The sequence below is a fragment of the Larus michahellis genome, chromosome 9, assembly GCF_964199755.1.
Source record: "Larus michahellis chromosome 9, bLarMic1.1, whole genome shotgun sequence".
NCBI lineage: Eukaryota > Metazoa > Chordata > Aves > Charadriiformes > Laridae > Larus > Larus michahellis.
Window position 1 is genome coordinate 2715341 of NC_133904.1, and position 142512 is coordinate 2857852.

The 142512-nt window shown below is 39.6% G+C and overlaps 8 protein-coding genes, 1 long non-coding RNA gene and 6 other non-coding genes across 22 annotated transcripts in view; 12 read left to right on the forward strand and 3 right to left on the reverse strand.

Moving 5' to 3' along the window:
- The window catches only part of LCTL (lactase like), a 9570-nt gene extending 7962 nt beyond the window's left edge, over window positions 1-1608 (forward strand). The window contains exons 12-13 of the mRNA XM_074601295.1: window positions 107-170; window positions 1490-1608. Of these exons, the coding sequence (XP_074457396.1) occupies window positions 107-170; window positions 1490-1608 (183 nt within the window). The remainder of the gene's footprint in view (window positions 1-106; window positions 171-1489) is intronic.
- A 1266-nt stretch (window positions 1609-2874) lies between these two features.
- On the reverse strand, window positions 2875-14499 carry ZWILCH (zwilch kinetochore protein). Of its 4 annotated transcripts, XM_074599982.1 has the most exons (18): window positions 14033-14499; window positions 13835-13886; window positions 12291-12386; window positions 12062-12180; window positions 11185-11381; window positions 10617-10696; window positions 10150-10305; window positions 9835-9906; window positions 9406-9499; window positions 8811-8866; window positions 7405-7507; window positions 6819-6898; window positions 6443-6599; window positions 5433-5461; window positions 4905-5041; window positions 4517-4612; window positions 4309-4427; window positions 2875-3642 (listed from the first exon to the last, which is right to left on the reverse strand). In XM_074599982.1, exons 1-18 carry the CDS (start codon window positions 14086-14088, stop codon window positions 3551-3553), a joined length of 1791 nt encoding a protein of 596 aa, XP_074456083.1. In that variant the 5' UTR covers window positions 14089-14499; the 3' UTR covers window positions 2875-3550. The 4 variants fall into 4 exon arrangements, with proteins under 4 accessions (XP_074456083.1, XP_074456081.1, XP_074456084.1 ...); XM_074599980.1 differs by having other exon boundaries at window positions 13835-14103; XM_074599983.1 differs by lacking the exons at window positions 13835-13886; window positions 14033-14499 and adding an exon at window positions 13462-13588.
- On the forward strand, window positions 14455-20421 carry RPL4 (ribosomal protein L4). Its single transcript, XM_074599985.1, is given in 11 exon segments — window positions 14455-14535; window positions 14537-14590; window positions 16037-16208; window positions 17267-17373; window positions 17812-17950; window positions 18332-18456; window positions 18800-18929; window positions 19356-19512; window positions 19710-19793; window positions 20018-20138; window positions 20221-20421. Coding segments are annotated over 11 exon segments (1272 nt in total). The 5' UTR covers window positions 14455-14469; the 3' UTR covers window positions 20338-20421.
- LOC141749091 (small nucleolar RNA SNORD16) lies at window positions 15865-15965 on the forward strand. Its single transcript, XR_012589254.1, has one exon. It is a non-coding gene; the product is annotated as a small nucleolar RNA SNORD16 (small nucleolar RNA).
- LOC141749101 (small nucleolar RNA SNORD18) lies at window positions 17115-17186 on the forward strand. Its single transcript, XR_012589264.1, has one exon. It is a non-coding gene; the product is annotated as a small nucleolar RNA SNORD18 (small nucleolar RNA).
- On the forward strand, window positions 17648-17747 carry LOC141749090 (small nucleolar RNA SNORD16). The gene has a single exon (XR_012589253.1). It is a non-coding gene; the product is annotated as a small nucleolar RNA SNORD16 (small nucleolar RNA).
- Window positions 18662-18728, forward strand: LOC141749103 (small nucleolar RNA SNORD18). Its single transcript, XR_012589266.1, has one exon. It is a non-coding gene; the product is annotated as a small nucleolar RNA SNORD18 (small nucleolar RNA).
- Window positions 18975-19045, forward strand: LOC141749102 (small nucleolar RNA SNORD18). The gene has a single exon (XR_012589265.1). It is a non-coding gene; the product is annotated as a small nucleolar RNA SNORD18 (small nucleolar RNA).
- Window positions 20422-20662: 241 nt separating the features above from the next.
- On the forward strand, window positions 20663-24419 carry SNAPC5 (small nuclear RNA activating complex polypeptide 5). Its single transcript, XM_074600068.1, has 3 exons — window positions 20663-20803; window positions 21307-21390; window positions 22399-24419. Exons 1-3 carry the CDS (start codon window positions 20714-20716, stop codon window positions 22501-22503), a joined length of 279 nt encoding a protein of 92 aa, XP_074456169.1. The 5' UTR covers window positions 20663-20713; the 3' UTR covers window positions 22504-24419.
- Window positions 24420-25282: 863 nt separating this feature from the next.
- Window positions 25283-65014, reverse strand: MAP2K1 (mitogen-activated protein kinase kinase 1). Its single transcript, XM_074600067.1, has 11 exons — window positions 64640-65014; window positions 47506-47716; window positions 46338-46484; window positions 43073-43150; window positions 42499-42550; window positions 33590-33714; window positions 30482-30689; window positions 29918-29982; window positions 28155-28216; window positions 27145-27190; window positions 25283-26198 (listed from the first exon to the last, which is right to left on the reverse strand). The coding sequence occupies exons 1-11, from the start codon at window positions 64717-64719 to the stop codon at window positions 26085-26087; spliced, it is 1188 nt and encodes a 395-aa protein (XP_074456168.1). The 5' UTR covers window positions 64720-65014; the 3' UTR covers window positions 25283-26084.
- A 54-nt stretch (window positions 65015-65068) lies between these two features.
- LOC141748733 (uncharacterized) lies at window positions 65069-68409 on the forward strand. Its single transcript, XR_012589086.1, has 5 exons — window positions 65069-65418; window positions 65529-65752; window positions 66632-66721; window positions 67325-67536; window positions 67813-68409. It is a non-coding gene; the product is annotated as an uncharacterized LOC141748733 (long non-coding RNA).
- Window positions 68410-72279: 3870 nt separating this feature from the next.
- Window positions 72280-80615, forward strand: TIPIN (TIMELESS interacting protein). Of its 2 annotated transcripts, none has more exons than XM_074600329.1 (8): window positions 72280-72817; window positions 73220-73378; window positions 74635-74728; window positions 75626-75701; window positions 76809-76931; window positions 77486-77549; window positions 79387-79584; window positions 79963-80615. In XM_074600329.1, exons 2-8 carry the CDS (start codon window positions 73246-73248, stop codon window positions 80112-80114), a joined length of 840 nt encoding a protein of 279 aa, XP_074456430.1. In that variant the 5' UTR covers window positions 72280-72817; window positions 73220-73245; the 3' UTR covers window positions 80115-80615. The 2 variants fall into 2 exon arrangements, with proteins under 2 accessions (XP_074456430.1, XP_074456431.1); XM_074600330.1 differs by having other exon boundaries at window positions 72318-72813.
- LOC141749099 (small Cajal body-specific RNA 14) lies at window positions 78431-78567 on the forward strand. The gene has a single exon (XR_012589262.1).
- Window positions 80616-81203: 588 nt separating the features above from the next.
- On the reverse strand, window positions 81204-98502 carry DIS3L (DIS3 like exosome 3'-5' exoribonuclease). The gene is made up of 17 exons (XM_074600328.1): window positions 98312-98502; window positions 95581-95734; window positions 94676-94804; window positions 93892-94027; window positions 92713-92889; window positions 91742-91820; window positions 90604-90783; window positions 89459-89628; window positions 88512-88673; window positions 87572-87819; window positions 86577-86669; window positions 85329-85862; window positions 84319-84473; window positions 84027-84205; window positions 83533-83678; window positions 81799-81973; window positions 81204-81723 (listed from the first exon to the last, which is right to left on the reverse strand). Exons 1-17 carry the CDS (start codon window positions 98439-98441, stop codon window positions 81412-81414), a joined length of 3159 nt encoding a protein of 1052 aa, XP_074456429.1. The 5' UTR covers window positions 98442-98502; the 3' UTR covers window positions 81204-81411.
- Window positions 98503-108258: 9756 nt separating this feature from the next.
- The window catches only part of MEGF11 (multiple EGF like domains 11), a 292780-nt gene continuing 258526 nt past the window's right edge, over window positions 108259-142512 (forward strand). For 3 of the 4 annotated variants that reach the window (XM_074600944.1, XM_074600943.1, XM_074600941.1), the window contains exon 1: window positions 118471-118706. The gene's annotated coding sequence lies outside the window, so the exon portion shown is untranslated. Of the gene's footprint in view, window positions 108315-118470; window positions 118707-142512 lie in introns of those variants that run through there. The other variant, XM_074600942.1, reaches the window with a different exon arrangement.

Sequence of the window (142512 nt, forward strand, 5' to 3'; positions counted from 1 at the left end):
TTCAAGTCAATTGTAACAGACAGATGTTCAGGGACAGAGAAGAAGGTACTGTGAATGAGACAGAATATTACAGTCTAATAGAACTGCTGCATGTCAACCTTCGCAGGTGGAAAACTGGTATCAGAAGGCCATGGACGCTTGCTCTACCACACACCAACTCCTTGCTACAGGTATTATGTGTCTTCTGTTTTGTTTTATAAAAGCATATTATATATCTCTCAGATTTTAAAGTTCTCTGTGAATGCTACTATTAGCAGGTCCTAAAAGGAATTTTCTCCCTGAAAGTACAACTGCTTTCAAATGCAACAGCCTCTAAAGAAAAATGTCTTTATTTACTCTCTCCAACTAAAATCACTATAGCTAAACAGATCGACTTTGGATATTAACAGAATACACAAACTGAAAGAGTTACTATTTAAAATGAAGGCTAGGGATGACAGTATTCTCCTTAAAATAAAAAAAAAAAAAAGCGCTAAATGCTCTTTCAAAGATAAAACAAACCCAGACAAATCAAGACAACCATGCAGACAGAAAACATTTAAAATGTTTGACCTCTACATACAATAAAAACATTAAAAAAATGGGCTAAGTACTAGCCTAAGGTAGCGTTAAGTCACTTTCTGCTCTTTCTTGCTCCTGGTAACAAAGCTGACAACAGCTAAACTTACAGCAGCTGCTCAAGAACACATAATAGAGCAGACTTTGCCTGCAATTCCACAGTGCCAGGCTCCATAAACCACCTCACTGAAGACCTTCCCAATGTAATTCAGGACCTTTCATAATTCCTGAACTAGGAGAACAGCCTACCACAGTCGATTTCTGAAATTTTTAAGAAAGATGAAATAGGTATTAAAGTCTCATATGAAGGATGAGACAAATTCCACGTGGTAGAGAACATCAAAGCAGTCATCCTAAGTTTATCCTACTTTGCCTCAACTGCTGCCTTAGATGTTCTATGTGAATTAACTGTATTTACTGAACTCTTTGAAGCTTATCTGTGGAGCAAAATTCTACAAAATAAAACCCATTTAACTTTTCAAAGAGCTACAAAACAATCATAAAAAGGATTAAGTGCTTCCCAAGGATTTCTCTTCGACAATTTTGTTTTCTACCCTTCCCTTAGTGGTGGGGAGAGGAGAGGCGGGGAATAAAAAAAAATCAAAGGAACAGTAGGATAGTGCTAATGCACTGAAGTTAATTCATAGTAAGCACAATTTCTGCAGCCCTTTGAGAACTGACATATCTTCAAAAAATTACCTTAGAAAGAAAAAAAGGAGGGAAAACTGTCACGGATTTGCTCCAGCTTTTGCAGACATACAAAATTTTGTTTGGTTTGTTTGCTGTTTATGCCAATGTCAACCTTTAACAAAATAATTTTAGCCATAATATTCAAAAAATCCTTAATCTATGTTAACACTAAGTTAATAGTTAATTAGTATACTCCAGAAGATTTAAATTTCTTACATACTACTCATTTCTCAAATTTTAGATTCCCTGATTACTCACATGGAAATGGTGACAGAGATTGTTTTTCCTACGATTTTCACACTCTGCATACTCATCAGTATTGTCCTACTAATAGTCTACTTATTTCAAAATAATAGATAAAATTGCATGCTTATACATATCTTCATTTTACATAATAAATAAAACACAACTGTTTTATTACATTGGTTAAAGTTTACCACAGATGCCTCTTTTTATAACACTGTAAAGATAAAGAAATATTACTTTACCTATCCACCTAACATTTTATAGTCTTTTTTTCTACTCAATTCACAAAACGATTTGATTATTTTTTTATGAAAACCCCAAGTATATTCTTTTCCTGCGTTACTTTTACTAATTTTAGGTAGCAGATTTTATGTTTCTTATTATTTTGGAAAATACTATACATTTTGTTCACCAGAAAAAAAAACCAAAGCTTAGCTAAGATTAAGGTGATTCAAATCTTGCTAGTACAAATCTCAAGTGATTAAAAGCTATTTGCAAAGTCTGATTTCAGTCTGTTCATTAATACTTTCAATTAACATGTAACTGCTATTTGAAAAAGAGACAGACACGTATTTTTAAAAGAGAACAGGATTTAAATATTCCAAGAGCACTGCTCAAACATTAACTTATTATTTATGTCTAGAAGTCAGGATAATGTCTGCCTTATTATTTAGGTGTGGAGAATTATTTGAAGTGATTAATCAAAGATGACAACTACTGAGTCAGATTTAAACCAAAGACTCTTATCTTTCTAGTTTTGTTTACAGGGAACTAGATTTACCTCATACAACTTTATATTACACACAGAAATGTGTATTATAAGTAATCGAAGCACTTCCAGAATGTAATATTCCGCCTCAAATTCACTTCTACTGCAGGTAGGAGCAAGTTAAGTATATGATTATAAAAAAAATTGTTCCAGAATACGGCCATCTGGCTGTATTTGTCCTTCTGTTGTGCTTGAAATTATTCCTCTAAAGCAAAGCAACAACCAAGCTTCCTATTTATCTTGCACTGTATTTTCAAGACTGAATGTGCACATACTGCATGCAGAGTAGCAGTACATAAATCCAAGAAAGGACCTTGTTCTTAGCTTCTCTACAAAGGCTATTAAACTGACAGTTATTAATCTGTACTATTAGGAGAGGGGTAAGAAATAAGATTTACTGAGGAGAAACCAGAAGTGATAGAATTTTACGGTTTGTAAAAAGCATGAATATTGGGGTTTTCCTTATTCTTACTTATCAATAGTTAATAGTTTCTTTTATGCAAAACATTTGTGTCTCAAATTATTTAATCATCATATACTATGCTATGTAATTGTTTAAAATGACACTACCAAAATGTTACATACATATCTAATCAACATAAGAACATATGCAACTGTCATCCCAATATATTTAAATGATTATGCCCAGCCAATTATACTGAACATTGTTTTCAAAACATTATGCAAAAGTATACAAGACAACACCGTTAAAATAATTCACTTTGTATTGATGGAAAAAAATGAATCTGAAGAGGAAAAAGAAGTATATCCAAGAATACTCCAAAATATAAATACAGGGACAAAGAAAATTGAACTGTCAGAAGTTCACAATGCCCTGGATGAACAGCTTTCCAAATATATCTGGATGATGTGATGTCACCTGAGACCAGGAAAACATGACAATATTGCTTGTTTTGTTGGGTTAAGATAATTCATACTTTGAACTGTGTCTGATTGAATTCTTAATGAATAAAAATAAAATGGAAAATCCCAAAGTGCAGAACTTTATTGAATGTTTGTAAATATATGAACAAAAATATCTACTATATTTTCAAAATAATTACACTGTACATTCATAATTGCACAACATTTATAAAAAACTAGATGTGCACAGGTGAATCACGGCTGTGTATGTCAGACTTCAAGAATACTAAAGCAAATAACTCAGTAAGATGTACTGTTCTTCCAATGACAGAGTGTTTCTAAATATACTGTTGGGACACAGATAATACTGAACTTTCCCCTTCACTGTACCTGTCAAGTGCCTGCCTGTGGAGTAACACGCATTTATGTGAAATGCACCTGACTGCACTTAGCCATTGCAATGTAATACATTCTTTCTTCACTGCTTCCATTAACTGTGGAGTCGGAAAAGAGACCTGCATAGACAAAAGAAAAAGATGTGATTAGCCACTATTCTCAGAAATACATTGTTCGTGTAGCAGCTTCAAGAACCGGTTTCAAAGCTTCAGTTTTACCGAAAGAAGCACTTCATGACAAAAAATTGAGAATGACAGGGAAGCTTTACCAAAGCATTGCCCTGTATAACCTCACCCCAAACAGGCAAGCTACTTCTGTATCGGCCTACATGCTTAATTCTTCCCCCTCTCATGCTTTTTCACTTGTTCTGCATTTGATTGCAGCACGGCATGCCTTTTCTCCTTAGCACCTGCTTGCTTCTCTGACTAGAGGCCAGCATTCAATACCAGCTAAATTTCTCTTCAAACCCATTCTCAGATACATTGGCAAAAATTTTAGACATAAGTTACAAGATAATTGTATAAAATAAGTAACAATCATGTCATATTTGGAACTGTCATTTTAACTCTAAAAAACATAACTCGGCAAAGATGAGAAGATAGAGAGTCACTACTTTGTAAAAATCTTTTACATTCTATAAACAATACATCACCTTTTCATTAAAAGACAAAACATCATTTTGCTTTTGCTGAAGATGCGAGTAAGAAAAAGTTCAGAACCCAGTACAAAAACTGAATTGGAAATGCGTACTTTCATTATTTCATTTCACCACAAACTCTCCTCACCTGTATTGTTTGATGTCATATGTTCAACCGGAGGATTAGTACTAACTTGCCATGTTGTTCTAACCTCCTTCTGTCCGTGCCCACTACTTATGTCCACCTTCCATATTTCTGGGTCATCACTGATAGAATAATCGAGAAATGTCAAAATTCAGTCAGGTATTCAGTCACATCTGAATGTTAATGCTGCAAAGATTGAAGTTTCTCTTACTTTTGACAGAACTTCTTGACCACTGCTGGTCTGATCGGCAGTTGAAACACGTGCTTCTCATTTAGAGGGTTTTCCTTATAATACTTCATGCAAATTCTACGATAGAAATCAACTAGTTACTGACTTTCTTTGGAGAAATGCTTGCGCAACACTGCATAAACCTCGTGCAAAATTAACTATACTCTCAGATTTTACAACTTCCTTTTTTTAAAAATTTTAGTCACAAAGCAAAATTTAACAGGAAGATCCAACTGCTACTTCTGCAGCCTCAATCATCAACATTATGGAGGGCTGCTTTTCTTTTTTTGAAGAGTTTCTTTACAACTGTCAAAGAGAATCTATTTGTTATTGTCATTTAAAGAGCAAGAAGTAAAAATGAAGTACTTACTGTGTCAAAGGGAAGAGGTTCTCATGTTTAAACTGAAGTAAGACTGTACAGCTGACCATTATTTCCAGCATATGGTGAAGCTTTTGAACACGATGAACTTGTTCTTGTAGATCTACTGATGTGGAAATGAAGTAGTCCTGCAACAGCAAAGAGCTTCCACTCCTAACTGGACCCTCAACTTCTACAGACACACAACATACACTCAATATACTAAAACAATTTTCCTGCTTCTTTTGAGAAGCCAAAATTTTAAGAATGGCCCAGTAGACTCAGAACAAAGTTTCATGCTACCAAAGTTCACTGCTCTGCCTGACAACGATCTGGATCAGATACCTAGGAAATAATATATGAATAAGAAAAAAACATAATGACATTTCTGCAGTATATTGTTCCATCCTCATGATTTGTAATTCGGTTTCTCAGCCTATAGGAACGATATGACTTGCAGCCCGCCACCAGCTAAGTGTGCTCTACTTTATACCGCTTTCAGAGTAAAAAAAATAAATAAAAAAAATTAAAGCATCTCACCAAGTAGGTTAATGTTGCAAGTTCCTGGCCTGAAAAACAAACAGGGAAATAATTAAATTTACTACATAGTGCCGGATGAAATATAAGCAACATTCAGGTGTTCAAAACAGGGAATTCTACCAAAGAAAAGCGCAAAGTCACTAGGACTGCCCTGTTACTTATTGACATAATTACTCATTCAAAACAAGCAAAAAAAACTATTAAGCAGCATGGTAGAGGCATTATTTTATTTACCACCAAGGCTGCACAATGAAGAAACCTACCATATCTTTTGAGACAACCACCCTCCTTGGGACATATAGATTTACAAATAGTGAAAATAAAAAAGCAAATGAAACAAAGAATGAAAATAGGATGACAAAACAAAAAAAAGAAATGAAGAGATGAATGAAAAGGAGGTGGGTAACAACAAAGGTAAAACAGAAACCCCTCCCACAGATTCAGAAAAAAAATACATTTATAACACTGAAAACAAAGCCACAATGTTTTCAAGAAAACACATACTTTACAAAAATCTTTCCACCCTAGCTTCTGTTCCAAGTATAATATATATGTAAGAATAATAAAAAAATATCTTTCTAAATACTACAGACTGTACAAACACAGCTATTACATATCAATACCCTTGCCTGATTTCCTTTTAGCCCATGTAGGCAACAAAAGAGAAGACAGAAAGAGCATACGGGTCTTATTTTATCACCTACAGCAAACAGATAAGAAAACAGAACAGTCCACAGTTATGTAAATCTAGCATTTATTTTACTTTAAGGTCAACCTAAATGTTTTTTCAAATTGAAAAAGAAATACACAGTTATGCAAACTACACTTATTTTGAAACAAATGCATGCTTTACATTTTGAAACCATATACAAAGTACAGTTACTAAGGAGGCTGGATACAGGACAGATGAGAGCAGAAGTGAGACCAAGGTTACCAAAGACTTCTTTGTTTCCTGCATCGAATACCTTTTCTCTTGAATTTCTAATGATGTTAACAGTTATCAGGCTTACCTATGAAAAAACTGACATAATCCTTCTTCATCTTATCCAAACCAATCTCCAAGACCATTTGAATCGGAGTGATACCACTGAGGGAAACGACCTCTGTCTTTCCATGATAAGACTGTTGAATCAATTTACCTAACAAACTGCTACTCCCTTGATGAATCTAAAAATTAGAAAAGTTTTCGTGTGATGTAACTGTGTATAAAACATCATAAACATTGTTTAGAAGTACAACACCATGGAAACAGAGACGAACTGTGATATGTGAAAGTAATTTACAAAAAATACAACACAGAAATGAAGGGCAGTTAAGCACTAAGAACTATATTCTACTTTAAACAACTCAAACTTTTAACACTTACTGTGAAATACAAATACATACCCATGGCTGTATCTCACCATGTTCCAGGGATTTTATGACCAGTGTGAAACACTCTACCAACTCCTGATAGGAACTGACACCTAAAGAAAACAAGATGCGATATTTTATTTATCAGTCCAGGTTCTCTCTCCAGCTGTTAAGTCAACACATATTTGCAAGAACAAAACCCCTTCATTTAAAGAATGATAAATAAATAAAGTGTATTTTACTGAAGGACTGTGAGTGGCACTACAAGAATAATAAAGTTTGTGTGCAGATTTATCAACTTAAAAATTGTCCTTCAGATCTATAAAGACAAAAATTTTATAGGTAAGTAGTTTTCAGTTTTAGAGCAGATGAGTACTACCAATCGTTTAGTACCTTTACAACCAAATAAAATGATCTCCTGCTAGATGCTGGTCTACATACCTAAAGTTAGCTCTTTTAGAAAAAACCTGTTGATAACAATTTTCTGAAGAGCTGATCAGTCCCTAAAATTCGGAGAAATTTATATTCATTTCACTGAGAAAGCACTACAGTATAGTAGATACAGAGTACAGAAGAATTAAAGGAAAACAGATGGAGCAAAAAAACACAATACGCTTACTTCTCATTTTGCACCATAATTGTTCAGCAAAATCCAGGTCTCCTCGCTCACTGAAGACTGATTTTATTGAACTGTCCACTGCAGCAGTGTCACATTTGATTTTCTGAAAGAGTTCGTTTGTCTTAAGTAAAAAAGGATGCCTGAGATTCAAAGACCTTATGAATCCAAATTTTCTCCAGAGATCAAAATTGGATGCATCACTAATGTTTCCCCTTTTCCAGGGAAACTACTGCATAGAAGCTCCTAGTGCATAGTAGTTTTTATTTAAAAGTGAGACTAATTCTTTTCAGCATTATCACACTGGATAATTGCTATCTTTGGACCAGGAAGTGAAGCCTACTGTCAGAAAGGCTGTTGCTCATAGCCCAGTAAAGCTCAACCAGACTGTCTAGTAAAAACCAACTGCTTTGCTAAAGATGGTCCTTTTCACCTTACAATGGCACGATGCACAGAGCATTGGTAAATAGCAAAAACACAGACCAGCAAGTGCTAATTCAGAACATGACCTATGCTACACCGAACTCATAGATGATTAAATAACTGTATGTATACCTAGCAGTACCCTGGGAGACCAAAATTAATACATACATAGATTCTCAGAACAAAGACCTATTTTTCTTGTTATCCTGATCCCAAATATTTCTGGTTTAGCTGATACAAAAATCACTGTATTTTTAGCTTATCAACAAAATTCCCTCTCAATAGCAAAAAGACACAAATCTTTTCTTATAGACTGCAAGGGAAAAAAAAATAATCTTAATATAACTAGAGACATTTTTATAATTTGAATTGTCCATTGCTTTAGAATATCATAAACCTCTAGATAAAAAGGAGAGATATCGAATTGATAACATTAAATTGGACTGAAATCATTAAATTAGGCGAGAAAAGCAAATTAGTGATAGAATGCAATGGTGCAAAGTTCAGAGCTCCTGGAAGAAACCAGGACATCACGAGATTGGTAGATTTAGGAGATGACAGACGATGGTTAAAACAAGGGAGCACAATTGCAATTGATATAATACAGTTCAATTTGCAAGCTTTTTGTAGTGAAAAAGGAAGGGAAAGAAGCAAACCAAAATAGCTCCACATAACAAAATATGTATAATGGACACTGGTAGACCATAAGAAAAAAAAACAGGGAGTTTTTCTAAAAGTAAAAATTACAGTGGGCTGGCTTCAATATATTAGAGAATAGCTATAGAACTCCTAATTTTGCCAGTAAGGCCTTCTTCCATTATTTTTACACAGCAGAAACAGAAATCAAGAGATCTATCTTTCTTTACATCTTTTTGTCTGTGTATTTACATACATAAATGAATAATACACAAGACGTAGTCAAAATTTGAAATAACTACATTTATAAGGGAAAGAAGATAAGGCAATTAGTAGGAAACTGCTTATACCTCTGTTCCGTTCTCATTTTCAGATATACAAAATCTATCCAGCTTGTTCTTTAACTCTAGTAGAGGAGAAAAATAAATTTCACCACTATGGAAAAAAAAAAAAGTCATCAAAGCAATCATATAAATCCCTGGGCACATCATAATTAATTATCTCTTTAGATTTGTTTTCTAATGTCTTAAATTTCTGACAAGACACATATTTTTCACAACAGTTTTCAGAAGGAATCAGTAATTTCGGATGCTTCATTTTAAGATGTCACAAAAGTATTTTTTCCCCACCACCAAAGGGACACTTCGCACGTTAGAAGTTCACGTACGTGTCAGATAACTTGGCACATCCAGAATGCTCTCAATTACTTTTTAAACATAACAGTGTCATCTTATAAAGAAATAATTATTACTGTTATACAAGATATTAGGACACACAAAAATGACAGAGATGTAGTGACTAACCTATTTAACTGCTTTGTGCAGGTGTTTATAGTGTAGAAATTAACATCTCTAATTCTAATACTTTAAAAATTTTACGTGGAATTTCCTTTTATTTCTGTGAAATGTGACATCCCTCTCTCCCCATGTAACAAGCAGCAATTACCAGTCAGAAGTTCCTGGACCTGTTCAACAGCTGATTCAGACTCTAAGGGCTCAGGCCACGGGGTCACACCTGTCTTCAAACCTTCAGACAAAGCCTAGAGGCAGCGTGAAAATCAAAACAACACAAATCAGTTCTTGTTTGAGGTTCTTCATGTGTCATACTTCAAAATGTGACTAACTTCTCCCAGAATCACGTATCTCTCTCTGTACAGCTAACCATGACTTTAGAAACTTCTTGAATTTCCTGGCTTTGGTGTTCATGAGTTGTCCTCTTTATATTGAGGATTCCTAAAACTGAACTCAAAGTTTATGCTCAAATAAAAGCTTAAAGTTATCTTTGAAAACACCTGATTAAGTTTTAAATAAAGTGAGTTATTAACACATAAAATCACCATTTCATGTAAATCTGAAATTTCTCACTTATACTTACAAGGAGAAACTGCAGTTCTCTGTATAGCTGATATACAGGGCTTCCAGGGTCCCCAGCCTCCAGTGTAATATTCTGGAAGTTCCAGAAGTTTATGTCAGTTTTAAACTTTAGAGATCAATTGTCCTAAAATGTTCATTAGCAAAATGCATATTAGCATAATTTATGATTTAGATTATGAACACATTGTGTTGCTTATATAAAGAATAATAAACACAAATGGCAAGAATCAAACTCCTTTTCTATCCTTTGTACTATTCATGATGTAAGCCATGAAAAGAGTTTGGGTTTGTTTGCCTTTTTTTTTTCTTTACTTACCAGAGTGGCAGCTGAAGTTAGTGGGGGTGTCTCCAGAATCTTATTTACAGTATTCCATGTCATATCAACATATATGTTGCTTGTGGATTCTACAATTGTGTCCTCCAGTGCAGCAGCTCTAAGAAGTTCATACTGAGCAGATCCTTTTGTCATCACCTTGAATGAAAAGATTTTAAAATAAAAAAAAATAAAAAACACCACAACGCTGCTTTATACACACGCAAAATAATTGCAAAAGCATTTCAGACACACAAAAAAGGGCTAACATCAGACAAATGCATTACAACATAGGGAGCTCAAATGTAACTTCAAAAGACATTATTATACTCTTCAAAAGAGATATTACATAGAGAAACCAAGATGAGTTTCTAAATAGAATCTATAAAGCTTCCCAAAACTAGTATCATAAATCCAAAGACAGAGTTTTTAAACTTAGATTAGAGGCATGACAGACTATAAAAACCTACAATAGATGAATGATGCATCGTTTTATGTGCCGTTATGAGCTCTTCCAGGTTTGCAAAACAGCTTTTATCAGCTGTAGGGCCTAGGAAAGAAAAAAAAAGCAAGCATCAAAAAAAACATTTGGCAATCCAAATTTGGCACTTAAAGTTAATTCTCAAATTCTCCAAGTACAACTTGTGTTGTCCTTCAGAAAGCGGACATTCTTCTTGAATTTATCCTATTGCTAATAATAGATGGTGTTAACATATAAACGTTTAGTAAGAGTCAGTGCTTGTATAAGTTGAACAGGAGCAATTCCAATTTGCTAAGTTATTACACCTGAGTGAAGGCAGGCCTGCACTGACACTGTTGCATTAAGTATATTAAAGAGTTATTTCCCCCACAGGGCATGGATTAAAAACAGCTTTTCCTATCTCTCTTTTTTTTCCCCTTCTTGTTTTTTAAAACAAGGAATATAGAGCAGTACACCAAGCCAACATCACAAAAAGGACAAAGACAGCATCACTACATCAATAATCCCACATTTTTAAGCCTTCCTCATTAATTTTATGAGGAACCTTATAACCTTACCGTCACATGTAACCATATACAAATTGATCCCTGTGATTTTTTTTCCAGCTTTGAGAGGCTCAGCTCCAAGCCAATAAGTACGCTCAGGATCAGAACCATCACACCTTATCCCGAGGGGAGGAAGCACAACCAGTTCCCCTGTCTTCAAGTGGCTCATGTTTGGATTTTGTACCATTGCATATAAGGAAATCAACTGTCTAGAAATATGAACAGGAAAAAAAATAAGATGCCAGCAAGCATAGCTAAATCTACCTTACGTAAAACCTAACTCCTATCTACCATGCCTCATTAGCAGGCATCAAATCATTTTACAAAAAGAATGCAGTATTACAATCCCCTTTTTACGGGTAGAACAATGAAGTCACAGGGGAAGAAGTAAGATTTCATAACTGAGAATGTATTTCATATATTTTAATTTAGACTAAAGATTCTGAAATCATAATTGAATTTTACATTTTAAGCATGTTAAAAGGGCAAACTAGTCACCATGTTTCAGTGCCATGCCTTGGTATTTTAATAACAGCCAAAGACCCCAATCAGATATTTATTTATGTATTTTAACAGAAGCTTTACAAAAACAAGCACTGAAGTCTTAGTAGGCTTTCTTTCCTCTCCTGCACTCAGACAGTCCCATTAACTTAATGGGACAGGTCACAAGTGCTTTTCCAGTACCTTGACTTTAGCTACTTTGTTAGGAATACTTTTAGCCAGGCAAGACCATTTTGCAGGATGCAAAATGGTCACATCTCCTCACTAAATTAATGAGTAATTTAATTTTGGGGGATTGAAAATAACACAGGTTCTGAATATTAGGAAAAGAGACAAAAGTTCCAAAAGAAAATTACACCAAAAGGGGAGGCAGACCTTTGATACTTACTTTGCTGTTCTGACAGATAGAGCCACTGGTCCAGAATTCTCCTTTGGTGAAAGCTCCAAGGCATAACTAGTATCATCTGGTTTTGATTCTTCCACTGGGTCACTTTCTTCATTGTGTCTCTTTAAGAAAAATGCACAGGTAAGTCAAAAAAAGCAAGGTATGTGAAAACATTTGATGGGAATTCAAAAGTCCAGATTACATTTTAAAAGTTAACAACACACACACTTACTGCTTTCTGCAAAATATATATCATATCATTTCCATTCCAAAATCTTTCAATAGGACTTTTGCAACTACCACCAATCAAACAGATCTCTACATCGGTCTGAAAGAAAGAAAACAATTAAAACTTCTTAATATGCTATATACAAATGATGCATTTCAGCAATTTTTTTATACTAGAAATTGCAAAATCAACTAATTCCACAAATTGTTTTCCAACCCTATTGCAACCATTCACAAATCTGAGGCTTTCTTACTTCAGGAGAACACAGCTAGTGCATACCATAGGTGGAACTGAATCAACTATGAAAATGCAAAAACTTCCAACTAACCAACATAGAAAATTTAATCTCTAACAGGTTGATTCTACAAGAAACTGAAGTTTGATTCAATGAACAAAACTTCAGATAACCTGAAATATGAGCGATCATGACTGTCAAGTAGCAACTGCAATCACTAGATATCCTTGGGATGGAAAATACTCATTTGAAGTAACATTAGAAATCAACTGATCACTTCTCTGAATTTCTCATGAGAGCTCTAAACACTGTTTGGAAACATTAAATAACTCAAGCCTGTTCTTGAGAATGAAAGAATATCAATCATTACTTTTGCATACACACAGAGAAGTATTGCTTGATTCTTCACATCTAGTCTGCTTTTCACATTACTGTATGTTTAAATAATCACCTGATTTTATTTCTAAATTATTATCACCTCTCACTCCAAGGAAGGGAGTAGGAGAGATAAAGAGATTTATGAGTTTAGAAAGAACTAAACTACTTTAATGAAGTATTAATAACAAGATAAAAAGGAAATAATGAAATAGATATAAAACCATATCAAGCTCACAGCTTTTACACTGAGCATGGGGCAGATGGATGGAATACCCCGTTGGTCCCCTGCCTGGTCTGCTCCTCCCTGCAGGTGGGACCCCTCTATGTTTTTCCACTTCCAACCCTCCAACAGGGCAAATAGCACAGTTAGCTGACCTTAATTGTTACAGCAATGAGTATAAGTAAGAGTCTCTCTGCATATCATTCCTTAGCATAAACTATAAGCACTGGCCTTACCACTCTGAGAACGAACAGTTTTCTGCATGACACACAATTCCAGAGAGCTAGAAGAGGCTTAGCTAAGAAGTAAAATTACTGAACAGAAAGTTAATTCTGTTTTACCTCAAACCAGGACATCCCCCAGCAGCCTCACGCACCATCACCCACCTTCTGCACTTCGCACGACCTATAACACTCTCACGTGTATTCGATCTTTACAATTATTTTACACAAATCAACTGTCAACAGGTGCAAAAAATCAGGCGGGCGGCAGGAACGAGCAGAGAGGCGAGGGCTGGCGCTGCCCCCGGGAGAGCGGCCCTCAGGTACCGGGTCTGCCCCTCCGTCCTGAGGGAGGGGCAGCTCTGAAGGGGCGTTGCTGAGGTAAACTCCCCCTTTTACCTGATATCCCCGCGCACAGCTCAGCTGTTGATCAATAGCTGCCCGTTTTAAACATCCAGGCTCAGCTTACACGACTGTATTTTCACATATTTACCTCGCAGAGATACAGATGTTCAGAGATACCTTCCTTTCCTTCTTCATATATTCTGAAAGAAAAACAAAACGTTAAAGTACAGAAAGTTTTTCCCCTGCGTTCCTCACTAAACAGTAAGCTTAACTGCATAAACAAAACCAACGCGGGTCTAACAGAGGAGCCACAGCCGGCTCCCCCAGCGGCGGGGCCGGGACCCACCGGCGGAGGCAGCCGTACAGCCCGGCCGCCGCCCGCCGCCGCCGCTCCTCAGCCATCGCCGCCCGCCTCAACCGAACCGCGCGCCTCGCCCTGCCCCCGGCACTACATCCGGGGCGGGGTGCCCAGGAAAAGCAAAAATAATATTCTTCTTTTCCCCAAAAAGTGGGTTTTATTTATATTTATTCTCCCCGGGCGCCCTCACATAAAAAAAAAAAAAAAAAAGAAGAATCCCTAAAAAAATTTTATAATTTCTGCGAGTGAACAACTGGTCACGATGAATCCCTCCGCCAGAAAAAGAGTCCCCCGGTTTGGGAGGCGACCGAGAGGAATGGAGGCGCCGGGAGGGAGCGGGCTCGGCACCGCGGGTCGCGGCGTACGCGAAGGGGCTCGGGCTGAGGCCGGGGCCGGGAGTCGAGCGGGCGGCGCCGTAGAAGGCGATGGACAGGGTGCGGAAGGACATCGCTCATAACGAAGGGAGAGTGGCAAGTCCTTCCTTTTCCGGTGGGGGCTGCGGCGGAGACGGGCGGGAGCACGAGAGGCTCCGCCACCGCCACCATGGTGAGGCGCGGGGCCGCGGCGGGCCCGGAGGGATCGGGGCCGCGGCCGCCGGTGATCTGGGGCGGGTAGTGGGTCGAGGCCGGCGGGAGCCAGGCGAGGCGGGCAGAGCCGTACCGCGGGCAGTCCGAGGGCTGGTGGCGTGGGGCAGCCGGGCGGCCGCCATTTTGGAGCCGTCAGCGCTTGGTGCCGCGTGGAGCTGGTGTGGGGAGGCCGGGGCCGGCGGGAGGGCTAAAGGGGGGCCGGGGTGGGCCGCAGAGGGGGTCGCGGCTGAGAGCTTGGCCTGGTCCGCTGGAAGCCAACCTTTCCTCGGCAGTGTGGGAGATGGGGCCCGCAGCGCCTGCTGGCAGGGCGTTTTCATTTTTGTCACGTATTTCTCTAAAGCTAAACAGAGCCACACAGAAACTTTTGAGCTCAGATAGAGTTAAAAAAACGGTTTCTGTAATACTCATTTCAAATTTTTTTTTTAAACTTATTTTATTATTATTTTTGGTCTGCAACAGGCTTTTAAAGGCCTTGGTCTGGAGCCAGGTTGCAAATGACCAACTTCTCCTGCTAATATATTTCAGATTGTGTTCTGGTCCTTTCACCCTGGTAAACTTTGTTCTTGTTTGTGTTGGGGTCTCTGCACTAACTTCAGGGGTCAGTGCCTTGCTAGTGACAAGCGTTAGAAACACAGATAGTATTTTCATTGCTATTAGCTCGTTAATTTTGTAGTATTTTTAATCCTTCTGAAATGAATTGTGGATGGGAAAGGAAGATACTTTGCCTATATTATTGCCATGAGCTATTAATTTATCGACAAAGTGTAATGCTAAAAGATGTATTTTAAAGGGTGCCATTCAGACTGGCAAGCTATTTGACCTTTTTTTTCAGTTTTTTGAAAGGTGCTCTTGAATTTTTCACCTCACAATTCTGAGGCACCAGGGATTGTTCAGAGGGCCCAGACTTCCCAAAAAGTTCACTCTGATGCTTAGTTTGCTTGCTTGTAGTCATTGTGAGTCTCTATATTGTATTTCAGAAGGTGGTTACAGCACTTCAGCTGTTATACATAGTCTAAATAACAAAATAATAAACTGAATTGATACAGGTGGGTTTTATATAGGCTTTTTAATAGCAGGTGGGAAGTAGTTTAGAAGGTGTTACTAAAGAGCCCAGGGATTCAATTCTAGATTAATTTTATCCGAATAGGTTGGAAATCTATTGAATTTCAAACCTCAGGTATTGTGTTCTGAATGGGGGTTGTCCTGTGGAGCACTGTGTTAAGCAAAAATTATTGCTGTGATGATGTAATTTGCGTCTTATCCAGTGTTCAGCGACAGTTGCCTGCTGTCAGTGTGCTGGCGCTGTTGAACTGAAGACCCCTTCATTCTGAGCAATATTTGATGGATTTCAATGATAGCAATTTACTTTACTTGTGCTTAAGATTTTTCCCTCTTTCTTTTTCAGGCTTGTGCTCGACCATTAATATCTGTCTACTCTGAGAAGGGGGAAGCATCAGGCAAGAATGTCACCTTGCCTGCTGTGTTCAAGGCTCCCATTCGCCCTGATGTTGTGAACTTCGTTCACACCAATTTGCGCAAGAACAACAGGCAGCCCTACGCTGTCAGTGAACTTGCAGGTATGGCTAGACCACAAAACGGACAGAAATCTTTGCATTAGCCTTGGATTTTAATATCAGTGGGCTAAAATAGAAACAAGATTAGAACTAAGTGCACTGAACTGTGCTGTTCAGTGGGATTCTGTATAGAAAGTAGGGCAGCTGTTATGGTTATTAACAATCTGACTTGAAACTGTATGAAATAGAAGTTTTTATTGTTCTGGAGAACAGCGAGGTGTTGTAAAAGTCTTGGAGTACTCTGGTGTCCTACCTGAAATGGTGGTGCCTAGGTCCTCAAGTGGAATCTACATTCCACAAAATGTCTGAAAGTGTAGCAGACGGAAAACTCTGGTGAAAACCCGCACTTTATCATCCCTGCTCCATGTTGACCACCTGAGGTATTTGCCAAGAAGAAATCTGTGTAAATGCGAGCATTTGCACTAAACAAGAGGAGGAACTTCCTTTCCTTTGAGGGTGGCAGAGCCCTGGCACAGGCTGCCCAGAGAGGTGGGGGAGTCTCCGTCTCTGGAGACATCCCAACCCCGCCTGGACGCGTTCCTGTGCCACCTGCTGTGGGTGACCCTGCTCTGGCAGGGGGTGGGACTGGGTGATCTCCAGAGGGCCCTTCCCACCCTGCCATTCTGCGATTCTGTGATTTGTTAGAGTTGCTTCAGAAGCTTGTAGGTGCAAGCAGCTACTGCTTTCCAAGAAATTTAAGCCAGGAACATGCATTTTCGAGTTTATGTCCAACAGTGTTTCACATAAACATTTAAACACAGTAGGAACAGCAGTGCCAATTCAGACCTCCGAATTGAGGATCAGGCTTAGAAATCGGTATGTTAATGTACTTGATTCTGACCTAAGCAGATTTTTAATATGGTAAGAGTTAATTTATGGATTAACAAATCCCGATGGGGATCTGTTTTGCTGAAATGATGAGATTCCACTTCATTGGTCCGTGTTTCTGAAACACATGATAACAGTGGAAGTTCTGATTGGTGGTCTTGAATTCTGCATATCTGTGACTTTGAGAAAATTGCGGTGTTGTCACCATCTGAATTAAAATCATTCTGTTGCAGGTCATCAGACCAGTGCCGAATCTTGGGGTACTGGGAGAGCTGTTGCTCGTATTCCTCGAGTACGAGGTGGTGGAACTCACCGCTCTGGCCAGGGTGCCTTTGGAAACGTATCCTTTCATCACTGCTGCTTGCATTGGGTGTAAAGATGACCTCATCAAGCAGAAAAATGATTTTCAAGTATCTAAATGTGAAATGGAGTCTTCTGCTTGGGGTAGTGGCTACCTACAGTGCTCTGGACCACCAGGTTTGAGAAATCTGTAATGTGGTTGGAACTTCTGTATGCAAATTCAGACTTGCTTTAATGAACAGAAGCTTTCATTGATTCCCTCCCCCCCACTGCGAAAGTGGTGGATATCTTGAATCTCCCGATGTGTACTGTCTTGCCATGATGTCGTAATTTGCGTCTTACTCTGTGCTCAGTGACAGTTGCCTGCTGTCAGTGTACTGGTACAGATGGTTGACGAACAAGTAACACTGAGCAAGGATTAGAGTCTCGCACTAGAAAAGAAGCTTCAAAAAGGTTGTTCTTAACTGTCAATGTGTAGATGTGTCGCGGAGGCCGCATGTTTGCCCCAACCAAGACTTGGCGACGCTGGCACCGTAGAGTGAATACGACTCAAAAGCGTTACGCCATCTGTTCTGCTCTGGCAGCGTCTGCTCTTCCAGCACTGGTCATGTCTAAAGGTGGGAATTCTGCCTCTGGAAATGTTTGCCTGCAGCTTTGCGTTGCCTGAGCAGTATCAGTAGTTATGTGATTAGTCATCCACAAGGAACATTCAGAGTAAATTCTCTTTTAAAGAGTTGAAGTTTGGTTTGATTTCTGTTGGTGGAAGCCAAAGATTTGCTTAGTATTTGCTCGGGTACAGAAAGTACTGTCTGAGGCAGACCCACAGAACTCTGCTGAAACCTCACTGCTGTGGTTACTGTGCCTGCATACGAGATCATGAATTTAATTTCCGCTGTTTCTGATGTTGTATCATTTCTGAATACACAAGGCATTAACCTTGAGAAACGCGTACAGCCAAGATCAGTGGGTAACTTAGTGTCTTGTAAAATCCTCTCTAGGCCACCGCATTGAGGAGATTCCAGAACTTCCTCTGGTGGTTGAGGACAAAGTTGAGAGTTACAAGAAAACCAAGGAAGCTGTTCTCCTCCTTAAGAAGCTTAAAGCTTGGAATGACATCAAAAAGGTGAGTGGCTACAGGTACGTTCGTAGGAGCAAAACACAAATGATTTGACTCTGACATTGCTGCTAGAAATCCCTTGGTAATAAAACTACAAGAAACTGTAAAAAAGAGTTTAAGCAAAGTAAACTTCTTACTGTGCTGCTTTACTCCATTTAGCTGTCTTCATTTCGGTGTCGATTAATGTTAATAGCTTTTTTTCCTTGACTCTTAAGAATGATGAACTTCTCACGGTCCGTGTTGCAGATAAGCAGTGATGATTGTGAAGTTCTGACTAAAGCAGTTTTGTTGTGTCTTATTAGTGGGATTTGGACAATTTTGGATATTCACAAGTTGGATGTTCTTATAGGTTTATGCCTCCCAGCGTATGCGGGCCGGAAAGGGTAAAATGAGGAATCGCCGTCGCATCCAGCGCAGGGGACCCTGCATCATCTACAATGAGGACAATGGTATCATCAGAGCTTTCCGGAACATCCCAGGTAACTTGAACTTGAGGCACGCTTGCTCTTGTGCTGGGAGACGGCCTAGAATGATGAGATTCCACTTCATTGGTCCGTGTTTCTGAAACACATGATTTTGTGGAAGTTCTGACTTGCTGAAGTAGCTGACATGTTCTTTCTCAGAGTCTGTTTTGGTGATGTTGAGGATGTTTATGACAAATGTTATAGCTGTTGCCAACTCTAAACTGCATTTGGAGCAGTTAAAAACAAGTCTGTCAAGTTTGTTGCTGGAAAAAGACTATTATTTTTTAAAAATTAATAGATTTTTATATATAGGGGTATGTAAGCCTGTAATGTAAAAGCTGCTAAGCCTCTGTCTGTTCCTTTGTGCTTTCTCTGTTTATTTCTTAAGTCCTGCGTTCCTCGATTTGAATCACGAATGTGTGTTTGCCTGTTTTTCTACAGGAATTACTCTCCTTGATGTGAACAAGCTCAACCTGCTGAGACTTGCTCCCGGGGGCCACGTCGGGCGTTTCTGCATTTGGACAGAAAGCGCCTTCCGCAAGCTGGACGATTTGTACGGCACCTGGCGCAAAGCTGCCACCCTGAAGAGCGACTACAAGTAAGCGCAGCCCAGCTGGGTAAAACCCTGTCGTGTCGTGGGCTCTTCTGTCACGAGGTGGCAAATGAACGCTAGTGCTTTTTCCTAAAAGCCTCGTTTCATTCAATGGGCCGTGTGTCCTGGGTTGAGTGACGCTTTTCTCAAGCCATAACACCATGTTTTTTCACCCGACTCACACTCTGATCTTTGTTTCGCAGCCTGCCCATGCACAAGATGACCAACACGGACATTGGAAGAATCATGAGAAGCCAGGAAATCCAGAAGGCACTGCGTGCTCCCAAGTAATCACTTTCCCCTAACGAGCGCCAAGTGCAGTCTCTTGAGAAATTGCCAAGGGCAAGGCTTTGTGAGATCAGAAATCTCTGCGGTGGGATGTCAGATGGGGATGGGGTTTCTTTAGTTTCTGGGTACAAATACTAGGAATTGCAGTTCCCCAAATTTCAGCGGAAATCTAGCAGAACTCGTACTGTGAAATGAGAGGGCGATCCCTGTCTGTTCTTTGCAGGAAGAAGATTCACCGCAGAGTCCTGAAGAAGAATCCGCTGAAGAATCTGAGAATCATGATCAAGCTGAACCCCTACGCCAAGACGATGCGCCGCAACACCATTCTGCGCCACGCGCAAAACGTGAGTGAGCACAGAAGCCGGTAGGGGGTGAAATTGTCTTTAGTCCTTAGCTGAGGTGCTGATGCTTCTGTGTCTCTTCTAGCACAAGCTGAAGGAGGAGAGGAGGGCCAAGGCCAAGGCCAAGCTGGCGGCCAAGGCACCAGCCCAGACCAAGCCAGAACCCACCAAGGCGGCCACCGAGGCCAAGGCCGAAGCGTGAACCCCGTGCGCTGCCTCGTCCACTTCGGGTCAGGAAACGGCTGGGGCTTTGCAACCAATAAATTCTGTTGGAACCGAGAAATGACGTCGCACGTGTCTGTTGTGGTTTCTCGGCGGGTTGGGGAAGGGAAGCTGTTCGGGATGAGTGGAAGCGGGACGGGCGCTGCCGCCTCCCGACGCCGCTGGGCCGGGGTTTAGCCGTTCCCTACCTCGGGCGCTCCCGCGCGGGGCCGTGACGCAGAGCGGCCGCGCGGTGGCAGCGGCTGCCCGGAAAGCTGCAAATGGCGTCGGCGTGACGTCAGGCGGGGGCGGGGCCCGGCGGGTCCCCCCGCGCTGCAGGGGGCGCTGTGGCGGCGGCGTCGGGCGGGCGGCGGAGGATGCTGAGCCGCCTGCAGGAGCTGCGCAAGGAGGAGGAGACGCTGCTGCGGGTGAAGGCGGCGCTGCACGACCAGCTCACCCGCCTCAGGGTCAGCGGCGGCGGGGGGACGGCCCGGGGACCTCCGGGGGGCGGCTGGGGCCGGGCCGGGCCGGTACCCCCGCAGCGGGCGGGGGTTGGGGGTGTGCCGGACCCGCGGCGGGCGGGTGCGGGAGCGCGGGCAGCGGCAGGGCCGGGTCCGCCCGTCTCTCTTCCCTGTTATCTTTTGTGTTTTGAGGCTTGAAGCGCTCCGCGGTTGGGAGCGAGCGGCCCCCCGCCGCCTGGGCGCGGCCGTGGGGGGTGTGTGTGTGTGTGGAGGGGGGGCGGTGGTTGTTCCCGCGGCCTTTTTGTTCCTGCTCTGCGATAATTTCACCAAACACCCGCTGCGCTGAAGGCGGCCGCGGAAAACGCGGCCGGAGCGGGGTCGTCGCTGTCCTGCTGCGCCTTGAAGCCGAGGGTTTTAAACGCTTTGCTGTTGCTGTGGCTGATTGCTCAGAACGATTTAATGCCCGTGTGACAGCTGACTGGAGAGGCCGTTGTGTTGCTGGTTTGCAGGTGGAGGAGCTGGCGCTGCAGTCCATGATCCGCGCCGGAGAGGAGGCCGCGGCCGCCGCCGCCCCCGCGGAGGAGCCTCACGGCGTAAGGGGCGGCCGGGGCGGGGAGCGGGAGAGGAGCGGGGCGCTCCTTCGGGCGGGCGGAGGTCTTTCTGTGGGCGGTTTTTATAGAATCACAGAACGGCTCGGGTTGGAAGGGACCTTAAAGCCCCCCCAGTGGCACCCCCTGCCCTGGGCAGGGACACCTCCCACCAGCCCAGGTTGCTCCAAGCCCCGTCCAACCTGGCCTTGAACCCCTCCAGGGATGGGGCAGCCACAGCTCCTCTGGGCAACCTGGGCCAGGGGCTCACCGCCCTCACAGCCAAGAATTTCTTCCTAATATGCAATCTAAATCTCCCCTCCTTCAGTTTGAAACCATTAGTCCTATCATTACACTCCCTGATCAAGACTCCCTCCCTGTCCTTCCTGTAGCCCCCCTTTAGGGACTGGCAGGGGCTGGAAGGTCTCCCCGGAGCCTTCTCTTCTCCAGGCTGAACCCCCCCAGCTCTCTCAGCCTGTCCTCACAGCAGAGGGGCTCCAGCCCTTTGATCATCTTCGTGGCCCTTTTCATCCAGAGTTCTTGACGTTGATCTTTATGCTGTTCATTAGCAGAATGGCTCAGCTGTAAAATCTGTCCCCCCAGTTGCCGTTTTAGGTCTCAAGGTTTTTCACCTTTTCCCATCCCTGAAAGCAGCATGTTCTTTCCAGGGAGGCTGGGAAATACCGGCTTTATATTGGCGCAGCATCAGTTCACCAATTATTAAGCATTCTGTCTGATACTGTTAATGGGGACGTGCCGGTTTATCCAGCCGACGGAAGGGCATGGCGGTACGGTTATCCTCTCAACTTTTTGCTAAGCATATGGTCAGTCCAAACTAATTGAAACTCTTCTCTGGAGGACTAACTGGTGCTGGTCCCTCTGATGGGCTCGGTCTAGTACTGAGATTTCTAAAAGACACTGTGACTGCACAGTTTCAATAGTGGTTTGAGAAGCATTCTGTGTCGCTGCCTGGCTTGATAATTAGCAAGATGATAAACTTTTTTATTGCGACAGACTCTCGGGCAGATGGACAACGAGGCCGCTATCAATCAAACCGAATTACACCTGAGCCTTCAAGATCATGAAGAGGAGGAGGAAGAGGAGGAATCCGATTCTTGAGAGAAAAAAATCAGAGATGCTTTTTAATACAGACTCAGGAATTTCTTCATTCATATAAAATTCACCAATTTTCATTTTGTCCTGTATATGGATACGAACTTTATGATATGCAAGACCAAGTCTTGGAGTCTAAGGAAGTTACCCTTGAATACGTGAATGTCACAAGCTTGGCACATCTTGACTTAGATGTTTAGAGAATGAAAATTTGCTGCACAAATATGTAGCATAATCCATTCCACATTTAAAACTTAATCTAGCTTACTACATCTTCATAGGTGGATGAGAGAAGTCATTAATTAAGTCAGACTAATTTAACACATACAATAAAAGCAATAATTCATCTGTTGTTTCCTCGTGCTGAAAAATAAAACCAGGCCTTACAGGCTGGTTGTTAAACCAATGATTATATTACAACCTCATTTGCTTAAACCAGGAATTTTAAGATCCACCGTGAGAAAAGATGTGGCCAGGATTGTCTCCAGGCTTTCAGCTGCTACGGTCTCAGTTACACGGAAAACTGGACTTAACGCTCCCTGTAAATGTGACCAAGATGTTGTTGCACTGGGAGAAGCAGATACTGCTCCAGCAACCTACTTCTGAGCGCAGTAACGCGGTGGCCTCTCTTTGTCCCTACTGGTGCTCTTCTTAAGTAATGTCACTCTACTTAAGTACTGACTCCGAAGTATTTTCTACTTCTTGCTCTTTCAGAGTAGCAGCCAACTAGCCTTTTCTTTGTCCACAAATTGTATGGTAAGAATTGGTCCGTGTTACCTGTAATAAGGAACTAATATTTTAAAATTAGTGTTATTTTCTTTTTCCCCTCACAGTAACTTCATAAACCAATGCAAGTCCACCTTCTGCTTTTAAGTGATCTTCAAGGAGGAGTATGAGGAATTTAAGAACTTGTTATAAAATGAAAAGTGATGTGAATTCCCCTCCACAATGTCTTTAATGCTACGGTAACAGGCTAGTGCTGCTCTTACCGATAGACAGTATGTTCTTTCTCCTCGTGGAAGGCAGACGGTGGGTGGTGCAGCTGCTTATTTAACCAATTCTTGAAGACTTGTTTTAAAGCACGGAAACAAAATCTGTTAAGCTGATGACAAGCAATAGAAGTAATATTCTAACTCAGCCACTCTGTCAACCGTCCCACCAGGAAAATAGTCAGTTATATCCAGGGCTGTTCATCGCAGAACTAGTACCTAAAGGTGCTGTTGCTGTCTCTGGCATCACTCAGAGAAAATAGAATAAATCGTCTGCTGAAGTTTGCTTTTAAGAGCAGGAAAGGAACTTGGAAAAGTGTCCAGTGTCCCAGGGCTGGCCAGAACACACGATTAAACCTCCAGTGAGTTCCTGCCACTGCTTGAGGAGAGACTGTTGATCCGGCTCTTACTTGGTTTGTAGCAATAGAAACTGGATGTTGGAATGTAATTGTAGCTTCATCCTGCACTGAAGACTAATTGGTTTTTGAGAATCCTGGCTATCTTAATGAAGGAGCTTAGAATGTGTGTGCAGATTTAGCAAAGCTTTCCCAAGACTCGCAGGTAAATAAACCCAGAATGTCTGAGCTGAAAGTGTTAGAGTTTGGAGTCTAATTCTTTGAAAGTCTGAGTGTGAGGAGTTCAGTAGCCAGCCTCAGCCTCCCCTCGCCTCCCCTCCCATGTTACGGTGCTTGGCCTGTTCAGGGCACTTCACATCCTGGAGTAGTTGCTCTAAGGTTTCATCTCCAAAGGGTAACTCTGACTATGGAAAAAATGTAATTTGTTCCCAGCATGTTTCAGAGTAGTTTTTGTGGATATGAAGTATATCCTTTCTGCCTGCTACCTTTTGTAAATGACTCCCTTGCTTGCTTAAAATAGACCATTTCAATCGCGTGCTGCAATAAAGTACTTTACCTGGTGTCTGGCTACATATAACCCTGCTTGCGTTGTTCAAATTATTGCTATCTGTAGAGAAAACACGTAAAAGGGGATTTAAGATCTCTAAATCTCTGTTCACATACTGAATCTTTCTATTACAAAAAAGTACTGTTGTTTTTCTGTATGTTAGTGGATGTAATTCACAGATAAAGCTCAGGACAGATTTTAAATTAAACATTACACACAGCCTTGTCACTATCACCAGTCACAGTCAAGTGAGGACAAGCTGAAGGAAGCCTTGGACATGTCAATGAGTCATTTCCTACTGCTGATGGGTTGAGGACTATTCTATCTCTCCCTCTGATGATACTCGATACTGTTGACCAAGTGGAATGTCATATCTAGAATGATTTGGATTCCTTTTGGGAAGGAACTTCAGCCACTTCCATGTCTGAAACATCCTTCCAAGGAGCTGAACTTTTTATAGCACTGCTCAGCGCGGCTGTTAGAGAGCAAGACTTTGTGCTGAGGACTCTCCCTGTGCTGTTGTACAGCAACTAGCTTGCCAAGTAACTCCCAGAAGCTGAATGTCTGAAGAAAAATAAGCTGAAGAAATGGGTGTAGTACAATTGCTTTTGGTTAATGACAGGTTACAGCACTGCAGGGAGCATGGAGGACTGGACAGGTTGTGGGAGCACTACCCAGAGAGAGCCTCTGCAGCCAGACTGCCCTCAGACATTCCACAGAAACCTGGTAAACAGGATATTGACACACTGCAATGGCAGTTTTACACATGCAAACTTGTACCTCTCCGAACTGAGGATGGTGCATGCTTGTGGAAAAATACATAGAAAAAGGGTGTGTAATGCAACAACAACTTTTTGTTGTTGAGTTTGAGTTTTAAAAAGAGCTTCAAGAAGTTACTTGATAATATATTTATTAATTCATTGCTAAACATCTGAGAGAATAAAACAATAAAGGATCTTCGTACACTTTAGACACTAACACAGTTGTCATGAATTTTTAGGTTAAAAGAAAGCAAATTGCCTGGATCTTTGTCTTGATTCTGTAGGACACTTCCAAGAACTAACTTTTACAAATCAATTAGAAAGACATACACCACTAAATCCAAGTACGATGATACGTTTTAAAAATAAATATAGAAATATGAACAAGTCTACAATTAGAATATCGCCCTGTACATTCCAAGAAACGCAGAGCTCTTGCCTTCTTTACCTGGAAAGAGAAATCTCTAAAACAACAGCAAAATTGGAACCATTAGGCCTAACTTTCAGATACAGTTTGGCAGCAGCAAAAGCATGCTCAACAGATACAGTTTAGGAGCATCCCTAACCCTTTTTGCATGGGAGAGTAGGTAAGCATGATTGAAGTACCAACGATTTACAAAGAATCTTGATAAAGTTCAAACAAGCTGGGGGCAGACACCCCCAGTGATATTTTCATTAAGAAAGAATATCCATATTCACTTAAAGTCAGCAAGCACTGTAACTTAAACATCTGAACGTTTTGGTCAGTAAACAAATGTAATCCAATACAATACAAATTAGTTTATGACAAAATTTAAAACCATTTGGCACATGCTATAGAGACATTCTTCCTTAAGAGGTGAAATACATGTTTGAACAGGTACAAGCTGAGGAAATAGGACCAAAATAGCATTGTTGTTAACAGATGTACAGTACAGGATTTGCTCTTCCACATTCAGACTCCAGCAGCATGCGTGGGCGTACTCGGTTGGTTAAGGCCTATGGTTGAACAAAGCCACCCCGCAAAATCCACCTCCTCCGCTTCAGATCTCTTAATGAAAGCATGAATCTGAGCAGAGGAGAAGAATATTATTATTCAAGAACTCAATCCATTAAATAATAATTCTGAATAACACGAACTACAACAAATCCAGTTTACTTTCCGTATTCAAGCCAACTATAAAATCTGGCAAACCACACGAAGTGACCAGGAGAGCTTTTCTGCAGGATTACTGAAATAACCAGCACGTGAAATGCACACGTTGTGAAGTATTCCAGAGGAAAACTGCCTACACAGTGCCCATTGCAGAACACTTACACCACAATATGCAATAAGGGTGTGACTCAGCCACTTGAGATAATACTCTGGAAAATGCCTACCCGTGCACAGAAAGGCTTTTTGTAATAGAAAGAGTCCGATTGCGTTTTGCACCCTTATTGCGTAGAAGGATCAGGGCAGGGAAAACTGTTTTCTGCAGTAGTACTTCAGTCCTAGCATTGCACTTAAGCCCGTGAAAAGATTCACTGAAACTGAAAAGGTCATTTCATGTAGAAAACAAAAAAACACATGATGAAAAAAAGAGAGGGGCAAATTTTGAGTTTCACATAAGAGGATAAAAGTATATTAAACTAGTGCATAAGGTAAGTGGAATTTTGTTCTTTCATCCTCCTAAAAGTAATAATCTATATACTTCATTATTGACTACTAAACCCAAGAAAGAGAGAACTGTTTTGCTAATTAATTTAATCACATTAGGTCATATACTAATTGTAATTATCAAATGGCAGACTCCAAAACCCACCAGTTTTGGTCCCCTCATAGGAGCGTGCAAAAGCCTGCAGCCCCTTGAGCTCTGGATTAGAAGAGCAGCCCCCTCTCAGGCTGTTTGAGCTGTTTGTGTCAAGGGCCACAAGCTACACTTAGACCATACGCTCTGATCCCGATCTCGGGTCAGCTGAGGAGCCCAGCCTGCCTGGAAGGGTGCTCTTAGTTTAAGTTAAGAACTTTCACTTACCATCAGCTGCTTCAAATCAGCTCTCTCAGCAGGATTTTTAATTAAACTAGGAAACAAAAAGCATTACACAAGTTACACACTATTATCTTTTAAAATAAAGATCAAGTTATATCATGTAGGTATACTGCTTTGGTCTGAAGACAGCACTCTAGATAAAAGCATTCGGTAATGTACTGCCTCTCAAACATAGATCTGGGCCTGTAAGCAATTCCCTTCTGCAGGCTCCACAGGTACAGTTTTAGGTCCGAAATCCCGAGTATCACTGTTCAGTGGGGGCAGGAGTGAGGGTCTATAACAAAGCTGGAGAGATTAAATTCCCATTTAAATGAAAACTCAACACCTCAAGTTTCTTTTACCCAAGTCTGTTCAAGCTCAGCATCAAGTACAGCTATCACATTACTGTTCTTCCTTTTGGAAACAGTAAACATATACATGTAGCTTTTAATAAATAAACTAACTTTTCAAACTGCCTCCCTTAGCACTTAATATACCGGTTCAGTGCAGGTATTACTGAAGTGCTATTGGAAAAGTAAATAGATGGGAGAATGACTGCTGTGATTGATACTGGTTCAGCGAAGCACTGGGAAAGAAAAAAGCATCTGGAGCCTGCAAGACTGGTGTATCCTATGGAACAGGCACTGCAGAATGCTGTGGAGGTTACCCATAAAAGTAAGGATCTTCCTTTAGAAGCATGTTGTATGATCAGAATCCATAAGGACTATTGTGTCTTCAATGCTGAGGAAGTACTAATCCAAGCTGCACACAGAAGCAGAGACTGTATTTTACAGAGAGGAATCTCTCTCAGCTTTGGGGGTCTCTTTGGAGGCATATGCTGTCAAGCTGGTGCCTGTAAAGTGAGCTTTAAGCACATTAACAGTTGGGAGGAAGAGGATTACACTAATTGAAATTACTCCACATTTGCCAGGACCTATGAGTAAGGACTCTGACTGCCAAGTTTTGATACAGTGAGACAGCAGGGTTGATCCCAAGTGTGCCTCTTTGCAACTCACCATTTGTTAACAAAATCTTGAAATTCAGAACCAAAAACACCATTGGGCAGTTTTGGAGGTGGCTGGGAGGAGAAAAAAAGAAAAAAAAAAATCAGCAGTCATTCAGCATAACTAATACATGATGATGCACAACCTACTCAGGGAGCTACCAATTTTATGTCCTATATGTTGGTAAAGCTGTAAATGCCAAGCACTACCCAGGCCTTCCTTCAAAGCTGAACTCTGAAACAAATGTTGGGCAGACTTCAGCTTCCACGCGTATGAACTAAGGACATGCTGTCATATGATTGATAAAAGCAAAGATGCTGAGTTTATTACTGACTAATTTTGGTTATTACTCACAGCTGCCAGATTTTAGGTGTTTCAGTAATTAATCAGACCCAAGACAGTTTCTATGGTGTTTTTTTGTTGGGTGTGTTGGGTGTTTTTATTTCCTCTCTATACACAGACCTGAATGTGGTTAACACAGCCTTAAGCTGCCATTAAAGAAGGCTCAGAGCAGCTGGCAGTAATTAGCATTATGTTATTCTCCTTACTACTAATCTCCAGTTTGGGGAAGGGAAGATGCCCTGCACATCATTAGCTCTATAATCTTTTTGATCTAAATATTTTGTCCCAGGGAATGAGTTTGTTCAGGTTCTGAATTCAAAAAGAATTCTGATAAAGAAAGAAGGGGAGCTATGTAAACTTGCATAATATCGTCTTGTTTTCCATGACATTTGCTACGGGATCACAGTTAAGTTCTCATTCTTACACCATGGATCCTGCAAGCACTTACACTTGGGTTACTTGTATGTACAGAGCTGAGACATGGCATGCACCGAGTTACCCACGGGCGTACAGACTGCTGGATGTAGCAGCTCACGCTGAAGACTGCCTGTGCTACAGCAGAGGCGGCAGAAGATAATCTTGCCAAATTCTCAACTACTGCAGCTCTTGAGCTTAAACTGTTCTCCTCAGGGATGCTCTAAGAGCAGGACCACAGTATCTTAAGTAATCCAACGCTAACTCTATTCCAAGAGTTAGTGCTGTCATGTTGGAGTGTTATATAATAAGCCAAAATAGGTTTGTAATGCAAGAGGAGAATTGTGCGTGCAGAGGAGGAACAGAAGCAATTTATCAGTACGTGTACAGTAGCGTATGCAATGCTGGTCTTTGCAGGGACCCAGACACCAACTGTGCTTTTTAAGCGTCAGACACTTTTTCACAGTTCATTCACCTGGAACAATTACATTATCCAGCTGCTACAAATGACAACTAGCATCAGCATGCTTTTTGGTTTTGTTTTGGTTGGGTTTTTTTTTTGAAGGACACAAGCAGTGGACTCGTGAGTTTCAGCAGCACTTGTGAAAATACTGGAAACAGATTATCAATTGTAAAATACCAATCCCTATTAACCAGCCTTGTAGCTTAGCTATTTGAAAGATACAGTATTATAAATTAGGTTGTTTGTAAGACTAGAAGAAAAAGCCCAGTTTTGTATATGCTTGATTGTACTGTTTGCTATTAACCATCCTAACAGGTTGCACGATCCAGGCTGGAAAACCCATAAGCCTACTTAAAGAATGCAAAGAAATGAACTAAAATTCTCCCGGGAATAATTTAAAAATCAAGCCAACACACATAACAAGGATGTCTCTCATACTGCAGCAATAAAAGATGAAAGATATGACTTACCCTAACTGTAACCCCACACCCCCTCAAATTCTGGAATGCTTTAAAAGCTTACAATTGTATTAGTACAAGTGCAAATAACTGATTACCTCATTGACGATGTAATCGAGAAGTTCAAAGATTGCCATTGGGGGTCTGCTGTCCGGTCCATAGGCTAAGATGAAATTGTAGAAGTGGAAAAATACAGTGTTACTCTCCTCCCATGGTGGAGGTATTTTAAGAAGCTGACAGTCACGTACTCTGTTCTTACATGGTGGACTTGCTGGCACCCAGTAGACTTACAGGAAAAAAGTGGAACAGCAACAGGGTAATACTTTCATGCAAGAAGACATAGTTTTCAGGTCTGACCCAAACCATGAACTTCACTGGGAATCTTCCTACTGTACTTTGATCAGCATCACATCTTAGAGATATGAACCAATTCAACAGAATGGGATCTTAATGGTGCTCATGAACAGCTCAGTTACCAACAAAAGCATCTCTGGTCCTTGATTCTCAAACTCAGATACTTCCTCACAGCGAGACAGAGCCAGGTGCCCAATACAATCCTGATTTTTTTAAAGTTTAAAGCCACACTATGCAGATCAGTATCAGGTAAGGAAGACCTTTAAGCTGACAGAGAAGGGTACCAGAAAAAGATGATAGTAACTTACAGCTCACTGGTCGACCAGGTGTTCTTTGCCTGGGTGAGGTCTCGGTGACTGGAGAATCTCCCTCTACTGGGCAGCCAAACATTAATTCAAGCTCCTTAGAGTCAGGAGGAGGAATCGGGTATCTGCCAATAGCCATTTCTACCAGCGACAACCCCATACTCCATATATCCGATTGCACCGAATAATGAGTTCCCTGTAGTCTTTCCGGCTGCCAAAAAAAAATAAGTGGGGGGGGAAGACAGTATTGTAACAAGAAAGAAAAAAAATTGCATTCTGCAATAGCCTGGATAAAATGAAGAATGAAACCGCAACTTATTAGTATGACATCTTCCAGTGAGTGACTTATTGATCTTTTTCTTTAAATATCTCATCTGGAGTTCCAGAAGTTTCACAAACATTGCATACCACCACTGCAAATAAAACTTGGAGACTTCTAAAAAAATGATGCTATTATGTTGCTATTTTATTTCTTTAGCATAGTATCTAAATGTTGCAACTATTAATGATGATGGGATAATTAAAGAGCAAGAAAGCAAAACTAATATTGGCAACTGAAGATTCACCTGGTTTCCCTGAGAAGCTGCTCTTGCTTTTCTGCTTTGGGAAGGAGAGGGGAATTAACTTTATGGATTCTATATGGGTCCAAATGCAACCTGGTGCTCTAGCGATAGCCTTGTGGTTTGTGACACTTCTCAGCTGATCCCATTCTGATAGCTCCCTACAGCAGAAATGCATTTAGCAAGGACTTGTATATACATGCATACTGCAGCTCTAGATCCATATTCAAATAATTTCTACATAAACTGTTGAGCTGTATAATCCACTGAAATGATAATAAAACATAACACGCAAATCGAATGATAATGTATAATGCAGGCCACAGACCTTTCCTGGAGGTACAGTGATTGATAACTACCTACAAGATAGGAAGACAAACATGTGCTCTGCCAGCTTAACCACTCACACATTATGGCCTGACAAACAAAAATGCAATAGGCTTAAATTTTTCTCAGGAAAAAAAACAACAACAAACTGGAAAGGGACAAACACAAGTTCTGGACAGATTATATGCACATGCTAATATAAGTATTAAAAAAAATGTATGCAGGTAAGAGACTCAGCTAAAAATTCATTTTATATTGTCTTTAGGAGACTCAAACACCATTTAGGTATGGCATTTTTTTTGTCAGTTGAATCATGATTAAAGCCATATCTGGATATTCCAGTCACATTGCTCCAAAGATCCTCAGTTTTGAGCAGCGTACCCATCTTCTGTTTGTGCCTAAAGAACTAAAACATACGATTATTTCTTAATCAACTCCTTTTACTTAGTTTTTGCACTTGCTTTATCAGTACTATGTTGAGTGCTGAATATGGTTACTGCAATTTTTAATACACTGATGTACATCATCCTTGGATCCATTTTTACTACGACTTCTCCAAGAAAACGTTCACTTTACTTTTCTGTTCTCTTTTTAAAAATCAAGCTCTATTTTACCAAAACAGTGCAGATTCTTGCCTGACTATATGCATATTTTGGAAACAAATATGTATCATTTGAAACTTATTCTCACAGAACGTGAGAATGCAGTATTACCGTAAAGCGTATTCCCTCTCCCATAATGCGTGATAGTTTTCTTCAATTAGTTTTGTAACATTTACTGAGATTATATTTGTGCTTTCTCTGGTGTCCCACCTCAGCTAGTCCCAAAGCCATCTGGATAAACTACACAATTGCTGGACAATGGATAAAAATGTCCCAAAACAAAGATACACAAAAAAATTATCATAAAATATAAGTGTAAAGGAAGGAGTGAGTGGATGAGAAAAAGCAGGAAACACACTGTACTAGTTATACAAAAGTAACTAAAATCTAGAAAATATGTTCAAGTTAAGCATTGTTGACTATACACACCTTCATTTGGTAGAACAGACATTGTTTGGCATGTCACAATTCTATAGCTATTATTTGAAAAAGTATGCTACGGGAGATACTGCAAGAAAGGGTCCTTCAGACAGTATCAAAAAGAATAGATGAAATCACCATCATGGCTTGGTCTGTGACATGATGACAGAGAGCAAAGCCAAATCTCAGCCTGTATCAACAACAGACTGAAGAAAACTGAAGGCAGACAGCACTTTGGTCTCATTCCTTCTACTAGGAGAAAAAGGACAAGCCAGTAGTATGTCAAGGGCCCAGAAGAGATGGAGCTGACAATTTTTTTTTGCTAATTAGCAACAGCCCCTAAACGTATGTGGGAACATAAGTCACAGTTTTATTTCAAGTATGTTACCAATATTAAATGACAAAAAAAAGAGAATACTGCCTTTGATGTTGAAATGCAGGTCCCATGCTGAGCAGACGCAGCATTATTATGCTTTTTTCCTTTAAATTTAAGCCCACACAGTTTCAATCCTACAACAGAATCTCTGAGCGCTCCAATTGTATGAGTTAACTGGCTGTATGTTGAACAAGGCGAGCACATTAGAATAAGAGACCTGTTATTTCCATTAACTGTGCCTTTCACATAATGCAAAGAGTTTATCTGAAGGGCAAGTTTCAAGGTATTCCTCATACACAGGAATATGTAAACAGTCTCAGATTAGCTGTCATGGCCTTGTCCGCACCAACCACTCCCATGCTTTCTCCTGTTGCTGCAGCCGCGCTGGGTTGCGGGAGCAGTCACAGCAGGGTCACTAGCAAGGCAGCAGCTTGCCTAGAAGTGACCACAGCAAAATGCTGGCGTGGAAAGAGAACCACACTTAATAAGGAAGGCAAACTATAAATACTGGGCTTTTTTGGAGACATGCGTATACAAAACCCAAATGCATTAACCAGTTGGATTCTGCAACATAGATGCAATTGCATCTCTTCTGTAATCTTTTGCATCTCTTATAAAACATTCCAAGTTGGTTGGCTTTTCTTGCAACAGTTTTTTTCCCCCACCCCCAATCTCATACAATACTGGGATATTCCTGGAACGCAGGAAGCACTGAACTATGAACAGCAGTAGTAACGGCAATAGTTGGTTTCTTGTTGGATTACTGGACTTGTGATAACTCTACTATAACGTATAGTAAACTCAAAGCTATAAAATCTGTACTTACAGACATGTAGGAGCGTGTGCCAACAAACGAGTTTGCCATAGAGTCTATCAGTTGTCCACTGACACCAAAATCACAAAGCTTGATTTCACCTCTAGAGTTTACCAAAATGTTAGATGGTTTAACATCTGGAAAAAAATGAATGGATGATTTATAATAGATAAATGGGAAATTTGACAATGAAAGTAACATGAAAGGTGAGAGTTACCATGTGACTCCCTTTGTTTCCCTTCTAACTACGACACAATTCTATCCCTTCTCTGGGAATACTCATAGAAGAGATTCAGTTCCCTACTCAGTGCCATTTTACAGGCTTTTGATTTAAATACAGATAAACGAAGAGAAATTTTTTAAGTTACAACTAATACAAAAAGGCTGTTAGCTTTGTTACAATTTCACCCTGTTTCTTGTCTTTCAAATATTAAGTTTGGGCATCTCCACCCTCCTTGCAATGACTAATATTTGAGATAAATCTGAAAGTGTATGTCAGCATAACTCCTCTTTAATGATGCTCTTTTGCCTAGAAATAGTCCATAAAGAGGCCCCACATATTAATTTTAGAAAGGTCAATGAACTACAGCAGCCACACCGTCATCCCTAACTTGGCCTTTATATGTACATAAGCAAAAATCAAAAATCATCCTATAGCAAAACAGTTCTTGGAGTTTGTTCTTGCTGGTCTGGGTGGTCTTGTTTTTGTTTGTTGTTGTCTCCTTTTTTTTTTTAAAGCTCTGAAAAAATAATTATCCTATTACTGAAATGCTGCATTTAAAATACTTTGAGATTGTTTTCCTGTGATAGAACCACCTCATGATTTTGAATTCATCACTTTTTCTAAATGGAAACTTAATAAGGGTCACTGGTAGCTAAGCAACTAATAACAGCTATTTGTGAATGCAAAGGTACAGAGAACAATTGTTTAGTACTTCTTTTACAGCTGTAAGAAGTTTTTTTAATATACCTTGCTGCTTAGCTAGTCATTACTAATGCATTATCGAGATAAGTAATCAACAGCTCACATCTGCCGAGTAATGCGTACAGAAAAAAGGGTACTATAAATTTGTTTTGAAGAAAGAGACCAGCTCAGCCTATCAGAATTTCACTTTAGACTCTACTATTCAACAGCAAATCCAGAAGTCTATAGTCTGTAGCGTATTTTCATTTGCTTTTCACTTTTAAACACAAATATATTCCAGGTAGCTTTCATTTCAGTGACTGAGGAACTGACCTTTGTGATGTCAATGGGATGTCACTGGAAAGATGATACTAATGTGACTCCTCATCACTGGAAAAAAAGATCTCCATGCAGGTTATGCCTCACTGACCAAGATCCATGGAGATTGGAAATTAAGACAAAACTGTGATTTAGCTGTTTCTCCCTCCAGCCCCCTTTTAAAGAACATAACAAAGCTTGAATAAAGTTATCTACTTTTGGAAATTGTGGCTATGTTTTCTGGTTCCTGACGTCATCTTTCTAGGTAACTGAAACTGCCCAGGCACACTGGAAACTGTTTTGTGATGATTTGTATATACCCAAGTTCTAGGCTCAGCTACAGGACAGCGAGCCTACGGCTTGTCCACTTTACTTGGAGCAAGCATCAGCCTGTCAAAAATCCACAGAGTGATCTAACACAAAAGTACTCCCTAGTCTTAACACAGATGAAGCCATGCCCGCGTACAGCTTCTTCCTACTGCCAAGAAAATCCCAGCTGCTTTTGCCAGGTACAGTCTCCCTCCTTATGGAGGTGAAAGAATATGGACATGTATTTTGCGTGTACTACTTTTAATTCCCCATCCCTAGGAAAGTAACTGAGTTATAAACATTGCTCTCCTCAATAGGTTTTCCTCCTGTAAGAGGAGCAGAGGTACTGGGCAGTTTGTGGAGCTGTTTACCAGACAGGAAAAATATTACACACTGGTTAACTCGGGGCAGGGCTTCAGTAAAGAGATTTTAGAGGCCTTCTGAACCTTCTGCAATTTCTACCTCCTTTGTGCAAGTTTTGACCACTCACCGTAAGTACACTTTACAATGAAAAGGAAGAACCTAGTCCAGCTTGACCTACCAGTTTAGAATTCCATCGGAAAAAACAAATAAATAGCCAAACCAAGCAGATGTTGGTGCAGTGAAGCAGGCAGCAGAGATTAGAGAAGATTAGAGATTCCCAGCTGCACAGGAACCTTCACCTAAAGTTCTGTGTAAAAGCAAGGTGGAAAAACCAATGTTTGCAAAATACGCTGGAAGCACTGCAGAGCCTGAACAAGTTATAGATATGGCCTTTAGATTTGTACTGCTTATCTATGCCCATCTACTAGTTCAATTCAGAACAAAGACATAAATCCTTGCTTATCTCTAAAGCTCATTAATATTTCATGTTCATAATTAAATGGCAAAAAAACAACATTACCATTTCATTGTCAGTGAACCATGTGACATCCCCTTTATGAGCGTCTTACATGCTCTAGAATCCACCTGGTCTTTTGAAGACTTAACCTTTTGCCTTCAGTGTTTCTGTGGCTGATAGTACCACACTGTAACTGCCTTACAATAGCACAGCAAATCAGGACTCCTCACTGGAGTTTTATATGAACCTTGCCTTCCCCTTAGCATTTTCACTTTCCTTGCAAGGTGCCCAGTGTGATCACAGTGTGAGGTTTGGAATGCTGCTGTCTTTCCATCCCTCTGAATGTAGCGCGCTATGCTATTTTAACTCCAGCGTGTCTGAGCACTTAAGCAGTTTCTCTGGAAACCACAGATTTGTGTTGCCAAAGGGAACAGGAATGCCAAAGCATCCTTCAAAATACATGCAGTAACTTGCAAGAAGCTGATAAATCTAGAAAGGAAGTCCAAGTACGCTACGTAAGTAAAGTACTTAAGCTTTAAAGAAAATGAAAGGACATTTCATGTATCACCCCAGACAATCCAGAAACAGAGCTCTGCAATTCTAGAGAAGACAGTCCAGAGGGACGGATACATGACACTGAGGAGGGAGCTAGTTAATACAAAGAAAAGAAGTTTCCAAAATTTATAGGGCGTCTTGCAGTCTCTGTAAGAGATATGCCTCCTCTGCCCAAGCCCCGCTCTCCCCCACAGGCACAAACCTAGTTAATTCTGCAAGAAAGGTGGCCCCCGACATTATCCTAACTCCATCAGGCAAGAATTTCTTTTGTACAGAAGTTACCAAGTAGGCAGACACTGGAGAACATACTTGTCCTGCAGCACATTATTGGTATCTTCCAATCAATCTCAATTTCCCAAAGCAGGATCTCAGGAGAATAATTTCGAAGCTAACACACTAGAAGAGACCACTGAAATTGCGGTACCTCCTGCCCAGCTGGGCTGCAACTGGAGTTCAGAAATCTTACAAAGCACTTTCTATGCAAGAAGAGACTTTCCGGAGAGAATTACACTCCAGACTGTGCTCAAAAACAAGTAAAATTATGTTCTGATTAACTTATAGGATTTTTAGTCATCCAGAGACAAAACACAGCAAAAAAAAAAGTTTGTGTGTCTTCATAACCTGCAGCAATATACTTTCTAATTAGTTACAGGACATTTCTTTCCTTGTCATTTAGTGCCTCCTGGGATTAACCACAAAGGTAAACAGGACTGTAGAAGTAGCATTTTCTGTAACATTCCCTGTTACAGATATCTTTAACAGAATAGGAAATAATAATGAAAACATCTACCATAGCCACACTCCTTACCCCTTTCTTTTCTGTGCCTGCTTTGTATCCCACCAGTTTGACTTTCCAGTTTCTATCATGCCTTTTCAGAGAAGACCAAAACAAAGCATGGCAGTCCAGATGAGCTAACAGTCTATAAAAAGACTGTATTTTCCATTCCTTCCTTAATAAGCCCTAATGACTTTTTCCTTGAGCTGTCTGTAATGACAAGCGAATACTTTTCGCCAGAGCTCACAGTTAGTCCAGGAGAGATCTTGTGTGTGGAAGCAGTTTAAGCTGAACCTCATGTTGAGCAGCCACCATATTCCATTTGGGTTTTTGCAGTCCTACTTCATGACCAATCCAAGCAAGTGCATCACTGACAAGTTTTACTGACTATATTTTTGTCCTTTTCTTTCAGGTCAGCATTCAGAATGCTGCGCGCTGGCTTCTGCTGATCATTACGGAAAAATTAACATCTTTCATAATCTTTACCCTGCAAGACATCCTGTGATTTTTTCCCCTATGGTGATGCAAAGTCCTTGGTTTTACTGACCCACAACAATGCTGAAGTCCTAGCTGCACTGACCATCCTCAAATGCCATCAACTACACCAACATACAGACCTTCACCACTCTCTACTCAAAGGCAGTATTCAATCTCTTATCTCAAAAATAGTCTTTTGATGAGGTTGCATAGCCCAAGAAAAATAGGTCGTCCTAAACTGTTCTGTATGCACGTAAGTCTATTGAACAGTTCATTAGAACACTAAAAGCCAGACAAAGAATTACCTGAAGCTCCTGACAACTTGATTTAAACTGATTTTTCTTCCCCAGATTTATGCACGGTGCAACAAAAACACTGACATGAGCACTCAATTTATAAAGTCTACATTAATGGGTCAGACCCATCAAGAAGTTAAAACACAAGCTGGATGCCTGAAAGTTTTAAAGGGGGGATCCCATACACACATTCCTCTCCCCCCCTGCCCCAAGTCTTATTTTGTAGCCTTACATTGCATCAAAAAATCCAAACCACCAAACAAAAAATCCGCAACAAACAAAAATACTGAGAATGGTGTGTTTTTCTGCTGGGTAGGCAATACAGCTATTTTGACATGAAATAGCTCCTTTTCTAAATAAAACATATAAGCTCACATCTGACATCTTACTGTTAGAAGAGGGTTTATAGCATTGTACTTCTACTTTTCCTGGTAATCTCAATGGCCAGGTCAATATTACAAACTGTTGCTGATATTGCAGTGTCACACACAAGTAACAAAACGCAGTAATGGAATAAATTCCTCCCTGAAAATGAGTTATCACAAGCCTTGCTCTCTTTAAGAACAATTTTTTTTTGCCTGACATTGCTATGTACTCATGTTTAACGAGGACGTTTATTCATTTTTTTATTTATTTTTTTTAAGTCCCCCCACTCCCAACACAACACCAAAAAACCTCACCAAACCAAGCCCAGCAATTGCACACATTTTTCTCCAGGGACAGGATGAGTGAGAACAAGCAGTACATGTCAGATGTTGGTCACACTGCGTCAGTGCAGTGCTAGATAATCACTGAGGGCAAACTATAGGGGCTAGAGAAAGTAAACCACAAAAACCTCCAATTATTATAGCTGTGTCACCAAAGTAATGCTGATACAGTTATATCAGGAGAAACATGCTATTTATTTCAGCTGGGACTCAAGAAATGAGGAAAAAGCTTCACGTGCGGTAGAAGAGCTTTCCCAGTATAACATACTGACATTCTTATACTACAGACCTGGCTCCATTTTGGCTTCACTAGGTAGAACCCTTAACCCAGGGCCATATGATTGCAAGATTTCTTAATATGTAATACATTTTAAAAGCCTAAGACAGACAGTAAAATGATGCTGTAAGAAGCTTTTTTTGTTTTTAAATTACAAAAAGGCCAAGCACCCAATATTATCAAATAGCAGGGAAGTTAATACATTTACAAAGGTATTCTTGAATTTTGAAGCCTCATTTAACATTCAGACATGCATTATTGAAGCATGTTCTAACAACAATAAACCCTACTGAAACCATTTCATTCTACGTACTTTTCACGTATCACATTTTTTCCACTTGCCAGTCCCTCACTAATCTCAGAGTACCACACAACAGTACAGGCAGCATGCACCTGGGCACTGGTCAAGCTCCAGAAGAAAGCATCACACTGCAGAACAGCATCTTCCTCATAAATCTGACATGGAAACTGAACTAGGGCCCTCCTCAACTAAGATAAGGGACAAGGGACAACAGGCACAAACTGTAACACAGAAGTTCCACCTGAACACATGGAAAAATTTCTTTACTTTGAGGGTGCCAGAGCCCTGGAACAGGCTGCCCAGAGAGGTTGTGAAGTCTCCTTCTCTAAAGATATTCAAAACCCGCCTGGACGCGATCCTGTGCAACCTGCTCTGTGTGACCCTGCTTTGGCAGGAGGGGGTGTGGTGGTGGACTAGGTGATTTCCAAAGGTCCCTTCCAACCCCTACTATTCTGTGATAAGCTGTAACAGCTCAGGCTAGTGTACCAGCTTAGTGATAGGCTGAGGGGTAATGGTTTTAAACTGAAGGAGGGTAGATTAAATTGGATATCAGCAAGAAATTCTTGGCTGTGAGGGTGTTGAGCCCCTGGCCCAGGTTGCCCAGAGAAGCTGTGGCTGCCCCATCCCTGGAGGGGTTCAAGGCCAGGTTGGACGGGGCTTGGAGCAACCTGGGCTGGTGGGAGGTGTCCCTGCCCAGGGCAGGGGGGTTGGAACTAGATGATCTTTAAGGTCTCTTCCAACCCAAACCAGCCTATGATTCTATGAGGTCCAACTTAGATATGAGAGTCTACAGATAATGCACAAAGGGCAACCTGTAGGACAGACAGATTGGTGGAGAGGACCAAAGGCAGAAGTCAGCAAGTTTGGCTCCATACGTCAAGAGATGGAAACATTGTTCTGACTTTTAGCTGCTAGCACTAGTTATGCTCAACTTCCAAAATGTTATTTTAGCTCCCACTTTATCAGACATCACACATTTCAATGAATTTCTGCAAAAAGTGTACAAACTCATGTATTCCTAATGTTGTCAGAGCACACAGCATGAAAAGTGAGCTGAAAAAATAAAAATTACAATTTGTACATGGAATGTTATGCTGCTGGGCACATTCAATCCAGTAACATCGGAAGCAACATAGAAGAGGAACTTTTGTAGGCCTGTGCACTTAATGTGTAACCTCTGATGTAGCCACTGTGAGGTTAAGCTGCACTTAAACAAGATCAGAAGGGCTTTATTTTGGATTTATCAGATTTACAGATTGTAAAACTGTTAAAAAGGAATTTAAAAAGAACTGCTGTTTCAGCCAGCTGAGCAAGAACAACCTAAAAAAATCCCAATCAACCGACATGCTAACAAACCACTGCTGCACCTGAATTGAGAGCTACAAGATACGCCAGTCACTCTTCCAGTATGCCCTAAAGTAAGATGATCTTTTTCCCCAGCAGTCTTCCTTCTGCTCTCAAGGGAGACAAATGACTTTACAACTACCATCAGAAATCTTCACAGAGCCTACCTCCAGCCTCCTTTCTCCAGAAGAGAGCTATATTTGACTGTTTAAAAAAAGAAAATCCAGAAAACAGTAACGTGCAATACACACAGTCTTCTTCATGTGTAAGGTGATCCTACAACAGACTGTATAAACTAGGATTGCTAATTACTCTTTTTGGTCTGGCCAACAACTATAAACTCAGACACATATTAGTGTCTGATGAAGATATTTTCATAAACTGAAGATTGATCTCATATGGTACAAAACTCACCAAACAGCTGGTATGGTTTATACCTATTGCATGATCACTGTAACGAGTGGTGCCGTTCAAAAAAAACCAGGAAATGCTCCCTCTCTAGTCGTCAATTTACACTCACGTCAGGAATAGTGGAATTTATTGCTTTACCATACCAAGTGCCATCTTTGTTTAATGGAACATGCAACAGATTAGTGAAAGGGATGGATTTTGAAAAGGGCAACTGCAAGCTGAAAATGAAGCAGGGCATTTATTTTACATTAAAGTAACTAAAGATCCTGGGAGTGTAGAAGTGACACACATTTTACATAGCTGCACCGTGTTTTTAAAAACCCTGAAGTATAGAAGAGATGCAATTCTGTATGCTAGATGTCTATAAGTAGCATGTGAACATAAGACAGCTGATAGAAATAGTGACTTACTTTTAAAAGTTTTAATGGCAATAATGAACATTGAATTGTCAAATTAATTTTAGATCAGAGGTTTTGATCAAGAATCTCTCCAAAGATTTTGTTGTTGCACTTAATAGATGTTACTACTAAAAGACTAGCAGTTGCAATGAACAAAAAGATACAGTTGGACAATGCTTTTTCTAATACAGTTTCCTTCATTAACAGTTAATTATGCCATCGCAAAAACCCCGTTCATAGGTATCTTAACTCTTCTGCTTCTCTTTCTCTCTTAACCGAGTATAGGAATGGAAACTACATGAAGAGCTTACCTCCATACGTGTTGCCTCATTGCAAGTGCTGACATTTCTGAGAAACATACTGCCCACAACTACACTAGCAGGGTACATCTCCACTGCAGCTATGCCAGGCAATGCTTAACTCTGCCCAAGCGCCACTGCCACAGGCAGAAACGGGAAAGAGCATCTTCAATGCAGAGCACTGCCCAAGGCTGCAACCTTTGCTTCTGTACTTGTCTGTGTTTATCTAGAAGTTTATGACATATCTTGTGTTGAAAAAGTTCTCTTTTCTTCTGGAAAATGCAGGACAACTCATTTGGTATTTAAGGGAAACAAAGGTTGAATCACTTGTATCCTTCAGCATATTCCTATCTTCACTGCAAAGGGAGTACTTCTGCTCTCAAGTTAGATCCCCAGCTCTACAACACACTCGCAACCGGGCAAGTTACTCCAGCAGCAAGCAGTCTCAAACAGAGAGAAATTCTGTTTGCACATGTAACATGAGCATACCAGGTTTAAGTGTGGATTATAAACCCAGATAAACTGCAGCAAGATAGCAGAAGTCGAAGATAAATGACAACCACAGTAAGAGATTTGGATTAAAAGAAGTTTGCCTTACACTACCCAAAAAAGCCTCTCTGAACTAAAAGTCACATCGAACCATAAAAAAAACAATCATAGAAAATGTACGTATTTTAACTTGAATAAAAATTATATTCAAGGAAAGTTACAATGTAAGTTTTTCTCTCACCTCTGTGCATTATTTTATGCTTTTCTCTCAGATATGTGAGTCCTTTTATTACCTAAGGACAAATAAAAGAAAAATTTTCAATTTATGAAACAGAAAAGATAATTGTATACTTTGTGTGTACAAGAATTCCAACTGAATGGAACATAACAGAAATCCCGAAGTGTAATCGCTCCAAATCAGTATTTTGCATTAATTTCTGCCTCCAGCTCAGACTAGAATGAACCCTTACTGGAAGTTTTGCATAGTTTGTTGCACAGCAGATTTAAAAAACTTTGAAAGTTACCTTTTTAATGAAATGTTAATTCTGTTCTTAGCCAGAAGAATAAGCTGATAGAAAAGCAGGAAAATCAAAAGTAAACACAATAGAATGTGTTACTCATTCCAATACCCTGAGCTACCAAATGACACGCACAAAGACTGCTTTTTTAAAAGAAAGCAACACGCTTAAAAATCTGCTAATATTTCTTCTCCCCCACACCCTTCAATCCTGAAGCGGCCGTTTCCTGGATATGGCATTACCGCACCGAGACACAAACGTACCCACTTCCAGTCTTTGAGTGATGAACGCACTTACCGCAATGCTAACTTTGCCCAGTATCTGCTCTGGAATTCTTCCAGCCTTTTTCAGTACTTGATCCAAGGAGCCACCATCCTAATAATAAATGTTTGAGTAGTCAAGCTTTAATGAAATTACTCTACAACACTTTAAACAGGACTGTATTCTGAAGCCTAAATTTGGTGAGGAAAAAAAAAATGCTGCTTTTCATGTTTGATTTAATATTGTTATGGTACCTATCTGAAAAAAAATAAATTATTCCTCAGTAGGAATTAGTCAGTTTTATGTTTATTTTAAACAAACATTTGGCCAGTAACAACATCCACTCAAATAAACATTTCACACAATGATCTTCATGCTATTCTTCCCATGGTTTGGCTCATGTTAAGGAAGTACTGTCCACAAATAGCAGTTGACCAGGCATCAGGAATTTTACAGATTTCTGTACCTTTCAGACCAATGTAATAACACATATTACCTTTTTTCTTGTTACAGCCATCATACGACACTCTCTCCCTCCCTCTCCAAAGACAGAGTGAGGGGATTGAAGAAGCACAGAAGATTATATGACCATGATTACAAGGATGAAAATTCATCATACTGGCAAAGACCGAGTGCCCTTCCTGAATACAATGCATGCTAGTGCCACCCCATGATCATAATTAAAGGCAGATCCCTGTTCCCCTCACTCCCCAGATGAGATCCTACACAGATGAAGGTGGCCTCTCTCTGTTCCGCATAGCCAGGTGACACTGTCAGCTTCCAAGGATGGAGGGTTGATTTGGCACAGCTCTCAAAGAACCAAAATAGGAAGAAATTATTTTAAAGTTCCATAGTAAATAACAGTCTTGCTCATCATATTAGGTTAAATAAATTGAATGCAACCCCAAAGTGAAATATATTCCACTGTTGCTAAGAGCTTCTGAGAATAAAAACTGTAAAAAATGCTATTTATTTTTAGCAACTGATTCAACAATAGGCTGGTATGTAAGTTCTAGATTCTCTAGAACAGAGAATATACAGTCAAAAGAGAAAGGAGAAAGTTACTCCTCAAACTAAAAACCAATAGCCTGTTGTCCAGATCAGCGTTTGGTATCTCCCAGTACTCAAGACAAAAATCCAACTTGACAAAGCAATTGCCTTCTGCCTTAACCTATCCTTCGGAAGTTTTCATCACCATTTATACATGTAAACTGAAAAGCTAAAATGTAAAGTTCGAGGACTAAAACTCTAAAACTCTTATGAGAAGCAAAATATATAAATACTTACTTGATCATGTATTTTTATAAAAAAAAAAAACACCCACATACACCACACCTGATTAAAAATACACCAACAGAAAAAAAAGAGCTCTATATGAATCTCTTGTATAACCAGTCTGCATTTCTGGACAGCTGTCTCTACTGAGACACCAGTATATTAACAAAGATTTCATACAGAAAAAACACTCGTGTCCATCCCCCTCCCTCCCCCCCCACCTCCCTGGAGACTAGCTCCAATCCTGGAAGAGGCTGAATACAATTTAATTGCCTAGTGTTGGCTGCAACCTTCAGTGTCTTTCAGGAGCAAACGTCAATCCTCTTGCCTGTTAAATACCTGCTGCTAAGCAAAGTTATGCATTGATTTTGAATTTACGTACCTAAAAATATCAACACTCAAATCTTCAAGTTCCATCCCTTTTCCACCTCCAACTTTCTGTTCATATTCATACTTAGGTTTTGTAACTCATTGCTAAAAATAAGAATTTTGACTGGCAGCAACTGTACAAAAGAGACAATGGAGATTCTCATCTAATCGTTTACCCAAAAGGAGACCAAAAACTTCCAAGTAACGATCTGCATTAAGCCAACAGTTTGATGGCTTAACTAAGATTACAATTTAAATAATCCACTTTCTCTTTCTATTTCCTATCTTATTGATCAATTGTTCTATGTGTAAAATCTTGCACCCAGTCTGACTTCGATCAGATTCAGCACTGAAACACCCGATTTCATACTGCCTTCTCTTCAATTTAAGAGATGCCTGCTGTCAGATATCTCATTCTCTCCTTAGAAACTTGCAAGCCCCGATCACTCCTGTTAATTTTCTCATTGACAAATAAATTGAGTTTCTTTAGGCCTTTTATTTCTACAGGTAATTATACACCACCACCATCTCCCTTCTGGCATGCCTTAACACACACACACTCTTTTAGCAATTGCAGATGTGCACATTTGTGACATTTAATAATGTATTCTGAAACAATGCCCAGTCATTTTTAACATCTATTTCCTATTTTTCATTATTCTTTTCAATTTTGAGAAACTAACTTCTTTATAATTCCCAATAGTCATTTGTATTTTGGGGTATGCACACCTTCTATTCCGCTAGCACATGCTTAAAAACTGGATCATGATCACTGGTTCCTAGGCAACCATCGATTTCTTCTAAAAATTTCCGTAAGAGAAGACCAGAGAAGCATTAAAACAATCACATGTACTTTCCAGAAAAAAATAAGGTTTCTCTCCAAAGAAACATTTTTTCCAGAAAAAAAAAAAAAAAAAAACACAAAAAGGTCTTCAGATTTATCATATTTCGTATTGTTAAAAACATCCTCTACTAAGTGAGGCAAAAAATTTGACTGACCTTTAATTACAGAAAATTTACTTCTCGTGTTTGGCTCCATATGGTTAGAGAAAGGCAAACAGATGTCAAGAAGAATGTGTACTTTTCTATTAAAATGAAACAGAGTTAAAAATATTTTTGGCATTTAAAAAGTTGTGTAAGATCCTTCTGGGCTTGTTCACTTCCTGTGCGCTGTTTGTTTGCATTTTCTGTGAAATTTGAAAAAAGGAGTCAAAATATGGATTCCTCTAAATAAGAATAAACTAGATTCTCCTTATCATAGCTACTAAGGACTGCACAGCTGTAGTGTCAGAGTGATCTGGTCCATTCTGCATAAAAACAAAACTAAATCCAAATCAGAACAAGTGTCTAAGTAGCAGGATTGGGTAAATATTTTTAAATAAAGGAAAACAAAAAGGACCATGGATAAAGGAGAAGCAACTGGGGTGTTACATTTTTACAGCTTCCACTACAACAGAAGAGCAAATACTGGAGAAGGGGATAAAACAGATCATATCAACCCCAATCTCAGATTTGCAGAGTAAATCCAAAACACAGTATTTGGCTCCTTATTCATGCAGAAGGGTCTACTTTGTTAACTTAAGCCCTGTTGACACTCAGGTTTTGCATTAATGGTCTGTTAATAACTTCAAGCTAAGACAGATTTATATGTTCTTACCATATGTTCCATGCAAATGCTGATTTCTCCATCACTGTAAAAAGCGCCATAGAAGCCCACTATGTATGGAGAGTTGCACTCATGTAGAACTTGCAGCTCACGAATGATCTGGTTTCGAATAGCCGGCTTGATCTCTAGATGAATTAACTGGAAAATAACCCACACTTATTATCTTCTTAGTGGCAAAGTGCCATTCAGAAGGAGACGTTCTCGATACCTAGCTGGAGAAGGCCCTAAGCAACCTGCTCTGACCTTGTAGCTGACTCTGCTTTGAGCAGGGGTTGGACTACATGACTTCCTAAGGCCCCATCCAACCAGAATTATTTGATGACTCAACTATAAAATAATCCATTCTTATTTTTTGAGTGGGAAAGGGAAAAGAAAACACTACCAATACAGCATGAGAAAGTTGAAACATCAGCACCCACGAAAGGGCAGGATTTCCATCTCTTCTTTTCACAGAAGACTTCTCTATCAGAAACTTTTTGTTCCAGCACATTTTCTTCATTTATCTGGTTGGGGGTTTTTTTGGCCTTTTTTTTTTTTTTTAAAAAAATAGTTCAGAAGCTGAAGCTCTTTATGTTGAGGAAAAGCCATGAACAAATGTCTAAAGGAAATGCGTCAAAGACACTGACTCAGAAGCAGCTGCTGAAAAATACCTGCACGGGTGTTTGTAAAGCGCTGGTGGAAGGAATGAGCTGAACCTCAAATTAAAAACTCTCCAAACTGATTCTAAATCTAAAGGGAAGATTATAAGATTACATAAAATACTTTGTTCCACTAGACTGCTTATCTCATACAATACTACTCACTACTAAGTCTACCACATTTCTACCAAAAGATATGTATCTACCAAAAGATACATACTCATCTGAAGAGATCATATTTGTCAAAATGGGAAAGAAAAATATGAGAAAAAAAAAGGGAATGAATGTCTGTTCTATCATTACTAACACGTGGGACACTTTCTGAAAAACTAGGAAGCTTAGGATAAGCACGTGCAACCTTTCCTACTTTTTGAATGACACCAACTTCTCTGAAAGTTGGCATTAAAGTCTTTTTTTGTGTGTCAATACCACTTATTTATCTAAATAGAGTCACTGTATTTCATCAGAAACAACCTCCTTAATAAAAATCATCCCTAAGTTCCTATTTTTGAGGCACTCACCTTTCTTGCCATTATGAGACCAGAAGGCTTGTGAGATACTTTGAAGACCACACCGCCATTCCCTGCTCCCAGCTCACTGATCTTCTCAAAGTCATCATCCTTCAGCTCTCCAACTTTCTGTTTCTGGGTAAGGAAAGCTTCAAGGCGCTTTCGTTGCTGTTCATCCAACTCTAGTTCTTCCAGCTTCTTCTGAAGTGCTTCCAAGTTTGTCCTGTACAATAGAGAAAGAATAGATGATTATTAAGCTGTTTGAACTTACCCAGCAGTGTTGCAAGAGGAAGAGAATAGAGCATTGAGGTCAGAGATTAAATCCACTACACTTTTGCACCTGTATACATTAGCTAGAAGGACCTGACTTGTACAGTCATCCCCATGAGACACGCATTACTGAAACTCTGATTAAAGTAAACAGTATTTTATTCCAGATAAAACAATGACATGAACACAAGCAGACAATACCCAGTATCTCCATCTTTGAGGTTCTGTCCAAATTTGTGCACGTTAAGTTTCACTGCCTACAGGAGTGGCTTAACAACTGAGCGTTTATTATCAGAGATCTCATGAATCACAGTGCATCACTCCACACTATTTTTACTTTCCCATTGTCAAGGACTGCGTTGCAATTTTCTACGGAGTTTGTCTAAATGTTTTATGTACTGATTTTCACATAACTCTAACTAATAATCCATTCAGAAGCTTCTTATTTAAATATCATTAAAAAATTGTAAAGCACAGCCAAACAAACAGGCATTAAAAACCTGGCCACTGGAAACACAAAAGCATTTTTTAGTTTAACTGGGGAAAAGAACCAGCCCAAAGGTTTTAAGCTTACTTTTTCTTTTAAGAGCATATCTACAGAAACCTAGGTTTAACATCATTATGCAATACAAAATAGAAATACAAAACTTTAAGCGGTAGTTAAATTTGGGATTATAGACAGAAGTTCATTTTCCCAGGAAGATTCTTTTTAATAACTTAAAAGCTCATTTAAAATTTCCCACTTACAACTGCCACAATAAGTCGCTGCAAGAGTAAATATTTAAACAGCAAGTATCTTTTTTTATTTGGTTCAGCCAAATTTAACACAATGTTCCCAGGGAACGCAGTGTTGCTAGGATGAAAAACTTCATGAACAGAATCTACTTCTTCAGAGCCTAAACCACTTGCCATTAAAAAAAATACATTATATTTCACCAATAATCAAGAAAACTATTTCTATTCATCACTTCATAAAACGTCTACTTTCATAAAACATCCACTTTCAAAACATGCTGTACAAAAAAGGCATTCTCTGAATGCCCAGCAAGGTGCTGGTCAGCTGACAAGATACAAGGTTGATTCTCCAAGAAGCAATAACAAATAACCCCCAGAATCAATGGAAAGACAGAATTATGTATGATGAAACCCCCAGTTCATTCATTAGAGAGTCTGCACTTCCAGGCAGGATAACAATCTTGGTTTGACTGTATGTAAGGCTTAATCAAGGCTCTTCCTTACCACACAATCACTCCAAAAGTTTAAGCAACGATGCACTCCTTCATTTATGAGTTTAAATATGTTAGACAGGATGCAATTGCTAAGCTAACTTAGAAAGCGATAATGCTTAGAAGAGTTAAATAGAGGAAACAGAATAAGACCTTTGATGGAAATGCGAGTTCTCTCCAGTCCGTTGTTTTGACATTTTAACAGTCCAGACATAAGATCACTAGGCAACACTTGCGAGCAAGTTTCACAAAACACTCACCTAGGGCAAATGTAATTTGGCAACGCTGCACAAAACCAGAGCAGTCTTACATAGTAAATTTTAATGCCCTTATTCTACTGTAGTTATAATACCACGTCTCTAACTTAGTATAAAAGTAATTTAATTCTGGTGCAGATACTTCATTTTCAGGCTATCACAAAGGGGAATGTACTCTTATTTCTGTCCTCATACCATGCTTCATACCAGTATAATCATACAACAAATACCCTAGAGTATCTACAATGAGAAATTTCCCTATGTGGATGAGCACAGCTTATAGGAACATTCAAGTTAATCTGATTTATGGACTCTGTTTTAAAGATGAACCATTAAGAGAGACACATTTTTGAAGCCTCTTGTAGCAGGCTTGAACAGCAGCAAGCTTTCTACACACACTTGACAGATAATAAAAAAGCAATACTGATTTCATGCGAGCAATATGTTGAACATTGGTATTTTTAGGAAGTACAGATTATTTTTTATTCTATAAAACCCTACACAACTAGCAGAAACAGAGAACAGAGATCCCTGGTATACTTGGGGCCACTTACCAAAATAGTATCCTTCAAATATTTCTTTATATTAGAAGCAGAGCAACTTTATAGTTCACATTCAGTCATTAAAAATAAACTTTTTCATAGTGCATTTTACCTGCTTTTATCCTGTGCTTATATCAAAATCACTATACAAAACATCTTGAATTAATGAGGCAGTTTTATTCGATGTGACTTTTGCAGACAGATCTGTTGTTCTGTATCACTGCTTTAAAGAAGTCAGGACCTCATAAACGAGAGGTCAGCATCCACTACCTGGATCTCTCTTTCCAAAGAAGCCAAGACAATTTACAGCATATAACAGAATTTCAAGGAACATCCAAATAACTTAGCAGTAACGGTTTTGTTGAATTCACTTTAACATCTGAAATAAAAATATATCAAGCTCCTAGACACTGTATTTCATATATTATATATCAAAAGGGCATTTAACATATAAAGACCAGATTTTCAGATGAGCTCAGCAGCCAACACAGACTATAAAGCCTGCATATGGACTTAATACCAACACAGAACCAAGCTCTCCCCCAGAAAACACGACCTTAACAGTAAATTTCAGTTTCCTCTGAAAAATCTGATCCAGTATGCCACAGCAGCAAGTGATCCTTATCTTCATTTACAAGTTTTGAGGGAACTTGCTGTCATTTTAGAGACTATAGAAGAAGGTAGGGCTGCTCATTTTGAAAAAAAACGAAACGAGACACAGAAACAGGATGCAACACAGCTTTTCTTGCTGTTTTGAAGAAAACAACTATTGATTTTTTTTCTTTCTTCATTTGGAGACAACACAGAGATGCTTGAGCATGTGACCTGGTGCAGACAAAACGCTAGTGTGATGAAACAAAATACTCAGTCATGCTGATGCTTTAGTAACAAAAAATTTGCTACGATAGCATTTATCACATGTATGTTAGCTTAACGTATGCCTGTTTAAAGTGAGGGGGTTTGTTACATTGCTCCTTTCAATCTCAATAAACTTGGCATTCACTTAAAATACAGGCATTTCCTTGCTTGAAAGTATAAATGATTGTTCATGTCCTTGCTCAAACACTAGTCACAAGACTGCAAAGGCTCTCATAGATGGAAAAGTATTGGTCCCATGAATCTCAGCACATCAAGTTTCTCCATCTAGAATGTGGCCACCAGCAAAATCACCAGAATGTTCTAAACTCTAATGGTAAAATCTTCATTACTTGCAGTGACAAGCAAGACAATGACAGCAACAAAGTTCTTGGATCTCACTTGAATTTTTCAGGACCAATTCTCTAACTGTAAAGTAAATTAACTCTGAAGAATTTTTGTGAAAGATATTAACCCAACAAATGCATTACCAGAATTACTATACAGAATGTAACTATAAGTAACACCTCCAGTTGGCTTTATAATTTAATTCTTTTTTCCATTATGGCCATTTACTTGATGCACTAAATACCAATCAATTTCAAATGTAAATAGCTAAATCTTAAAAAAAAAAATAATATTTGTGTCATTAAAATTGCTGGTGGTAATCTACTCTTACTATTTTTAGGAGGTAGGACTTCGATAGTTTTAGTGCTGAACTTGAGCTTCTGTAAGAATATTATTCCTGACCAGTAACTCTGTTATTTGGACCCTCACCATATAAGAGGGCCACAGCCAAGTTGCAGTGCTAATCACATACAGAAGCAGGTGGATAAGTAAGTCATTCTACATGAAGTTTTACAAATGCAACTAAACCAAACCCATACAAAATACAGAAGAGAGAACACTTAAGTCAGTTCATCATTAAGACCCATGAAAACGTTAAGGATGCTTTGGAAGCTAAAAGTAGCAGCATGCTAACGTGCTGACGTCTGCCTCCAGAAGAAGCACTAGTAGTTACTTAATCTTATATAAAACTTTTATTCAGAGACAAAGATTCCTATTAAAATTCATCACCATTACCTGCTGCAGTCTTGGAGTTGTTTTTTCACTGTCAAAGCGCTACGCCTTTGCCAGAGTTCCATCAGAGCAGGCAATCATCAAACCACCTCAGTGCTTCACCGTTCCAAGCGCTACTCTAAAGCAACAGGTTATCATTTAATTTACTGCTATCAGTTTTAAAGCCAAGCACATACTAAACATACTGCACGAAGGGAAGAATCCAGCTTTCATAATGTGATCATCTGAATGAAGCCACAGGGAGGTCAGTGCTGTTTTCTCCATTTGTTAAAGACACAGTGTAATTTCACAGAACACTGTCAGCAAATCTATTCTTAATCAGCTAGCAGAAATGGATAAATATGCTGTATAGCTAGCAGACAATACCACTGTAAAAAAGCATAGTGTCCTAACTACTGAACTTCAAATAAAATTATCACAAGATCTCTTTTCCAGGCCAAATGGAAAGTTAAAATATGCATTCAGTGCAAGTTTTTTGGGGTGTTATTTGTTTGTTTTTCCCCATAAAGCACAGCACCAGGTACCAGGTGCTCTAGAGGTGGAATTATCTCTAGGAGGTAGAATCCTTCTTATCAAGGCAACACTACTTCCTTTTTGCGCTCCAAGAAGTATGCTGACAGCACAATGTCCTACTAGCCACACAGGACTTTTGTAACCTCAGAAGTTTAAAAAGAACACAGCACTGAACTTAATCAGAGTGCAGGCCCCTACCAAACACACACAGCCACCCCCCACCCCCCAAACATCAACAATCCTCTGACACACACAGAAAATTCACCTACTCTCCTGCCCGTTTCCACTTTGCAAAAATCCTCATTAAAAGGCCAGAAGACAACCGCCCTCTGACATCCTGGGGGAACCCACATCCACCCCTTCTGCAGCCAGTTCATGGAGGACCACAGAGGTGAGAAAGGTTTTCTGAGGAGAACCACTGCACAGGACGCTGGGAGCTTTTCAGCCTCAGTGAGATCTCACCTATATGGAAGCTCATCTAAGAGCTTCAGAATTGTCTCACCTCACCCAGTATCACACATTCCCAACAACAGCCAAAACCAGGTGCTTAGAAAAATCTAAGTTAGCGCACAGCAGCACCTCTAGTTACTGCTGGACTACATGTTCTATCCACTCCTTCATGGAGATGCACGTGGCCTCATCCACAAACTCCGGAATGGACAAGATGTGTTGAAAATACTGTCACTTCACCAGGTTACCAGGCCACTTTTTGAGCCTATCATACTGTGTTCCCTTAAGGTTTGGCTGTGGGGTTTTGTTCTGGCTTTTTAGCAAGTTGCTTTTTGTTTTGGGGTTGTTTCCCCCCCCCCCCCCCCAAACTAACTTTGTTTCTAAACATGAAACCATCTATGATCTATTATCACTGTAAATGTGTGCATATCACACACAGGTAGGCACTGTAGGTACACATTAATGTTACAGGATACTGAACAACCCTATATTTCCTTGCTCTGAGCTCCTACACACAGGGAGGAATAACATTCTGCAGAGTGCTCTTGCCCTATATAAAAAGATGGGCAGACAGCAAGAAGAGACTTCTCTGTTGATGCTTTTGGGGGGCAGCCACCCCAGCACTGAAGAAAGCACTCCTGGAACAGATGCATGAGGCATTTTAGAGTATACGTGCTCTCTTTGAACCAGCAACAAGAAGATAAATGCTGCCTTTAATCTGCTAGTACATAATGTCATACTAAAAAACAGAAGAGAAATCCTTACTCTTAATTCATACTAATAAAAGAAATTCTCAAGGATTTAGAGTATTAATTCAGGTTAGTGATAAGTTAACCACGTACTCAACCCTAAAGGCTACATTAAAGCTGTACTCAACACTGAAGTCTACTTTGGAGAGAAAAAAAACGTGGTAGAGGAAAGAAGTCTGACACAGTCTTTAACAGTAATTTGTCAAATAGTTGTTCAAAGTTATTACTATCAGTTTTGCAAGCCGAACAATTAGTATGAGTGAAAGCATAAAGAAGTACATTTACTTTCAGATCTACTGTCACATGAGGATACAGGCTCGGGGGTTGTTTTCCAGAACAGTGACAGTAATGCTTTCCCCAAGCCTACACAACTGTCAATTTAGAGAAAAAAAAAAAGTAGGCAGTTCACTACATCATTTCCATGAACAACCTCAATCAGGGAGCTGAAATAAAGTATTAGGAACATGAAGACATTCTGTAGTTTTGAAAAGACAGACTACTATTTTGCATGACTGTGCCAAACCCCAGGCAATACGACAAATTTTTATTTAACAAAGAACTGTTCACAGAATAATATGGAAGACAGAGTAACTACAAACCTCTTATAGTTTACAGAACAGGTGTCTGTGTCTGGGCTAACTCCAGTGCAGCCTCACAAAATTTACAGTTAAAACAACAACTCAAAGACATCCAAACCCGCTCTAAGTGCAAAGGAGTCTTGTTTTGGAAAAATACACTATTTTTCAATTCCTGCTTATTTTCAATTCTTGCAACCCGTTAGAGGTCCTTCATAAATTACCCTTACCTTTAGGTGGGATACATGATTGCCCAATACACCTGCTCGTTTCTAGAATGAATTTTAACATCTGAAAATTCCGCTCCACTTTCACAATGCAACAGACACAGCAGGGCATATTTTAAGGTTTAACACTGCCAGAAAAAAGTTACTCAGTAAGAATAAGAGGCAGACAATTTGATTAAAATCTATTTCTTAGTAAAAGGTACATAAAGCAAAACTATTAGAAAAGTATTGTCCTGTCCAAATAAGCATCCAGCTAGACTAACTCAATGTAAGACTTCTCATTTTTCTAAAGCTGAACGCTTTATTTAGAGAATAAAATATGCAATACGACTTCAAGTCTCCTGTTGAGTCTCCAACCAAATCATACAGCTTAACTTCAAAAACTCCTTGTAGTCTGAGCTGCTGGGTAGGAATCTTTGCTTTAAGCTTCCCCCCTCTTTTGCTTTAGCCTAACCACTATTTCAGACTATTTTTTTCTTAAATAAGCCAAAGCGTGCCAAGTAACATGTTTGAACTGAAGACAGAGCTCACCAAAGGGAATAAAGCCACAGATGCGAGCAGTGGCACAATGGACAGATATCAGATTCACACCCTAGGTGACATTTTCTACCAGATTTTTTCACAGCTGTTCCCAGCCACCACTTGGAGTCACAGCCCTTAAGGCTCAGGCAGCCCTTTCGCATATTTAGCTCTGTGGCTCAGCAATGCAACTGGTTTGGTGGTTGTTTTTTTTAGGGTTGTTCTACCCCCACCACTCCCCAGTTAAAAGGCTTCCTCAGGACTTATTGTAGCATTGAATTCTATGTTTGCCACAAACACACTTTGCCATCTCAAATTAAGAAATTCAAGAACCGAATCTCCAGAATCAGAAATCCAAGTTCTCAATCTCCCTTTCACAAATACCTGTGCACCTACCACTGATTTTTCCTTCTCAGCACTACACACAACCAGAATAAAAGAGCAACAGGGCAATTAACACTGCCTTAGGGACAGAAAAAGGATATTATTTTTCAGGTATTTAAAACACAACACAGAGGATAAATAGAAGTTATAAAATTCTGATCATCAGCTGACACATGTATTTGCACAAGTCCTGTTTTGTCACTGTTTTAGGTCTCTGAACTCTTGAGTTAAATTTCATGATAAAAACAAGGGATAAGTACATGCAACAGTATGGTAACAGTATCTTCACGACTCCCTTATGTGGTAGCTACACAGCCTTTGAGAGACACTGCAATAATAAAAGAGATGAAGTTACAGTATCAGTTTACAAGGCCCACGAAAAAGCCAGGATTACAATTGAGATGCCTTATGTGCAAGAACTGAGCAAGGAGCACAGAAGCTCAAACTTCATCAAAAGCTGCAGTTAACACATCAGGGACTGGGAAAGAAAATTGCCAGAATATGCAGATGAAAACATAAAAAAAATCTATAACTGGGATTCAGAGAAAGCCAAGGGTGGAAGGTTCACATTTTTGCCTATATGCAATCCATCCATTTCAAGTAACACAGAACATCTGCTAGTATAGCCATTTAGTGGAAGGAATTAGTAATTTTTTAACTTAACATATGTACAGACTGTACCAATACATATAGAAATAGTCACATATAAATACATACACCCTTATATCCAGACAGAATATTTCTCCCTCCAAAAAACGTATTCTGCAATTGTTATATTTGCTACACTAAATCTGACGACTCATCTTCCCAACACATTGAAAAAAGTTCTAGAAAAGAACAGAACAATGCTGAGTTGTAAAAAATGCTGAAAGAAAGACGAGTTGCCAGGAAGTTTCAACGGTTTGTTTTAAAAACCCGTAAGTAGGTTTTTAAGATACTTGTTCATCCAAAGAATCACACACTGATGGAATATCTCCGTCATGGTTCTCAACCTGTAAAGTAAAATAATCTGCTTCAATTCTTATTCTTTCGCATGTGTCACCCGGCCACAGACACCACTGTACTCTTGCTTCTGTTGGATGCCTGCGAAGCAGCTGCAGCCAGGTGAGAGACCACGTCCTCAGCTGTCAGCAGGTAGAAGTTCTGCTGGAATTCACTCTCCTCTTGTTCAGACAAGACTGGGGATGAATACGGCATCTCAACAGATGTTTGCAAAGATATACCAAGGAGTGAATTAGCCTTTCCCAGTTGTTCAACTCCTGTGGGCACCAACTGGCAGAATGCCTTGCACATTCATTCCAAAGTATAATCAAGTTTTTGTCCAAGTCACATTGAACATATATCAATCAGAAATCATCCAGTTGCTAATTTCTAGCAACACATTAATAAATCTTCAGGAAAAAAAAATTCATCACTTCCTTTAAAAAAAAAATTTAAAAATTTTTGGAAGAACGAACACGCTCCCCAAAAATTCAGCAAGCTAGAAACTGATGTTGCCAACTAACATTGCTTCCTCTAAGAGACATTTTTGTGTTTTGGCAGTGGAATCTGTACAGTTTATAAAGCCCAGTCAATCCCCAGGGCAATGATGGAAGAACAAATGCAGCTGCAAAAAGAGTAGCACAAGCAAGAAGCTGGGGGGGAGCTTTATTACTGGAAAATTTAGAACTTCAAGGGAATATCTAGATTTACCATAAATAATTTTTTTCCCCAATTACTTTCAGAATGTTTCTCCTGCATACATTGAAATAACTTAGTCAATATACACCCAAATAACCGGCTGATGTATTTCCTGTCTTATGTAAATTCCCCACAGTTTTCATGGTGGGTTTTTTTTTTTAAGCCAGTGCTAAAGACCCTTTGCCCACAACAGTAGCACTGTTTTTATGCCAAATAAATAATTCAACTACATATTTGGCGTACCTAGTCCGTTTCAATCTTTTTTTTTTAAACCTTCTTCAGCTACTGGATGACACTGGAAGGTCTCAGAGGTAATCTGATCCTCTAGAGACAGAGACCTGAGACTATTCAATTAAAAGATGTGCTACTCGGAAATTGTTGTAATTACCGAATTTCAACACATCTCAATAGTATCTCTCAGGCTCTGAGTATACCGTCACTTAATCCTGCAAAAGCCTGTGCTCTTGCCAAAGGAGGCAGCTCTGCCTCATTCTGCCCCTAGCCATTCATTCTTAAGCAACCCATTCAGATAAGAGATCCTTTTAAAAATTAACTAAAAATCCTACACATTTTCAGCCAGATTATTTCCCTTATTAAGTCCACCACATGGCTACATCAACTGCTGCAAGCTCAAGAGGACAGACCTCTGAAAACTAATTTGGGCTTCTTTGGTGGGTAAGTTCTCCATCAGACCAGCATGCACGTCTCGCTGTAAGAGTTGATACAAGAAAAGAAGCCTCATGAAGATACAGGCACAGCAAGGAGAGAAGACGACTTCTTCAGAAGGACATGCTTAATTGTGAAATCACACCTTTGTCACCATCTGCAGAATTGGTGCTGTTAAGGGACAGAAAAGGAAGAGTGGCTGGATCCATATTTACAGCCCACACTTCCCTTGCATTCCAATGGGATGAAAGGTAAAAACTGGGTGTAAAAATAAGATGTTGTTATTTAACTTTCCTAAACTGCTATATGCTTTTTGAACAAAGCCAACATCATAATAGCTAAAGGATGCCTCCATTACTGTCATTAAGCTTAAATATAAGTGTAAGTACGTAACAAGACTTGGTATTTACTGTTACCTCAGTATTAAGCATCTCAAAAGTCTTTCCCAAATCCATAATTGTAAACTAAAAGTTGCCTATCCAGTGAGAACAGCACCAGTGAATTTGCCACTTGTGTTAGTTTCTGTACTACTAGTGTACGCTTCCTCAGCTGTAAATTTTTTCAGCACATGCATCCAGAAATAATATAATAAGTTATTAAGGTGATGCAGGGTCTTACTTTCCGCTATTTTATTATAACATATTGTGTGTTCTATTAGTTTCTTAAGTATTATTAAAATGCTATTTCTAATTCAATGAAGGACCATGCACAGGCTTAAACACATTTAAAGAGAATGCTGTGAGCAAGTATGTTTTAATCTAAATTTGGAAGACTTGGTGAATAATAAAAGCCTCACTGTTTTTTTCTTGGATTTATCTAGCATTTATGATTGCCTACCTAAAATGCATTCTCTCATAGCACATGTATTTGTAAGCTTGGTTAATCATTAGCAGGAGATGAAAAAGAATAAAAAGTTTCTGATTTTTTTTTTTCTTAAAAACATTTACAAGTTTGCAGTCATTCCACATACACATTCAACACAACTGCAATCCAGCCAGATAGGTCATAAAATTCCAGGACCTAATCTTCCAGAACACTACACACACATGTGAAAAAGATCCTCTGAAGTCAAAGGAATTCCACAGAAGGGCTGCCCCTCCTCAGAGAATTTTTGGTTTAAAAAAAAAAAAACACCAAAAAAATCCCCCCAAAACAAAGGCAGAATAGACCCAGCAAGCATTAAAATTAACTCTGAAAATCTTCCTTCCATTTCTTCTAAACTCACATCCAAGAAAACCAACCAAAAAAAATTACTCCATAGAGAACAAATCCTCTTGGAACAAGATCTACTGGGAAACTCCTGGTTCTGCTGCTCCCCTCATGACACTCTGGTTTACATTGCTAACTTAAAGACCAAAAAAAAAAAACAAACTCAACACAAAACAAAGAAACACCCCACTACAGATGATGGGAGACAGTCTGCCTTTCTACTCCTACAAAGCCCAAAGTGAAGCTCCCTTGAGAAAGATACCGAAAAACATGAAAATTGCAAGATGCACAGCAAGTAAGCAACTATTTATTTTGCAAATTGTAATACAAATTGAAGTTCAAACCAGTTTTGCATAATTCCCAAGTTTTTCTTTGACTATCAAATACAGGCAGTTGTACTCAGAGGTCATGCCAGCTATTCAGGGTCTTCCTTAAATGCATGACCTTAAATGCAATTTAATCAGAATAAACAGCAAGAAGCAACAAGAAAGAGCTGACTAATTAATACTGCAGTTCTTAACCTATGACTGGATTTTGCCAGTCATCCATTTCTATGAAATTACTCTTTAGTTTGAACAGTTCTAAGGCACAGATGTACTACAGTTAAGACTTAAAAGAAAACCCAGACCTGCTCATCATGGGTGTAAGCACCACCAGTAACAGCAGCTCCATGCCTGATGGCCTGTTTTCACTCACAACTGTCCTTGGACATTCTTTCAGGCCATGTCCTTTAAAGAAATACAGTTACCAAGGTGGTAAAGACCCATAGACAATATCTTTTTAAATTCCTCTCGAAGACCCAGTTCCTTACAGCATATTAAAGGAAGATGCAAATTTCTTGTTCTACTTTTTTTCTTTCATTTTTATCTAATTAAACACAAAACAGAAGTGTTCTTTCATACCGTTCTTAGCCCTCTTTGCCAAAATATAATCTTACTCTGCTCATTCTACCTCATATAATACCTCACTATTTCACATCTGAGATTTGATTGGTCCTGTCTTCCCAGAGCAAAGATCATAGCTTCCGCTTGATTTGGGACATACCAGTTGTTGCTAGAACACAAAAGCAGTTTTTATATATTGGAATTCCTTAAACAGATGGGGAAGACACTTCAATTCCAGCCACCTTTTCAATGTGAATGCTTATACAACACAAAAAGAGACACTGGCACTCAAAAAAAAATTGCTTTCATTTTTATATCTTATCATATTCTATCAAAGTCCCAGACACTTCTGGAAGGTTCAATTTACAGTCTGAGAGACAAAGATTTTATTTACTCGGTCAAGGTAAGAAGTAAGGCATTGGAGGAGTTAGCTTATAGACATCCAAATGTAACTGATGTACAGGAGAAGTAACCATATAGTAACTCTTTTGTAATTAGAAGTTTCAAGCAATGAGATACATTAATACACATTGTTAACTGCGGCAGTAATCTCTTCCATGACAGGCAAATTAACTAAAAAAGTAATTATAATGCTCATTTGGTGGCTCATTGGATTGTTGTGCTCTATGACAAAATAGGTTGTATTGACTATTTCACTTTTTCAAGTAAGCACTTTTAAAATAGGCTGTGAATATAGTCTACATTACACACCAAGACATTCTCTCTCATTAAATATCATTTAGGATCTCCAGGCTCAGGTTTTTTTTCCCCTATATGTATACTTCTAGATGTGGGCATTTTAACTAATAAATTTCAATGCACTTTCCTGACATCAGTGGAACACTTCAAAACTCACTGCACAGTCTAACTTACTGTCTGTAAGTTTTGATGAATATCAAAAAAAGTAGTGATTTTTAAAAAATTTCTATTACAAGACTGTAACTATAGAACTCTTGTATTTTGCGTCATCTTAGCCAAAAGCACTTTAAGTAACTTAATCACGTTTAGATATTTGGTTTGAATTTTAAAAAAATTATCAAGCATCTATTTGGATCTCAAATACCAATTTTAAGAAGCCAAAGAAGTTAAAAATCATGAAGACTTTTACACGCCCATAATGTATTAATAGAATCAGCCATTTAGGTATTCAGTGGTGAGCCAATATAAGACTTAATGTGTCAAAGAAATCAGCAGAGCCCAAAGTTGGGGAACAATAAGGTGCCCGTATTCCGTTCTGCCATGTGAGAGAACAGTTAGGTGGCTATTTAACACTGTTTTCACCCAGGGTGTTGTTGTTTAAAAACAACAAATAAAGCCAAACACAAGACAGCATGGCTTCTGCTTCAGCATGGTCTGTACATAGCACCATACATGCCTTAGCTGGCATTTAGTGGACTACCTACAGCTAGCTAAAAACTAGTTGTACCTTGTCTTCACTGGTATTTTATATCAGATTAACTTTCTCATTATAAATATGACCATTCCCCTCTGCTTACCTTTTTTCTAAAGATGCAACTAAAGAATGAGATGAAGTACCTTTCTTTTCACACAAACAAAAAACAACATATTGTAATACAGAACATGGCATTATCTTGAAACCTACCCTCCTGCTTCTTTGCAGAGCTTCAGCTTCATGTTCTGGGTCTAGTTTGGATTTAGAGAAACATTTAGAGAAATTGGGTAACAACTGTCAGATATTTAAAGGGAGTCAGAAGTTTGAAAGGAACAGAAAGTAGAGATTTTGTTCTTGTTTCTTTTGGCTAGTAAGACAGTAAACTACGTTCAGTCAAAAGATTCCTTTTATAATTTTCTTTCAGGTTGGTTTGTTTGGGGTTTTTCCCCCGTTTTCTCTGCAAAAATCTTTGCACAGTTACAACTGTGCGGCTCCAGACATACCAGAATGAAATTAAACTTGCAGCTGGCCAATGTTATCTTGGTTTCATTCTGATGATCTGAAGCTCAAGAAGAGCCGCACAGGTTCAACCCTCCCTGTGCAACTGCTTCTCTGCAGGAAGTGTCAAAAACAGAAGTGAAGCTCACAGCATAGGAAAATCTTTTACTAAGTTGTCTCTATTGTCCAGCAGGGTAGCTAGGGATTTGGAAGGCCCCAGAGAGAACCACAACATCCTGTGCCAATAAAGTAATCGCTACAAATAAGAAAAACTGCTGTCAAGAGAAAAACATATCGACATTTTCATTAAAATATTCACTATACACACATTTATATTGCAAGTACCCTAATTCTCCTTTGTACTACCTTGCCAGGGGAGGGAAAGAAGAGTCATGCAAGTAAGAGCTAGGCCTTGCACGCACAATTCTTAAAGCCCTACACCTCAAGCTCTGAGCTTTTCCTTACTCTAGTCAATGAGTTCCCATGGCCAAATAAGGATGAAGCCAGAGGACGAGACAGGAATGGAAAGCAAAATATCCTGAATCATCCAGTCTCTTCTTTCATTTCCTCCCTTTCCCCTTCCTTTCTACCAGGATGCCAAAGTATCATATGTACTCATTCCGAAAAGTATTAAGCTTCAATATTTTAAAAGGAGCAAGAGATTCTGGGGGTCAAATACCTGTCAGAATACACTGCAGAACCTTCCACCTCTGACAGCCAGAAAGTTTCCGAATTCCAACATACAACTACTGATGGCCGATCTATATCTGTTTGATTTCGTGCCAACATTGCCTTTGGGCCTAAATAACTTCCTTCCTTCTGGATGTTCAGGTCCTTCATGCATTTATAGACAGCAATCATACCACCTCGCTCTGAATCATCATTTTACTTAGCTAAGTAATTTGAGCTCTTTTCATTCTTTCTCTTGAGAGGTTCTCTTCTCTGAAAGAGAACAGGGAAGCCTCCAAGATCATTTGCAAAGTGACAGGTTTGTATATGCTGGAAGCAAATGAGTAACTGGAGACTCACATAGCCAAAATTCCACTATACCAGGAACAGAGCTTTAGAAAGTGTTAATATGGTAGTCCACAGATGCATAGCATACTTGAACCACTTGACAACATATACAGCCTGACAAACACCTCTACTGCTGATTTCAAGTACTAACCAAAGGGGGGGAAAGGGGCAAACAGGGGGGCAAGAAAAGGAAATCACACAGAGCAGGAGAGAAAAAAAACAAAACACAAACATCTTACAGATGTAAGCAAAAACCAAACAAACAGTTTTCAATTTAATTCCAAAACCCACCCAAACCCCATTTCCAAATTCTGGTGCAACTATTCTTTGCTATTTGGAATATTTCACAGTAAGGATTTAATATTAGTAGGATGAGGGGATATTTCCACAGTTAATTAATTATGGCTGTTTACAGGACAACAGGTTGCTGGATTTACTTTCACTAAGCTACCTCTTTTAAAAATACTTGACATCTCTCTGAGCCTGACAAAAGCTGGGTATAAGGTCTCATATATGACAAAGAGCACAAGTCTGGGAAATACCAAACAAATCAACATACAAAACAGAAAAGGAAGCAAGGTAGTTCATTGGTATAAATAAGACTCAACACTGCCATGAGTCTCCAAAAGTTTCCAACAAGTAAGTGGGTATCAGACATGTAAATCAATGTATCCACAACTACCCCGAAGAAAAATCAACTGGAAGGTGCTATACAGGGAGATATAAAAAAATATTTTCCCCTTATCAATCCAGAACAAAACCTGCATAATAGTCATATCATAATGCTTAGATACAATCACTAACTCCTAGCAAAGAATAGTTTTTTAAACAGCTCATCTCTCAGTTAATCATCAAAAAAGTTTGCTAGAAATGTCACAGCTAGAACTGCTAGACACTGAATTTTATGGTTGGGGTTTTTTAATTTTTTTTTTGTGAGATGTTTGGGTGGTTAAATGAAATCTGAGCCTGTCTGAAGAAGGTGGCAACAATGACACATGCAGGACACTTTAAAGCCCAAGGTTTGTAGATCTCACTGCAGTTCTGCCTCACATACCTTTTGTCAGAGTGGTACATACGGAGCTCAGTTTACATATCCAAGGGAGACTGAACTGACCATACAGGGACAAGATTCTGTTCTTCCAACTTGCACGTGTGTTTCAAGGCTCAGTTAAGAGCTAGCCCATCATCTTAATCTAAAAATTAGGTGGTGAACACAGACCTGTTAGCCTCAAAGAAAAACCTTTTATAACACTTCATTACTTTAGGACACTGACACTGTATCTGCGTCACTAAAGCCACCATGCTCACACAGATCTGTGAGATCAACAGAGACTTCAGGAGCAACATGCAACAATCCAGTGTTCAGTCTTTTTTTCCCCTGCAAGTGTACCCATGATTAGCTCAGACCTACCTTCCACACATTCATACAGTGTCATGTTTGTATTACACACAGGAAAGCTCGGATCCAAACACACTCACTGATGTACCTCACATTGCCGGCTAATTACTGAAAAAACAGATTTACTGAAACTAGTGTTAGTTTGGTTTAAAGCCAGGGAGGAGGAAAAACAAAACACCTTTTCTACAAATCTGTGATTTTCAATATAATTTCTCCCACACACGCAGTTATGAAATATGCCATTAGAAGGGTATAATTTGGTACTTAATAGATAATTATGTAATCTAAGAATTCAGCAGATACCATTAAGGACTACGAGAAGAGAGTTATACAAGTTTTCCTCTCTTTGTTTTTTTCCCCAGCTTATGTACCTTGCAGATCTGACAGAAGTTTTGTTTATTGCCGAAGCCACCGTCCACTCGTTCCGCTGAGGAGCCTCAGTAGCTACCGCGAAGGGGCCACGCACCCCCCAGGAACCAGCAATTCTGATTTTTCTGGAAACCAGGCCGTGCCGGTTTAAAGCGAAAGGGCTTAAGGAGAAACTAACCCAGCAGTGCTGGTGCCGCTTCACCGCCTGGGATACGCGCTTTTCCCGGCGGGGGCCTGTTCGCAGACCACACACGCACACACCCCGACACCCCGCTGCGGCCGGCGGGGAGGCGGCAGTGGGGGCGGCCGCGCCCGTCACCTCAGGGACGCGGAGCGCGGGCAGCCCCGCCGGAGCCCCGGCCACCCCCAACCGGCTTCACTCACTCTGCAGAGCTGGTCCCGTTGACAGCGGATCCATCCGGAGCGGGGTTGAGCTGAATCGGCCCGGGCTTCTTCTTCGGCATTTTCTCCCCCAGACAGCGCGGAGGGTGAGGGACGGAGAATCCCCGGCCCCACTTCGGCCAGGTTCGAGACTTCCTGCGGCGGAGCAAAGTTGGGAGCTCCCCTCGCCGCCGGCGCCCCCGCGGGCTGCGGGCAGCCCCCTCAGCGGGCAGGTGCCTGCGCCGCCGCCAGACCCCGTCCGCCCCGCGCCGCCCCTGCCGCTCAGCGCCGGCCTCCCCCCGGCGGCGCCGCGCAGAGCTCCCTCCCGGCAGCTCCCGATGGGGAAAACTGCCCGGGCTCAAAATGTGCCCTTCTGCGGGACCGCGCCTGCGCGCACCGCCCTGGGCGCCCCGGCCCCCCCAGCGCGCAGGCGCGGCGGACAGGCGCAGGCGCGGCGGGCGCGGAGAAGCCCCGCTGAAGCCCTGCCCTCACCGCGCTCTGCCCGCAGCCGCGGGCGGCCGCTCCCTCCGCGTACCGCTGCCCCGTGTGGAAACTACTCTGTTCATCATTAAAATACAAGCCTCGGCTGGGGTACTAACGGCTGCTAAATATTTCCCAAAGCAAGAGCCTGAATTAAAAATGGAAACGGAGGACGGCAGTTACAAAACTGCGAATTATACACAGAAAAAGGAGTATGAAAATGAAATGCCCGAGCTGCTTTTGCTGGGGGAAGGGCCAGATTGGGTCACAGATTTCCCACGTTAATGCGATGATGGTTTTATGTATGTACATTTCTCTGAAGTTCTGACTTGCATCACTAGGATTTGGGGTTTTGTAATTACGTTACTTCAGTGAACCTAAAAAATATAACCAGGAAAATTTTCTTTTCCAGGAGCTCTCTATCATTTTTTGGCATGCAAAAGCAAGAATGTACGGCTGAGAAAGAATGACTTAGAAAATAAATCTTAAAAAAAATCGATGTTCTATATGGGGATTGCATTTTGTGAATCCACTACTTCTTTAACAGTTTTGAGGTCAGACACAGAAGTCCAGAACCACTGGGCAGCACGCCTGCCACCCCCACGCCGTGGAAGGAACGGAGCCTCTTTTATACAGGTAATTCTGGGGAGAAAAACACCAACGTAAATACGAGGTTAAAATTTCGGAGCACAAAAGCCACCTTTCTGCTGAAATAAAGCTTCTACCTTGGGATTTGAACTGACCGTGGCCTTGCTTTAACATCAACTTGCTTCCATGCCTCTCTAACATACTGATTTTTTAGAAAATAAGTCCGCCAAGTAATGTTGGAAGAGATGTGACCCCCCGCAGCGAGCGTGGCAGGAGCAGGGTGGCACACAGGTGGGGTGAGGATGTCCCAGTGCCCCTCACAAACCGGGCTGGCGCAGGGGACAGAAGTGTTGTCTCCAACAGCGTGTGCAGCTGAATATTCCTGCTCCAGGCCAGCGGTGGTGTCCTCTGGGGGGCGTGACTTTAACAGCGATGGATATCTCTCTTCTTCAGTCAGTAGTATGGCTCCTCCACACCAGTTCTCTTGCAAGCAGAGGAATTTAAATGTAAAGATTCCTGTTACTTAGTTGTAGATCTTGGGGGAGGATGGAGTATTAAGAGTACTACCAATGGCCCTATTTGGATCAACAAAGCCAACCTGGATATTACACACATGCAGTGCTTAAAACGATGACATTCCTATGCTAATCGTGTGATAATAGTCAAGAGATAAAAGGAATTAGGTCTATTTGACTTTTCTGAACAGAGCGACAATACAATCCTACCTCTACTGCTGAAACGCTGTGAACAAATTTGGTAAAGTTTGTGCTTCTTTGGAAGATCAACTTCTTGTGGTCTGAATGCAGCAGAAGTAAAGGTGAAGACTCTTTTAAGGCCCATATGCTTAGAAGTTATGCATCAAGAAGGGCTTGCAGATTTCTTCTGCTTTCTGACACAGATGAGAAATTCTTTCCATTTCCATTGCAGGTTTGTGTACCGGACGTTGCTCTACCTGTCAACAAACATGACACATCTATAAGGAAAGGCTCTACAGTTACTCATAAATTTGCTTCAGTGGTAAGTGAAACCTCTCACAGACATGTAAGCCAAGAACAGAAGCAGCACTGAACGACCCGGTGCCGAGGTGGTGGTGAATGGCCTGGTGTGGGTAGAGGAGTGACAAATCAGTTCCTTTGGCAGTTCCAGCACTGACCACAACCACTGCTATTTGATTTCTGTGCTTTCTTGCCTGAGAGCAGGAAAAGATCAATGCCTAATGCCTTTCCTCCCTGTCAGGCGGATGCTCCAGCTTCAGGACAGTGCGTGTGTCTCTTGGCGAGGAGTGGGAACCCTTTGCATGCTCCTGCTGTGTTCCGTGCCTGCAACAAGCACAGACCTCCACCCTGTGAAGCAGTTCTCAGCCACGTGCTCTTTATCACGCATTCCATAAAACACAATTTTTTGCTGAGATTCCCTAACTTTGGAAGCACGACAGTCTTTTTCCGATACGATGTAGACACGTGAATATGTAACTTCTTTGCAACTGTGGACAGGTTTTACACTCCAATGAGTTGATTCAGCCACAAATTAAAATATAAGAAATTGCGATAAGAAATACTGGGAATATAGTTATTTAAGAATTTTTAATTATATGTTATTTTCCTTTCTTTTTTGCTACAGGATTAAGGCACTATAGTAAAACCGAACGACTAGTGTTTACAGTGACTCATGCAGTATCGAGTCTTTCTATGCTGAAATCAGACCTTTTTTCTGAAAGACACTGAGTTGCAGCTGAGTCTGGTCTTCTCTTTACACAACTGTGTGTGAGGAAATGCAAGGACTCTTTTGTCTGAAACGCTGAACTCTGCAGAGAACATGTGAATATTAGACAGGTATTGAATGCACAATTATTATATATGCCCCATATAATTGCAGTTGCACTATGCCATAATTGCCCACATGAGTTATGTAACTATAGTTATTCTACGGTGTTGCAAAGTATGGCCTCTTTTTCTCTGAAAAGATGATTGCAGGGGAGGTTTATTTTCATCTAAATATTTGGACTGAACAAAGAAGAATTTTTGTTGTGAATTGTGAATTTTCACAGAGTTTGAATTAGTTTGGGGGGTTTTTTTTGCCTTGTAACAGTGCTTGGTTTTCTCCATCAGAAAAACAGCCTACACAAACAGATGAGTGACTGGACATATCTACTGAAAGCAGAGGTTCCAGCATGCAGAATTTTTGAAACACAGCAATAAATAAGTGTGGATAACACTGGTTGACTCAGCTGACAGCAAAAGTGCAGAGGAAATTCCACAACAAAACTTATATTGTAAATGCTTTGTACAAAGCACTGGTCTGAATTCCATGTTTTAATTTTCTGTGGTTTGCAAAAGTAAAATAATATTTTTAATCAAAGTAGTCATTAAAGCTTTTGTAGCAACTGAAATTATTAACAAACTTCCCTATATATAATGCGAAAATGCTGTATCATTCCTAACTTCTTACCCATTTCTAAAGTAGAAAGGATTAAATTATTATTTTCACAGCTTTGCCGTTGAAAGACATACTCCCTCCATCCAATTCCAGCTACTAAGAGACAGCTCCCTCCTCTGGAGCACTTTATACTTGCACTGTAAACATGCAGAATCTGAAAAATTACTGAATTCACTCCTCTCTTTTGAAGTCCCGTTGACCTATAGCACGAAAACAAAGGTATTTCGAATTGACTGAATATAGAAATAAAGTCATGGGTTTATGAATTGATGGCACCGCAGGGAATCATTTCCGTGTAACTGACGCTGCCACTGCCGAGTTCCTCCGGCACTATCGTACCCCTGGAACCTTAGAAAGACCCAAGAGCTGGGTGGCCTCTGGGCTTTGCTCAAAGCGTCCTAAGACACCTTATTTGGGTTTTGTTGTTGTTGTTGATTTTTTTTATAATGGTTGTCACACCGATCATATTGAATGACCAGTTTTCTTTTACATGATTACATAGCACATTTGCAAAGTTTCAAGATTGCTGTAGGTTGGTTTGAACTTCTGTAAAACAAATAGGTTTCACTTCAGTGCATTTGCAACTAAAAATTAAGCATATATTCCCAGCCAAAACAAAACACGTGTTTTGGGAATTTGAATATTCTCTGCGGAAGGAACTGTGTTTTGCTTTACGAACAGGTGCTTCTCAAGGTGGATGACAGAGGAGAAGACGAAGAAAAAATAGAAGGTAGTGTAATCTCTACGAAAGACTTCTGAGCAGGGAGACTTTCTGATTTATTGATTCCACCACTGCTTTGAAAAATAGAACTAAAATATGTCTCTGTAAACAGAAATGGAAAAAAGAAGCTTGTTTTCATCACCACTTTTTTCCCTCTTGGAAACCTGAATTTTTTCTAGTTTCTTGCATGAAAAAGAAACTGTGATTACTGTATAGATTAACTGCATCACTAAATTAAGCCAGCTTTTAAAGCTCAATTGCAACATATTTTACTGCTAAAACATATGCACGCAAACTTTTATTTGTAAGATTTAATACTTCTTAATCTATTTAGTGCTTAACAAAGCAATTTAAGGAAATAATTAGTCCCATAAGCAATGGAATTTAAGAAGCCTGATTCGAATTTGACCAAAATTGGCCAACAGGATCAAAAATTATTAGAAGGGGGCTGACAGACAAACTGACTTTCAAACAGCGTGAGATCCCAACCTGTCTTGCAAATCTTGTTTTCCTCAAGAAGCAGGGATTTAAGAGAACACCGTGGATCCAAACACAACCTTAAATGTTTTGTAATATACTAAGAGCTTATAAATTAATGTTTAAGGTGACTGTAAAATATAAAATTTAGTTTAGATTAGCAAGATATAAGTGACAAATATCTGAAGTTTGCTAAATCCGGAAGATGTGATCTCCCACTAACACAGCTACAATGGTACCAGTTTTGCGTAGGGTCTATTGAATGAACAGCTTTGCCAACATAATACTTAGAAGGTTTTTGCAGAACAAGTATGACTCCCATAGGAGTAAAACCCTTCAAATGCGTAAGTAGCCAATTATCCATTTTACAGATTTTCTTTGCCATCTATTACATGTAACATAAACCAGGAGAGAAGACTGAAATATAAAATAAGGTGCTAATTTTTTGCAGTTTTTCTAATGAAATGACACTATTCAATACAGAAATAAACAAGTGATATTTCTGTTTCACCTAAACTAGAAAACAGAAGTGTTTTCTAGAATAAAGGCAAGCTATGGGTTGTTTTTGTTTTGGTTTGTTTTTTTCCTGACTTATTATTTTATCAGCATGTGGCTGGTTATTCATTTCCTGAGGAAAAAACAATAATCAATGCCTGCCAGCATATGCTTTTCATTTAATTAGGAACATAGGACTGGAAAGAACCACCTAGGTCATCAAGTCCAGTCTCTAATTAAACACTCTTCAAAAATATTGATTAATCAAAGTTGCATAAATATCGTAGGTTTTATAACACTGTACTCCTCTGCAGAGACTGTAAGTGATCTTTTGCTTTAATCCTTGCATATTTTTTATATACATAGGTATATATTTTTTATATACATGGGTATATAAAAAAGGTATTTTTTTATACCTTTACCAGCACTTTTTTCGTATCTCTTATCTACCTGTTCCAGCAAAGACAAATCACCTACCCCAGGACAGAGCTCTGTCTGTGCAGACTGGCTGACCCGAGTATATGGAGACTGGCAAGCCATGTAAATTAATTCTACCTTCTCCCTGCCTTTGCTCTCAGAGAACCCTGCTATGCTATTTCTTTTCACTTAACAGTTGATTTCGCACAAAATATCGAGGGGCTTAAGGAAATTTTGAAATCTTGAGCCTCTAATAAGTTTGGTTGATATTAGCCAAATATTTAAATTCCAATTACTTCACATAAACCCCCTCCCATTAAATATTAAGGAAAACGTTTACATTAGAAGATGCATCACACTAATCATTATGAATCAGATATTTAGGCTACACCCAAAAAACCTAATTAATTTGTTTGTAAAGATTTTTTGATATGAAAATTATTTTCAATGCAAAGAGCTCATCATATAGACATTTGATTTTCAGTAATTTTATATGACACAAATCTTTACAGTGTTTTGAGCTGGAAATTAGCAGCACTTGATCTATAATTCTTAGTATATCTTTGTGTTTGTTTTCATAGCTCATGAGCCTCAGTCAATTGAAGAAACTGGCCATGTCTAAAAGGTTAAGATAAATGCGTTCAATGCTAACAAATCCATTAAAGTGTTCTCCCTATATTTAATGTATTCTCTGCCATAAAAAATGCTGCTGCATTTGGAGAAACACATTTTAAAGATTAACTGTTAAAATAATTTTGACTAAAGGATAATACTTGTTTTTTAACTGGAGAGGAACTGCAATTGTTTTCCTTTGTCATATTAGAAGGAATACATTAAATTAACAGAAACATTATATGTCTATATAGAGAAATAAGGGAAAACCAATTCCTTTAATGTATTCATGTTTGACATTAATTTCTCTCATTTTACTAAAATGAAGAGCCTGTAATTTAAGTCACACACATTTCTACAGACTGACCTGTAAAAATACGAAAATGGGATTTTTGAGATGCAACAGCACTGGAGACCGTTGCATGGAGCTTCTCTCCTATTGTTTCTGCAGCCTGCAGTCCAAGTCTTTAAATGGCATTTTATGTGCACAGATGCCAAATCTCAGAGGACTTGGTGTATTTATTACAGTCTCGACAATTGGAAACAGTTTAGTTTTAAATTACCAGAAGGTTCTAGCTGGCCTCTCTATGGAGGAAAGCCTGGGATCATAGAATCCTACAATGGTTTGGGTTGGAAGGGACCTTAAAGCCCCCCCAGTGGCACCCCCTGCCCTGGGCAGGGACACCTCCCACCAGCCCAGGTTGCTCCAAGCCCCGTCCAACCTGGCCTTGAACCCCTCCAGGGATGGGGCAGCCACAGCTTCTCTGGGCAACCTGGGCCAGGGGCTCACCGCCCTCACAGCAAAGAATTCCTTCCACACTTATGATCTAAATCTCCCCTCTTTCAGTTTAAAACTGTTCCCCCTCATCCTCTCATTACACTCCCTGATCAAGAGTCCCTCCCCAGCTTTCCTGGAGCCCCTTTAAGGACTGGAAGGGGCTCTGAGGTCTCCCCGGAGCCTTCTCTTCTCCAGGCTGAACCCCCCCAGCTCTCTCAGCCTGTCCTCACAGCAGATGGGCTGCAGGACCCTCATATCGCCTTCGTGGCCTCCTCTGGCCCGGCTCCAACAGATTACTACCTGTCCTAGCAGCCCTCAGAGGCAGGAAAATGAGAAAGGGCTCAACAGCCACTATTTTAAATCCCATTCCTGGGGCCGATTCATAGCGGGGCCTGGCAACCTTAGACTCTTCGAATTAAATTCTCATCCCCAGCAGCTTTTACTTGAAGAGGTGGCACTAAGCCTCACCCGCGAAGCCCTGAGGGAAGCGACTCCCCAGCCCTGGAAACGCCTCAGCCGCGCAGCCCCTCCCACCGCCTTTTGGCGCCAAAAGCGCCGCCGCCGCTCTGTCGCGCATGCGCTCCGGCACGCGGCCGGCCGCTCGCCTCACTCAACCCGTCCTGGGACCTCGCGAGACCCGGGGCTCTCGCGGCGCTGCCCCGGCGCGGGCAGGAAGCGGGGGCGGTGCGGGGCTGTGGGCGGGCCTGGTTCCCCTCAGGAGGCGGGTGAGGAGCCCTGTTCGCCTCGCGTCCCGCCGGTGGGAACAGGAGAGCCGCCGTCGTGGCCCCCTCTATTCCCCCCCTCAGTGCCTGCACGCCTCAGGGTTGCTGTGGTGGTGTGAGGGGAGCGGGGCCTCCGCGGCGCCCGGCAGGTCGTAGCTCTAGAGGAGACCCCAGCGAGCTCCTTCGCTGCCGTCGCTCGGCTCCCTCAGCCTACGGCTCCCTGAGGGTTTGGCAGCCCGGAGGTAGGGAGCTGCCTGGAGTGTCACCAAAACCGCCTGAGAAACAAATTTCCCATCAAAAAGAGCTGTTCCTAAAGCCTTGATTAGGAACGCAGCCGCCGTGAGACCGGGTCGTCCTTCTCCCCGTTGTGCTGATGTGCTAAAGTCTCTGGAATTAGCTTTGCTTAAGGAGAGCCGGAAAGGGGGAATCCTCCTCCAGACTGCGTTTCCAAGTGGGTAAGCTGTAAATCAGATGAATTATCACTCCCCCTCCTCCCCCCCCGTACTGCTTGATAATCGAGGATGTGAGCGAAAAACAGCTGTCTTGATAAGTGCTTTTGTTAGAATTCCATTTCTTTTGTTTTACTTCTGTGAGCCGTACCTGCCACTCCCAAGTAACTTTGATGAGTTGAAACATGACAAGCCCCTGTTTTATTTGGCCTGGCGAGGCCGGATTGTGTCATCCGTCTGCATGGTATCTGTTACTTAACTTGCATGACTTTTTTTTTTTTTTTTTAGTTGGCAAATCTCTTTCTGGAGAAGCTGTAGACATATTGTATGTAACTGATGTTTAGCTGCTTCCATGGCAGCCATTTCTTCTCACTCCTTCTCTTTAAATACTTCTGGTATTTCCTGCAGGAGGGGAAGAAAGTTTATCTGAGGCAATGATAGATCCTCTAGAGAACAACTTGTTTGATCTTCCTGATTATGAGAACACAGAAGATGAAACGTTCCCACCTCTTCCACCTCCTGCCTCTCCGGGAGGAGATGATGTTGAATGGGCTCAAGCTAATGGAGGTGAACACCTGTGACCCCTAAAGATTCCATTTTGCAATATAGACAATGAAATGCTGGGAGATCAGTATTATTGGTGTTGTACTTCACTAACTGGAGTTTACTGCATAAAAAGTCTTGTGTAGATAAGAAAGCAATTATAAATTTAAATTGTTACCACTTCTATACTTATGAGCTTGTGGGAAAAGTTTATTTTTGTAGATTCCAGGAGAATGTGCACGTCAATCTTCAAAAAAATTCAAGCTCTTCTGACAAAATGTTGGTAAAAATAATTATACAGCAGTGATCTATAATTAACCTTTATGCATTGGATTTCAGACAAAGTAGGGATGTTGAATGTAGTATTCCAGGGAGGTGTTGGTAGACTTTGTAGAGCATGTGACCTAGGAAAAATCCAAGATGTTTCAGGACAGTAAAACTTAATTATTTGTATTTGAAATTATCTTACTGTGTACTGAACAAGCTAATAGAAAGTATAAAGACTTTTATTTTAACTATTGTTTACTTCTACTCGTATTTGCCTGTAGTATTAAACATATGTTTTCCTTGATCTCTGCTCTGTCTGTTCACTAGAAAATAGGATTTTGGATAGATTTAGTTCCTTGATAGATGAAAAGGACAACTTCTGAATTCCTGATGTTCAAAGTAACAAAAAGTAAACCAAGAAATCAGTATCATAACTAATTGTTAGCTCTGAGATGAGATGGGTACTGGTGCCTTGTCTGTTGCAGTCAAATAATATGTAGTGGCCCTAGTCAAAAAGTATATGGACTTTGGTTCTTAAAAGACATGTTGATGGTGGTCGCACATCACCTGTGGTTTTCTTTTTTTAAGGCAATGCTGGTGGTTTAGATCTGTCTTTCAGATCTGTCAGTGGAAACTTTGGGACACGCCTGTCAAATTACGTTTATTGAAAATTTGAGTTTCTTAACTTTTAGAAGCAGTATCTACTGTCAATACACTTCTCATCAGAAATACAATGTAAGAGTTCTAAAATAAAGAAATTTCCCTTTTATGGAACCTACTTTGCTAGAAAAGTTGATTCCTCAGTATATTTTGCAGAAATGGATTTATTTCCAATCTGTCTTGTGGGAGAAGCATGGCGAAATTTGCAGACATTTGTTTGGAGTACTATACCTGCAGTGGAGTACTTGTGACTGTTGTATTTTTGATGGGGTAGAAACTTAAAATTTGCATATCATAATTGTAGTTGATGTCATTTAGATTACATACTTAAAGTGTGTTATTGCCTTTATTAGAACCAGATGGAGACCAACAGTCACAAACAAAGGATTCTGCTGTAGCTCCACGGAAAGCAGTTAAAAGACCAATGCCTAAACTGGATGCCCAGAGGTTATTTTTTACAGAATATTTCTTTCTGTGATTAATTTGGTATATGGCAGTGGGGGAATGGTTAAGGTTACCGTGATTCCTGCTTGATCATAGCTAAGTCAAAGGTCAAGAGTTTAGGAGATGGAAGTGCCTCTTGCATGCTGTATCTCAACCTTTTTATTCCCGGCCTACCTGTATAATGCTGTTACTCATCTAACTTTCTTGAAGTCTCTTTGGGACTTAGTACATGACTAATAATTTAAGAGATATTTCTTATTCTTACATAAGACTCTTCCAGCTTGATTTTCTTTATTTTGCTCAAACATAGTACTGTACATTTCTTTAATAAAGTGTGCTTCAAAATAAAACCCCAATATGATGGTAGCTGTAAGGTACTACTTAAAGTACACTTACACTTGACTTGTGTACAAGCTGGATGAACTCTGTAAAAAGATAAAGGGTTTTAATATTTTCTTTGCTGTTCTCACTAAAACTGATGTAAGTTCCTGAAAAGCAAGGGAGAGAATCTGAGCTTTCATTTTCTTCTGTTTTAAATATACTGATGAAGTTAGTGATACCACAGGTGGATGCTCTGATGAAGCATCTAATTAGTTTTACTTGGCCAATATAGATACAAGAACTGATTTCCCATGTAATCAAAACAAAAAAGCTCTTTGGACTAGAAATACGTGTATAGTTGATTTTCCAGATAAGTCTTTGGTCTTACAGAGTCTTTGTCCTATTTTGTGTGTTTTCTTAACAACTTCTAATTTTGTAAATCTTTCAGATAGGGCTCTGTAACTTTAGGCCACTTAAAGGAATGGGAAGTCGTTTTTGGGGTGTTTTGTTGTTAGTTTGTTTTTAATTAGAAAAAGAAAGTATGCGTTTCAAATAACTTTATCCATGTTCTGTTACCAGGTTAATTTCAGAAAGAGGACTTCCAGCCCTGAGACACATGTTTGACAACGTAAAGTTCAAGGGTAAGGGGCATGAGGTAAGATGTTGTGAGCTTTTGTTTTGTTTCTTGGGAGGTTAATCTAGACTTGATCGATTGCTGCCCATCTGATATGGGGAGAATTGATATTACAGTCTGGTTAGCCAGATTTCTAACACTATTTGAATGTACCCTGATAGGGTCTGTAGTTGCAAATTTAAAAAAAAAAACAAACAAAAAAAACCCACAAAAAAACCCAAAAAACCAAACCTCTAAACACACGTAAATGTTTCAATAAAATTCTTGTTTTGATCTTAAAACTGTTTTCCTCTAATTCAAAACTAGAATATCATGTCTGTGACTCTTTGTTGTATTGTCCACAGAATGTTTTGGTGTTTGTTTTTTTTTTTAAATTGGAACGAGCTTATTATAAGACTGCCTGCTACATCTGGAATGCCTTTACCATCTCATTTCATGATCGGTTTCCTCTGTTAGTGAAAATCTTCCTGGCTTTTGTGATACCTCTATCCCAATGTTTTTGATATTGAAGAAAGTGTGACATACCACTTAAGCAAAGAGAAAGCAGTATTTTTCCTACAAACTGTCTCATTGTCTTGGGTACACTTAAACATACAAAGCTCATTTTTCTTTAAATATCATTCGACTATTGGCATACTTGCAAGGATGCCTGTGCATCTCTGGTTTACAGCAAACATTCATGGTGTAAATTTTGGCTTTGCAACTGGGGGCACAAAGAAAACTAGGCAGTATTGCTGATCTGAGCAAAAATCCTTACTGGATAAGGTTATTTAGATGTACGTTTTTCTGTGTGTTCTAAGCATCAAAATAAACACCAGCTGTGCCCCTATGGATTTTTTTATTTTCTAGGTTGTTTAAGGGCAGCTTCTCAGGAGCCTGTCAGATGTCTTACAGTATATACAAATGCTCTTCCTGAACTTGGGTCGCTATTTGTCTCATAGCTTGAAATTGCACTTAGAGATAATTGTGGAAGAAAAGGTTACCCATGCGTTTATATTACTTAAATTTTCAAGAGGCTTTGAAGCTGCAGGTGCCTAATGTTTTCAGAAATGTTACTCTCCCATTTCCCTCTGCAGTCTTCTGACTTCGCCAATTTTTACTAGCTGGATGTCTCATTTTATATTGTAGGCAGAGGACCTGAAGACACTTATACGACACATGGAACACTGGGCTCATAGATTATTTCCCAAATTACAATTTGAGGATTTTATTGACAGAGTAGAGTCTTTGGGGAACAAAAAGGAAGTTCAGGTACGTATTAATTCCTGTTAGTTTCTACTGGTGCAGTACTAAATAGTGTAAGAGGTAGGTTTAGGAGAGCAATTATGCAACAAAAGAAGACTTAAGTTGTGCATAATGCTGAGGAGTATAATGTTGTTTAAATGAATTTTCTTTTAAAAAAAAAAAAACTTTCCAATATTTCAATACATTTAGATACAACCTTTCTTTATTTGAATTAGTACCTCAGAGAATTGGCTTCAGCTTTTCCAGGACATCTTTAACCAAAGTAATGTGCTTAAGAGTGATGGAACTGGTTGGTTTTTTGGGTTTTGTTTCTTTTTTTAATATTTGAACCTGCAAAAGAAGAGTTATGAAGGATGTTGCTTCATCTGGCTAGGTGGTAGATGAGGACTAGGAACAAGGCACTGAAAGTTGTGGGTCAAACAGACGTGTAGTGAAAGGAGTATTTTTTTCAGAGTTATAAAGTGTAAAGAGAAATTGGGAGTAGTATTAAAAACATAGCAATGTTGTACAAAAGATTTTGTTACAGATGAAATGCTGGTGTTTTAATTTCTCATTTGCAGACCTGCCTAAAACGGATTAGACTTGATCTTCCTATTTTACATGAAGACTTTGTGAGTAATGAAGGTATGTTCATTGTGCTGTTTGCTCAGTGGTTCAGTGCTCAGAATTACTTTACTTCACCTCCTACTGACCAGAAGTTAATGATCATGATACGCTTTTCTAAAGTAGAAGAAATTGTTGAGTGGTCCTCTCTTTTAAAATCAAGCTTCTGTGAGACTTAAGATTACAAAACTGGCCTGATACTGTGACTAAAATGCTACATGTATATGCAAAAGTAAATAAAAGTGTGTGGTATACTGAAAGGAAATTGAAAATGGGTATTATTACACACATTGTTGGCAACATTATTGCAAAAAAAACCCCAAAACTGCAATTAACAAGTGAATGTATTGGTTTGTGTTTACTCTTATGAGTGTGCAGTATGAAGAGCTCTTGGATCTTACTAATGCAGAAATCAAACACTCCTTACACTGTTTATACCACAAGCTGTTACAGTGCAGTCAGGGTGTAGTGTTCTTAGTAGGGAAAGTACTTGTTAATGCTCGTGGGCAGTTACGTCTATGTGTCCGTCTTGGCATATAGCTACTACTGAGTATTTCTTCTAATATGAAAATCCAGCCACTTAACAATTAGGTAATTCAAGAGTCTCTTCTGATCAGATAATGTTTTTAGCTAGACTAGAATCAATCAATTATTTTTTTTATATAAAAAGAGAGAGCAGAGTTCACTTGGTAGTTCAAAAGAAACTTTATTAGCAGAAATGAGAGAATTTCATAGTCATCCCTAAGCTTCTTCGCAGGTTTTCACATAGGTCTAGTTTGTCTTCACTTGAACCTCAGCCTCCAGACAAATCAGTGCTTGGGAAAGGTGTTCTGGTGGCTGAGTTAACCAGTGGTAGAACCTTGCCTCACCTGTGGGGACGGCCTTTGGGCTGTTAGTGGCATGTGGCTGTCTTCACTCTTGGCTGCATTTGCTAGAAATGGAATGCAACCGTAAGCAGCCACGAACAGTAAAGCAAATGGTTCCTGCCGACAGGGTCTGTAGAGTTATCAGATTTTTCTGTGCGATGGTTCCATACATTTGTATTTAAATACAGTGCTGATCTGTTCTTGAACTGTGTTAGCGAGTGTACGGCTACAGCTGGTCAGTCTTCAATTGAAAAACTTGAGTAGGTACCTTACAGTCTTGAAATAGAAACTGCAGATAGAGTATTGTATTAAAAACCAAAACCTTGTTGTCAGCTAACTTCTCTATTCACAGGCTTAAAGTGGTGCAGAGGCACAAGCATACTTGGCCTTAGGCACTCTCGAAAAAGTGCTCTGCTTCTCTATTGGTGGGTGAAGTTTGTCTCATGGAGTTGGACTGCCTCTGTTTTGCATGTGTTAATGTGGGCAAATGAGTAAATATTCCATAATAATAGCACACTGAATTCAAAACTGACTATTCAGTGCCTATGTTCAAACTTCTGTCTGACTCCTGTAACTAGTCCTGCCAATTCCCAAAGGGCAGTACTGTATGAGTAGGGGTGGGAAGAAAATTACCTGCCCTTTCAGTAGGGATTGCTGGAATTTACTGTCTCTTCTTAACCTTCAAGCACAGCTCGTGATTACTAACTTAACACACAGAGCTATGCCTCTCTAAATTCAGGCATTTATTAAGTGTGTTTGGGGTGTCTGATAAGCATTTGTTGTATACTCTGAATATCAGGCATGTGAACCTAGGCAGAAAATTGCCCGTTAAAACTAAATTACTGAGTGATCTTCAGCTGTCAATACAACTTTAAAATGTAGATCATAGAAATGCTTTAAAAATGTTCTCTTGACAGGTATTTAGATCCCTCTGAGTTCAAAATGTTGATTTCTGCCCCTCTTCCCCCTCCCCCCTCCTCACTTTTAACCAGATGGTGGAGGAGCAAGCAATGGGCTGGATACAGCCACTGAAGATGTACGTTCCTGCTCTGGCAATGCAGAAGAACTCAATTCTCTGTCTGGTACAACTCTCACGGAAGAGCAACAACAGCGAATCAAGAAGAACAGGCAGCTGGCCTTGGAACGTAGGCAAGCAAAGATGCAGTGCAACAGCCAGTCGCAACACAATGGTAATCAACTCTGTAAATTGAGTGTTAATGTTAAGGTCAGTAGCCTGAGAAGCTTGTACAACTGAGCTGCTGAGTCAGTTCAAGGAAATGGTAGCGATTGCTTTTCTAGTAAGTAGCAAAATGTGCAACTCTCAAACTTAAACTGTCTTCCTGTAGTCAGACTCCTCCAAAGCTAAGTCAGAACTGCTCTCCCTGGTTGTCACACCAAGTCATGATAGCTTTGTCTGATGAAATGAAACTCAACTTGCTGGTCATCTCCAGTTGGCTTTCCCACGGACTGTGGTGGGACTCTGGTGCTAGAAACTGCACTGTTAAACACAGCAACAGTGCTTTCTCATGGTAGGAATTGCTTTATGACCTTTTTTTCTTTTTTAACAGAGCTCTCTGCTCATTACATGGAAGAGGAGTTTAATACCCCAGTTGCTCAGGATCCCACTGACCTTATCGAAGACACTCAAGTTACTACAACCAAGGTTGCTGTTCCAGAAGCTGGAGATACAGAATTGGAATGTGCCAGTGAAAAGCAGTAACTGTTCCCTATACTTTGAATGACTTTCTTGACTGAAAGACCCCCCAAGTTTTATGTACTATTGTTACATTAACTGTTGCTGGCCCTTTGCACTCTGACTCCAGAAGCTTTATGGAACTCTCCACCACGACATCTGCATGGTTGGACAGAACTCTTCTCTTGAAACTGCAGATGAGCAGCTCCCTACACCAGAAGTTCTTCATCTGCATTTGAGACATCTTTTACACCTCCCCCAACACTTTTCAGGGCACCTTAATGAGTTTTTGACCTGCTTTGAATTTCGTTTACAATTGATGTCAAACTGAAGTAACTGGGATATTGACAGGTGAAGTTTCTGTTAAAGCTGTGTTGGTTGGTTGTTTTTCTTTTAATACAGGGTATCTACAATATCAGATAGTACTATGTCTGAACAGGTCAGCCTGGATTTTTTTTAACTTTGTTATCAAGTACCTGTATCTTTTTATAAAATTGAAGCTATTAAACTTCAGAAGTCAAACCTGAACTTCATATATGAGGCTGTTACAACTCCCTGCCCTCCAGCTTTCCCCATCCCTTGTGCTAGCTCAGATGTCTCTTCACAGATGAGTACATCCCTTAAGGGAATGTGCTTCGGCTTTGACCACATTAGTTATCTCCCTTCGGCTGATTTTGTTCTCTGCCTCAAGGCTCTGTGGCATCGTCTTCTTACAGTCTTGTTTTTCCTTCTTCCTTTTCACTTCTGTGGAATGAACAAGAATCACCATAATGGTAAAGCCCTGAGCACAGGGTAGACTGTTGTTTGTAACACGAAAGTGAATTTCTAGAAAGTGAATTAAGATGAGAGCAGCACTTAGAACAGATGAAATAAGTTTGTGTCAACAGGTGTTATTTTATGCCAGCTGAGCAGCTAGGGCATTTCAATAAACAAAATTCTGTACTCCAGGTTAGTGTGAAGGAGTCTGCTTTTTGTATCCTTGTAGCTGTGAGTTTGACTTGCTAAACTCTTGTGGAAGATAACCACAGCTGTAGGAAATACTTAGGTTTTAGGAATTTAGGGACAACATGGGAAAGTAAGTTTTTTCAACAATAGTTCAAATAATTCACTACACTCTTTAGTCTGGAAGATGAGATTTATCACGTAAAAAATTTTTCAAGAACTCATACATGTTCATAATCAGATAAAAAATCTTATTTAAAATAGACATTTAGTTTCTTATTAAAAGGATCCCTGAAACTGTAAATAGACCGCTTTTAAAAAACCACCCATACAAAGTCAATAGGAGCAGAACATCAGCAAGTGGGTGGTGCTGGGTTATAGTTCAAGTTCGACTGTCAGCTGAAACATCTAATAGAGCCAAATCCCTGATTTCCTCCAGCAGCTGGTATAAGCTTGCTCCCTTGGTCTGGCAGTACTCCTGATAGTCTTCATCAATTACTTCAATGCTTGCTTTTTCTTGGGCACGCTGGGCTGCTTCTGCAGACTGACTGACTTCTTTTACCAAGTCAGACTTTACCACGTGAAAATTCTTCTGGGAAACCTCTGTGTCTGAAGTCTGGTACGGTGTGGTCCTGATTATTTCAAGCTTGATCGTGTCAGCATGGCAGCGGGAAGTCTGCACAAGTATTTTCACCTTAAAACCAATACAAAAATTACCTTAGTTCCAATGGTGCTATTTCCTTTTACTTCTTTCAGATTAAATACTTACTGTAATATGATCGAAAAGGCTTAATGTAACTGATTCTCCAGTGGTTGTAGTGGAAGTAATTTTATTCTGGAAGCGATGAAGTGATCCAGGCTTCCACTCACAGCCCCCATCCCCTTGACAAGAGATGACTAAGCCTTCTTTGTTCTTCATATATGCAGCACCTTTGATTCCATATCTACAAAAAAGGAGATGAGCAGATACAAACTGTTCTACCAATTTTCACTCTTATCAGTTCTCTTAATTTAGAAACTAACAGAAGGCTAGCTAGGATTATGTAAAAACAACATAAAGGGGCAAACACCGTAGCCTGATAATCCTGCTTTGGAGACACAGATGTGCATTGTCAGAGAAACCCCTAGAGTATATGAAAACAGCATGAAGACAGTGACTGAAGTGCTCTGAAAGCAGCGAAGGAAAAGTAAAGATAATGGATCACTGACAGTATTTATGTGCTGGGTGGAGCCTGGAATGGCCCGATAATGGAAGAGCAGCATTACAGGTTATTCCAGACAGTGCAGTGAGGAGACAGTTCTCCACTGGAAGAAGTTACTTGAAGACCAGCAGCATATTTGCACGGGGTTCTCTGGAAGGAAGCCTTTCGTGGTTGGGTAGGTTCTGGCCCCTCAGCCATGCATCCAGGCCAAGCCCTTTCGAATGCTGGAGACAACAGGCCTACATCGAGCTGGTTTACATCCAAGCTCAGGCTGTGGCCAGGATCAAGCAGCCCCGGCTGTATTCATGGAAGTCCAGGGTGGTTGTGTAATGGCTTACCTTACCTAACATCCCCGTAGAATGGGGTTGGTTTGTTTTTTTAAAAATGAGAATTTTTGTGCCTACATTTCTTGTACCTGTTAGCTAGCTGGGTAGACAGTGTTGCTACCAGTAATGTGCAAACATGAAGATGGTTAACTAATCCAAAGTGTCCAGAGCCAGTAACGGAGAAGAAAGGTAGTTCTCTTCCCCCCGAGCTTGAAGAGCTGGTCAAGTGTTAGGAGAGGCAGCGCTCCCCAGTGCTGTGGTGACTAGTACCTTCTTACATCACTCACTAGTCCATTTGTACCACAAGCAGAACACATTTAGTATACTTTAAGATACAGATTTAAAAGCTCAGAAATTGAAATGTAATGTCAACTTCATGCAAAGAGTTGCTTTCTACTAGCATAAATGGGAGGCTGAGCTGAGATACAGGCACTTATAAGTGCCTGTAACTGCCATAAACAGCACCATGTGAGCACTTCGTCTACGCTTCCCTGCTGTCTATGAGGAGTAGGTGTGCAAAAAGTGCTCCTAGCCTGCGTAAACTCCCATTTCCTTCTGTAGTGAACAAAAAGAGTGCCGGGGAATGCAGGGCTTTGTGATTTGGAAAAATCACTTTCTATTGGGTTTTGGGTTTTGTTTTTTAAAGAAAGGGGAGGGGGAGGCGGGGGTGTGGAATATTCCAGTCATTGTTCTGCCTTAGCAGCTGCTTGGGAAAAAAATGTCCCTTTAATGTTTTGAAATAAACACATACCGTAAAGCGTAGTATTACCATTTCCTCATAGGAACTCCTTTTCAGAGTCAATGCACGGAAAAGCGCTGCTTTTGATTTACAACAAAAATCTAAAATGCAGTCATCGGTCACCACCAAGCCATGCTATAAACGCTTCCTTTCTCAAGGACCAGAGCCATCTCCACGGCATTCCAGTAACACTGACATCTTGTTTTTAAGCTCAGTGCAAGCTCTAATCAACTCACCTTGGTACAAAAACCAGCACACCATTTGTTCGAACTGAGTAAATAACACCATCTGCTATGCAGCGCTCATCTGCTTCTGGGGTTTTGTCTTTGAAGTACATGCACTGGAAGAGTTCAGTAGACTGTTTCTGAGCACGCTGGGCGGCCTACAAACAACCCCCCAAAAAGAGAAGACAAAACAACCTAAATAAATATTTCAACGAGCTTGTTTGGATTTGATTTTCATAGTTTCTTTTTCCCATTACCTGTTGCCTAGAAATTTACATCCAAAAGGAAATAGCAGATGTAGTCCAGATGAAATATGAAGTCACTTTTACTACCAGTCAGTCTCAGAAGAAAACTGATACTTAAGTAAAAAAGCCCAAAAGCATTATAAATAAAAAATAAAAGTGATACTATGTCATTGTAGTACCCAAAAGCTACATCCAGGACTGGTATCCCATTCCATTGGGCAGCATACAAAAGTACGGAGACACGCACTATGACCATCTTACCCGGTTTCTGTTATTAATGTGTCTGCACAATTCCTGAAGATCCTTATTACTGAATACATAATCCTTAACATCTCCTTTAGTTTCCTTCACAGTCGCTGCCATCAAGAGTCTGTGGACAACGATATCAGCATATCTTCTAATTGGAGAAGTGAAGTGAGTGTACTTATCTAAGGCAAGTCCTACAAGTGAAAAAGGAAGCGGTGATAAGCAATCAAAGCAATCAACTGCCTCCCCCGCAACAGTTCAGAAATAATAATAGGAATAGCATAAAAAAATAAAAGTGACAAGATACCATAATGATGAAACTCTTCCTCAGGACAGGAGCCAGTCGAGAAGTACAACGCGTTAGACATTGCGTGAGTGGCCATAGATCGCAACAGTTTATTTACAATTGGATCCATTGGGTCATTCGCTTTATCCAGAGACTCAGCCAATGCTTTGTTAGACCTGTCAAAAAAGCGTTAATTCTGAAGAAAATTACGCTATTCCTGATCATAACAGCCTATTGTTAAAAAAGCATACAAAAGCACACAAAAGTTTATTAATCATTATTAATATAAAAATATCAACGACAAGCAGAATGATAGGAAAACTTTCAACACTGTTTAATAACAGCTCTGCTCTAGAGAAGCGTCTAGAAAAAACCCCACTTTTCACCAACAGGCCTGTCTTTTGCAGCCAGAGAAACAACAAGGGCTGGAGCAAAACTCCCTCCTGCGTGGTACAAAGCAGACGGCAAGCTGGTCCCAAACCTGTTCTGTACAGGAGAGCACAAACAGGACGAGGGGACCCCCAAATAAAAGGAGGCATCACTGGTCCCTTCACACTCTATGATGTCCAGAAATGATGTCTCCCAATGTGATGAAGCTCACAGCCTTCTCATAATATCTTGACAAGGTAATTCTGAATTATTTTGTGTTACTTATGACGACTGTATTGCACAGAATTAACTTGATTTAAACAAGTACTCTGTTACACTACTGTTACAGGAAATATAGTGCAAACAAGGCTATTACAGAGCTTAACCACTACATGCTGACTGAACAAATTCTGTTTGGATATGTCTAAAATTATTCACGTGCTGCCATTTTCAGTCCTGCCAGCAGAATCCAGGCAGCCTCCTCGTTTAGAACATCATCTCCTGCTTACAGAAAGGTTATGGTAAATTATTTTTTTAAGAATTGCTATGCAGTGTCTATTAACATTGATCCTGAGAACTGTAATGCTTTGTGATGACAACACAGCCAAACAGTTAATTGCTTAACTTTAATTAAAGCGCTGAAGGTAAGTAATAAAAGATACCGTGTGTCTATTGAGAAACCTTTGGCGCTGGCACATTCTCGAAGTTCAGTAAAAAATTCCTGTCGTGGTGGAGGGTGTTGACGCAACAAAGCTTGATGAGGAAAGTTTTCTGAAATCTTTTTTGCCACCCAGTGGTTGGCAAGAATCATACATTCCGCTACAGTCTCGTGCACCTCCAGCGGCTGCTTGGGGATGAGATCATGGATATTATTCTTATCATCCAGTTGCACTCTGATTTCTACCCCTTCTAGTTCCAGAGCACCACAGCTGTCCCGCTTAGCTCTAACGTGTCGTGCGATATCGGTGAGTTTTGATATTGCCCAAACCAGTTCATCCAGCTTCTTCTGTCTAGTTCTTTTATCCAAGTTTTCCAGTTCCAGGATATCACCAACAACACTTGTGTCTCCATCTAATAATGCCTGTGCTGCTTCGTAAACTAGCTTGTATGCAGATCGAATGATGGTTTTGTTGTAGGAGACTCTCAGCATTTCATATGACTCTTTTTCTAGTTCCCACAAGACACTTACAGCATACCTTAAAGAGAAGATCACAATTCTGTAAATAGTTCTGATTGAACTGTCAATTCAAGCACATAAAACTGTTAACAAATTTACAGGTTTCATTCTGTTTTTTTTACTGGAAACATCTTTTTCTTCATAAAACAAACCAGTGCTGAGCAATGCCACTAATTAATGCACTTGCCTTTCAGTCTCATGTATCACAACTTAATAAATGAGGACCCACCTATGCCAGTGGTATTTTCCATCTGCTGAGGCAGAGGACCTCGAGATATAAGGCCACACCTATTTTAAAGCATAGCTACATTGCAATAGTTATTGTTATTCACTTTTATTTTATTAGTCAGATGCATCCATGATGAACGTTATCTGCACCCTGCATATCCCCGTGCCAGGCAGCCGACTAACCCTGTAAACCGTAATGAAATGGGGTACCACCATGTTTGAGGAATAGGACAATAGCAAAACCCATGACCGTTAACATGGGTGCATGCACTCCAGACTGAAACCCATGTGAAAGAACAAGTGAAGAACAAAGATGCCTTTACCTTTAGGGTTGCTCTTTAAATACAAAGCACATTGCTAAGGGCATGGGTAAACATTATTGGAGGACAAGACAGTCATTGTAGAGTACTGTATTTCAGCTCTTTGTGACTCCCTACTATGCTTACTAATAGTAGCACATAATCCAAAAAGCGAGTGCATAAGCAGTTACTACACAAAATCTTACCTATCAACTCCACTAAGAAGAGAGCATATGTCAGCACTCAAGACGGAGGGCAGCATGTCATAACGACGATCCGCTAAATAATAAGTTGTTGCCCTGAGGAATAAAACACATTTACTATTCTTCTCACAAGGACTCATTGGTGTGTATCTCCCAAGCAGTTTGCAGTATAAGCATAACATCAGCAAAACAAGACACACAGCATGATTTTAAAAGGTTATTGTTACAGAATCCACACATGTGCAATACCAAAGTCAAATTATTTAAATAACTATTTGTATAGTACCAGCCTAATTTTGCCTTCCTCAGTATCTTCAACTGCCATTAAGGCCAGAGCTGGGGCTGTACAAAATATGCTCAACTAAGAAGAGGTCATTTAATGGCTACATCAAACGTATCTGCTGGCTACACAGTTTACATTTCTTTGCGTCTATAAAGAATACCTTTCATAAAGTGATTCAGCAGTTTAAGTTCAAAACAGTGGCAATAACAGAAAAAGAACAGAATATTTGGCATATTAAAACACAAGACTGAATACTAAAACACATGCCTGCCAAATACCTCTTTAAATTGAATGAATTAAATTCATGTAAGACTTAAGCCAATTTTATGGGTTTTCTATGTCCTGTGTGAAGATTCATCTCCCTTGGAATGCAAACAAGTGATTTTTAAATACTTCAAATCACATATGTTAAAGTAGACTATAAAGCAAACACTAATGATTAGGGAATGATAAATTATAACTTTGTGGAAAAAAGCAATTTGATAGCAAAAGGGTGAAGCAGTAGGTCAGAAAGCAGTTTCTTCCCCAACAGGCCTATTTCATCCAAATAAAAGTGGAATACCATTAGCTATATACTGGGTTTAATAAGCTGTTTCCATGACACAAAAGGAGAAAGAAGAAGAAAAAAATGTTTCTTTCCTTCCTTCCAATGTTTCTCAATGTTTCTTTAAGGTAGCACCACAAACTTCTAACCTCCATAAATAAAATAATTTACCTTGCTCTGGCCTCAACATCAGTGTAAGAATTAGCTGCCACAAAATGGGTTACGTCTGCAATATGGACACCTAACTCTAGATTCCCATTAGGCAGAGTTCTAACAGAGAGCGCGTCATCCACATCCTCGCAGCCTTTTGGGTCAATGCTGAATATCAAGTGTGTATCTCTCAAGTCGAGACGGTTTTTTTCCTCCTCTGGATTCACCTTCCATGGATTCTTTGAAGAACTCACGGGCATTTCACTCATCTGTACAAAAACATTATGGATGAACACACAATTGTATCTTTTCTATAAAACGAAGCCAAGAAATTAGATTTAGCGTTTCCTTTTCGACTCTGTTAATTGTTTTGTGTACTTTTTCATCCTAGACAAATTGTTCTTTCCTTGCACTTTCCAAGTCAGTCTATTATATCTACTTCACAGAAGGTATGAAAGAATGCTATGCATATTATTAAAACCTGGTATTATTGTGGTGATGTTGCAGCTCTGGCAAGCATCATCACTACATATTGGTTTTTTACATTCTTTTTCTTTCAATTAATTGTAGGTATAATCAAAATACTTGTCTATAAGAGCTGGTTCCTCTCCTGGTGGAGGACAAAAGAATTTAAGACAATGATTTCAGTAGGTCTGTGCCTTTAGGATCAGTACCATAAACATATATTAAAGACAATAATATCTTAAAAGTCTACCTCAAATTAGAATTAAGAGGTTGTAATCTCCTCATAGCAAACATATTGTCTTAAAATCACTCTTCATTCGTAGTATCTCTAGAACCACTGATCCAAAAGTAATTCCAAGAAATGACCTATAAATAGTTTCCAGCTTTCAAAAACCTGTTGGCAACTACGACATTCAGCTGTAAGAGGGTCCCCCTCTTTGAGAAACAAGACCCTGGAAATCAACAGAAAAGAATGTGTCTAATCACAAAGACTAACCTGGATTTCTGAGAAAGGGGCGACACAAATGCTGTTCTCCACCAGAATAGCTGCAATTTCCCCTTCAAGATCCCCAATTCTTCCTAGAACTCTCACGAAGTGCCCATTTGGATACACAGAAGTTGACTCCCAAGAATCAATACGCACAACAACTCTATACTCCTGCAGCAAAACAATTCTGTTAGAACAGCAATCTGCTCCTGACAAGCGATCAATATAAATACTCCTTCAGGGGCAAACAATGCAATCCAGAGAGACTGGCAACTCCAAAAACTTTAGAGAAAGGAAAAAGAAACCCACAACGAGAAGCACACAAAGAAATACTGAGAATTACATTTCTTTCCTGATCAAAGACCCACTTGGGTCATTTTATGGAGAATCTCTATCTTAAAGTATAAAAATAAAAACAAAACCAAGATGTACACAAATATTCTTATACCAGAAAAGACACAATTGGAATTTACTTCTTGGCTGTGAAGAAGTACTTAACATTACAAGGTAAAAGCAGCTAGGAATGAACGAACCCGTGTTTCTTCTTTCTAAAGCAATGGCAAGCTAATCATCATAATTCATTACCAATTTGTTGAAAAGCTCTTACTACTTTCATCAAAGTTATATATAGTCATAGATCCAATAAAGCCACAAGGGTTAGTACAATTTATACCCCTAATATGACCTTTATCAGAAAAAAACAAAGCAAGTAGTATATGAATGGTCACGGTACCTGAACTGTGGCCCAAATTCAGAACTCAAATAAGCTTTATCACTTCAAGCTGATGTGGTTTTGACAGGAATTGAACACATTCCTTCAAGGCAGAACTACTCTCACAGACTTAACTTTATTAATAGTTTTACCCATGTTTTTGCCAAAGAAACATCATTAGAGCATACAACACCTGCGCAACTTTGCATGAACACAGAATAGAGAAGCACTTCTGTCAAATTACCTGTAATGCTTCAGCTTGCTGGGTACTGATACGGATTTTGGGAATTCGGTAGTCCCAAGGTGTAACAAGGATTTTCTGAGCATTTCTGCCCTGGGACTGGCTCTCTTCTTTAGAGGGGAAAGTGACCACATAATCCCTCCAGTTCTTCTGAATGATTCCAACAACTTTACCTTTTAAGAAGCAATATTGTTGGCTGTACATTAAAGAGTTAAACAGGAACATAAAAGCAAATATGTGGGAGATATAAAAGATTCATTGTTTTGTAATACGAACTAATGTATCCACAAATCTGTATTACAATTGCTAACAACATATGGTATACAGATAACATAATAAGCTTTGTTATAAATTATCGTTGGTACAGCCAGATTTTAATGAGCTTTTATTTATGTGGAGACTAACTCATTGTATAGATTTCAATTGATACAGTACATAAATTATTCAGAGAGGTTTCCACTACTACTGAAATGTGGCCAATTCTAGGAAAAAATACAGAAAATTTTCAATAGCAAAGATCAAAATCAAACAGCATTTTCTTGCAGGAAGAGAATTAACCTCCTAAAACTTTTAACTCTGACCTCAGCAAACTTTTAAAAACTTAAACTTTTAAAAGCTTTTAAACTTTTAAAAAACTTTTTAAGACTTTTAACACCTGCAGATTAATATTTTCAAATAAGACTCTAAGTTCCCACAGTACACAGGCATGTCCCATTGTAATGGGAGCTGGCTACTTCTTCACCTAATAAAAACTGGAGCACACACCCTGGTAAAATGGTCTGTATTAGAATGGCAGTTCATTTCTTGTAGAGCTTTGAAGAGTGACAGCATACATTTGGGTAGTAACGTATTCCAATCTCAATATTTGAGGAAGATAACTACAATAATTCAGCTATTTCCGCAAATTAAATTAAAGAGAAAAAAAAGGGGGGGGGGGGCTTGCATATAGAGAGAATCTAGTGGCTTTCTTGTTGGGGTATGTTAGAATGCTTTAATTTGGGATAATCACATCAAATTTACTATGGTGCAAAAAATGTGACAACTGCAGAAATCAAGGGAAGGCACTGTATAATGAAGAGCAAAACACAACTTTGACCAAGGAAGTAAGGTGATCTTAACAAAACATTGTACCATGCTATCTACTTTACCTGTGGGCATGGGGTCACCAGTGGTGTCTGCAGGTGCTTTATCCTCGGTTTCATTTTCACAAAGCGCAACAGTCCTTCCTTTCCATTCATGCAAAGGTAGTAACTCAACAGCTACCACATCACCATGGATTGCACGATTTCGAGCTTTGGCCCCATAAATAAGGATGTCACTTTGAAGTTCTGAATTTAAAATAAAAAGAAATAGAACTATAAAATGCTAAAAAATTCAAATCCCTACTCTTGGCAGCATTCTGCTGAAGTAACAGAAAATGACATTCGCAATATGTTTTCTTCCAAAATGGACTGCTGGCAAGTAATTTATGTTGTAAGAAAATTAAAACCTTTCCCTCCTTTTTTAAAAGGAGATATTAAGCAATTCTGTAAGTAATCTCTTGGATAAAAAGCAGCATAGGCCAGGATGAGTTCACTGTTCTTAGGCAGTAGCCTCAAAAACACACAACAGTTAAACTGTGGAAACCACTGCCACAGGATTCTGGGCAGGGTCCAGAATCAAACAAGTTTAAAAAAAAGGATTAATATATTGAACACTGGTTTGACTGCAGGGCCAGTCACAGGAACATTTGAAAGTACTTATTAGTGAAAGCTGGGACAATATATCTGTGCAAGGATAATGCAATGTTCCTTCAAAGGTATTTATTGCTAACTCATACCAGAAAGACAATACTGGTGTTCCAATCTGATTCAAAAGGCATTTTTCCAATTACGTTCACAATGATCAGCTTCCTAATCCTGCCAACACCTATGCAAACAGTTATTTCAGTCGAATGAGTGGTCATCTCAAGACAGAGCAAAGGACAGAGATAACAATTTGTATCAGTATGCAACTTCAGAAAAGGTCTAGGAAAACCTCTGAGGAGGACAAGAATCCAGAACACAGCTAAAGGTACTAAGAAAGAGGAAGGAGGACATAAAGCGTATTGTTTTCTCATGAGGCCCGCCCTCTGAGTTATCTTCAGCCTCCTTTGCAGCCCATGAAAACAACCCAAGCATTGGAGTGTCTTAGCTTTCATCTTGTTTAAGAGCTGAACAGGTACACACGTATGGCTACGTGGCTTCTCATAAAAAGCGCAAACAGTGTCAAAAAGGCATTGAGTAAATCCTCTCATCGTCTATTCACCTGTTTCTTTGCTGCTGAATCCCTGAAGTCGAACAAAAGCTTCCAGTTGTGCTCTATGCTTATTGACATTCAGTGTACCCTAAAAGAAAATAGCAAACTGATAAACAGAATGAAACAGTCATGGCTCTAAATAGCCAACTTTAAAGTATAAAATTTTGAGTTTTACAATTATTTTAAGATAAATCAGTAGCTTTTACTGATATGTAGGTTATTTTGAACATAACTGTTATCTCTATAGGGGGAGAATGTATAATGCAGAACTGGAAAAGAATGGTAAGTTCTTTAAATGCTCAAATTAATTGTAAGCAGGTAAAGGTCCTTCTATTCAAATCACAGGCAGTGTACTTTTGCTGCCTGCCTTAATATGGAACCTGGAGTTATTCCTACAAGAAAGAAAAACCTCAGTCTTTCTGTTCATATTTTATTCTCACCTCGCTGCTGAAATTGACAAGAAAGGAAAAATTACTACCTCTAATTCTTTAACTTATTTTTAGGAGAAGGACACTTGTCCACCACCAATCCATATTAAGGCCCTGAACAGCCATAAAACTGTAAATTAATTTCACTGACTGAGAGATCTCTGGGCAAATGAAATAAGAAATGCTGCCCTTTTACAGCATTTTTTATATTTAAGAATGAGATATAGCTGCTTCATATCACACCCAGTTTCTCAATTTACAGGTATATCACATATCAACCTGAAGAAAAATCCATAGCAAATTTAACATCCTCAGTAACAAATTCTCGTTTTTCCTTCTCCAAGAGAAAAAAACCCTACGTGTTCACAAGATGAAGTAAGGGAAATATTTTGAGACTCCTAATCCCTTCCATCCTCTTACTCTTGCTTCTGTGTTTTCTTTCCCTCTTCCCACTAAAGCAATATTTGTTTATCTAATCAGGCTAATTCAGGCAACTAAAGGGACCAAGCACAAGACTGTTGTTCCGAGTATGTGCTCTCTATAGCAAATTACCTGTATATATCTTCCAGATTTGATCCCAACCTCCAATATTTCCACAGGTAAGTGCTCAGGATATTCTTTTCCATTGTTTTCTTGGCTTTCACTCTCCCGTTCATGCTGAGCTTGAAGTATAGAATCAAAGAGTTCATGGGCAGCCTTTAAGTCAGGCCAAAAGTTATCCAAGTAATTCTGTATGCAGATATATAAACAAACATGAAAGTATTTAAAGGTCTCTGTTCTTTTAATAATGCATTTGGAAAGCCCATCATGGATAAGAGCCATCTCATATGCTATACTCAAACAGCACTTCCAAGTGGTAATGATGTGTCTGCTCTACAGATTCATTCCAGATTCAACCCAACTCATTCACTAAATACAACAAAGGAGGCGCAACTGTTAAGACAGCATCCTAGTCTAGAGATTCACAAACTTTTGCTACCAATATACCCCAGCCAGGCTACATACTTCTTGTAAAGTGCAACAGCAGAAAAATCAAACTGGCAACCCACTTTTTTGTACATTTTTATATGATTTTGTACACTACATTTGGGCCACCTTCCATTGCCTCTTAACAATTAAAAAAAACAAACAAGCATCATCATTTTTATATAGATTTAAGGTAAATCTGTTTGGTCCTGTTTTTACTCAGCATCCTTTCACAGCTAAACATAAACATCCCATCCACGTATCCCGCTGAATACAAGCGGTATCAGAGATCAACAACCGAATGAAGAATGAATTATCTTCTCACACATCACTGTATCCTACGTAGTCAAGGCTAAAGGAAACTGGCAGAATAATGCTGATGGATATTTAGGCTAAGCTGTTTATGAACTGCTTGCACTATAGATTTAGACAGCTGGCTGAGGAAACTGATCATTCTTCACCGATGCTCAATTCTTTAAAAATAAGGAAAACAATGAAAAGGGCTTCTAAGAAGGATGACCTCTATCTTTAGAGCTGCTGTTTTTCTTTTCAGTTCTCTGGTTTGCTCACTGCCACCATTTTTTATGACATTCCCATGACTGACATCTTTGCTTTCTTTGATAAATGAATACATGAGTTAGCATCACAGGTTTCTTAAACGCAAACTCTGAAATGATTTACACTATACATTGGGTTTTAACGTACTTGCTTCATCATTTTGATGCAGCATAAAGGAAACCTTCTTCAATTTTTCTGGCACGTTACCTTGAAGGAAATCACAAACACTCCTTCTGTTTCATTTCCGTACTGCCTGATAGCATCTTCATCTTCTGTTACCATAACAACTGGCATCTGACCCAAGCAGTGATTAAAATACCAGACTGCTGCATTGTAAATACTCCTAGAAAAGCAAAGTTTGAAATAAGATTTCTGGCATATCTCATTTGCTACTTGCAAGACATTTGCAGGCTTTGTATAAATGAGATTTTGGTTTAACACGCTTACTTTTGAGATACATACTCAAAATGCATAAACATTGTATCTGCAAAATTTTTTATGTGCCATACATAAGCACCAAGAGAACAGAGGGAAAAAAAATGTTTCCTCCCCAATATGTCTCCTTGTGCCATAGCTGCAAGGTAACATATCGTTCCTCTGAGTGAAAGTTTGTAAAAAGCAAGTTGGAACTGCCACGACTCCAATGCCATGGTGTTTGCAGGCTATCAAACACTGCATCTAACAGTCCAATAAGGTGTGCTTGATCTATTAATTATGCTAAAGTATTCTTTAAAATGTTTGTGTAACTTTAAAATGATACAGGTTCTTTTAGCATTATTCATTTAATTAATTACATTTTTGTCTATTTTCCTAAGAAAACAATGTTGACACTTTCTTAATCACACAAGGACAATCTAGACTTTCAGTTATTGTGAACTGTTCCAGAGATAAACAGAGCAAGAGCAACTCTTACATACCCAATGCATGCTAATATTCCTAAATACAATGCCATAATGTTGTCCAGCGTAGTACCACATAAGTAAAAACAAACCTGGTCTGCCATTTCTCCATGGACTCTCCCTTCTCTCTTGGTAAATAAGAATGCTGGTGGAATTCATTAGCAAACACAATACAGTCATGACGGGCATCCTTTACTAGATTTCGTAACTTGTTGTACAGTCTGGAATACGAAAAAGATAAATATAGTGTTGTGCTTTCTTTTGATAATACTATTTTAACTCCAGATGAAAATACAGCTGAAAAACTCAACAAAAAGTACTAGCATGCACAAAGAAATGCATTCATTAAATTACATCATTGATGGTAAAACCTAAAACATCATCTGTAAGTAAGCTTTTCTAATTTCCATTATGAATGCTTCTGATTTTTAAACATATTTGTTTTCCAACGACCCCCACAAAACATCATAAGCGTTCAGGAACTTACCTTGTCACTTCTGGGAGAAGAACTATTTCTTCAAAGGCATTTGAGCCTTAGAAATATAGGAAGACCTTGATAGCAAGTTGCACCCTTACATGCTATGGCAATACATACCTTAATGTCTAATAAGGTAAGTACCACGTAATAGTATTAATCGCTCAGACAAGTGCTCAGTCTTTAATACAGCAAACCAAAAACATGTCCATAACCTAGTTGTGGCACATGATACATCGTTTCTGCAAAGCCGACTTAATTTCTGCCACAAGCCATCTGATTAGTTAATAATGCTGCAGGTTTAATATCACTCCTATCAAGTGAAAACTATGACAGGAATTGGTGTCCATGGATCATAAAGGATCACAGTTCTTTCTCTTCTGTAAAATTACATTAAGACACCTGAAAGACCTAAAGCCAAATTAAGCAGAGTGTATTTGCTGACTTTGGATTACTGTTCTTAAATATACATTTTATAAAGTTAGTCTCTTCAATCTAAATTAAAAGTAAGTAGGATAGTACCTGCGTCCTTTTTGATGTTGCACAGCTTGACATGCCGTTTGCATGAAAATAATACCTTTCAGCTCCGGAAACTCAAGAATCTCAAGGTAATCTTGAACAACCTTGCAGTCGGGGACAACATAATGTGTAACATCATCCGATAACAATTTGCCATCTAAAATATAAATCAGAGTTTAAAGGTTTAAACTTTCAATTACAATACTGGTTTCTCAAAAATACTTTCAGATGTCAGGAAATTACAGTTGTGTATCCTCAAAGGTACGCTCATCTCTTTCTTTGATGAACAAAATTATGACCACTATGGTACGATTCTGTGGTACAATCTCTAAATTTGTGACAGTATCCTTTAACGTGCGCTGATGTCAAAATTTAGTGCAAATTCTATCCAAATGAGTAAAAAACATCCACTTTCATTATGAAACTTATATATCTTCAGAAGTGCAGGTAACAGTCCTTTTTCCTCTACTTCCATATGAAAAGAGGGACTATACATCCGCCACAGAAAATCTTTTCATGGAACTTTCAAAGGGTGTAGAATTACGGGTATTTCTGTTACACTGCTTCCATGAATCTCTCTATTCAACACTATCCATTTACCACAGGATCTTTTTTCTATATTTTTACATAAAAGAATACAGAAAGGGGTACACGTGAAGAAAAGCAATGCTACTGCGAAACGAAGATGTTCTTGAATCTAAACTATTAACTATCATTGCTAATTTTCTCTAAAGAGACTCCATCCCTTAGGAATACGCCATTAAAATACTACAACCAACCCGTCACAGATTACATCTTATAATGTACCTCAAAAATAATGAGTTGAATCGCTTTAGATATTTCAAAGATTACCTGACAAACTTTCGGGCGAGGGGAATCTCTGCTGTATTTTCTCTCAATGCCTACTTATCCCTTATGATATTATAACCACTGAGCCACTGAATTTACCATAGTGCAGGCCAATTATATATAATAAAAGTATAGAGATCTTAACAAGTCAGGTTATTTTCATGTATTTCTCAGAAGCTGACACAAGGCAATCTGTCTATTAATTGTGACCACTAGAAGGGTGAATCCAATTCTGCATACAGTAACAGGTACATCTCACACTGAAGGCGTATAATGGATGATGGCAGAATGCACAGAAGAAAGCTAATATTTATTACTAATTCAGAAGGGCATCAAAAGTGAAATGTCACTGAAAGATTTATGTAATCTGCCCATATTAAGCTATCCTTGCCTAACCTACACATCTACATCAGAGCAACTTCTACGCAGGCACAGCACACCATTACAAGTATCTGTAGATGTGGTTTACGCAGGCGTCTCTCACACTGCATGAAATAAGTTTGCTCAGCGCATTGTGTAGAGTCAGGAATGAAAACAAATGTTCACCTCACCTCTGAGTTACCTAGAATAATTACAAAGGGACATACTCTGACACTCATTTACAGCACAATTTACATTTAAGTGCAGAAGAGGGAAAGTTAGGCATGGTAAGAGAGATAACACTTTTTTTCTGGTATGTGCCTGTAACTTATCCTTAAGGAATTCATGCAATACATTTGGCAGCAGTTACTATCACTAGTCCCGACATCCTAGACAGTAGTAATATACTACCTTCTGCCCTTAATTGCAACAGGCACCTAAACCAAAAGTGACAACATCTATAACAATTACAGTTCAGAAAGGAGGGGAGGGAAGAGTTAAAATTATCAACCTTTTTTTAGTTCAGCAAATAATTTGGTCGATTTAAATAGGTTGGATATTATGTTAGTTATTTGCCAGTCTGTTCCTTGCACCAAATAAATTGTGCTATTTAACAACAAAAAAACCCACCCCTGAAATATCAACCAAAGGTCACATGATGATCTCTGATGCACATAATAGCGCCACAGTAGGTAAAAACAACAACAAATCTAGACATCACAGAGGCTGGCAGCCTTCCCATGTCTGAAATGGCCAGATGTTATACAGGCAATTGCATTTAATTACTTAACAGAAATAACTGCCGATGCAGAATTACAATCCCTTCAGGACAACAGCTTGGCCCCAGTGTAAAGACACTGAACAGGTATGTATAGAAATTAATTCATGCTATAAACCACCACTCTGCAGAAATTAATGCATTTTAAAAGATCTTTTAAAAAACGGAAGAGTGAAACTTGTGTAACCCTTTAATCAGTCTGTAAACTGTTCACAGTCCAATGCTGTAACGATCAACTTCTCAATCCCTTTTTCTCTTTTCTTAACGCCTCGTTCATTTCTGGACGATTTTGCTCTGAAGGAGCACTTTTGCAGTAACCCCTGACTCGGGACCTCTCGCTTTTCTCACGACTGTCCTGTTGCCCAGGACGGGCCATGCCCGCCCGGGACGGCGCAGGGGAGCTCTGGGCCGAGCCTCCGGCCCCCCCTCCTCCCCACCGCTCTCCCACCGTTCTTTCTCTCTTAGTCACCGCTGCCCCGCTCGCTGCCCCCCCGCAACGCTCTCGCCAGGTCCCGCCGGCTCCTGTCAGGCCTCCCCGCCCCGGCAGCCCCGGTCCGTCCAGGCCGTGTGGGATCACCTCTGCCCAGGGATCACAGCTACGGCCCGATGTGCGCTGAGGCACGACGGCCCCCGGGGAGAAGCCGCCCACCGCTCCAGCTCGGGCGATGCCGGCTCTGGCAGCCCGGGTTCCGCTGCCTCTTCTCCCCGGAGCCCCGACCCCCAGCCTCCCGCCCTCAGCCCCCTCACCGCGAGGACAGGCAGCCCGGCACAAGGCGCTGCGGCACGGCACGTCGGGGCGCAGGTAGTGCTCCCGCACGACGCGCACCGAGCGACCCTGCTGGCCCCGCAGCTGCAACACTCTCTCGGTGCGGAGCATTAGGGCGGCGGGAAGCTACGACCCCTCGGCCGGGCCCGCGGCTCCCAGGGCGCTTGCGCATGGCGCGGGGGGCGGTGCAACCGCAGGAGGCAGGGCCTCAGTGGAGGGGCGGGAAAAGAGCGGGATGGTGGCGGCGGTGCTGGGGCGAGCTGAGGGAATTGGGGCCGCAGTTGGGGGGCGGCTCTGAGGAAGGGGCGGGAAAGAGCTGGGGGAACCTGGGCAGCAGCTGAGGGGCTGGTGAAAGCGAGCTGAGGAAACTGGGGGCGGTACTAGAGCAGACGCGCTGAGGGGCAGGCGGGAGTGAGCTGAGGGAACCGGGGCCGCAGCTGAGAGGAGACTCTGAGGGACAGGCGGGAACAAGCTGAAGGGGCCGGGGTTGCCGCTGAGGGAAAGCGCTGAGGGAAAGGTGGGAACGAGTTGAGGGAGCCGGTGCCGCGGCTGAGGGGCGGCTTTGAGGTGCTGGAGCCAGGTGGGGGCTGAGGAGGAAAGCGGCCATCGGCAGGTTCTGAGCCCCTGGAGAGCCCTAGCCCGTGCGGCTGGGCGAGCAGAAAGGACAGCTTCAGTGAGGGAAAACCGAGAGATTTGGGGGACGGTGGAGAAAATGCTGAAAAAGTGGCTGGGGTGTCGGTGGAAGAACTTGTTAAACTCTCTTAGGCTGCAGTGGCGTTAGGTTGGGGTGGTTGTGGTGAAAGTACATGTGGGGTTTTCTGTTTGTTTTTAGGGTTCCTATTACAAGGGCAGTGATGCAGTTTTTGACGTTGGAGGCACTGGAGGTTTGAAAAAGGTCCAGGGAAGAAGAAGAAGAGACGAAGGCTGTCTTGCTGTGCCTAATATGTAGTCTCGCACAAATGCATGTGTGTGAACCTCCATGGTCTTTGATGGCATCTTCCAGGAGAAATCCCAGGTCCGTTCCTCAGATCGTTGGGTTTTGTGTAATTACCTGCCAGCATTCAAGGAGCTGAGGTGGGGAAGGGGGCTAGGGTGTGTGAGGAGTGCAGGCAAGCCCTCATGTCAGCTCATTTACAGTAAACGCCCACATTGTTCTTCACATCTATGGAGGGGTAGATAAAGGCAATGAAAGATTAAGTCTTGCTCAAGATCAAACAGAAAAGTAGAGGAAGATCGTGAGTCCAATGCACTGTTTCTGGATCCGAGTCAGTGCTCCATAAATAAGGGTGTAATGCTGTTAGTATGGCATTTGGGGGATGGTTATTTTGACTATTAAAAAAAGCATTAATACTTCATCAATATTAATTAATTGCCTACATCATAACCTCACTTGATCACAAATACTTGGTGCAAACTATCTAGTATTTGTCCTTAGGAGCAAAAAAGGCTGGGAAGGAGCCAAGGCAGTATGTCACTGCAAGTTCCTGTTTATTCTACTTTCTTATTTTTCACATGTTTTACAAAATGTGTATCTCCAATGACTAATACTTCTAAGTAACCAATTGGTGCCAGTAAATGGAAGTACCATCTGTAAGAAACTGATTTGCAGAAGCCAAGTTCTCAAACATATGAGGAGGAGGAGGTGTTATAACTTAGTGAGAGACGACCAAAGTGTAGACTTGGTTTTGGTAGTCAAGATGATTTTAGACATATTATGTAAGCAGGATGTGAGAGGAAAGGGAAAAAGGAGACCGAAATGTTGGAACTCTTGTTCACCAGGAACAAAAACAAAATAATAAGTGGTGATGGAAAAGGGGAATTAAAACATAACCTTTGGGAGAAAAGACATCTAATTCAGTTTGAAATGTAGTGGATGCTGATTGCTGACACAGTGAGGAACACAGACAAGTATGCTTACTCAGTGTCATTCAATGACTGCAATAAAATGAAGGTTAATTAAATGAAAGCGAGTGAGATCACTGCTCTTATTTGTTCACTGTTTCACAGAGAAAAATGTAAGACCTTTGGGATAAGTTCGTGCATTGCTGATACTGTTGAGCATCTGCATGCTTATTTATAATATCCTAGTCAGAAAATTTTTAAAATTCTCAGAGTTTCCTTCCTCCCTTCCTTCCTCTCTTGGAGAGCAACCTCTTATAAGTAAAAGTCAGTCAAAAGTTGAGTCACTAAAGCCAAAGAGAACTGTGTGCACTTTAACAACTGAGTTTGTCCCAATGACATCCGAGACAAGTTTTAATGCTCATCTGGGAATTGGCTTTATACATGGCAAGGGGTTTGTGCAGAGAGGGCCAAAACTTAACAGGATAACAAGAGCATCTTTAATTGTTTTAAAATAAAAGCTGCAAAAATGTTCTAAGTATAAGAAGATCTCATTAAATGTTGAAGGTGGAGTGCAGCGCTGCTGCAGAATGGTGAGACATACTGTCCTGGTTTGAGGGCCCAGACCAGGACACATACAGTTCATGCGGTTTTCCTTAAGTGATTGAGAAACAAAACATGGTAGAACAGAAAGCAAGCAGTACAAATATTCTTTTCATAGAGTATTCCTTACTTCATACAGTGCTCCCTTGGAAAGTTAGAAAAGCTTTTATTTTAAATGAGTGAGAGAATTCTTTTTAAAGTTTAATTACATGTTTGTTCTTGCCTATGTTGGGAAGAGGGAGCCCCTCAGGAAGTCTCCCTGCCTGGAAATACGTGTCAGGAGATGCAGTACAGAATTTCAATGTAGTACCTTTTGATAGAAGTTGCTCAGTATTTTGACAAAGAAATGTTTCAGGTCATTGGAGAATACCAGCTTTTGGCTCAAGTTTCCCAAGCTTGAAGCCTGGCTCATCTGACAAATGCCCGAAAACAGTATGACCTAAGAGACTCATTTAGAATGCAGAAGTAAAAGTTTAATATGTAGGTTATTGGGCATCTGTATGTGGAAATAGAACGTGCACAAGGCAAAAGCAGATATTCAAATATAGGAGTGATATGTTCTACCAGTATTTGTTAGTTGGTACCACGCAGAGATACCTCTTGATACACCTCACCTCTGCCCTTGCAAAGCAACTACTGGGTGTTCTTGCAAAGGGGTTTCTTCCTTGTGTTTCTGAAGTCTGTTGTTATACCCTCCTCCTTCCCTCCTGTTGTGAGGTAGGCTGTATAGCTAAATTCGGCTTCATCAGCCAAGTTTATGTTTAAGATGGTGACAGAAGAGTAAATAGAAATGTATATAGCAAATTATATTCTGGTCAACTACTGTGCTCATAAACAACTTTGCAGTAGGCAGCCTAAAGATGGAGTTATGTAAGCTGTGAGGTCTAATACAGGCTGTCTGAAGAAAAAAAAATACGGAGTAACACAAACAAGAGACAGAATATTAAAGTCTGTGATCCACACAGTAGTGGAATCAATAGAAATTGCATCTTTTCGTTTGAAAAAGGGCCCTTTTTTTTTTTCTTCCTCCAAGAGCTCCATCACTGAGGTAAAGGATGGAAGATCTGATTATCTTATAGCATATCTTTGAAGTTGCTTTTTCCATTCTTAAAGCAATTTTGAAGCAACTGGCAGTTCAGCATCTGCTTCTAACTCATACAAAACCAAATAAATGCTGTCTTTTCTCTTGGAGATTCCTTCTTTTGGATTGCTGGCTCAGTAAATGCCAAATATTGTAAAAATAGTACCCACATCTAGAATGGTCTCAGGATTAATATGTCGTTCCTTGTATTCATAAAAAAAGTATAATGCACAGTTCTTGCCCAGTTGCTCTCTGGATGCCAATACTTTGTCTCTTTTAGAGATTTAGTCTCCTTCCCGCTATGCAGCAGAGATAAGCAGCTGACAAGGGATGCTGCCTGTGTTTTTTAAATGAAAACGTAAAATCCAGATCAGTATCCATGGCTCCGTTACATGTAGCTGCATTTCTGAAGTAGAATTCTTTGCCTTCATTTGTGAGAAAGCATACAAAAACTCCCTGCATTCGTTAGGAGGAGTGGTGAAATATGTGGTGGTGTCAGAGCTGGAGGTCTGGGAATTTGTCAGTGAAGCTCAGTTTAACTGATGCAGCTGTGTGCTTTTATAGTATTCTGTTTATCACCAATATTCCCAGTTGGAAATCTCTTTCTACTTAAAGGAGCTGTATAAAGGTTAATTATGTTTATTGTTGGAAAAAATTGACTTCATTTCTAGTCGAAATTTGCTAACTTGGTTTTTGCTTCATGATGTATTTGTAAAACTGGAAGGCTCTCTCCCATCAAATTTCTTTTGCTCTTCTGCTTTTACACTGTCATCTAATGACCTCTCTTGCTTTTTTCTTTGATAACTTAAACAGGTCGAACTCTTCATTTTTCCTGTTTTGCCACTCTTTAATCTTTTTGTGTTTTATTTCTGAATAAAATGCCATTGCTTAAAATCCACCTTGCATTGTGTGTACTAGAATTGAAAACTGCACCATGGCCTGAAACAGACACTGTGGAAAAATCTTCCTACTTCTTGTTCTCCTTTCTGTGCAACTTAGAATTAGACTTTGTTTTTTCTTTTTCGTATTAGCATTGTGCTGAGAGCTCAGGTTCAGTTATTCATCTATCACTATTTTCAAATATTCTTAGGAGTCAGTACTTCCTAAACAGGATCCCTGCTATGTAAGCATGGCTTACATCCTTTGTTGCTTGCTGTTTAAACTTGAACTTAATTTTTATCTATATACAGTTTTTGCTGGAACCCAGTTTATTAAGTGATCTAGGTCAGTGGTCTGTCCTCTGTCTGGTGCACCAGTCACAAAAATATGCAAAAGAAATCTCCACAATGACCCTTGTAGGAAACCTGAAAATAACATTTAATTATAACACCTTTTAGTTAAACTTTACTTAGTCAATTTAATATATGCCATGCTGACTTGAAGCTTTCAAAAAAGTTGTGTATATGCCTACAAACAGCTAGTTTTCCAGAAGCTTTAAATTCCTAGCAGAATTATAGTGATAATGTCAAATTCCTAGCAATATAATAGTGGCAATATTGCTTTTACTCAACAAATCTATAGTCTTATCAAAGAAAGATACCAAGTTTTTTTTAACAAGGTCTATCTTCTGTAATCCTCTGTCAACTGTCATTAACTATATCTCTCTCCTTCAATTATTTTTGTCAAATCCCATATCAATTAGACTTTTTGTTATTTTGCTTGGGATTGCACTTTGATTGATAGGCCTATAATTACCTGGATATTAACCCATTTATGCTTTAAAATTATTTTATACAGCATTAAAAAGAACGCGCTATTTTTTTTTTATTTTAGTGAAAAGAAAATGATCTTGTATTTGTGCATTGTTAGGCTTCCGATTTTTCTCCCTGGATTTGAGTTAGTCGTCAACCATTTTAGCACTTTGCAATAGTTTGCAATACCGGTTATTACCACTGGGAGACACTATTTAATTGATTTTGGGTTGAAATGGTAACTTTTGCTTCTATTTCCGTGTCTAATAGGCTAAAATTCAACCTTTCAGCTTCTGTGAACAAACTGCTTTGAGTTGCTTATAACATAACTAGACAAATTTCTTCTCCAAAATAAACTAGATGCTGTTCTGTAATAAAAAAAAATAAAATAAAAAAAGGCTTGCAGATCTCTTCAAGCATGTCAGGACTATGAAACTACATGATGTTTACAATTATTGGAAGCATAAAAGCAATTCATTTATCACAGTACCTGATTTTTGCTATAGTATGCGTTTCATCTTCTTCCCACCACCCTTTTCCTCCTTGGATGCAGTTCAAATATTTACTACATCACTGCATTGCAAAGTTGTATACTATTTTGTTGCACTTTCTTTCGGTACCTTTAGTTTGTTTCTTCCGGGTTTTTTTACTATATTTACCGATGAGAGATCTCAAATATTATTTAAAGGAAAAGAGCCTTTATACTAACATCATTAGAGTGTTAAGCTTTAGCTGATTAAGGAACTTTACGTTATTTGTAGATGGTAACAATTTGGTGAATTCCAGTATTTCTGATTTCATAAAATATGTTTATATTCATTATGCTAGAAATTATGAAAACAATTTAGGTGGATTAAAGGAGGAGTCTACCTTATCAATCTTTTTGTCATCAAAATGCATTTGATTTGGTTGGAGCCTTTACATTGAAATGCTGCTGCTCTGTGTGCTTCAGCCTCTGGAGTGGCTCTTGCATGGTTCGAAGTACAATCGTGGTTAGAGATGGAAAGACCTAACAGGTCACTTTTTCCACCCACTGCCAAATTGGGATTGCTGCCTATAGTATATCTATCTCAAGCTTGGGGTCAGTGCTGCACAATATAATGCTCTAAGGTTTATCTATTTATATGCCACAGTAAATAGAAAACAGAACTGCAGGGGTCACTTTTTTTACTCTGCTTTCAAAATCACAAGGAGAAGTTTCTCGGTGAAACTGATTCATTTCCTTTTAGGCTTCTATCATAAGAAATTAAATGGGGTTGACCTGTGAGGAACTCTGCTGTTGTGATTTGCTCTACAAATGAGATACAAAAGATTTTCCTTGAGAGCTCAGAGATGTATATTGAAACTAAAGGAAAATATATCATACTGTATTTCTGGTCTGCAGCTGTGCATCTTAGGTGCTTTATATTTTTCTCACTAAAAGGCTACGAGTAAAGATTTTATACCCATAACTGCTCTGTCCTCTGGCAAATTGTATTGCCTAGCAGTGCTGGGTAAATAACAGTTTACTCTATTTTTTTAAAATTGTTTACAAAGCAAAAAATGCAAAATTTCAAAATACATTCTTTTGTCATAATTATTGTCAAGAACTAAATCTTAGCCAGAAAATAATTAAGGTATACCTAATTGCATACAGTAATGCTTTAACCTATGCTGCCCAGTTCTGTATGTAATATTATTTGTGTTTCCTTACCGTAAGTGTGTGAAAACTGACCAACAGTGAATATTTTGAAGTTGGTGTACAAGTCATAAAATGACATATGCACTGCTAACCATTGATTGTGCAATTTGAGGTTTTCATTTGGCAAATGTTCAAGCTTAAAATGTGTTTTTCATGATTATTCCCCTTATTAAAGCTCATTTGCTATTCATGGAAAGTGAGCACAAAAGGGATGTGAACAGTCAAAAGAAACCCATTTAAAAATTCAAATTAATATCCAAGGGAAATGGATTGCAGTATTTGCCCAACTCTACTGGGTATACTCTGCCACTGAATGTCTTATTAATGGGTGTCTTTGTCATTGTCCTCAAGGCTTTCATCACAAATGGTAGATAGTTTTGTTATGACTTCATATTGCAGTCATTATGCAAAATTTGTTCTTGATATTGCTAAAATGGTTCTGTTAGAGTGCTGCTAGGTGAGAGCGTGTTCACCATGTGGCTGTTCCTTTTTCAAATTAGTTAAAAACTTATTTGTTGTGGTAATAACTACTGAGTTTAAATGCGGTGGAGTCAAAGAAACTCAGGCCATCATCCCTTGCTAAACGCTGAGACGTTACTTCCAATGGCCTTGCTCATACTAGTCTCAGGAACTCCACTTATCCCTCTGGAATCACCTACATGGAAAAAATGCTTACCTAGTGATGGGAAGAATCTGGATCATCAGCTGTGAGAGCAAAAAGCAGTAGCTGCTGTTTATTTTCTACTTACGCTGAGCTCCTGCTTGCTAAGTTGCACCTTTTGTCTTTTGCTTGTCTTTTTTGCTATGTGTTTAAGGTTCTTTTTTCTCCACCACTTTCATCCATAAGGTCTAAATGAAGAAAAAGTAAGATGATCAGTAACTGTCCTCTAAGTTCCAAGCATTTGATACAACTGCCAAAGTGCTACTTGTTAATACTTGACAAAATGGTCCGACATCTCCTGTGATCACATTTGGATCACATTAGCAATGTGATGGGGTAATAACTGCGGCTGACGTGTCAGATTCTGCAGCTTAGTGCACACCAGTGTTGTCTTCACTATCTCACCTGGCCCTCTGTGAGCTGAATCATGAATAGTTGAGCGTAGGAGGGACCTCAGGGGGTCTTTAGACCTTCCTCATTGAGCAGGTTGACTAGGACTATGTCCAGTTGGGTTTTGAATATTTCCAGGGATGGAGACTCTACAACCTCTCTTGGAAACATCTTCGTGCCTGACCACCCTCACAAGAAAACAGTTTTTTCTTAGTTTTAAGTGGAATTTCCTGTTTTTCAGTTTCTGCCCCTTGCTTTTGATCCTGTCACAGGGCACCACTGAGAAGAGTCTGTATCTTCTTTACTCCCTCTGATGGGACTATATACACACTGATAAAATCCCCCTTGAGCTCTCTCTTCTCAAGACTAAAGAGTCCTAGCTACTGTATTATTTATACATTAAGCTACCTCCTAGAACTTTCTGGAGGGATGAACTTAAAATGAAATTGAGAAGAGGCATTTTTTGTTTTCCTGGATGGCAGTTAGGAATTATTTTCATTACAGATCTGTATAAATATAGAAACAAAATTGATCTGAAACCTAATAGTAAAGAATAATATAATTAGTTACTTTTTTTTTAATAGACCAAGTTGCAATAGCCTTCACAAGTAAGCCTACAGTAGTACTTTGCTTACTGTAATTTCTGAATGAAGAAAGAGTGTTAAAATATGGGCTATAAGCTTTGTACTATAGTTAAATAGCGCAACATTTATGTGTCATAATTCCCTATTATGTTGGAGAGTTAAAGTTACGTGAGCAACTGCATGGTTTCTAGGGGTAGGTAAGTAAAAAAGAATTTGCTGCATCATTCAGCCTGAGGTTTTGGAGATGCATTTACTCATGCACGCTGAGGTCAAAAGCTAGTGCTTTTCAGAAAGGTCTTGCTACTTAGCCAAATTTATAACTGCTTGAACTAAAGCAAAGAAGATCAAATTATTTGCCTGGGGTCACATGCCAACTGAGTGGCTCAGCCAGGATTTGAGCCACAGGCCCATTCTCTTGACTGAATCTTGACAAGATTCATCACCCTTGACTGTAAATAGTAGATTTCATTTTGGTTTATGAAGATATTAAGCAGGTAGCATAATGTTTTATAAATTTCTGAAAGAGACTGAGCTGCCATTGCAATGAGGAAATAGTGTAATGAGCTAATAAAAAGATAAGGAAAAACAAGATACAAAAAATATTGTCAGAGGAAGAAATTAAACCTTGGACTGGACTGGTAGTTTATTCTTCTGTTAAATAGTCTGGACCAGGATACAGGGTTTCCCTGAGGACACCAGTATGGGTTGCACAGTCAGGCAGTCTTGTCACCTTGGACTGTCCCCAGGACCTCCAAAGGGATAATTCACCATGGATATTGTAAGATACATCACTTAACTTCAACAATTCAGGTAAATATCCAAAGTTAAGGAGGTAGGCTGACCTAGCTTCTTTCTAGTTAGCAAGGAGAAAGACTGTTGTGCTTAGAAATGGGTGATATGAATACTCTTTCAGGTACAGCCCTGCCCACTCTATAGTGATCTTCTTCCCACACAGAGTTCAATCCAGACCTGTAAAACTGATAATATAAAGAGACATTGCGTGTTCTTCCTTTAGGTGAGAGGGAACAAAGTGGCTGCTGCTATGCATGGTCCAAACAGAACCATTTGAGCTTGTGCTCTCCTGGTGTAAAGAGGCTGATACGGGTTGCCTAAGATATTATAAATATAGATCAGTAATAAGACAGAATTTTAGCACATCCTGTTCAGAAAACTTTGTGTTTAGCTCTAGAAATGGAGCTACTTTATGTGGCAGCTGATATGATGCGGAACTTTCTGGGCACATGAAGGACATCAGAATGCCCATGAAATACCAACATGCTCATTTAATCTAGTGAGAGACTGCATGATTCTTTTTATTTTTCATGTTCATGCTTATTTTAGAAATTTTTTTCCACTCTTTCTCTAGTGCTGTATGTAATGTGTGCTACGGGGGAAGTACAAAGCAGCAGTGTGAGGAGGTGTTCTACGCGTTGGACTATCAAGTGCAGCTGCAGGTAAGAGGAAGTTTTTCTGCTGGTGCAAACTGAAGGCAAAAGAGCAGACTTGATTCTGTGGCAGAACACTTCTGTATTTAGAGTCAGGTGACATGAATACTTTTTCAGATATGACAGCCTATACCTTTAGAAGCATATAAGAAGATGGAGGGACAATCTTGGATTATTTCAATGTAATATTTTTGCTTAAAATTGAGTTCGGTGTGTTATTTTCCAGCTTATCTCACCAACCCTCTTTTTTTTTCTTTTTTTTTTTCTGGTATGTCCTGTCCCTTCAGTTTCATTTTTGGAATTTAATATCTGCCATTGATGATTTCTGTTCCTTATCTTCCCTTGATTCGTGTCTGCTTCTCTCAGATTCTGTCCCCCTGAGTCTCCAACTAATGTCTCCCCATATGTCAAATTAAAAAAAAAAAAATTACAAGATGCTAGGCTGTGAAAGGAATTAGAGAATGTTTATGTGGTTGCAGCAGGCTGACCATAAAAATGACTTTATTTCTACAGCATTTCAGATGCTGGGCTTGACAGTTTCATTTCCGAAACTATTTATACTCACAAAAGTCTGTAACAGCATTTCCATTATTTTCTTATATGATTCTTTTTGCCTGTGTTTTATCAAGTTAGCTGCTTCTATTCAGGCCTGATTTCAGACAATAGAAATACAAAGTGGACAAATCCTTTCTAAAAGAGATTGTAGTTTTTTATCTATTAAAGTATCTTTCTCTGTCCCAACACATTTTTATCTCAGCCTACTTTTCAGCTTCTGCTATTTATTTGATCCAATAGTATGACGTACAGGGGAGACTTAGATGAAAGTTTCACCTGAAGAGTATGCCTGCTTGTAGCTGAGGAACCTTAAAAAAGCTGCCTTCCTCATTTTTCACCAAAGTCCTCTTGCTGTTCCAGATGCTGCTTCTGGAGCATTAAAGCAAAGGCTAATTATAACTGTTGCTTCACATTGAAAACATAGGAGGAGTAGTTATTTTACTAAGCTAGTACCAGTGGGCATCACAATAGGCTAGGACAAAGAAGAATGATTAATTTTATTTTCTTGCTTTTCTAATGTTGTCCAAGCATTTATATATGCAATGTTCCATTTTTCTTCTACTTCATTAAATGGAAAAAACCCCTAAACCTAAACCACAACTGATCGTTTTGAAAAGGAAACTACAACTAGTATTAAATATTCTTGAACAACATTATTATAGTAAGTTCTGGCATGGTTTGCATAAAGAGATTGTGGAATATCATTCACTGGAAATTTGTAAGAAAAAGTTAAATTGTCTTAGGAGTAGTCTAGGTGTAATTTGCTCCTTGCCACAGTAATCAAATCAGTGTTTCCCAGGCTTTCTAGTCTAGCAAATCGTTGTCAGCTCTCAGGACTTCTCTACAGGCCACCAGACCCCCTTAGTGTCAGTGTTTGTTGAAAACGTAACAAAGACAATGCTCACTATGATTTCATAAATTACAGTTTGTAAGCCACTAGACATAATGACGGCTTTGGTTCCCTCCAGCTTTATACTTCTGTGGTTCTGTACTGTTGCCATAATTCCAGGGCAATGGTAGAATAAGTTTGTGATGATATATGATAATAACAACTGTCTGTGCTGCAGCCCCTACTACAATCTCATTTGCTTGCCTTAGAGAGACTGCTTTTCCAGGAAGGTCAGCAGGTTGTTTGCTTCCTGTTGAGCTAATTGGCAGGGTGACAACCGCTGCCTGCCAAGCAAATGCATTTGTTTAATCTCTGCTGGTTGTGGATAAAAACCACCAATAGACAAAAGAGGCCTTTTTTTAAAGAACTCATTTACAGCTGAGTGAAGATGGGTTCTCCCCTTAAAGCCCAAACTATCAGTATTAGCTGCTGTAGATGTGTACAAATGATATACATGCAAGTTAAGTCCGGATCCTTTTCTTTACCTGACAGTGCAGTAGTAGGAGAGGAACTGTTGACCTCAGTATAACATGAAAAGTTTACCAGAACCAGGTGGATTTGACGTCCATAGTTATGTACTTAAAAGCTGGTGCCAATTGTTAAGTGCAAGACTGAATGGAATATAGGAGAGATGAGGACCTTCCTCAATTGGTTTAAGATGTGTGAAGCCAGGGAACAGTACCTTTCCACTGCTCTATAAAGGGTGTGTGCAAGGCCCAAGGGAGTCAGCGCAAAGGTTCTTGTTAATGTTCATGGGCTTTTGATCAAGTCCTAAAGACAGAGTCAAGACTTATAATGTTTTGACTTTGAAACAAAGGCTCTGGTGCAATTAACATAATTTCTACTATTCTCATTTAAACTGATGTGTGTTATTCATCATGCTGATCAGAACATGCTCCACATCACTGTACTATTTCTGGTTTGATGATTGTGATAAACTTAGTAACCTTTTTCAGTCTGTGAAGTTGTACACTTCCTTCAGATACTTCATTTAGCTTGTAAAAGTGCTTTTTAAGTTTTAAAGGACAAAATTTATGTTTGTTTTCGCCAATTAGAGATCACTGGGGACTAATGGTATTCTAAAAATATAGGAATACTTTTAGTACTGCTTCATCTTTGCCTCTTTCAGAGACTTCCATACTTTCCATTTGTATGTAATGTACCTGTTGTTGCCATCTCCCTGTAATAGAGGGCTATCTGTTTGGTATCTTTAGGATTTACACGTTTTAATTAGAATGGATTTATGTTGATTAGAGTTGATGGGGTTGAAATGCCATGTAGTTATTAATTTCCTAGTTTTAATTTTGCTACTTAGTCATATGTTACCAAAAATATCTTAGAAATATTTTTTTTTCCCTTGTAAAGTGGCAAAACAGAGAAATAAATGCATTGCGGCATGCTGTCATTTTGCGAATAAACTTCTGGCATATCCTGACTTTTTAAATTCTATGAATGCCTATTGAGCTGGATGAAAATGAAAGAAATATTTGCAGCCAAGCTTTCTTAGAATTTCTTTGAAAACTGAAATGAAACTTGTGGGAATTTCTGCTGAGACTTGCTTGTTTTCTTTTGACATTTAAAATGTCAATGAACATAATTCCTTGAAATTCCAAAATTTGAAAATGTCTATTGTAATTTTCATATCTGTAGCATATGCAATACAGGCCTAGATTCTGTACAAAAGTTAATATTAATCAGCTCATGGAATGCTATTTCAATTTTTGCAGGTAGGAAAGTGATGCAAAATAATCTGTGGTCCAGTCCAATAGTCATTGCAATCAATCTAAAGGTGTATCTTTAGATGTCCCTCCAACAGGATAAGGCCTTATGCAGAATGGACTAGCTTTGTAGGCTGCTTATGTCTGCAATGATGAATAAAAACAGTAACGAAAAATCACAGAACAGATAAAAATTCAGATTATTCTCTTTCCAAAATTCCCATGCTGAGCCCGTTGAAGATGAAGATAGTAGACCACGGCACTGAGATACACAAGCCCAGTTGGCAGAGTTTTGGACTAGGAATCAGGACTCCCAGGTTTTATTCTATGTTTTGTCATTGCAACTCTAAGCAGTTGCTTTTCTTCTATTTTGCCTTCACTCTTGCTTGCATTTTTGAGTGGGACTGTATGTGAATACTTGGGAATCGAATGAAGTCCTGGTCTTGATAAAGAACTCTGGGTGCAACCTTTATGCAAATAAATTATAATAGCTAGAGTTAAATATGGTCATAGAAAAGGGGTACAGTTAAGAGAATGTTTATATTCAGTATTCACATTCAACTAGTTCCTAAAACTTCAGGGTAAAAATTAATGCAGAAATCTATCATAAAGATAAATTCACAGCTTCTTTCAGCTTGTCTCTTCTTTCTGTAATAAAACCCGTTCCTCACTGAATACCAGACCAGGGAATTCAAAAGTTCGTTTGATAGAAACATAGCAGAGCAATGTGTGTTCCACAGTTTGTCCAAATAATGCCAATTGCTGTAACAGTACATTTCATACAGATTTAAGTTCGGTCCTTAATGTTACCTGGAGACAGCTGTTTGAAGAAAACTGGCTAAGACTGATGATAAATTTGCCCCAGCATATTTAGAAGTACTTGTAAATAAGGTATAAATGAAGGTATCATATGGACTTGTCTCAGAATGCCGACCACATGAATTTCTATCTGCTTCAATCCTTATTTTAACTTTGTTATCTGGTTTGCTGTCACTTGGAATTCTGGTCAGCTTTGTCCAGAGGGGAATTTCCTAAGGGAGAGCAGTCTCTTGGCCTTCTGTGTGAAGGAGCAGAACTTTGGGGGACCTCACTGTATTGGTGTAGGCAGATGAAGAGAATCAGCATTCTTCTTTAGCTGCTGATTCTATGCCCCTTTTTTGGTCTGTACTTGCTCATGGCTGTTCCAGCCTCTGGGTTTCGGTGAAGGAGAAATTCTGGTGCTTAATATCACTACATTTCTTCACAGAGGACCTCTTGCAGTATTACTGCTTTACATCAGTGCCAGTAGGTTTCTAATTTGGTCCAACCTCAATTTAAGGAAATGTAGATGTATAGTCTTTAAATAATGGCTCTCTGAGTGATTGGACAAATTCAAGAGATTGGTAATAGTCTATGCAGCTTTTAACTCAATTACAAATACAGCTGATAATGTTCAACCTGTAGATGCTTGTTTGGTGATGTAAAGTTGAGAATTGGTTAAATTCCTCCCATACCCTTGATTCTACCTCAGCCAGTACTAAGAGGAATGTCCTGTAGACACGCAGGAGCCTGACAGATAAATTGTCCTTTAGCTCTCAAAAACAGAAGGTGAAGATGAGGCTGGAAGCAATCGTTTTCTTGCTTCAGTTGCAGTATATGTTTTCTTGATAGAAAAAAATCTAGTCTTTGAGGCTAGCCACATAGGCATTTTCACTCGAAAGACAATAGTTGCTGGTGACCTATATGACATTGCTATTAATTATGCATTATATATGCCGCTTTTCATATTTTTTTTCTGTTGTGAGGGGCCTCTTTGCTTCTCAGTTCATATGCATAACTCTCATTAACATTAATAAGAATGTAGGTGTTGTAGAGTGATTGTCAATCTATTTTCATATCCTTCTCCAGAACTTACTTACCAGTGTCACATGCTTCAAATAGAGGCAGAATGTCATTCCTGTTGCTGGCATGTACTTGAGGATCCTGATATGTTTCGTATAGAATTACACACTGAAACTGCTTTTCTGTGCTATGCAAACCATTTTTGCTATGAAGCTTGGAGACTGTAACATACCCAAGCTATTCTAACTCCTTAGGCTATTCTGATTCATCAAAATAGCTGATCTTTTTATTGAGCAAATCTGTTGCAGCTATCCTGCAGCAGGGAGTTCCACTTGTAAATTTTGTGAAAGACTGGTTTTTTATCCTGTTTCCTTTATAATAAAAGGAGTAATAGCTGTGTACAACTGACTTTCTTTTGCTATTTTTCTTAGTAGATCAAATCTCTCCCTGAAGTAATTGGCTACAGTTCAGTTGAATGATTGTTATTTCTTCCATTTGCATCACTGCATAATTATTTTCTTCAGCCTTACTGAATCCTTTTTTTTATTTTTAAATTTACCTCATACTAAACAAAAAATAATTTCATGCCCCGGTCCGGTGGAGATACCTTGATTATGAAAAATAGTAGTTACTAAGAATGATGGTCATACACACATGATTAAGAGCAGAATTTGACATCATATAAGGTAAGATTTACACAAAACCCATAGTCACTGTCCAGTTCTTAACTCATTTTGAGTCCCCTTTATCTTGTGTATGGAGAATAGACTTAAAAGTTGTGTTAATGGAAAATCCAATTGACACAATTGAATCAGGCCTTACATGCCTAGTGTATATTTGCATTAGATGAATAGCTTCTGTATGCTTTTGCTAGTGTTATGCAGGATTAATGTTTTCTGATTTTTTTTTTTTCATTACGTGTTCATTAAGAGTACTGGCACAATTTTTGAGTGAATCCTCGTATTGAGTAAATTAAGGTTGTCTCTGCAGTGGACCCAAACTCTGAAGGATATCTAAGCTTTTTCATCCTTTGGATTGAGGTATTGTACTTCTCCAAACTTGGTAGCTTAGTCAACAGTTCTGACATAGAATAAAGTGAAATGCAAGTCCTGTGAATGCAGGCGTTGCCTTTTTAAATGAGAGTAAATTCTTGCAATCATTATTTGGATAGATCAGGGAAGTCAAACAAAACATATGCAGAACTGGCTCTCGTTAAGACTGTATTTTCTACACTGCCTACAACTAATATGTTTGTATTTGATTTGGACACTTTGTATTGGTAGAAGGGAGGCATGCATAAATGAGGCCAACACTATTATTCAGTATTATTAATGATGTTGTCTACTCTAAGTTTCTCAAAAACTAGAAAACTAATAAATTTTACATATTGGAAAAAAATCACAGATAAATCAAACAAATATATAAATTCTTTAAAGTATTTAATATGTGTTAAGAGGACAGAATGATGAATTCAATATTGAAAACCAATATCAAGTTTACAATTATGTACCATTTATCATCACTGATTGCACAGACAGCATATTATTGCAGGGAACGGAATGATGCATACACTAAAACCCTGATTGGTTTTATAAAAAACAAGTTAAAATTCATGTTATGTCTGAAAAGCTTTGGTTTTCTTTTTCAAGCATTATTTTCAATAATAATTTGTTCATTCAGACACAAATTATGCATATTTAATTTCTTGAGCTTTAATATTAAATGTGTAATAATTTTACTATGTTGAAAACTGATGCTTTTACAAACAATAACATGATTCAGTATGCCGTTATTTTCTGAGGCCCAATTCTCCTTTAAGAAAAAAAAGAACATATGGAAAATGAAAAAGTGGATAGGAACTAGTTTTGAATTGGACATGTAGAAGCAAGGAAATAATAGCAGTAAAAATGCTCTTGAAAGGTGATTTGACTTTGAAGAGAATGCATTACAAGGGGCCATTTCTTACTCCAGGGTAAAATTCTGCCTCCCCCAGAAGTCAATGGTAAAGCTCCCAGTGACTTCAGTGTTTTCAAACTTCCATTGTCTGTACTGAAGTACATACCTGCTTACCTTTATGAAAGAGCTGCATTTCTTTAAACTTCTCTCACCCCAGATGAGCTCTGGGAGAGGGAAATGAATTCTTTCCTGTCTCCCATTTTATCAGCATAATTATTAAGCAGTTTTCTGTTGCAGAGTCACTCTTGTAATGCACTCTTGCCTTTTTTTTTTTGTTGTTTTTTTCTCAGTTTCATGGTGGTGCTCAGGTTGCATGGAGATAACCAAAGATACAATTTCATCAAACTGACGCTTGTGCACCCATAACTGAGAGTTATTTTGTCCTTACGAATTTCAACAACTCATTCTGATTTATGAAAGAATCTAGCTAAGCTTGAAGACTCAGCTTAAGTTTATAGAGTTATAAGTCTAGGCTAGACTCATTGACTCAACAATAATAAGAAAAAAGCCAAACACTCTTTTTATATCTTTATTTGTAAACTGTGCATTTTCAAAACAGAAGTGCTGAACTAGAATCAGTGTGATGCAATCTAATGCTGTTTATACTGAATGCCTTTTTAGAGGGAGGCTGCATTTAAATAGAGACCAATAATAAATGAGTATTATAGCAGTCACCCTCAAATGTAAAACACACCCATAGCCAGATTCATTGACATTTACTAATGTTGACTACCCTTCAAGGAGACAACCATATTGCAGAGAATACCAGAACTACACTTTCCAAATGAAATTGCTGAGCGGGATGGGATTTTACATGAGAAAGAAGAGCTGGGCTGAATGCTTTGTCTCAAACATCTGTAAACAGCCATACAACACTGTAGTATCTTGGGCTTTTTTGATGTCCAGAGTAGTCATAGGTTGAGAAAACACTCTTTTTTGAATGTTTTAAAGAGAATTCTGAAGGACAAAAAAAAAAAAAAGGTAAAAAAAATTTTTTTAGCAGGAAGCTGGCCTAATTTATTTTAAGCAGACTGATTTTGTCTCCACACATTTCAGACAGCGCCTTACCTTTTAAAAAGAAAAATCAGGGAGGCTAAGTAGTTCCCCAACTGGAAACTGGTGGCAAAATTGAATCAAAAACAATGCCATCAGTATAGAGCAACTGGTGTTTTTAATATTCTTATGCAAACAACAAAACCTAATTATCTTTATTTATTCAATGAATCTAGTTCACATTTCTTCTATTAAATTGTATTAAATATTGAAAATAATTTAATAAATAAACATGATTGCTAATTTATTATTGATATTCATTATTAGGATGTTTGTAAAAATAATTAGAAATATTTTTTTTTCTAATGGGGAAAGATGGGGATGAATTCATTTCAGGTACCAGTGGTGCTGCAGATCCTGGTTAGGTTGCCTTAACCATAGCTAATGAAGAAAAATAGCCTTCTGGAGCTAGCGAGAGAGCGGAGAGCTGGGTTTGCAAAAAAAGAGGTGGGGAAGCCAGCAGTCACTCCAGCACACATGTATTCTCCACTGCCCCCTTCTCCTGGTTTAGGTGGCTGGTGCAAGATCTTGGGAAGGCTGCAAACCAGGACAAGGCAGCAAGAGAAAGGTTGTGAACCTGGAGGCACGAAAGCAGTGGTGGGAGTGGAGAAGTTTTTTGGGAGGCAGGGAGATTGCAGGGAGTCCCTTACGGAAACAGTGTACCAATTCTGGCCCAAACTATCTTTATCCATTTGGAAACTCTACCATCACCTGTGGCCATGTATTGACATGTTACCAAGAAGCACACAGTGCAGGACAAAGGATTTTGGCAGCCTCATATGTACATAAAATATTGTACAATGTAGGGATTCATGGTGTGGCTACAACGAAAAAAAGTTCTGTTAGCCATTTTTGTTCCCATCAACAAGGGACTTGGTCTTACGTTTCTTACATACTGAGATGATAAAAAAAGCAGGAACTCAGCCAACTTTATTATTCTAATTAGAAAATAATCACTAATAGTTCATAACACAAATATAGCATTTCATCTTGAAAAGACTGTGCAAGCATATGAGTGCTGGCTAAGAGCTAAGCTAGCTGTTCAAATCACCTGTCATGAGCATTTTGGTCTAATGATTTTTACCATCATACATTTATAACTTCTGGTACATCTTTCAGGAAGAAAATTGCAACTATGGGGTGCAGTTCGTTCCCTGTCTGATACCTCTCTGGGCATCCAGTGTCACTGACTCACTCTAAAAAGCAGCAGTGGTGCAGTCGATTTGACAATACGAGGGCAGAAGCTTTGGACGGTAGAGGATGCTAGAGAAGAGGTAAATTTTCCATCGTGCTTTTCTCTATTAGCATCCCCTCAGTCTTGCCTGATATCAGCTCTAGCCAGCTTCTCTCCATCCAGGGGCTGCTTTAGGCAGTCAGCGAGCTGCGTCTGTTTTCCTATGTCTGCATGCTCCTGCAACTGCGTGCGTGCGCGTAACTGCAAACCGAGGCACCTTGAAATGGGTCCAGAAGTTTGCATGATCTCCCGCTAAGCACATCCGTGGAGTTTGATGGGTGTCTGCTCTGGAGATCCCATTCTTTCAGCTGCAGGAGGCAGGGAGACTTGGTTTTTTCCCATCTCCTACCCTACGCTGAGCCACCAAGTGTTTCTGCCTCAGCTATAGAGTTTGCTTCCTCATTCCCACATGCACTGTTCGGGCGGCAACCTTGGGATGCCGGCGTGTCGGTCTGATTCTTTGTCCTTTTGGTCTATTTAAGGTATTTAAATTGACTCGGGCGGAGAAAACACATAAACAAACCCCAAGGCTTCAGGACTAGATCCCCTCTCCCCCGAACAACAAATGGTTAAATAAATAACGACATGTCAAACCAACCATCACCGAACGAATAAGCCAAAAACCAGCGTCAGCGCCGCAGGAAACGGGAAAGTTTCTGCGCTCTGAAGCTGGCCCCGGGGTACCGCGCGTAAATGCAAGAATCCGGGGGAGCGGAGCGGAGCGCAGCCCCAGCCCGGCGTCTGCGGGAGCCGGGGCTGCACCGGTGCGCCCAGCCCTGCATCCCGGAGCTACAGCCCGAGAGATGCTGCTGTGACTTGGTTCTGCGCTGAGAAATGAACGGCTTCGAGCCCCCACCCCCGTCTCCTCCCTCCCTCCTCCTCCTTCCCCCTCCCCCGGGTCCTGCGGGGAGGCGGGTTTAAGGTGGGTCGTGTGGCCGCGGTAACTTTCCTAACAGAGCCAAAGAGGCGCCCGGAGTCCCCCGCAGCAGCATCGCCTTCCCGTCCTGGGCAGCGGCACCAGCGCGGTGCACCCGTGCGAGCAGCCCCGGTTCGGCCGTTGCAGCCCCGGCTGCCGCTCGTCGCCTCCCGCCGCCGCCTCTCGCAGCGTCGCGCTGCCGCCGCAGCCCCGCGGATCCGACCCCCACGGCGGGGCTCCGGCCCCGGGTCCCGCCGAGGTAGGTGCGAATCGGGACAGGGGCTGGGCGCTGCGGGCGACGGGGCACCGGAGCCCCTGTGACTGCAGCTGCGGCCCCCCACGCCCCGTTTGTTCCTGGTGCTGCTGCTGCGGGGCAAGGAGCTTCCTCTGCACCCTCTGGCTGCAAGGGAGGAAGCCCCCTTCCCTGCTCCTCCTGGAACTGCCCGGGCATCAAGGATGAGGCGGGGGGGAGGCAGCCTTTCTTCAGTCTCCCATTTCTGTCCCTTCCCTCGATCTTTCTTTGGGTTCTTGTTGGTGATTTTGGAAGTGGTGATCTAGGAGATTTGCGCGTGGGTGAGATCTTACGGCTTTATTAGGACTCTCCTCTACCAGCGCTTCCCTCAGAAACCGCCCCCCCACCGCATGGTTTACTGGGGTGTTGTGTCGGCACGAACTTTCTTCTGGTTGCGGGAGGCAGATTTGGTCCCTGCGTGTCCCCGTCGTCGGGCTGCTGCTCTGCGCGGGCGAGCGGAGTGTCGGGCTGTCGCCTCGCTGCTCGGGTCGTAGCGGCTTCCCTTGCCTGTGCTTAACGGGGCTCCTGATGAAGAGGATCTTTGGTGTGGAGAGAGGCACAAGGGAGAAGTTGTAGGATGCAGAGTGTAAGTGATGGCTCGATTTCTTAAGGCTGGGAAGTTGGTGGAATCTCACTCGCTGGTGCTACTCGCTGCTGCCAAACATTCCCTTCTTTTGCCTAGGAAGGACTCTGGCCACCTGGCCAGGTGGTTCTTAACAAAGGAGAAGTTTGGGAGTGTCAGGATATCAGCTCACAAATTCAAGGCTCAGCTGAGATCCTCAGGTGACGGCACACAGTTCTGATGCCTGTGTTTAATAATATTCATCTGCAAGCACTGGGCATCTGGTTGGCCCAGAGAGGTGGGCAGAGGATTGGAATCTTGTGAAACCAAGACAGTCACATCTCAAAGTATCACAGGAGTCAGAGATTTAGACAAACTCTGTGATCACAGAATACTGTGAAGGCTGGGGTTAGCCCCGCCCTCCCCCCCAGCAGATAGAAAGTCCAGAGTTAACTAAAAGGAAGTCTACAGTTAGTATTTTTATGATCTCCTGATTTAGAACATAAATATGTAACATACAAATTAACTAGAATGTAGCAGTCTGTCTACCTTCTGTATCCTGTCAAATGGGGGAGACCCCTGCCCCCTGATCATGTTCAGTCTTGTATTTTGGTAATAGAAACCTCAAGTCAGGTGATTGAATGTTATGTCTCTTCATTTCACATTAACAGGGTTAATTAATTCTATAGAGATTTCTTCTGGGATATCCAAGTCTCAGTCTGAATCCTTCCCGTTCTGTTAGACTTCTCTTAGAGTGCAGCTAGAGCTTTTCTGTCCCTCTCTCTGTTTGGACCTTCCTTATATGTCCACTTTGTTATTAAATGGCACAAGTTTTCCTTCCCAGAGTAATGTCTGATGGATGGATTCTTTTAGATGTATTGCCTTGCTTATGGTAGTGCTAAATAAAGGTGAGTAAACCAACTAAATGGTCTCATCATAGGATTTGGTTTTACGTTTATTGCTTTTACAGACTGAGGATCTGGTCTTTCAAAAGCTTATGAGCAAGTTTACATTCATGGGACCTGGCCTGGAGTCTATTAAAGTTAATGTGAGGCATCTGAATTGGCTTTGCCTTAGGACAATAGATACTGAGAAGCACATGTGATAGCTGTTTGCAAAATTAGTTTCAACGCAGGTGCACGAGTTACTTATTTGTCGTTAACAACCTCTGGAGCCTTCTTCAACGTTCAAACTATTGAACTTAGTTTTCTTTCTGCTTCTTGTTAATATCTGAGTAAATTTGTTACAGAATTGAAAAAGTTTTATGGTGAAAGTGTTTCAACATAGGAAAGATTGAAAATGGTCATGTGATGGCTACCTATTGTACAAAATAAAATTTCAGTGCTATCTTTCCGGTCACTGTCATCTACTTGATAAAATTCCGTAATTTTAGTTAAAAAAAATTATTTGGTTGAGGTAAAATATACAATATTGGAAATGGATTATGTTGCTCCTGTTTTTTACTTATTAAAAAAGCACTAATCTGATCTCCTGTTTTTCCAATTAAAAATGCATTAATAGTCAAAACTATCAAATAGAAGCCAGTGTTCTGTTTTAATAAGTTGCATGTCTGTAAGCATATTTACTATGAATGGGGCATTCAGCCATTTTTACTTTGAATAATCCATCGTGTTTTAAATGCTAGGCAGCAGAATTCATACTTAAGCAAATGCATACAGCAAAACTATAAATCTTTGAAAACAGTTAATTATACTGGAACTGTGAATGTACCTTCAAGTACAGGCTGTATAAACTATTTCTCTGTAGCGTGATCACAATTCTTGCAAACCTTTTATCCTTGTCTGTGAAATCATTTCTAATTCTGTGCTCCTGCAAAGCATGTGTTTGGTTATTGTTTTCAAAACCATGTGGTTTGAGCTACTATTTAAATATAGTATTTATACTACTTTGGTTGTTCAGCTTAAAAAGAGAAGTGCTGTATACCATTGCATACTAAAAAGCTTCTATATAATTACTACTTTTTGCATTACTGCTGTGCAAATCTCTGGGGCGGGAATTTAAATGGAGACTTTATACAGTTCACAGTTACTTATATAAAAGCTACAAGCTCTTTTTCTTGAAACACAGGGGCTGTAGGCAGTGGGGAGTGTGAAGGTATGGTGCCTGCACTAGTCTTTACATTTTAAATATTGCAACATATATGCTTGCTGTTGGCCTTCGTGTACTTCCAGGTGCATAGAGAGTGTGTGGTGGGTTTTATCCATTTGTACCACTTTGGATTTGAATTACCTATTTACACACTTGGTTTTTATTGTCATTTTATGCAAATATATCAATTCTGGTTGCGTCTAGCAGAGCTGGGAGGTGTGGGGTTACTTACACTGCCCCTCTCTCCCTTGCATATCTGTGGAAAGGAAACTGTGACATTGCAGAAGTCAGAGTCCTGTTCCAATTCAAAACTGAAGACGCTGGGAATTTCTCTGCTGATGGTGATGGACTTTAGACCATGCTGTAGCTGCAGGTAGGATTCAGATCTCACAGTCATCTTAGGTTCTCTAGGATATCCTACCTGGTCTCTACTTGCTGGTCCACTAGCATTCAGTTGTCCTGTGAGACATACGTCGTATCTGGTGCCCTATACAGATATCTTGGTTTTCCTAGGGTGTCTCAAATAGCACTTGGCATCCATGTTTAGGCAACCGAGTCCTTCCCTGACTGTCTCACATGTTACTAAAAATGATTAATATGTAAAACCTGGGATCAAGAAAATAGTTACAATTACCATAGTGAATAAATGAGTTACCCCTAGAAAGGGTTGTTCAGATGTTAATGGAAAAGATGAAAAAAATCCAACCTCATTGTTCTGTACTGTGCAGGCTGACCGTGCTGCAGTAGCGATTGGTACTTTTTGCACAAAACTGATTGAAACCTCAGTGAGGAAGTTCTGTATGTTAAAGAAAGAGAGATGAAAAAGCTTATGGAAAATTAAAAGAGCTACTCTCAAAGGAGACAAATCCCAGATAGAATCGTTTTTAAGGATTGCCAGATGAATTCTGCCGTATGATACTTCTCTGTGATTCCTTTGAGTGATGTACAATTGGTGTATGCATACACAGAGGAGGAATTTTGTTTAAGAATTACAAAATGTGATCCTTACCTTAGGAATTAAAGATTACGTACCAAATTCATGAAGAGACAATATTCCACACCCTTGTGAAGATCAGACTCAGTAGCTGGAAAACAGTGGGCTGCAGCCCAGAGAATCTAAGGTATTCGGTCAGGGTGTTCAAAGACAAGTCCAGAATTCTCTAAGATAAGTGTGTTTACAAACACTTGTATGTGAACAGTAGTGCTGAGCCGTTCAGGCTGTTTCTCCTGTCTGGCTGCTGCTCTAAAGGGAAAGTATTAAAATTTGTATGAAAGCTTCTTTCTGAGAGAGGGAGAGAGATATAAGATGAAGGTCACCCCTTAGCCTGCTCACAGAAATGCAGCAGGAAAGAAGAGCACATCCATTTGCACCAGATTGCAAACAAGACCAGAACTGGTAGGCCTAACTTGCCTTCGCAGTAAAAACTGGCGCTGAGAATTTCTCCTAGTAACAGCCGGACTATAAAGGCTAATGAATGAATAGGCATGAGCCTGAAATCAGATTCAGTGCTAGAGATAACGCTTTGCCTGGAAGGGGAGTTAGATACAGTAGCCAAGTGAGAATAGGTCTGTGCCCTAACTTCACATACTTAATCTTCTAGGTGTTTCAACCCAACACATTTTATGAGCACTAATAGTCACTCTGAAGAACACTTGAAAGAGTTAAAAAGGCACCAGAGGACTGCCAGAATATGGCAGTTTAGTGGTTAGCCAAGTCTGAAATTTGTGAACAAATCTTTTATTTTTTTAATTAAATATTTTAATTTAGCTGGTAGATATGAGTAGAAATGGGTCTAGGTTGTCTTAAGTTCAGATATGCAGCCGAAGTTTTCTTTAACCTTTTGTCTTGGATGCCTTGTTAAGAACTAGACTTTTGTTAACCTCCTTTTTTTATCACAAGTCTTATGGCACATGATTTCTTGCGAGGTTTATGGAGTGTCATGAACACATGCAAATCTGCTTTCTCTGGAACAAAGAAGGTAGGAAAAAGCTATAGCAATACTATGAAGGGGAGTCTTGGAATTCACAGTTACCTCCTTAAGGGACCAAACCAGGAAGGTAAATGAAAAGCTCCAAATCTCTTCAGTTAGAGGAAGTAACCTATTTCTATAGATTGTATGGCTAGATAAGGTCATTTGGGAGCATATTCTACTTTTTCATAGGATTTGAGTCTTTAATACTCACATCTGTTTTTGAGGCAAATACTTGAATAGTAAAAACTGTCATTTGACGCAGCCATTTTAAGAGCCTTTAAAGGTTTTTAGAAGGTTTGGTACAGATTTTTCTCCCCTTTTTTTTTACCAGTGTAAAACATGGAAATACACTGATATAAAGCCAGTGTAAGCATGTGGAGAATCAAATTCTTTATCATGCTTTTATAATCTACCAAGTGAGGGAAGCATGGATGATTTGTAAGTAGTCGACTGGCATATGGTACCATTATGATAACATCATGTTCACAGCACTTTCCAGATTGATATACAACCTTTCTAAAATAAGCTCAGTAGAAAAAGAAAAAAGAATGTAAAGTCATTTAGCAGCCAACATGCTTTTGGTAGCAGCATAGGACACTGGTAGGTGACTTCACTGACACTCGGTTTGTCAAATGAGTTGTGCATCATAGTCTAGTACCTACTTGACAGGCAGTCACTCCAGAAAACTGCCGTTGCACTTTGTACGCTGGGGTCTGATTCGTGCTTTCTTAATTCACAGTGAAATGCTGCGTTCATTTTCATTCCATGCAGTCTTGGCGAAGTCATGGGGGTTAGCACAAGGTATAGAATTTGTTTCTCAGGAGGAAGTCCAGTATTAAGCCCTTTGTTAGCAGTATAAGGAGAAAGGCTGGGGTTATCTGGGGATGGAGACTGAATTATACTCTACTTCTGGATGGAAATATCCAGACTGAGATTGAAACTGTCTCATTGACATGCTGTGTCATTTATGGTTCTCAAGGAACGGTAAAATCATAAATATTCTTAGAAGCAGGAGCCTTGACAAGACAAACTATGGCAATGTTTCAGTATTCAAAGGAGTTTTATCTGCTTGCCTCAGCTAGCTTAATTCTATTAAAGAATTAAAACAATGATGCTTTATATGTCATTATTATAGCATAAATTATACTTTTGTTTGCCTTCATTTAAATGTAAAAGCTGTAAATATCACTTTAAAGAAGTGCTGGCTGATTAATTTGAAATCGTATTAACTTCTCTGTGTTAAAATGGATAAGGCAAATCAAAACCATTAAAGTTATAACACCTACCATTTCTCAAACTTAGTAAAAATGTCCAGTGCAGTGATGTTCTTCATCCCTTCTCCTCTTCTAATTTCCTTTTTCTGCATATTTCAGGTAGGCATTTTATCAACCAAACAGGGCCAATCAGTTATTTTACAGATACAATTCAAGCATTGGAAAATTTACTTCTCGGTGTTATTATGCATTGCCTTCTACAAAACACCGTGTGACTAGTCATGCACTGAAATGCCAGGGAAAGAGGAGTTTTATACCAGTGTTTCTTTGCAAAGGGATTAGCAGACCTTTGAAGGCTTGTTCTTGCAGATGGTATCACCTTTAGGATGAATTGCCTTCTAGATATGATGCCTGCCCCCTTCCTCCAAGGAAGTCAAGGTGTAGTCCTAGGTAGGCTGCTAGCCCTCAAGATGCACTAGCAGACCAGACCAGGCATTTAACTTTTGGTTTATTTAAATCTGGTGAGATGAATCCCTCCCTTTCGTAATGATGTCTAGTTCCCATTTTCCTTGTAAAGAAAGGCAAACAGATTAAACAGTTTAATGTAAATAAATGAATGAACAAATTTGAAAATTATAATTTTTAACTGAGCTTTAGTTTAGGTGTGATGGGTTTTGATAGCTATAGTGTTAAAGCAGGACAGAGCTGTGCATGTATCTTATACAGAGTGTAGAGTGACATTCTTGCTGTTTTACTGTAAGCTTTTCCTGGATGAGGATTTTTGTATGTAGCCCTAACTATTACTGGGTAATGTTACGACAGAAAATATCATTATACTTAGTTATGTAGAAATTTGTTTTGAGGAGCAAAGTACAGTAACTGCAGTCACTGACTACAACTACTAATAATCACTTTTCCAGAAGACTGCAAAAATCTTGAATAATAAGTACTCCAACAAATCAGTCTTCTTTAGTGGTGGGAAGTGTAAATTACAGTGAGAAGTTCTTTTGGTTTGGAGTCTTTGGTGCCATTATAGCTGTCATTAATTATATATTAAGTGTTTGAAAGGAAAGACATCAGTAGCCCATAGGATGTATTTGCATAGTAATTGAGGATTGATTAGATGCAGTCTCTGCAGTGAGGGCTACTGGGAATAGTCACAGAAATTACAACAGTGGTAAATTACATTTACAAAATATTCATTTATAGTAAATAATGATGGTCAAATATACAAAAAGATTTGTATGCTGCAAATGGCAGGAGACTCATTTGCATGGTACTGGGTGTTGCAGGAGAGGATCCATCCATTTGGTACCTAGCACTGGATTATAAACTCTTCAGGGCAGAACTTGATTTATGTAAACCAAGGTCTGTTGAATGACAAAATACCATCTGCCATGTGTGGTCAGAAGATAGCGAAGTATCAGTTAACAAACGAATGCAGTGGGCACTCTTAACAGTTGAGGCAGCTGCTACGTCCATTCCAATCCACAGGAATTTTGGAAAGTTTTATATTTCTTAATCTTTCTTTTTGATTTATATTGTACTACTGTGGCTGATAAAGATGTAATTGAAACTTATTTCTCAAAATATGTTCCCTACGATTGTTTGTGGATGATCTGAGTGCAGCCTGGAAACTGAGCTTGTTCCTCTTGCTCTGATTTGTAAAATGCAAAAAATGTGGGATCTCTGAATAAGGAGCAAACAATGTTAAACAAGAAAGGTCATGGAAAATAGCTTGGCAGGCAGAGGTGTGTGGGTAGGAATAATACAGAAAGTCACTTTTAAATATAGAAAAGAGCAAGTAAAAGAAACACAATTGGGAAGAGGAGACAAAAAGACAACTAAATAAAATTCAGCCACAGATAAAAAGCTCACCCAGAAATTTTTGAATTAAATGAGAATGGTAAAGTGAGGAATCGGATCTGTGTATGGTGTGCAAAATCCTTTTGCTTGACAAAGAGAGAGAGAGTCAAAGAGAAATAGTTAGCAGGATGCTGCTGCACTGATTAAGGTCAAGCATTTAACGCTGATGGTTTCTAGATAATCCAGACGTCCTCCCCATTATTTTTTTTAGCAGCTATTTTTTCCCTGCTCTCTTATTTTCCTGCAGGTCTTTCTTTTGTTTTGTCCTCTCTAGCGTTCTTTTAGACTTTGTTTAAGGATTAAGTTTTCCACTTGAAGGGCAGCTTGATAGAACATTAAGCAGAGGACAACTTTAGGGTCTGTGTTCTCCATGTAGTAGAGAGCTAAGTTTAGGTTGTTTGTTCTGTATGCAGGCATTCAAAAAACAGAAGACCTACTTAAAATAATGTACACTGGAAGCAGATTCGTAGTTCTGTTGACTTTTGTAAAAGAAACATGTTTGCACAGGTACTCTAGAATGAAATAGGCTCTGACTTTTGTACATAGCTGATGTGCAGACTACTGAAGGTGAAAGCAAATGTGTATTCTGACCTTGCAAAAGTGCTGTTGTGGTGTAAATTTTAGTAATATAGCACACTGTATTTATCTGACAGGATGCATAAATGTTGTTAGGATTTGATTGTTCTGTCCTGCTGTATTGTGCATGAAGCAGCACCCAGAAAGGTGAAGGACTGGTGTCTCAATGCTACTTTTCCACTTCATAATGGAATATGGCCTAAGTTTGGCCATTGTAAGTTCAACAGACCCTGCTGTCTGTGCACTCCTGCTCCACTGCGGACTGCTACTGCGTGCTTGATATTCTCCAAATTTGTCTGTGTCTGGCTGCAGCAATGCAATCCCCAGCTGCCTTTCGGTTGTGGCTTTCCAGGTGGTTTTTTTTTTTTTAGGATATGGTGCTCAACAGACACCTCATTGGTGTTTGGAATAATAGGAGTTTGGGAGTTTGCTGGTGGCAGCACCAAAGAGAATTAAGTAGAGAAAGGAATTCAACTTAATTCTGGAAGAGAAAGTAGTACAAAAGGAGGACGTAGAACTCTGAAAGGACAGTATTTGGGTACGTAGATGTATCTTTAGGCACTTAGGCGTTTCAAAAAGCTAGGAATGTGATTATACAAAACAAGCATGTAATCTTACAAAACTCTAAGGGTGTGGAGTCTCCATCCTTGGTGCCCGGACGCTGTCCTGGGAAGCTGGCTCAAGGTGGCCCAGCTTGAGTAGGGGTTTGGAGCAGATGACATCCAGGGGCCTCTTCCAGCCTCAACCATTCTCTGATTGTGTGAAACTGAGATGAATTAAATACTTAACAGTTGTCACTGAAAAGTGAACAAACCTACCCAGTACTTCCGTGGATGCTAAAATCACTAGAAGACATTACTAGAGTTCTTGCTAATGATTCTGTGTTGTTTTGGTTTTTCTTCATTTTTTTTTTGTCATTGCTAGCAGCACCATACGTTTGTTAGCACTGGATTTACTTCACTGAACCCATTTAGGAACATTGACTTTCTTTACAAAAAGGTTACTTTTTTCATGTAGAAGTGGCTCTTTTCCACGTTCTGGGGTGCTTGCATACCACTTGTTTATTACATTCCGTGGGGAAAACTAAAAAAGTAATATAAATTCTTAACTCTTGCATTAGAGTTCTGGAGAAGAAATTGTGTAAATCAGTATGCATAAACATATCACTGTTAGGAGGCTGTGTGGTAAATTATAAGCTTGACTCCTTGCGTGTGAGGGTTAGTACGTCTGCTCTCATGAATCATTCTGGTTATCAGTGTGAAGAACGCAGCCTTAAAAAGTTATGTCACTTCAGGTAAATTCTTAAGCCACAGTGAGAAAGATCTCCTTGTGAGCAGGTATGATCCCCATTTAGAACATCTGATCCACTCAGAGCGAGCGGTGCTTGAGCGTGTTTGCATTTCTTACTGAAACCCCAGCTGCTAGTCAGACTTTCTTTCTTTGCAGCTATCATCTTGGACATCTGTGTATGAATTAAAAGAAGTCTTGTGTGGCATGTTGCCTGTCATAGAAAAAAAGACATATACTTTTGATTACAAGTATTTCTTGCATTAGCGTAATAGCTTGTTATTCATTATGTAGGAATTCATAATGGACAAAGAATTCTCATCTAGCTAAAACTAGCTATTCAAAGGCATCAGATATTAGGCTGTTTGGAAATAGGATAAGGTGGTCTTCATCCCAGTCTCCTTCATACTGTAATGTTCTTTTTTTAATTGTACACAAGACTTAAATCTAAATCTATACAGTGTATGCCAAAAATATGATGTAGCCTTTGTTGCTCACTAGTGTATTGTGACATACATTCACAAATTTGCTGTATGAAGGACATCACTTTTTATTGTTTTCAGCCTCTCTCAGAGCTGAATTTCAAATCTGAACTCAAACTAAGTCCACAGTGATGGAAAGTGCTAGCAGTGGGGATATTCAACTGCGCTGAGTCTTGCTGTTCTTTTGAAGATGAGGCTTTCATCAGAGATATGTAGGACAGTAAGTTTTTTAGGACAAACAGTTTGGATGTCTTTACATAATATATAGGCCTTCATTCTGCTTGGGACCTTTGAGCACTTTAGTAAATTTGATATTAAGTAATAAATGTTACGGTTACTGTTGTTTATTGGATAAATCTACTGCCAGAAAAAGAGATGTGTTGCAGAATGAGGAAGGGTGAAGCCTGTTCTTGGCTTTGTCAAAGATTGCCTCTAATATCAGTGCCTTCTATTTTCTGTGAATACTAATGCTCCTGATATTTTTTAAATCTTAATATATTTGTAGAGTGCTCCAAGATCCTGCGCAAAGTTCTCGTCAGTACTGTATGCATCCCTGGGCAAATTAGTCTTGCATTAGTTAAAGGTGATGGAACAGCTCCTTTTGGATGTCATCTCTAAGCACGTGGAAGGAAAAGAAGGTTATTGCAAGTGGTCAACATGGATTCACCAAGGGAAAATCATGCTTGACCAATGTGGTAGCCTTCTGTGATGGCATGGCTGTCTGGGTAGATGAGGGGAGGGCAGTGGATGTTGTCTACCTTGACTTTAGCAAGGCTTTTGACGCTGTCTCCCATAACATCCTCGTAGGTGAGCTTAGGAAGTGTGGGTTAGGCGAGTGGACAGTGAGGTGGATTGAGAACTGGCTGAACGGCATTGCTCAGAGGGTTGTGATCAGTGGTGCAGGGTGTAGTTAGCGGTGTTCCCCAGGGGTCAGTACTGCGTCCGCTCTTGTTCAACATATTCATCAATGACCTGGATGAGGGGACAGATTGTACCCTCAGCAAGTTTGCTTATGATAGAAAACTGGGAGGAGTGGCTGATACACCAGAAGGCTGTGCTGCCTTCTGTAATACATGTAAATTCTGTTAAAGTCACATTTAGATCTATGTTCCCTTAGTCAAGCCACTTCCTCAAGATATAGCTCTGCTAATCAATATCGAAATAGAAAGAAATTGAACATGCAAATGATGAGGCACTCCTTGGGTTTCTTCACTTACTCCCTAAAGCTTCATGTCAAATACAGTAGACAAATCTTCACGTCTAAATAATTCATCTGCAAATGGTGGGAACAAGAGCAGGGGGGAGGAAAGTTGTTCCATGCTAAAATACAATAATGCATTAAAATTAATCAATTTCCTCCTGCTGGGGAACAATCATTTAGAAAACATTTTAATTACCAAAACTGAATAATGGGATCAGTGTTTTTGAGAAAGTTGGATTCACCCTACTGAGCGCTGGAGAATCCTCTTCACAGGAGCCCGTAAAAACATTGCTGTTTTCAAGTTGCTACTTTCAATCACAATACTTCTGGGGAGGAATCTGATTTTTTCACAGCAGCTTTTAAGGAAAATGTGGAGTGGACGGCAGGCATGTGTTAACTATTCTGTGCCCGGAGCACAGCTTTGCATATACTCTAGCATTTCTTTTTCCTTTTTCTTTTGGATGAGAATTTATTGTGCATTACCTAACACATATCTGAAGTCAAATTTTCAAGCCAAAGTGTTTGGCTGCAACAACGGACCATGTTGTAATGTAATGTTGTAAAAATAGCATTCTTGTGTCTATGTTCAGCTTAGCAATAATAGAAACTTGCAGAAATAAGACAGCCTGGTCCATTGTCTTGGCTAGAAGTGATGTTCAAGGAGGATGTTTATGGCTATTACAGTAGATATAATGACTTTGACTTTCAGAATTTGCCATGGAAGAGCCTTTTTCCCTCTTTGATGCATAAGGGTCTTGGTCTCTAGTGCTGGTTTTGTGGGCATTTTTCAGAGATCTGAATGTTAATCAGAAAAAAGACTCACTAATTGTGGAGCATATGGTGACCCCCAAGGAATAGCCACTACCTGGCCATCTGGGAAAGTTGTAGGAGCCTGTAATAAAAAAATGTAGCAGTTTCTTCACATATATGGGATATATTTTAGTCTAAAACAGTTTATGTCACTTCTAAATTTTTTTTCTCCTATTAAGCTGTGGAAGCTTTGCTTTCTCATAAACATGGCATGGCAGGCACGTAGTCATGTCTACTAATTTTCCTTAAGTTTCTGGGGGTGATGGATAACACTCATGCAGAGATGTGGCTGATACTGTTTAATATCTGAATCCTAACTGCAAAGCCCTCTCGTAAGTCCTGCAACTGAGGTGATGTAAAGGGTCTCTATAAGAATACATTTCACAGGAAGATGATAGAAAATTTTGTATACTGTATATTTATACTGAGGACAAGTGAGAACTGGCATTAGAGTATGTATTAGTCATGGGAGAGAAGCCATTGTTTTGCAAAGATGTAACTTTTCTTTAACAACCCTGAACATGGGGCAGCAAAATAGTTAGTTAGATGGCTACCTGCGTACCTGCTGAAGGTTTAGTCATATCAAACTTTAAAGATAAGCATACACTTAACAACTTTGCTGGAGCTGCCCTGCATGAATTTCAGGAGAATCTCCATTGACTGGGGTCTTCAGTGTATGCTTAGAGCAAGCTTGTTTCTCAATACTTTGCTGAATCAGGATATGAAGTTTGCAAAGAAAATTAAAATAAATTCACTGAGAATGATGTAAATCTTTATGTGCGCAGTAGGGCACACAAGCAAAGCTGAATATCCTAGTAATAAAAGTACCTTGTAACTTGTGGAATGAACAAAGTTCCCAAAATGGTTATTACATGCCGTATTTTCTGTTTTGGTTTATTGAAATAGAATTACTGAGAATTAAGTTGTATAAAAGGCATTTTCTTTTATATTTTCATAATTATTCTGTCACCCACATAAAACCTTTTCTCTATCTTGAAATAGTCTTAGTTGGTACTGAAAATTGCTGTAGGATAAGTAAAACCAGTCTAATTGAGATTCATAAATCCACTTTTTAACAAGTACAATTAGGAATAGTTATTAGACACCAGCTGGAAAACATTAGGGATAAAAATCTACCATAGGAGGTTTTTTATGTGTTTGAAACATTGTTTGATACCAAAACCTAAATTAGATCACCAGAGAAATGAACCTGCTATTTAAAATCTAATTTGTACACAGAAAGTTAATTCTGAATATTCCTATTGATAAAAATTTTATTATTAAGTCTTGTTAAACTGCCTGTTTTTAATGGAAGTCTGACTTTTACAATGCTTTTCCTATAATTAAAATATGAGAAATAGCAACTTGATTATATTGAATGCATTTGTGTCCAGTGGCTGTGTAATAAACTTTGGTGCTAGTCAATTCTATTCTCTATTATGATTTTTGAAAGTATAGAGGTTTATTGGGCCTAATTCCAATTTAATTCAATTCAAAGGAATTGTTTAGTTAGTGCTTTTTGGATTAACATTTTAGGAACCTAAGCACAGACTTTCAAACATATTAGCATACAACTTGACACCTGGGGAGATAAGAAAGAAGTAATTCACCGAGACTATCTCCCACTAAAGGAGCGCTATACCAGAATGTAACAACATAGAAATGGCTGCGTTGGGTCAGATCAAAAATTCTTCTAGTCCAGTATTCAGTCTTCAGCTCTAGCACGTAGCAGTGGCAAGCCCACAGCAATACTGCCCTGAATATTCTCCTAGTTTGGTTTTCCTGGGATCTTTCTACAGTTGGTGCAGAGAAAGAGAGGCTGCTCTAGTGGCCGAGTTAGAAGAGAAGAGTAGCTTTGATATTGTGTGTAATCCTGCGGGACAGCCCTTTTAAACTGCAGTTTGCCTTTGTGTATTCCCTTTTTACTAGCATGACTTTCACCATCACCACAACACCTAAGACTCAAGTTTTTATTCAGTTTAAAAAAAAACAACAAACAAACAAACAAAAACCCAAAAACCCAAAACAACAAAAAAACTTTGGAGAAAATTTATTTATTGACTTATTAGAATTTATTAATATTTTTCATTATTGTACCAAGGAAACCATTCAAACAAATAATTTATGTTAGCTATGTATAATTCTCAATCACTGCTCAATAGAGGAAATTATGACATGGGGAAAATTCTTCCTCAAACTTTTGGTTGAGTTTTCATATTACTCCTGTTGAAATTCAGGCTTTATTTTGGAAGTGCCTTTGCAACAAAGAGAGAATGCTTTTAGCATAGTTGAACTGAATGTCTTAAACCAGCATCTCATCAGTCAACTTTGAATTTTTTCTTCTTATTTGTGGTTAATTGTATTTCCCACCTGGAAAATTGGACAAATCAATGTAAATGAAAGATTTTTTTTTTCCCCCTTTTTTAGGATAAATAGATAAACGCTGTTAGCCATAATAAGCCATCTGCGAACAATACAAATCAAGGATGTAAATTCACTGCAGTCAAATGTTTTATACCATTGATAAATTTGACACATTTATTACTCATCTAATTAAATTGTGCACGTAGAGCAGGCAGGAATGTAACAATGTATGGAGATGTCTAATGCATGTTTAGTACACTTCTGATGACGATCAGCTAGTTTACATCACACTGTGTTGATTTGTTATGATCAAACAAAACACATTCAATAGAAAAGAAAATGATTGAGCCAAATTCTGTTCTACATAAATTTGAGTTTAAATTTGAGTAAACTCAGTGGTTTTACTGGGATCATATGGGTGAAAATAGCAGGAAAAGAGGTCAGGAGCTGTCAGGTGCAGGAGCTGTCAGGTGCTCTCTTCTGCAGCACTTGTTGGGCCAGCAGATGCTGGCATTGAAGCTGATGCAGTGTCAGGGAAGTGGCACACAGGCAAGTGAGGCTCTGTCTTTGGGACACCCTATAGCCACACCACAGGCAGTCATCGCACGGGGTACAGCAGTTGCTTGACAGAATTCAATGGCATGTGGTCAGGTTAGTGGCACAGTACTTGGGCGACTAGAGATCAGTGAGACCTCAGGGAAGCTGGTGAGGAAGGCCAAACTGTGCATGAATTATGTGACACTTTATGTTTAAATAATGTAACAACATGCCTGTTGAGGTAGACAGTTGAACTTTTTCAGTTTCCACCTTATTTGCACAAAACCCAGTCCCCACTCTTTCTTTTGTTCATCTGCTTTTCAAATACCTGTAATAACAATCAGTTACTTAGAGGGTAGGAATTAGGCTTTCTCCTTTCCGTCAGTTCACTCCCACAACCTTTTTCATTGTGAAATATAAGCAAAGGGAAAGTGCATCTCTGTCTGCTATTTGAAAGGCAGGAGGCAGTTGGTTTCAATGTTGCTACACTCTGGCTCGCAGCAAAGGGAGGGAACGTCGGGTATTCTTTAGCTGGCTTTTGTGTATCTGCATGTATAAATCAGCTAACGCCGTAGGCTGAATGACATGCAATTCACAAGGAAGAAGGGTGCAGGACAGCAAAGAACTTGTTTATCGATTTTATTTATTTATTTATTTTCTGCCCAACTTCATGAATTGGGTTACTACCTAGGAAAGTGGTTTTATTTGTTATAGAATCCAACTGGTTTGTATTCAGGCCAGAGCCATTTATTTGAGGCAATTAATTACCATTTGTTATTCCTTCCAATTTGCTTTTTAAAGAATTGCATTGCCGGGGCCTTCTGTTTTTGGCAAGACTAGCATAGTGCTACAAGTGGGGTACACACATCCATATGTGTCAAATCCCTGCAGTAGCCTACTGGATTCCTTGTGGAATCCTGTGAAGGCAGTTAGCGCAAGGATAAATACTGGGGAAAACCTGTGCTTGCCAATCGTGGAAAGCATCGATGCAAAGACTTTGCTCATCAAGCTCATAGGTGGCTGAACTCCAGAAAATGGAATTCTAAATGTAGAGGTTTTCTGATTCCTGCCCGTAATTCTCTGTGATTTATGGCACTGACTGAGTCACGAGAGATGGTTTGAGAGATCTGCAGTTGGGACCGTTGAGGGCTTGTACCACAAAAACTGACGTTTGGAAGTCCGTCCAAACGCAACTGGCAGCCAGTGGCATACCAAGACACCTGCTGCTCTCAGCCCCCTCCATCTATAAATGGGCAGCTACAAGGTGCTTTAGAGGGATCTTTTAGCCCAGCATCAATCAGAGCAATAGGCCAGAAAATGGCATGTATATGATTTAGATGACTGTGATGAGTGCTTAAGAAGAATAATGACGGATTTCAGAACATCTGGAGATAAAAACAGCTGTTTCTGGTGATTGTGTTTTGTTTACTACATCCAGGAGTATTCAAGGAATCCAGTGGGATTTCAGGCCTTGTGATTACTGTGAGCTGTGACGTCTTGAGAGTGTAGGAGTCTGCTTGGTTTACTGGACTGTGTCTAAAACAATAGTCTGCCTCTCTGGCCTTGCAGCCACTGAAAAGCAGATTGCTGATAAGAAGTTTATAATATTTTAGTTTATACTAGTATGTTCTTTTAGAGCCAAAAAGCTGATGTAATTCAACAAAGACACCCATTAACTTCAGCAAATTTAAACCACTACTGTAAGAGAGCATGAAACTCATCCTATGATTTGATTTTGCTGCTGTATTCTCAATCTGATTAGGAGATAACTCGATAACATTTTCCAGTCAGCTTCAAATTAAATGCAAAATCTTTGTTCAACTGAATAACTTTGAACTTAGAAATAGCCAGAAATATCCTCCCCTGAATTTCCTGTGCTTGGAGGAAATTTTGTGCCTCATACAATGGCCATGGTTTGGGCCAGTGGTAAAAGAATCTATGACATTGTCTCAAAAAATACACTAAATTTAATCTGAAACTCTGAGAGTACCTCTCTCTAATTCACTTCCTCACAGAAGCTTGCAAAGCATTTTAAGTGCTTCTAATTTTTAACTTGTATTTTATTCTCCTTTTTATATGAATTCCAGTCTGTTACTGTAAGTTTGTCAAAAGAAGTTGTACGTATTCCTATACTGTTTGTGTCTCCAGGTACTCCTCCTTCCAGTGCTATGGCACCTTGTGTTCCACACACGCTGCAGCCCTCTCCCCTGGCATGACAACGTTCTTTACAAGTTAGATTTTGTCCTGGTCTACTTTGATGATTTTATTATTTCACTGGCTTCTTCAGCGACACACAAGAAGTGAGCATTTAGGACAAAAAGTAAGGACAGCTTCGTTGAAATGAAGACACGTTAAATGTTTTACCATTTTTGAGAAGACAGAAGCTTACTTCCCAGTCATTTCCTAATAATGTGACTCCAGCTTTAAGCAAGTCCTGCTCGTATGTCTGACAGCAGGTCTTGTAACTGGGTAGTGGTACACATAATCGTATGTACCCTGCTTCTGCACTTTTCACTTGTCAGTCTCTTTGTCAGTCTGTTCCTTCTCTCTTCCTTTCTCAACTTGGATGTGACTTTCTTCCCAAATTTCTGTTTGCTGTTTGAATCCACTCTCAGCAGCATTTCAATAGTGTTGTGGGACCAGTATTTTAATTTGGTTTTTAATATATGAATGTCAGCCTTCTTTTACTATGTAGCAGTTTAAATGATGAGATGAAATAGAGTCCCCCTCAATGCTAGTACCCTTGTTTCGCTTGAATGATTGAAATGCCTGTAAGCCAGTAGTAGGGTGAAGGAAACAAAGGCAGGCATTAATACATCTCTTCTATTTATGAACTAGTTAGAACTGCGGTTTATTGACCATTCAAATTGCTTCTGGTGTAAGATTTCGGGTGGAAACATTTCATTACTGAAGATCTTGCTCTTCTTTGGAGTTACAATTTTTTTCCCCTGACACAGCTTTCATTTTTTTACAAACTTTATCTGAATAATCAAATTCAGACCAGTATAACACATAAGGTCTCTTCTTGCTGTGGAGAAGTTTACATGCATAATTCCTTTTAATGCATCAGTACATCAAGAAGAAAATATGCCACTTGGTGCTCTCAGAGCCTCAGCTTGCATATTAAAAAATACATCCCTGTAGCAGGTGTACATGTATGTGTCCATTGTCAGAACGGATTTAAAATACATTAGTCAAACCATATACGGGTATACTTACTGTCTGCGTTGACCCTCATATTTTTAGGAAACAACTGGTTATTTGGATGTAAATGTAGACCTGACTGACAAGATGAGCACATCACACTTAAATCGTTTACATCCTCTTTTGAAAATGAGGACATATTTTGTAGGGATAATTTAGATTGAATTATCTTTGAACTGTTGTCTGAAACTTTGGAATGCTTTAAATGATGCTGCCCTGTTCATCATTAAGAACTATTTCATATTGAAATCCTCTATCATGTGAGAGAAATCTTTAGGAAAATTACACTCTTGTATAGTTCTTCAAGTAATTAGAAGGACTGTTCTCAGGTCTGAGAGCGTGGGAGTTTAGGGAGAAATATTAATGGCATATGAAATAGATACACACACAAAAGAAGCTCTGTGTGTGTGTATATATGTATTAAAAAATGGGAATATTCAATAAATTTTATTTTCTGGGGTTTTGCTTCTACAGGTATTTCTTTCATTTGGTTAAAGAAGGGACAGGGTTTTTTTATATTGCTGACAGAAGTGTTCATAGTAGGTATATATTTAGATATGTGTATCAGATGATACAGCATACGTGACAAGTGGAATATCAGCAGCTTGTTTTAGATCTTTGGGTCAGTATTCAGTTTATAGAAAATGTAGTGGGAGTTTTAGGGTTAATGTAAATTCACGTGTCTTTTTTTAAGCACGTAGCAGAATAAAAAAAACCCCAAACACAGCAATACCTAAAAGTACCTATAAGTACTAAGCCATTTGCAGAAGATGTAGAAAAAGGACAATAAAACAAGATAGAAAAAGGGAATGGAAATAATTTAGAACATATATATTATTAATTAGTATGGGAAGCTTTATGGGGGGAATAATAATCTAGAAAACAAAAATGGCATTGGTTTTAGATGTGGTTAGGCTGCCTGTCATAGAATACTTGTATTTACTGTTAGGTTTTCTACTTCATTTTGCTTATTAATTATGGGAATAGGATGTATATTCTATGCCAAGTCCTTGTGTGTATTACATGTGAGGATCAGGCCTTTTATTTGAGGGGAACGTGTCTTGAGCGTAGGCAGAAAAAGTATTGAAGAATATCACAGGAAAGGTAATCATAGTCACAGAGAAAGCTATCAATTACTTGAGCTGGTACTGATCCTACAGTAAAAGGAATCAGTAGAGGGGATAATTGCAGCAGCTCATTCCAGTCAAAACTGTGTTTATATGTATTCCTCATACTGACCATTGTGTTTATTTGGAGAGGAAAAAAAAAAAAAGGCTGGCTATTTTTCCCCAATATCTGTACTGTTTCAGTAACCATTTTTAGACTGGGCAGTTCTGTAGCAAGTGGTCTGTATTTTAAAATTCTCATACTTTTGCAGTGAAACTTTCAACAATAATAATATGAGTGAATTGTTTTCTACTTTATAAAGTATTTCTGTTTATTCCAGTGATGTAATTTATTTTTTTTTTAATTTTACTTGAAATGCTCTATGACCATTTGCCTCAATAAAACTAAATTCTGCTGCAGACAGTGTTGATGACAGCACCCGTTCCAGGTGCTACGGTTGAGTTAATTTGCAATGAGTTACGAACCCAGTGCTTATTTGATATGGTCTGCTATTGTTGTCTGCTTGGTGGGGACAAGTTAGAGTTAGATGTCAAATGGTTAATCAATGTTGACTATTGTGGATGATAAAGATGTAGATGTAGTTACTTCTAACAAAAAGCAGGTAAAAGCTTATTCTAAACAGATTGAGGGAGGCAAAGTTTGTGCAAGTTTGGTTTACCTTTTTTTTTTTAACTTCTGTTTCTAGCATTTGGAATCGTAACAATTTTAGTTCATGTTCTATAGACACAAACCAATACTAGAATATGCATATCAAATACAGACTTGGATTGTGAACCTTGTGAAATCAGGTGCAAGCACAGTAATTTAAATAGTTAGTGCTGGGGTACAGTAGGCATAGCTAGGTTTAGAGACGTTTTTGACATCTGTGTCTCTTTTGGAGTCGGGAATTGATGACCTTTGTAGTGTGCTTTTCTCAAGCAGCAGAGTGTTGTTACAAAGGTAAATTTGCCCATGACAACCTTGTTAAATAATTTCAGATTAAAGTGAGAATATTTCTATCACAGAGGTGTGCTATGATCTTGAAAATGTTTATTTTGTTACCAAAAGCTGCTGCTTTGAAGTTGCATTAGGTTAATATCTAAAGCGTTCTCTTTCAGTGCCTCTTGAACACCATACCCAGTAAGTTTTTGAGGAAAAAGCCTTCAAACACTTGTAAGAACAATATGACACCCAGTGTTGTACAGAAATAGGCCAAAATAATGCTATCTGAAAGACTTCATATTCAGCTGATGGACTTACATTATTCTGAATTAGAGAAAGATGCTTCCTCTGACTGTAATCACTGTAGGATGTTTGGTACTTACTAACTGCCTGGTTAAGTCAGTTCTTTGCTTCTCCTGCTCTTGATGGAATGTCATTCAATATCAGATCTTTATTCAGTTCATTGCACAACAAAGATTGCACTATGTTGTTTCGAAGCATCTTTTTTTCCTGGGGCAAATGTACCACATTCTGTAGAATTGGCAAAAGCTCCTGTTTTGTCCACCTCTCTAGCTAGCAGGCGTTGCTCATCCTACCCTCTGCTGGTTTCCAGTCTGTCAAAGATACACCATTGTTCTATTTCGTTTTACAGAAGCCACCTAGAAATGCCTTTGACGAGAACAAAAAAATAGCCAAAGCAAGGCGGATATGGTATAGCAGGCTGGATACGATATAAATCTCTGAGATTGAGATGAAACTTCAGATAGGATGTCCCATGAGTTTTTTTTTTATCTTGAAAGAAGGATAGAAGAAATGGGTTTAGTGGATCTTCATTTACATTGGGGCAAAACTTGCACTGAGGCAGCAGCTCAGGGGAAGAAGCGTAACTGGGAAAAACTAGAGGAAAGTAAGTTGGTGATTTGTTTGTTTTGTCTTCTTCAGCAGATGTCCTCAGTCTTATTCTCCATTCCAAAATGGAGAATACTGAGTCACTCCCAGATTAATCCATACAGGTTCTGAGGTGGGCCCGGTCTGAGTGACTAAAACAGGAGTGTGAACCCTGAACAAGGGGACTCTGCTGCGGTGGATTTTTTGGCAATACTTTGCAAATTGTAGGTCTACAGGAAAGCACTTAAATGTGTGTTTATTTTTAATTAGATCCATAAGTCCCATTGATTTCATTGGGAAGAGTGTGTTGTAAGTTAAGTGAACTCCTGAACTGAACTCTGATTTGTACAGCATCTCACTTTAGAGAGATCTTCACAAGCTGAGCCTTCTGAAATGCATATAGAAATGCCAAGGCCACAGAGAAGATTTGCAAAAGGTGTAGCTTTAAAATCACAATATCTGAATCTGAACTGAACGATGGCAAGTGCATCATCACACTGCTAGCCAAAGCTTGTCTATCCTTTGTTTCACATATGGTATCCAAAAAACAGTTACTCAGCATCTGATCTACCCTTGGTTTGTTTGAGCACAATAGGATAAAAAGCAGCTTTCTGCAAAATCTCTCTATCTCTTCATGTTGAAAGGACGTTTATTTGTGACTTTGCGTTCCTCTTCTTTCAACATGTTCCCTGCTTTGTGCCTTGCCGCTGAAGGCAGCTGTGGAGAGCTCCACTGCATCGCTCCGTACACCCAGCCTTGAGGTGTAAACTCCCCAGGCCTCTCTGCCAGCAAATGCCGGAGCCTCTGCCGAGAAAGGGAGCAGGGTATAACAGATAGTTCTTGGACACTAAAGAAATTAATGCTGAAATTAGGCGCCAAATACTGAGCTAAGTGATAATAGACCAAAACCTTTCTTTTCCATGCCTGATAAGAGTTTTAATGATCAGAATATAATGGAAACTCTGTGATAAGTTTATTAATATCTCTCCCGTAATTAATTCCCTTTAAAATATTACTTGTTTCTTTTTTTCAGGAATGCTGTTTGTGGATGACCTTGTCTTTCTTCTTTTCAACTTTGCCCATACACGTCACTTCTAACTTCCCGCTGTATAGCTATAAATCCTCAGCACTGCTTGCAGACAAGAGCACATGGTTCAGTACGATCTAGTGCATTAATGTACAATCAAGCAGAACTTAAAATACAAAGGAAGCCTTGTTGATTGTGTCATCCAAAGGCATGAGGCAGGAAGTTGAGAGACAATACTGGGCATTTACTTCACAAATGAACAACTTTTGATCTTGAAAATCTTTATATGTTTGCTTTCATAGAATTCTTACTGGACTTTTCTGACTGACACACCATCACTGGCTTGCTCTGTATTCAGTACATCCTCTTTATATGTTCCCTGCTTAGAAAGTTAAGCAGAGCCTTCATGGAAGATTTGAAAGAACTTCAGTGACTCCTGTACACCATGAAATTGCTACTTTTTCAACTAGTTTTTTAAGCTGAAGTTCAGGAGAAAGTATGTTCTTTTTTTATGTGCTCTATGGTGTCACCTTCAAACCATCTGTAACTAGGCTGTGGAAAAAGATCAAAAAGTTTGCCAGATACAGAACATTTTTCTCACACAATTTATTTTTGCATTTATTGATGATTTATTATGCTGTAAAATGTCCTTTGCACCCTGGAATACTGTGTTACCTTCTCAAGCTCTTCAAAAATAGAAAAATCTCTAGGAGAACTTTTCAGTTTATAAGTGGAGGAAAACCTGAGACTTATGTGGGGAATATGATTTGCTCAAGTTCATTCAGTAGATCAGTGTCAAGTGACAAGTAGCACCACTTGGATCCCCGAGAATGAGTTCACGTCATTAGTTTATTAAAATATTGTTTTAAGAAATAAGCATGATATTTTTTGCTTCAGTTCTTTGCACTATGATGGCTTATATTTTATTGAGAACATCCAGCTGCAATGGAAGCATGTGCTTTTATTGTATGTTCCTGGCATAGAAATACGTTGTCAATGCTGTATTGATCTAACTGCACAAGCTAGTTTAACAGTACAGTGTAACTTTAATTCCTTTGGATAGTTTGCTCTTTCTTGACTGGCTATACTGTCTTCAGAGAATCAATCTTCATGCCTGATTAGTATTGTAATTCTTATATTATCTTTTCATATGCATTTTATGATTTAAAGTTTAGATACCTATTAGAGAAACTGTACATTATCTTTATCCCCCCCCCCCCCCCCCCCCCCCCCCCCCCGGATTTGACAGATGCAGAACCTTAACATCTTTTAAATCCTTTCTTAAAAACATTACTTACCTTCGACATGGTCCTTCCAACTAACTGCTGCATGTCACTAGTCAGGCTGGTAGCCAACCATGCGTGAGTGAGTAGTTTCACAGTATTATCTGGAGTCAAATACTTGTCTTTATTGCAGTTCAGCGAGGACTACGGCAGTCAGGGCAATGACCGTGGTGGTGTTGCTTATTGCTGTTGCGTTTTGCAGAGTGATGCGCGGAGCCCTTCCCTGCGTGACTTGCAATGTCAATAGTTAGCAAGAACAACTTCGGAAAATGTGGGGATTTCAGGCTGCGTGTTTGAAGTGATAGAGTTTGTGCAAGAGTATCTGCAAAGCAACTTTGCAG

What these genes read in the sequence shown, in the direction of transcription:
- TIPIN (XM_074600329.1), top strand. Translation starts at nt 73,246, where the DNA reads ATGATAGATCCTCTAGAGAACAACTTGTTTGATCTTCCTGATTATGAG. An exon ending in ATGGGCTCAAGCTAATGGAG is followed by an intron (nt 73,379 to 74,634) that starts GTGAACACCTGT and finishes TGCCTTTATTAG; the next exon opens with AACCAGATGGAGACCAACAG. An exon ending in GGAACAAAAAGGAAGTTCAG is followed by an intron (nt 76,932 to 77,485) that starts GTACGTATTAAT and finishes TCTCATTTGCAG; the next exon opens with ACCTGCCTAAAACGGATTAG.
- ZWILCH (XM_074599980.1), bottom strand. Translation starts at nt 13,963, where the DNA reads ATGCAGTTAAGCTTACTGTTTAGTGAGGAACGCAGGGGAAAAACTTTC. An exon ending in GTATATGGTTACATGTGACG is followed by an intron (nt 10,697 to 11,184) that starts GTAAGGTTATAA and finishes TTTCTTTCCTAG; the next exon opens with GCCCTACAGCTGATAAAAGC. An exon ending in GGTCCAGGAACTTCTGACTG is followed by an intron (nt 8,867 to 9,405) that starts GTAATTGCTGCT and finishes CTCCTCTACTAG; the next exon opens with AGTTAAAGAACAAGCTGGAT.
- SNAPC5 (XM_074600068.1), top strand. Translation starts at nt 20,714, where the DNA reads ATGCTGAGCCGCCTGCAGGAGCTGCGCAAGGAGGAGGAGACGCTGCTG. An exon ending in ACCAGCTCACCCGCCTCAGG is followed by an intron (nt 20,804 to 21,306) that starts GTCAGCGGCGGC and finishes GCTGGTTTGCAG; the next exon opens with GTGGAGGAGCTGGCGCTGCA. An exon ending in CCGCGGAGGAGCCTCACGGC is followed by an intron (nt 21,391 to 22,398) that starts GTAAGGGGCGGC and finishes TTATTGCGACAG; the next exon opens with ACTCTCGGGCAGATGGACAA.
- DIS3L (XM_074600328.1), bottom strand. Translation starts at nt 98,441, where the DNA reads ATGCTCCGCACCGAGAGAGTGTTGCAGCTGCGGGGCCAGCAGGGTCGC. An exon ending in ATTCAGCAGCAAAGAAACAG is followed by an intron (nt 90,784 to 91,741) that starts GTGAATAGACGA and finishes TTTTAAATTCAG; the next exon opens with AACTTCAAAGTGACATCCTT. An exon ending in CCCCTTTCTCAGAAATCCAG is followed by an intron (nt 87,820 to 88,511) that starts GTTAGTCTTTGT and finishes GTTTTTGTACAG; the next exon opens with ATGAGTGAAATGCCCGTGAG.
- MAP2K1 (XM_074600067.1), bottom strand. Translation starts at nt 64,719, where the DNA reads ATGCCGAAGAAGAAGCCCGGGCCGATTCAGCTCAACCCCGCTCCGGAT. An exon ending in TCGATTACATCGTCAATGAG is followed by an intron (nt 28,217 to 29,917) that starts GTAATCAGTTAT and finishes TTCTCCTCCCAG; the next exon opens with CCACCTCCAAAACTGCCCAA. An exon ending in CAAGATTTTGTTAACAAATG is followed by an intron (nt 27,191 to 28,154) that starts GTGAGTTGCAAA and finishes TTTGTTTCCTAG; the next exon opens with TTTAATTAAAAATCCTGCTG.